Source organism: Scomber japonicus, chromosome 5, assembly GCF_027409825.1.
Source record: "Scomber japonicus isolate fScoJap1 chromosome 5, fScoJap1.pri, whole genome shotgun sequence".
NCBI classification, from domain to species: domain Eukaryota; kingdom Metazoa; phylum Chordata; class Actinopteri; order Scombriformes; family Scombridae; genus Scomber; species Scomber japonicus.
The window spans coordinates 12717680-12861858 of NC_070582.1; the positions used below are offsets into that span (position 1 = coordinate 12717680).

The window sequence follows — 144179 nt, forward strand, 5'->3', positions numbered from 1 at the left end:
ACATACAGGTAGGTATCAGGCTCTAATCTAATCATTTCCACCCAAATGGACAGTATTCATAGATATTCTGGAAGGGATCAAATGGTGAACAAAAATGGAGCTTGGGCGAGTAAGGTAATATACCTATTTTAGTAAAAAAGGAATATGAACTTCCCAAAAAGTCAGAATTTTCCAGCTCTATGAGAAGATTTGGCAAAACGTTGGTACATATATTGTATTTAGCAATGTAGTATGCAAAACAGCATCTTTGCTCCATCTCAAATCAATTAGAGGCGAGTCAAAATGGCATATAAAGCTCAGCTTTGTTAAATACTGTTATATTCTTGTCATGGACCATTGTCTTAACTACCTGGGGAAAACAAGCAGCTCTTTTGTATGCCATATAACCAGAGAGCTGTGCTATTTTGCCTAAGTAGAATACAAAGGGCTCAGTGTTTGACATCTGAACTGGTGAAGCATTGGTGCCTAACTGTTTCCTCTCCCTTTACAGTTATTCTCTAAACTAGATGACCTGGCAGTTGGCAGATGTGTCCACTTCCCACCACTACCACCAGCCCCCTCAAAAAACAGCAGCCTACCATGTGTCCAGATTCAAAACACAATACAACACAATGCCAACAAACAGGCCGATACAGGGGTGTTGGATGACTTGTCTTTGTATGGTGTGAAAAGCTGATGCTGCAGTTTCACAACACAATGACAGAAGGCGGAGACCAAGAATCTAAAGGTGGGGTTGAAAAGTGTTTGTTTGCATGCCTGTGTTGTGTTTGGCTGTCTCTGTGTGTATGTCAGTCAATGCCGTCAAAATAAAAACACGTCACACAATCATTCTCCAGCACACCATGCTTTATTCATCAAATGTTATGCAAGGCTGGATTACCAGCTGGGAAAGTAGGCAACTTCCCCAGGTCCCCCAAAAGCTCCAGGCTTACTGTGTTTACTGTATTTTGGGAATATGCACAATAGCACAAGGTGTAGGTGGGTCCTACTTTTCTTACCTGACCTTGAGGCCCTGTCTTGAAGAAGGCCCTTGTGTCCAAATCCATTTTTCAGACCTTCATAATTGAGGATTCGTGCCACATTTAGCCAAAGTATTTTGGGGGCATTTACTTTTTTATTAGACAATAAACAGTAAAGAGTAGATTGGAAATGAGTGGAGAGAAAGACATAAAATAAGTCTGTGGCCTCACTCAAATTGGGGACATTACTGTTCCATGGCCAGTGTTATAGACCTCCTGGCCACCAGGGCACAGCTTTTGTCACAGCTATATTAATCAGTCACAGGCCCACAGGCAATATTTGCTATTTGGCCTTTATTGACCCCCCTTGAATTAGTTAATGGTTATTTGATTTTATGCTATTTAATTTGGTGGTGGAGAAGTTAAGATTTTTAATTAGGCCATGTGAGCACAATATAACCAAAATAATGAAGTTCTTAATTAGGATCAAATTAAGATTGAAAAAAGGAAGTTAATGAAATTACCAAATTCAACTGACATGCTGGTAGCCTAAAGCTTTGGAGCTCCTGCTGTTCAGGGACCCTGGCGGTGGTTGTTTTTCTTTTCCTGGTTAGTATTTCAATCTTGCTTGTTGCATAGTCATAAATGAGAGTGTTTAATTAAATTACCATACAGCAAATCTGGGGTCAGTTCAAAAGGCTACACCTTTTTCACTGAAGAGATTCTGACATGTCACAGTAGATATATTTAGCTGCCTCGTCCTCAAGGTCCTGATATTTTGAAAACTAAATTATTACTGGCCCACTTAGTAACTAGGGATGTGCATGAGCCCATTTTTTCATGGTCGACTAACCGGTGAGTATAACAGACGACTAATCGAATATTCGCTGCATGCCGATATTCACAAGGTCTGAATAGATAATGAATCCAAAAATAATTTTCAATATTCATAACAAACAACAAACTTTAACTGTGCAAACTTTTATTTATTTAAATGATAATCAGCCTTCATTTCTTTACAAAAACACATTAATTGAAAGAAAAAATCTTACAGGTTTACAGACCCCTAAAAATATAACAGCGTGGACTTTTTTCTACCCGTCATAAACAACGCTGAGCATAGCCTTTACAATCATGTTAGACGTTATGTTAGTTTTCCCTCTGCGACTTTTGTCACGCTTTCGAGGAGCTGTTAGGTCCGGCTCCCTCAATAACGGTAACAGCAGATGGATGCTTTTAAAGTCAGCAGTTTTTCCACACTAGATTTTTGTGTGGCTTCGTCTGCATCATGTTCCCTCTAGTCAGCTAGCTAGCAGGCTAACTTACTACAGTGTCAAAGTAGCCGAGGGCAGGAATAAAAATGCGGTCCGTGTCAGCCTCTACTTCAACACAAGGTGGAGGTGGATTACAAAAACTTAGACATCCTCCTAGTGGCTGGAAGTGAAAATTGCTCAACTCTTCATCAAGTTTTTAAATGAAAAAACAAACACAGCACAAAGGTCAACGTTATACCCCACAAATGATTACATTACGCACATGTGCTTTCCAGCTTTTAGATTTCTAACTTGCAATATCCATTGATCGTTTTAAAGCACAAATAAATAATTTACTTAATAACAGAAGAATATGCGAATATAAACAAAACAGCTACTCAATAACAGTGACATGATTACTTTTAATTGGTTACTTCCACATCTGCTTATTGCTATGTATTGCTATTTATTTCTATGTGCATTCTTATTGGAAAATTGTTAACAGGGACTCAAATGAATCACTACTACTACTACTAATGTTTGCATTAGTCATACAATAAAATAAAATTCAATTCTGCGCATTGAACCATTCAAAACAGTTGGTAGTGCTCTGGGCTAAACCCTGGATCTTGTCAGCTCCTAGATCCGCCCCTGCTGCTTTCCCTTCTATTACAAGTCAAATGTCTTTGAAAAAGGTTTACAGGGGCCCTGTAGATCAATTATGCCCTGTGGCGCCCTCTTGATAGGGTTGATCCGGCCCTGCCCCCCAATTGTTGTTCACACACACACAGAGAGAGATTTCTTTGTTTAGGACAACATGCACTCATAAACCATGCAAAAGGCAACAATAACACACAGCCAGAATGAAAGGACCATACAAATTACAAGAATAACAAACAACGGTGAAGAACAACTTTTAAGGGGCATTGGAACAAAACTAACTTTAATATCTGCATCTTAACATTATGTATTATCTTCCAGACTGATGAGCTGACTGACTGTACCTGTCTACCTCCTGGGCTGCTGCCCTCCTCTCCGCCGTTGCCAAGGTTTCCGTGTACGCGCTGAGAGCAGAGCGGAGCCGCGCGATTGTCATACAGTATTGCCAGACATGGCGGCGGATCTACAACCCGAGTGGCTTTCTTGTCTCCCGTCTTCCTGGAGTTATGGGGTTACTCGGGATGGACGCGTCTTCTTCGTTAAGTAATTACCCTTTTTAAAAGAAAGCGTTTCCAGACATTTCTACCCATTTTCCGATTCGAGGAAAAGTCACCGTGTAAATAATGAATGCAATCCCCTCTCTCAACAGCGAAGAAGCCAAGAGTACAACCTGGCTGCATCCAGTGAGTGGCGAGGCGGTAATAACCGGACACAGAAAAACTCCAGGTAAGGTGTCACTCAGCAGCAGGCAAGTTTCTCTCTCATCTTTAACCTCTGTCATGTCTGCCGTCATGTGTTGTCGGTGCTTGAGCCTGTCCCCCTACCACTACCACTACCACCACCACCACTCAAAAAAAAAAAAAGCAGATAGTTCCCACAGTGGCAGAGAGGCTGTGACATCCACACCGTGTTTCTTAATGCATGAGTGGGCTTCTCTGCGCTCGTGCTGTGAAAAGTGAGCCCTCTCGTGCCCACCTCTGCCCGGGATCGTGACACTTCCTCGTGTCAAACCTTTTTTTTTGTCAGTGAAGTTGGACGAAGTGAGAGTGGATGTTAGCTACTAGTCAACTTGTCAGACAACGACGACGACGACGATGACTTTTAACGATCAGCCGCCATAATTTAAATGATTTTTTATGGCTTACTTTGAATTAACTTCAGGTTTATTGTTGACTATATAACTGCTCACATGTGTTTAGTTGACCAGAGACCAGTGAACTCCAGTTTGACAGGTAAATAACAAGGAAGGGTTAGCTGGAAATCCACAAAATGATCTTCCTCTTTATCAACCTAGCTAAAACCAGTTACTAATCTCAAAAACGGTGTGTTGTAAAATTAGCTCCTTATCATGTTTTATTCAAGTGACGTCATCATGCAAGTGTCTGCAAAGCTTTCCTAATAATGTCAAATGGGCTGTGAATGCCATTATTTTTTATTGTAGAGTAATTTGCAGATTATTTTATAGATTCTTGATGATTGTTTAAGTCAAAATGAGTGAAAAATACCCTCAGAAGTCCAAATTGAGAAGAACTGAAATTATTAGATGAGTAATAGTTACAGTAAGTAGAGTGACAGAAAATTAGCTAGCAAATTAAAATGCCAAATCCAACTGAATTAAAAGTAACTGTACATTTACTCACAATTTTGAGGTAATACCTTACTTGAGTATTTCCATGTTATGCTACTTAATACTTACACTTCACTACATTTCAGGGGAGAAATGTATTATTTTCCATTCCACTACATTTATTTGACAGCGTTAGTTACATTTCAGATGAAGTTTTGACACAATGGATAATACAAGATGCTTTTAAAATACAACATATTGTTAAAGATGAAACCAGCGCTGCAACTTTTTGGGTTTTGACTTCTTACAAACATCAGTGTGTAGTTGAAGTCACATTTGAGATGTCTATGAGTTGTTAACAGCTCCATAAAATAGTGATTATTTCATCACTATCTAAAATATTTACCCAGATTTGTTTATCACAACTTTGTTTTTTCTTCTTTCCGCCCCCTCTAATCATCTCACGACCCCTCAGATTTATTTGGTGACCCTTTGAAGGAGCCAAACCCCTAGGATGGGAACCACTGGATTAAACTATTAAACTGTATGTAAAGTAGTTGAAACTGGCGCCATCTCCAGCATCTACAACCATAACATGCTGCTCTAACACTGATGCTTCATTATTAATAATCTAATTATGTCCTATATATATGTCAGTCAGAGGGATGACGTGTACTTTTACTTTAATACTAAAATTATTGCGTTACTACTTATGTACTTTTACTTAAGTAAGGTTTTCAGGCAGGACTTTTAATGAATTATTTGTACATTGCTGTTTTGGTACTTTTACTTAAGTTAAGGATCTGAATACTTTTTCTACAGCTCTTGGGCTTTAGGAATGTGTGATGAGTGTTTTTTGACTATTTTCTAACATTTTATAGATCAAATGATTAACCGAGCAAAATATCTGACAGATTAGTCTTCAATAAAAATAAACTTCAGTTCTTGCCTTTGGAGTAAAGTCTTCAAATAGCGTCATTCGTTCAATCAACAGTCCATAACACAGAGAACTGATTTTCTTTTCAACAAGCAATCAACTAGTTTATGTAGTTATGTATCTCGTATTGGAAGTGACAGCTGGGAAGACATAGTGCTCCTAGCTCTAGTAAACTGTTGCAACATCTGCGTGCTCCACGAGTTTGTGTTGACATGTTTTTTCCTTCTTTCACAGACCTCCCCACTGGATGGGAAGAAGGATATACTTTCGAAGGAGCGCGGTGCTTTATCAAGTGAGTTTAACACCATGCCGCCACAAGGCACACGCCCATCATAACTTCAGAACTGGCATACCATATTTAAACGTGCCATATTAAATTCAAACCTCTTCCTCTTTGCATGTCACCATAATTGGAGCTTGACTTCATTATCGACAACAATTTATTTCCAGTTTTATCCCCTCGTTCAAATGCCTCGTGCTAGTCCTGAACACATGCTGTTGTAATAGAGATAAATGCTTCACGGCTGTGAGTTTGGAACCTTTACTCCCTGTTTTTGTGTAACGGGCCTATCACAAAGTTAATGATTACACAGCAACCTTGTGCAAATATATGACAGACATGGGTAAAGTGTGGTTGCTGTCTCCTCGTGAGCTGTTTTCATGTATTCAGACTGCTCAAAGCTTGAGCCTGCTTGGAGAGTTGAGCCCGAGTATAATGTGTTCTCTTTTTGTGACAGTTATCCTCACTGTATGGGTTTATATGATCTGCTCACAGTTTGAGATGATGCTGGAAAATATGTTTGAGGTTAATGCCAATCTATGGTATTATAGGAATTAGGAAGATTATATAGGAAGATGTTGTATTTAAAGTCCCCCTTACACTGATTTTGTTTGGGGGGTGCTCATTTGTTGTGTCTGTGTGGGCAGTAGAAAATGTGATATATCCTCCACGTCCATCTAAACAACTATGATTTCCTCAGTTTTTGCACCTCTCTGTTAGGAGATCAGGATATACATGAATTACATTAGTAGTTGGCTGTTGTACATAGTCTTTGAACTACAGTATATTTCACATTTTCCAATCTCGCCCCCTTGGTAGTCTGATATATGTGACTAATCAAAAGACATCACAAGGGCTGTCATTCAGCCTGCTCTGATTCATCATCCGTTGCTGCTAAATCTGAGGAGAAAAGATTTGAAATATTTTGTTATGTTGCATCTCCTAATGACATACTCCTTCTCACACAGCAGGTATAAATATTTTTTAAACTGAAGGTGGATTTCTCCACCACAACACAGCAATGCCTCGGGAGTATGATTGAAGATAATATACAGGCTAGGAATTTAGGATATTATGCCTTAATATCCTTGCTGAATCCCCTTTCTTTCTTTCTTTGACTTCCTCATGAATTTGAGAAGCTTCATGTGGCAGATTGCCAGGCAGTCCAACTCAAAGACATGCATTTTTTATTCCAGCATCTATCACTATAGTTTCTCACAGCAACAGACTAGAGGACCACTTGCATTAGTCGTACAGTCCAAACATATTGTAGTGTTCACTAGGCTTTGATTAACGGGCTGCATCAATGAATTATTTCAAAACTGTATCTTTCTCTCTGGATTATAAATACATTATCTACATGATCTATTTATAACTATATTAGCCCAGTTGCTGACACGGCATTTTGTATCATTGCATACATTTCAAATATGTCACGTCTGCCGTAGTCATCTTTTACCAACAGTCCGAGTGCTGGTCTGTGATAGCCCTTTTGTAGTGATTGAAAATGCTGAAACACATGCAAAATGTATCAAATCACCTAAATCTGACCAGCAATATTATAGATATCCACACTCATACAGGTAATCCAGCAGTGTGGTATCTCATACAGACCAGTTTGTGCATTGTAAAAATAATTTCAAACTGGAGCAGCCAGAGCAATAAGATGGATCATTGCCATGTTCATTCAAGTAGCATACTGTTAATTAAGAAAGTAACACCTCAAACCACAATCACACAGACACACACACACACACACACACACACACACACACACACTGCTCCTCTACAGATTAACCCCATTATATCCTTTCTCTCGTAATCCACCTGTCTTTATTTGGTCATTCCCCTCTGTCACTCTTCACTGGTGCAAGACTGACAGACTGACCCTCTGGGCTGTTAAAGCAAAGTGCAGACTTCTGTCATTTGTTATCCACAAGGAACGGCTACTGTTAAGATTTTATTGTTACTACTACTCTTATTGATAGTCCTTATCGGTCCAGTTCTTTATCCATACTCTTACTTGTTCTTTTTAATTACTCGAGAGCTGCTTTTTAAAAAAATCTATTATTTAAAAAGAAGAATAGATTAAATGTTCTCCCCTGTCAGCCATGGCTGGAGATCATAAAATGTAAACACACAGTTACGCAACTTCAAACGTTATGGCCTGACACTGGCAGCGTTGTCATCATTAGGGGACAGTTAAATACAGACTGATAGCAGCACTGTTTGTTATCAATATTTCAGTACAGACCACTGAGGAACCGGTACCATCCCTGTTACATGACCATCATGTCCGTCATTTTTCTTTTTCTTTTTTTAGCCCTACATTAAAGGACCTGAGTCAGCATATTAGTACGTCTTACATATCACAGTTCATTTTCTAGTGAGCCTACAGAAAAACTCTTAGCAAGCATAAGACATAGCGTATGCCTGTTAATGAGGTTGACTATACTGTTTAAATTGAAAGCAAGCTAAGGTAGATTTTGTGGGTAAAATGCAGATAATTAGCCCAGATGTGACCCAGGACTCTTTTTAGTGAGACACATTTACTGTCTACAGGGACTGAGCCAAGAGATTTGGCTTTGTTGTTTTTAATTTCACAGGAGCGTTTAGGATTCTGGTTATGTGGTCAGAAATATTTAACAGTCTGCCACCGTCATAAAGCTGGCTGTTGGAGCTAAGGCACAACATCAATGTATAAGCCTGTAGTGCTGAAGCTATATCTTAGATGTACTTAAGCTTGAGTAATTGGGGTAGTATAAATTCATGGCTGTTAATTCCATCGTGACTCATTGCTTTGACATAGAGATTTGTTGACAGGTTTATGTGATGAATGTTTTGGACAGTGCTTGGGACATTTCAAGTCTTTATGAAAGACAGCCAATAAAAGCCTCTGAAAACTGTCCAAAACCATTTGCCTGATGACAGTTGGATAAGTCTACGTCTTATATTTTACAGTAGGTTATCATTACTTTATCATTCAAGTGCATTTATGGTTATATTTTTTTTTGCTTTTTCTGCTTTTTTTTGTGCAGATTTTTGAAAGCCAAAATCAGACACTCAGCTCGTTTGTTTTCAGACTGGATCATTAATTCTTTTCTGTGACTAAAGGTTTTTTTTCTTTTTCTTTTTTTGAGCGTGCGAAAAGATCTGGCCCATTCACATGCTGGCTGTGTGGCTTGGCTGTAAGCAGTGGGTTACACAGTGTGAGAATCAAGGAGCAGATTGTGCTGACGTAGACTGTCCTCTGAAGGCATGTGTCAGGGGAGGGTAGGGAAGGGTGGGGAAGGGTGGGGAGGATGGGTGCAGGTTGCTGGTGTGATACTGTGGACTAGAGGCATGGCCCATCCCCTGGATTTGATTATTATTTTTGGTACTGTGAGTTTATGAATGGGTGAAGGTCAGTGCAGATGCTAATTGAATCAGTCATGGCTTTCTGCTCTCTTCAGCCTGAGCAGACTTGATCTCCTTTGAGTTTCTGGCTTGTTGGCTCATTTCAGTTTTGGGGGAACTGTGTGTCAACTGGCCAGTGCTTGCTCCCCTACTAACAGAGAATGAGATCATGAGGAGGTGTAAATCTGCCAACTATTAGCTTCTTAATTTCATTCCCAGGCAGACATGTACCTGTATAACTGAAGTTGGTGCATTGTGCATTTTGACTTGACTTTTATGACCAAATACCTGAAAATCTAATACATGTTAGCCAGAGTTGTGCTTTATGTTTAGTGCAAATATGTCCATATACTACTAACAGAACACATTAAGACACATTGCACTATCTCTGTGTCTTCCCATCTGCTGTGGCTCATTGAGGACAGAGGAACAGGTCAATAGCACCCACCCATTAGTCCTAATGCATTCATGTTTTTTAAGCCAATGGCATTTAGCCCCGTCTCAGCTGCTGAACCTGGCAATAAATCAGAAAATACACAACTCCATCCTCGTATTTTGCTGTTTTTGCGGCGGTCCTGCAAGAGCTGAGCCAATAATCCACACAAGCAGAGTCACAGATACTTTCGTTTCACCTTTTTAAAACCAGCATTTTTAATATCCACGTTTCTAGCTAGCAGGTTTCTTCTTCACTGCCTTCGCTGGTGTTGTGTTTTGTAGCTTGGTGTATTATTACCACCGCCTGTCAATCAGTGGAATAGTGTGAAACTATGGACAGGACTGTGTAAGTGTCATTGATGTTTGTCCTCATACGTGTACACGAGACAAATCTGTGAACAACTCATAAAGTAAAACTGGCCCACAGTGCTACTGGAGGTCAAAAACTACACAAGGACCTTTAACTTCTTCTTTGTGCCCTTAATGGACAGTTGGGAGCTGGGAGACATGGGATGTTTTGCTCTGGCAGAATACTGCAGGCAACATGGGCTCTGTGTAGTATACTATAGAGTGTATATATATATAAGTGATTGGACATTTGATTTTCATGACATATTCTCTGTGTATGGCTCTACTAATGAACAGCCACCCAGAAAATGATGTGTTTATTTAGTTTTTGTTTGTGCCGTAAACAGTGTTTGATGAGGCACTACCATCTGGAAGATTTGTGTTTTCCAGTTTTATCTCTGTGCTACATAATCCTGTATTTTAATCTCTGAATCATATTGTGCAACACCGAGGACATAATATTGGCAGTTTAACCGACCATTAGTCAAAATGTTTGTCAAAGTCTGCTAATGAGGTTCTTGACCTGTGAAAACCCCTCAGAAATATTCATCGGGATAAATGGGGTGCACTCAGTTTGGCTGGTGCAAAGTGCCTAATATTACGGTAGGAGAGTGATGACCTTAATTATGAGTTGGGTTTCTCGTGTATGCAGGAAGTGTTTACAGCAATTATGTGAATGAAAAGACAGGTGCAGAACTCCTGCCAGCTCCCTGTCTTTGTTCTCTATTCTTGTCTCATTTATTCTGTCTTGGAAAGGAGGGGAAAAAACGAACTGTTGGAGTCGTGGGTTAATTGCTGTAGATTACAGAATGAGGTACAGTAAGTGCCATGTTGTTTTGAAAGCTTATAAATAAATAATACAGTAGAAGGCTCTGAAAGTGGACCCTCACAGTGCTGTAGGCCAGTCTAGTTTGATTGTATGCTATTTTTTAATGTTTCATTTGATGTCATTTTGTCAGTGTCCTTTTGTCCACAACCAGCATGGTATGGATGTTATGATTTTTATACAGTCCTATGAAGAAAATGCTCCGTGACCCAAAAAATTACTGTCAAAATAGTTAAATGATCCACTTCCTCCTAAGTGTGGAACAATAATTATAGAGCCTGAGTTCCACCTGACACCTTCTGGCAGTTTGCCACTTCGCTGTGGTATGCTTATAGGTATGCTAGCCGGTTACCTTAGTTACTGTGTAGTGTCGCTGCTGTCAAAATGACAAATGAGAGACCCTTATAACTGAATGAGTAAAGTTGTTACTAAAATATGCTCCGTTATCTCCATAGAGAAACGATACCGCATTTCCCCATCCTCCACCTTTCTCTCTTTTCACTCCACCTAAGGCCGCTCAGCAACGATAAAAACAGAAACAAACAGAAACATGTGGTTAAAAAGTATGAAATTAAATGATGTGGTTTAGTCCCTCTGACTGATATACTGTTAAATATGACATCATTAGGTTATAAATATTGAAGAAACCTTTATTAAGTCACATGTTCTTTTAAACCTTTATTTATTCAGGGGAGTTTCTCTGAGAGCTCTCTTTTTCAGGAAGGCCCAGATCACATTCACACAGTTAAAATATTCATACCAAGAAGCTGCCCAAGTACAACCATCTGATCTGCCGGCCACTGAGCAACTCCACTGCAGAAGTTGGAGTTAGGGAACGTTGCTCAAGGGCACCTCAGTGGCTTCTTCAATTTTCCCACCCATATTTATTCTATCAGTCTGAGGATTGGATTGGCACAAACTCGCTTCTCTAACCTTTAGGCCATCACTTCCCCTCAACATGTTACTGTTGTAGCTGCTGGAGGTGGAGCTCATTTCAACTACTTTACATACAGTCCAGACCATAAATCAGCATAAAACAGCTGTCAGCAGATGTCCTGACTCCTTACCAGAAACAGAAAGATTGTTTCCCTTTTCCACTGCAGCACAACTTAACTGTTTCAGTAATAGTTTGGGTCGCTGAGCCATGGCTGGATCTTAACATTTTTAAAAATGAAACTCCAAAATGTTATTTCCTACCTTCCTTTTTTCCCTGCTGTACCAAAAATGTACCGAACCCCAAAACCAAGAAGGTACATAACTGTGAATTTCGTGTCCTGTCACAGTGGTGTCCTTTGAGGGCAATTTTCTGCTTGTGAGTTCTCATCAGTATAAAGTGCAACATAAAATATAAATATTGTACTAGCCTACTCTGCAACCACCACTTTCATCAGGCTGTTCACTTCTGCTGCTGCATAATTAATCACTCAGAACAGAAGAAAGCATGTCAATTGAAATCTGGCCAATTATGACAAAAATCTCTGTAGTGGATTTCTATTTAGCTGTTGGCTCTTTTTTGCCTGGACTGAAACAGCAGGGTCAGGCATACAGATGTGGCTTTCTGTGAGTGAGTAATGAAGTTACACCATTGGTTGGCTAGCTGACTGTTGGAGTTTCCCTATTGGCAGCTGCGCATTAGCAAGGGATAAGCGAGTAGTCTATTTCACTTGAATTTACTGACATTACCCCCCCCTGGATATTCATGACAACAATGACAGGCTGCAAAACTTTTAGGGTTTGTCTGTAAATGACCTACATAAACTGTGAAGGAAACAGGCGACACTGCGACACAGAGCGACACTGTTTCCTGCTCTCAGCTCCAGTATTAAATGTAGAGAAGTCAACTGAAGTCATGTTTAAACAGACACATACCAGCGTCTCTACCTTCTCCTCCTCTGCCGCCGCTGTGATCCACTCTCTAGCTGGCAGTGCTGTCAGCAGCCGGCAGGAGAGACGCTCCGCTGCTCGTTTGGATTTTATTACTGAATGAAATACCAGGATGCAAACTTTTGAAAAAATGTCTTTTGGTGTTATCGCATCACACTCGATGAACAACAGAATTAAAATACATAAAAAACTTATAATTAATTAATTTATAACAGCCTCCAGATGAACATTTAATATCCAGGAATTCACGTTATTACCACTGACTACTCCTGCAACTAATTGGCCACATACACAGCCCAGCCATATACCATACATATCATATCTAGCCATATACTAGGTTTTAGTCTCTTTACTCCTCTTCTTGTGCTTTGAAGGCCAACATAGCTGACTACACATTTAAAAGTAACTTGAGTGTTGTGTTGTCACGTGGATTCATATTCAGTGGTGATAATTATCAATCAAAACAAAATAATGAAATCTTCTTTTCTGATACTGGAGCTCTACCGTTCTTCTCCAAAACCTGTACTTGGTTTTGCGTGTCATAATGACTAATGTAGTAAAAATGTCTCAGACGCTTTTTATTCCCTGTGACTCGTGTGTATTATTATGACTCACATATAAAGGCTTTTGTTTAGAAAACACACAAGTTTGAATCAAAAGATGATCCTGTCAGAGATATCCCTCCAAAATCAGCATCTTTTATTGCTTAACTGGACTGTCATGAATGCTTGTATTGCTATAGAAACACAAAATAGTATTACACATACAGTAAGTGATGCCATTCTTATCTTAACCTTTTTAACCTAATATTTACTTTGATTGATGACTGTTCAGATATGCTTTTCCAATAAATCTGTGAGTAATCATTCAGACAGTGGCAATACTTGTCTTTTGGGATTTCAGGATCTTCAGGGAAAAGACCAACATACTGATAAGAGAGCATTTTATTTTATATGACTTCAACAATAGTATTTATTTGTTCACTTATGTCCATGGTGGCTGTATTCCAGTGTTCACTCCGAAACCAAAACCAATGCAAGAGGCTAAAGTGCTGGAGCCGTAGAGCTGAGGGCAACAGCAGAGTCAAGTGGTAATTCTTACACATAGATCATTTGTTTTCTTAAAAATGTTAATTATAGCCACTTTAAAGTACTAAATCAACATAGTGTAGAATCAAATAGTTTGCCATATTACCTACAGTCACATGCCTTTCCAGATACTGAAGTTCAAAACACATTCCCTCTCAAAATACACTGTCATTATATAGCATGTGGACAGTTACATCCTAAAACAAGGTAGCATTTAATAATACAAAATGATTTCCAGAATAAATGGCAGTAAATGACAGTGGAATGATGCCTTTCATTTGTCCATACCCGTGTTTCTGTTCTCGCCTTATCTCTTTCTAAGTTTCATCTCTGCAGTAACAGACTTCAGACGCTGACTCTTGAGGGCATCAGTGAAATGAGGCATCTTATCAGAGATCTGAAGAATGGATTAGCATGTCACAGACTTCAAGCATAGGGGATTTGTTTTCATTTTCGTGAGTGACTTCAGCTTAAGTGAATAAAAATCCCCCACCAGTGCTAGGGGACAGTCTGAGGGATGAGCTCATACTGACTCTCATCTCTGTCCGTGCTGGTTTGGCAGCAGCTTTGTACCGTCGCTTTACCTGGAATCTAGACAGAGTTGAGGGTTGAGGTCTGAATCGGGGGGGGTAACAATGGCGGGAATCCCTGCGAACCCTCCGTAACGCTCAGCGGCAGACATAGAAAGATTCTCCCTTCTCTCTAAGGAAGAATCCAAGTTTCAATCTGTGAGCAAAGCTTGATCAGACCTGATTATATAACCCTGAAAAACCCTGAAGTAGTGAGAGTGTATGATTCAGTGTCCAGAGGGGGCTGTGATTGAATCATTGATAATTGATCACAATTTGGCCTCCACATTTAGTCTGATTAAACTACCCAGGTGAGTTATTGGCTTTACATTTAAAGTGCCTGCTCTGGTGCATCAAATCAAGTGCTCTCTAGTCAAGAGAAAGTCACAAGTGTTTGCTTCAATCTCACTGTGATTAAGTGCTTCCTGCCTCCTAAGCATGATTGCAGCTGCAGGCAAGAGTCACTTCACAATTCTCACTTTTCTATTAATGGGTCAGTTCTTTTTATACAATGGGTATAGAAAGTATTTGTCTCAAACATAGTTTCAGTTAAGAGTTACATGCTATAAATCAGTGCTCATGGTATATTAACATCGTGTGTGGTCAAACATGAGGAAACCCCCTCCCCCAAAATATTTCAAGTTCTTCAGATTCTTCTCAATAAATATGTCAAACATGGACCCAAGGATCCCACATAACCCGAATATTTTAATTTTCATTGAATAGATTCATTGAATAGGCTCAGTGTGATGAAGCCCGAGATGTTCAGCATATAAACATCACATAGCTTCATAGGAATTCGAGGACAAGCAGATATTTACTGCACTGTAAATGTATTATTGTCTAGTAGGGCAGACATTTTTTCATTTAAGAAGAGGTGTGTTTTCATTGCAGTTGACAAAATGCAGCCTCAATGTTTAAGCTTCATACTTTCTCAGCAGTTACCTCTCAATGGTGAAACAGACTTAATCAAATCTAATTAACCTTAGCCTGTGCAGGGTGCTTTTTGGAGATACGTTCACAGTCCACTTACACACATGGATGTTTTGGTCTTTGGCTTCCTCAGCGTGTGTGTCCTGGCTGGAGTACACACCCTGAAGTATTTCCAAAGATTTAGTATAACGAGAAGAGCCAGCAACCATCTCATTTGTTTGTGCTGGTACTACAACTTATCCCCACTTGCATTTGGTGAGAGGGCTTTTTTTTAAAATAATACACCAATTTAATCTAAAAAGAGTTGTAAATAATTATATAACTTAAGCAGAATAATTGTAATGATGATTTTAACCATCATCGTGAATCCATGTGTGTTCATAAAGACGTAATAAATTCCCACACACAGCTAACATTAACATATTACACTCTGGGGACGATGCCTTTATTCTGCAAACCTCTTAGAGGCTGTTTACCCCCCCCCCCCCCTTTGGCAGGAGGAGGTTTCAATGGCTGTGGCTGCTGACTCACTAACTCTGTCAGTGCTCGGTACTCACGCAGCGCACTTGTGTGTGTAATGTGATTAAAGAGGGAAACCGGTGGATCTGGATCTGCTGTACATCACGCCTGTCCCTGGCTCCATAACTCTGTGCTGTGGGGCTGGCTGGGTGCTGACTGAGGAACAGACAGATAACCAGGCGGGCTTTGAGCTACTCAGACCGCTCTCACGCGTTTCAGTCTCTGTGGGGGTCCCTGCCATCTGGCTAGCACTGGGAGAAAAGAGCGTGTGTGTGTGTGTTTGGGTGTTTGGATGCTCCGTGTGTGAACATATGTGAAAGAGATCTTCTGATGTCAGTGACCGCCCCAGGTGCTGATTAAGACTCAGTAAAAACCTACATCAGACAAAGTTATTCTCTGCATCCCATTCTTGGCTGCCTGCGTTAGCGTTCTTTAACGTGTGTGTTGTTTAAAATCGTGCGCATTAATCGTTCTTTGTTCCTCTTTTTATTTTTATGGGAAGGAATCTTTTCAAGGCTGTTGTGTGTGTGTGTGTGTGTTTGTATAGAAACTAAAATCATAGCTGCCTTTAACAAGATCAAGAGCCACTGTCTGCAGTGATCTCAGTTAGCAGTGTTAGAGTGCAAATAAGACTCCTCATCATCCTCATCAAAATCTTTTATTGTTCTACAAAATATTGTTCTCCAGCAAAATGTGCTTATTCTTAATGTGAACTACACATAGTAGTTGAAGGTCAAGGCCTGCGATTTTATTTTTAAAATGTTGTTGCTTAATGTCAACAGAATTCATATTCAGAGCCAAACCAACAATAAACTCATCCCACTTTCAACTATTGTGTGGGCATCAAAGCGTATGTATCATATTCCTCCATTGTTGTCCAAAAACTGTTAACACATTAAGACCTGATGCAACATATGCTTGTCAGTGAGCCTCGGCGTTGCACTGAGTGACACCAACATTATGGTAGTTTGTTTAGAAATGGCTCCAAAGACAAATAACTACAGTCACATTTTCACTTGCTATCTTGTTGTGCTGCACATCACGACCTTTTGACCTTTTAAATTGTACATTTCTCAAAGAACTTTAGTTTTGATATTTAGCAACAGAATTTAATATGTTATTACTAGGGCTGTCAGCGTTAACGCGATAATCGCGATTAGATTAATACAATCCATAACGCGTTAATTTTTTTAAATCGCATTTTAATTTTTTTAAATCGCATTTTAATTTTGCAAGCCTTTTTGTCCCTTCTACTCACCCGTAGACGGCTCCTCTAGCTGTAGTGCTATGCTTTGAAGTGGCCTCCTGCAGTAAACCTACCACGGTGATGGAAAGTAAGAGAGCTACTGGACTTTTGAACGGCTTGTTTAACTTTAAAAATCTTTGATACGGTTCATTTGACAAGTCAGAAGTAAAATGCAACCTGTGTCAAACGGAGTTTAACTACCACCGGAGTACGTCGAGTTTGAGTTAGCACCTCCACGCTAAACACCCAGGTGCAGCCAAGCGAGCCTGAGCTCCACCAAAGAACCATTTTGGAGTGTGGGAGTCGCAGCAGAGCCGTGATTGATTCCCAGTTAAGACACTCTGGTAAGAAATGCTTTACATTATGGGCTTAAAACTGCCTTGAAATGTAAAATAACAGGATTTTAAACATGCAATTCAAAACGTGATTAATTGCGATTAACTATGGAAATTCTGCGATTAATCTCGTTTGACAGCCCTAGTTATTACTCTTTGGAGCCATTTCTAAACTTTAAGTTTTTGGACAATAATGGTCTACAGCACAGACAGGATCAAATATATTAAGTCTGCCTCTGCTCATTTCAGTTGCTGACAATAAGAAAAGCACAGAAAATAATAGCTGATTTATGTATGTTTATATGTTATAAGACTGTCAACTGAATGCAGGCCTACAGGGGAACCTTTAGCCTACAGTAATTATATGGCCCTAAAGCCTCTTACTTGTGTAGTGTCTTTGGTTTAATGCTGATAGAGCTGTTGAACTTGAGTAATCCCTGTAGTAATCTGCAATGAGCTGTCCTTTGCTGATGTTGTGCTGGGTTGAGTCTGGGGACAGCAGTCTTCACGGTGGGGGGGTGGGGGTGGGGGTGGGGGTTCGGTCAACTTGTTGGTTTACTATTATACTTATTATTCCACACACCTAGATGTGCAACAGGAGAATTTGATGCGGTGGCCTCGTAACAATTTTATGGAGAAGATCAGATTTACTTTTCACAAGATATGAGGAGAGCAGGGAGAGATATAAAATCAGAGAGGCAAAATATGTGCATGACACTGCTCTCCTCTTATATCAACTATTATAAATACCCAACTTCTATGATTGCTTAGTTGAGTTTATATGGTGGAAATCAACCAGTTATTTTTGATGTTCATATCTGTTCTGTCATCAGGGTATTGGATTTCTCTTAAACCTGTAAACATTGGTGCTGTCATAGTGTGCCCAGACAATGATGCACCTTCTTAATATATATCCTTTCCTTTACCTCTCTCTGTCTCTGTCTCTCTGTCTCTGTCTCTCTCTCTCTCTTTCTCGCTCTCTCTGTCTCTCTGTTTCTCTTGTCTGTCTACCTCAGTCCAGCGGACAGTGCACGGCCCAGTTGTTTACCAGATGGTCTGTGATGATTAGGCAGCTTTTGGAAGCCGTCACTCTGCTCAAACGCTGTACAGCTGTGAGCTCTTGGAGCACCATGTTAAAATGTCCACAGAGGGGCTTTGGAACTGTGAACTGTTTCCTGAAACAAATTGCTACAAATTCGGCCATTGCTTTTTGTCTTTATCCACATCCAAACAGGCAGCCAGTACAGTCTTTGTTTATTTACTCTTTTTTTTTTTCTTTTCGGGTAGGGTGGGGCTGGGGGAGTGGTGGTGGTGGTGGTTTGAACTGTCTTGCAGAACTAGAAACTGGACCTCTGTTTTCACGGTGATCACACCTTCATGAAAAGAAGCTTCTGAAATACTGCAGCTTATATCTCCATCTCACACTTTTCCAGAGGATTGAATAAGAGTGTAGTACTATACTGACGTTCTTGTTGCTGCCAAGTTTTCAATTTAGCAGCAGCAGTGAAGGGATTAATATCCCACCCTCCTGGTCCTGTGGCTTTGGCTTATTCCTCTCCTTCTCTCTCCCGGCAACATTGTCAGCTGCACCGTTCCCCCTGCAGACCTCGCGTGTCCTCAAAATCATCGTCTCTCCCCGGCACATGTTGTCCAAGCTACACATAATGTATGCTATCAGCAGGACATTGTTTCTCTCTGTAACTCTCATAAGTTTTTAATCCTCATATATCTCAGTGACAGCACAAATGCTTTCGGCTCTTTAGGTGCGAGCCTTTGATGTTTTCTTGATCATGAGGAACACAGTAAGTGCATTTTTAAGGATTGGGAATAAAGTGACTGGCTGCCCACTATGTAGATATGATAAACCTTCCCTTATCTCTAATGGTGTAATCACATCTGGGAGAGTTCTAGATCGCACTCGTTGAAACCATTCATCCAAAAAGTCCTTAAGTAATATCATAACTGTATGAAGGACTTCCACTGTTATTCCCAACAAACATCAAGCCAAAGTGAATCTGCTTTTTACAACCACTTAACAGGGCCTCTTGTAAGTCTGTGTGCTTGCAGTTTAGTGCGAGTCCCATCACGACTTGAGTGCACTGTAAATTCTGCTGCTACAGATACACTTGACAGATATAAAAAGTACTCAGGTCATCATCACTGCTTTAAATAGTACCAAATCCTCTGAGGTGTATTACCATACTGTCAGATCCATCAGATTAGACAGAGCAGAGATGTTTAAACATATCTGAAAGCAAAGCTAATATCTGTAGAGCGTGCTGAGCTACTGACTTAGTGAGGGGTTTAATTCTCTGTCTGGGTGCTCAAGGGGGGGGGGGGGGGTGCATAGACACTGGAAGTGATTGGACAATACTCTGCATTTATTGCTCAGCTGTGGGGTAGTGACTCTTGTGCTGTGAGAGTCCTCTCCCACGCTCTGTCCACAGACCTGGTCGTCCCTGCCCGAACAAATATTTGAACTCTGTGCCAAGTTTCTCATTGAATAATGTATACCTGCTGTGATTGATATTGTACATGTGTGTTTCTCATAGGCTTAAAGGCATCACTGGAGTTACCGAAAGAGGAATGTGCCAGAGTGGGGTTAGACTCAAAGGGAACATACACAATTTGCTGTCCCCACGAATACAAATGAACAGGAGCTGTTTGTCCAGCAAACACAAAACCCTGGAAAAAACAAACTGCTAAATGCACATCTCTTGATCTAAATTGGTGCCTTGGAAGCATTGCGTGCCTCATGCTTACTGGAGCTCCAGCCGTCTGCTTGAGGTCAGGTGATTCACAGATAGCTGAAGCGAATAGAAAGGCTGAGTACTGTACATACCCATACCCATAACTCTCACTGCGATTGTTTGCCAGAGTCCAAGGTAGCCTGTTATTGTTTTGTTTTAATAATAATAATAATGATAATAATAATAATAATAATAATAATAATAATAATAATAATGCATTTTATTTAAAGGTGCCTTTCAAAGCACTCAAGGCATATATAACACAACAACAATACATCAAACAACATAAATCAAGTAACATGTAGTGCAAAGATAAAGAATAAATATGAATGTGACTACAAAGTGCATTTGTATGATAAATAAACAAGCAAAATAAACAATTTGGTTTTTTTCTTGCAGAACATACACATTGGGAAATCATTGTCCATCATGCCCTCGTTGTCACAGTCCACTTGCTCAGGCTGAGGTGGACTGAATTTATTAAATGCAGTAAACAAACGCATAAAAAAAAAATTCAGCATTTTTCTCCAGAGCACTTGGCGCAAGCATGGTGAATGCATTTCCTACCTCATAAAACATTTGCAAAGTCTTTCCTTCTTTTTTTTCAACCTGCATTGTTTACATCAGCATGTGGTCTTTAGTCTTTCATAATGCATCTCTACATTTTACAATAGATTGCAAAACATTACCATTACTGAACTGTTACTGCACTCTGTTCTGTGCAGAAATGTTGATTCATTCACATAATGACACAACTTGAGATACAAATAATACTGGTGCCTACTCATGAATACATTGCTCTACCTTGCCACTAGTGGTTACTATCTCCATAGGTTACCTTTAAAGACTGCATGTACCTTCCTTCATACTGCATATCAGCCTCTTTTCAGTCTTCATTTAGAGAGTGTATGAGCGTGTGAGAGATGAGGCCAGTCTGGAGTGAACTGACAGGGGCTTCATAACTGTAGTAATGGTTGCACCATTTAGTGATCCATCAGTCTAATCAGCTGTCAGCTCTCTGCAGTATTTTCCTGTAGCAGTAGGGATGAATGTCTGTGGAAGTCAAGAGTGTGGTTTAAATATCTGCACTACTTGCTCAGAGATAAATGTAGCTTTCCCACCCCTGTGCTGCTATTCACAAATCGATGTGTATGCAGGCATTCCTCTTCCTCTCTGGATGAGGGGGGAGCCCACTGTTTTTCACCTTAAGACCTCTGCTGGTGACCATGATAATTACACCCTCAACTTTGACTGATGCAATGATTGCTGTCATTCTCCCTCTCTGAGCCCTGCCATTCTGCCTCTCTGAGCCCTGCCATTCTGCCTCTCTGAGCCCTGCCATTCTGCCTCTCTGAGTAAGATTTAGAAGAGAACATTTCAAGTCGACTTCCCTGTGTGACAGCTTTATTACTGCCTGCCCCTGCACACATGATGGTCCTTACTGAGTGGGTGGGTGGATGGTATGGTGTGTGCACATAGGGCTGACTGATATAGCTGGTATAAATGAATTTAACTATTTGTACTGATACAGAGGAGACTTTGTGATGTCACATGAAGTGTGCTGTGAGTGCAGATGTTAGGATAGGTAAACATGGAAACATGTCACATACTTAATTTAACCCTCACATACTGTTCATATTCTGACTAATTAGTCTCTACACCTATTATGTATTCTATTTATTTATGAACAAAAAAAAAGACATTCACAATCCGTATTTTATGATCCAGGAGATCATTTTATAGAATATGAAGAATACATCAACATGTTTGAATTGTGTTTTTTGAATGTTGTAATTTGCATATACAAAAATGCAATTAACTGCACAATAAAAAAAAAAGAAAAGCATTTTATTTCCATTTTTGTATACTGTACATCACATTAGGAAAAGCCCACCTAGACGAGGAACTCCCAAATGTAAAAATGGGTCAAATTTGACCCTGAACAATGTGTAAGGGTTAAATTAGATTTTGTTTGAAGAAACAAAAAATAATATATATGGAAATATATTATATGTATCTATGTTTTAATATTTCTGTTTATGAGATCCTATGTCGGTGTCCCTTCATAAAAGTTTTGTAAGGATATTTCATATCAGTTTTGCTATATGTTTGTACCTGTATCAAATGATCCATCAGCCAGTCAGTCTTTGAAAGTCTTGAATTCACAGCCTAACGACTCGGAATAAAATGCGAGACATCATTTTTAATTTCCTCAGTGTTGTATAACAGTGATGTCATTCACTCTCAAAGACGAGGCGCTGCTCCTCAGTGAGAGTTTGAGTAGAAAGCTTCATAAATAACTCTTTTAGTTATTTTACTTTTTAGTCCTACTCAGGCTTTGTGTGTGATGTATGATTTCTAGGAGTGATTTTGAAATGCTTGTTTAAAGGCAGGTCCTTGTCTTTGATGCTACAGACTTGCATCTTTTTTTTTTCTTTTTTTTTGGTCTAATATATCTGAAGCCTTCCCCCAAATCTATGAGGTTTGTATATGTGTGATTTGAAATAAGAAGTAAGTGGACTGTAAGAAAGCTGTTAGATGTGCCTGTCTGCTTATTTGTTTTCATTGTTTATTTATGGATTATGGAGGCTCATTAGTCATTCAGTGTGACAGTGTAAATGTGTATGCAAGAAGTTTGCTCTTTGCCAAGAACTAAAGCACAGCTGAAGCTGGCTCACTGCCAAGCTTAAAATTGGCTTTATCCTACCTACATTCAAAATGGTAGTGCTGTCTCTTTTTATTTTATTTTATTTTATTTTTAGAAATACCAGGACAGAGTTTGACAGGCATTAGTGGCAGATCATCATCTTTAAATCCCCTGCAGTATCTTTACATAAAGAAAGCGCTATGATTTTTTTTTTTTACTGTTCACTTTATTTGAAATGGTAATCTTAGTATAATAGTGGTATTTAGGTGTGGCTGTTAACCAAAAAAAAAAAAAATCCAAAAGGAAAAAGAGCTCTAAGCAGGAAGCTGTAAAGACTCAGATGAATGCCAAAAAGTACAGCACTTTCAGGCCTTGGTTGGGCTCCACTTATATCAACAGTACAAAAGAAGAGCTACTGTTAGAAAATGTCTGCTCCTTTTGATATAAAGTTAAAGCATGTGTTTATAAAAACCTGAGGAGAGACGTCAACTGTGACTCCAAAGCAGAGATACATCAAAAGTTAAATTCAGCTGCTTGTGTTAGTGGCAGTTTAAATCACTTCGCTTTCTGAGTAATGGTCAGGTTCAGAAAAATTCAGCAACAATGAAAATGATTCAGCTTGGTAACATATCACCTATTTAATCCTATGTGCAATAAGTCCGGAAGTGTTCAGTTGTTTTTCCAGCAGCCATTTAGAGTAGTAGAGTAACATCACAGGTGTTTGAAATGCAGAGCAGCATTTGAGATGTGGAGAAGCAGGTTAGATTAGGCCTGTGAGAGATGCTGACATCTGTGCATCTTGGTGTTCATGTTGAAATTAAACATGTCACACAACAACCATCTTTTCTTCATCAGGGTGGTGACTTAGGTTGTTTCCAGTTGTATGTGACTTATAAACCATCATAGTAAACGAAGCATACAAAACAAAACATAAAACTTACAGCATAACATTACTCTTGGTGGATATACCAAGTATCAATGGAAAGTAAAGGGATTTGGTATACTTCAGAAAGGTTGTGTGACATGTTTTAACTTTGAGAATTTCATGACCGTTTCATGTCATTCCCATGCAGGGAGTTCTGGTCCTCTGAAATGAGGCCAACGCATTCTATCAAAAGGCCACCAGGGGGCGACCGTTTTGGTGTCAAAAGGACTTCCGTCTCTATACAAGTCAATGGAGAATTCACTACCTTCTCACTTGATTTCTAACCTCAGTAAACGTTTTCAAAATGTGTTTATGGTCTCAATCGCTAGTTTAAAGCCTTCTTCAATGCAGTATGATGTTCATTTGTGAAATTTTGGCCTCCCTGATTTTATATTTGACGATAAAGCAGGGTATGCATTGGGGCGTGGCTACGTCGTGATTGTCGAGATCCAGCCCTCGCAACCAATCGCAACCTCCCCGCTCTGCCGTTGGCTCCGCCCATACTTCCGCCCATGACTCAGCCTCATGCCCATATAAGTAGAATCCGTGTTCTTTTTTTCCTGGCATGCATCTGAAATTTTCAAGATGGCGCTGCCTAGATCCGAAACTATTGGCTTCCAAACAGCAGTCCACAAACCAATGGGTGACGTCACGTATGTTACGTCCATTTCTTTTATACAGTCTATGGGTACTATTCACACTGTGTCAAATTGCAGCATTGTAACTCATGCACTCTTTCTCATGGCATTTCTTTTGAAGCATGAACTGGCCTCGAGGTAAAGCCCAGCAAACATAAAGAGCCAGGAGATAGCTGGTTATCCCCCTGCAGCACCTAACATGGCCATCCTAGTAATGAGCTACAAATATAGAGTCATGCTGAGAGGGAAAGCTGTAGGGAAAGATGAGAGAGGTATGTGTGAATAGGACTGCCTCTTCATTCCCTTACACCTGCCTGTCATGCAAATCTGCAAACAATTTAAACAACTAAGAAAAGTGTGAAATGTCATGGCTGTGCATTTGAACCTCAACCCAAAACGTTAGCATGACTGACAATGGAAAGCACTGTTTTGTTGACTAATGCAGGACTATCTCAGCTTGGTCTTGGGCAGAGAAAAATCCTGTGGAGAAACAGAGTAGCAGACATGAGTCATTGTAATAAATCAGATTAATAAGCAGACCTTTACGCACAAATTGGTCACTGCTCATGCCGCAGAGCGTTTCTAAAGAGAGGACTTTGGAGTGTGGCAGATATCCAGCCGGGAAATTTCAAATTAGTGACGCGGTTCAAGTGAAGTGTTTGTTATTTACCTCCTATCACAGATTAACCGGAGCAACCCTGTATTTCTGTGGTCAACGCCCATGTCAAAAAGTGGACTACTCGTGGAGATATGACATCATACAGTATTGCCTAGGATGACTGTACAATTTCAAACAGTATTTCAATAATGCATACAGTAGTTTGTCATGTTCATGTGTTTGTGTTGCTCATTTCAGTTTTTGAACTGCAGTAACGAATGGAGTGAATGTTTCAAAGGATATTTATTAGCTTTGTGTAATTTAGCTTTTTTAATTTTACCACTTTCTTCACCACCACAGAGATTTTCATCTGTTCTCCTAACTTGACCTAACAAGCTATGACATTTGTTTTAGCTGTAACTGAATTGAAAGAGCTTTTTCTGAAGGGAGTAATCTGTTTTTGTTTCATGTAAAAAAAACAAACGAGTTTCAAGCTGCTTTGTAGGTTTTTGGTACTTGTTTGTAAAATGGTTTTCTGATGTCTAAGAAGAGCTTTTCTACAAACACGACTAAATTCATTTGGCCTTTAAGTGGATCTCAATTACTACCTTGTTTCACCATTAGGCTTGTTGATACAGTGGGGGGAAATCAATCAGGCTCGGCTGGGAATGAGTTCATTCTGTCTGCAGGATTTGTGCCTTTTTTATATGACAGACTAGTGATGAGACAGCCAGTATGTCATCTTCCTACTTCCTGCATTTCCTTTATATAAAACTACACTGAAGATGATTCTGACTATCCATGAGTCCTTAAGTTTACTAAGACGTTTGATTTTGAGAATGGAATGATGGGATGTTAGCTTGGCTGTTGTCTCCCAGTGTTTGACCCATCCTGCTTTTCTAATACCTGTAAGGCCACAGAAAAAGGCCTGGGGGGCTATATTGTATCATTCATGATAATATCAGAATCATTTTTAATATGATTTAAAAAATGTATATTGTAGTAATGGCAATATTCCCACATGGTGACATAATGACTTCATAATGTTACAGCAGCATGGCTCAAAGGAAAACTAACATTGCTGCTGGCTGCACGGTGAAGGAGTTAGTTCCAAATAATGGAGCGACTTTAGTTGTGTGGATATAAAAAATCAGATGCACAACAGATTGCAGTCATATGTAACAAATGCAAGAAGACGGGCAATACAACAAACTCATTTCGCTACCTCAAGCAGAAGCACACAGCTGAATATGAGGGGAGACAAAAAGCCAGCAGGGAGTATTTTGTCATATTATCAAGAATATCATTATCGCAGACATACCATGATATTATTTTAGAGCCATATCACTCATCTCTACTTTGAGTGTGTTTATTTGAGACTTGATGTGCACAGTAAACACCTGCAGCTCCAAATGTAGTTTAGACTCGATTAAAACCCAGCTGACCTTTGCTAAGCTTCTGCTGGTGTCCATTATTTTGTTTCCATGGTATTTGGGGCTCAGTTTAGATTATTTATTTTCTTTCTCTTTTAAGCAGTCGAACAAACATGTAGGTAGACATGAAATCCAGGGAGCTCGAAGTCAGTTGGTCTTTATACACCAGCAGCATGGCAGGCTGTCTTCCTTTATTTGTAATATTGATGTACAATATATAGCTGAGGCTTTTAGAGCAACAGGAGTTCCCCTCCTTTGTTAACAAATGACATTGCTTTGACTACATTTGACTGTGACCCCCCATTAAAATGATACTGGTTACCTGCTGAGGGTGATGCTGCCAGACTGAATGAATTGATGACAGTTTTTCTTTGTGGAAAAGGTGAAAAGTCCAATTATTTTATAAAGTATAGAGATGTAATGGCGCTGTCATGTCTGACTATGGGGTAGTATGAGAGAGTACACATTGTGCTGACCTTCAGCTAGAGTCAGAAATAAGATCAGAGATGGAAGCAGACAGAAATAGTAGCTGGCATTATTTTTCATGACAGGGTGAGGAGTTAAGTGAGCCTGCAGGTGATTCAGTATTTGGAGATGACCCTGTAACAGCTGACTGGAAGGAGGCAGACTTGTGTTTCAGTGGAGGGGCCACATATTAAAATTGGGGCACCTGAGGGTCCCCAAGAAGCACCTGGGAGAAACCTGCTAGCGGAAATAGTAAAAAAATTAAAATGACAATGCCTATGACATTGACTGCGTATGTGAATGCATGTTTGGTTGTTTCGCCGTCATGTGCGCTTGTTTTATTTTCCTCCAGCGCTGCCATTAGCAGAATGAGCTGCACATCCATGTGTGCACAAGAGAGATGAAAGGCACTTTGATCTGAATTATTTTGAGGTTCCCTCATTTGATTGAAGTTATTTTCAAAAATTAAATGTACGCTATTCTTTGATCAAGGTTTAGTTTCTGACATTGTCTGATTGAGTTTTAAACACATGTATATTCTTTGATCTAAATAATCACAGTGCTTCTGTGGGATTTGAAACTTCATACAAGTAATAAATAAAAATAATACTTCAAATTTTTCACAAGTTCAACACAGACATCTTGATATGTGTTGCCTGTAGTTTGTGCTCTGATGCAACAATAGCTTTCCAAATATCAGTCTTACTTTTAAGAATGAGCTTGCATTCCAGCAAAAAGACAAAGCCCCAATATGTTTTCATATATACAGTAGTATGATGCTTCATATTATAAAGAATAAAGTGAATTAACATCTCTATCAAGTCCTGCTATGATTAGTGTCTTAGTCGACACTGAGCCTTAAACACTGGAAAGGTTTTGTATTCAGTGACTGGATTAGTTTGGCCACTATTGTGTGAAAGTAAGTGAGATGCTTATATTAAATATTTGCATGTGAGGATTTAATGGAAAAAAGGCACTTGGCACAAAAATTGCTCATTTATGCTGCCTGTAAGGTTTGTCTTCTAAAAATAGATAAATAGAGTTTTTTCAGTCAAGCAGCTGTGCATAGAAATGTCCTTCTCTGTGATGTCTTTTGTGCATATAGATATATTGAGATCATTTCAGCTTCCCTGTGATGTGGGTTTATTGTTTACGCCTGCATCCCCTTGCTCATCTTCAGAAAGTGCTCTTCTTTCGCATCTCTATCCAGCTGCAGGGTAGCTGACTGTGCTGCTGAATGTGCGAAATAGGCATTAAGATTAAGACCAGATGTCAGCCTGAAAGCTATTAAGGGGTTTTCTAACCAAGTGTAATTACTGGTTTTATCCAGTAGATGGCCTCAAAGCAGCACAACATATTCCATGAACCACCCAAGGTGCAGTATGCCAATGTTGTAGATACATATACAATGAGAAAAACCTTTTTGAAGTCATCATCATCCTGTAGCTAACCTTTGGACATTCACTATTTGCATATTTGTAGAGCCTGAATTTTTAAATGAGGGAAAGGGAATATAAATAATTTGCATCCAGAGTTACAGCACATCAATGATCAATAAAACTCTCCCTATTCTGTATAATGTGCCCCTGTACCATTTTCTGGATGAGCAGTGAAAACAATAAAATATTGAAAATAAGACTATTGTCTTATTGTGTTACGCTTGGAACAGTGGTCATATCAGTGGATGTATTTATGATTTTTAATAACGCTTTTGCACACTCTTGGTAAAATAAACCATTTCTACCCAAGGTGGCATTTAAACCATCTCCAGCAGTGCTATTACTGATTCTTATTGGATTTGCGTGTGATTGCAAAGGTTTATAGCTACATTAAAACAGTTTGTTTCATTTGGTATTGAGTTGTGCTCTTCTGTGTATATTTAGTGTAATGACTTATTGTGACCATTGGAGGGCAGTGTTGGATTTTGGTCATAAGATCCAATGTCTGAGCTGATATTTTAATTTTAATATAAGTATTTAAGTTTGCTCCATTAGAAGTTATTACAGTACAGACTGCATATAAATGAATTCATTCCATTCAATTTATTTATTTGTGTGTGTGTGTGTGTGTGTGTGTGTGTGTGTGTGTGTGTGTGTGTGTTTGCGTGAGGCATCTTGGACACTATTACTGACAGTAACAGTAATATTTTCTCTTTTCCTTCTTCTCTCCTTCCTCGCCCCCCTCTTTGTGTGTACGTTGCATCATCAATCCAGGTAAGTACCACTTGAGTGCATGTTTTACTTAGAAAATAAAAAGCCTTGCCTTTGCCAAGGGTAGGAGGATGACTGCGTTATTTTCTCCTTGAGGTGTTTATAGCAGAGTGTGGTGTCCAACAAGGTGCATGTTTACTACTGCCTCACTGTTCATTGACTGCACATCCTTCTTGCACGGCTGCAGACTACATTTTTGCATGGGACCCATATCTCTGTAGAAAATGCTGTTGTTAAACATGTTTGGCAAATTTGTGTAGTTTCACTTTCCTTTACCAGGAAAAGCTGGCATTTCAGTGTTTACATTGTTTTGCAGTTAGTCAGATGGGTTCAACTATTCACCCACTTTACTCTACATGTCTTTGTCTTGTCTTTCCAAGGATACCCTCCCCTCTTATAATCTATGTGTTTGTCTTGGTGCTTGTCAGGATGTTGATCTATTGCCTTTGTGACCCCTTATAACTCTACACCTGACACATGCAGCTGTTAGTCAGAGGCTTGTAACCAGGAGGGAGATGCAGCCCACTAAAATTACCACAGATTTTCATGGAGCTTCCCTATATGAGACAATATCATCTCTCCATGCTTATAATGAAAATGCTGGACCTGACTGCTAGCTGTAGGCGTGCTGAGAAGTAAAGGGACATGATTTGAACCCAAACAGAAGTTGCTTGTTATTCTTTTTCTCAGAGCAATTGAGTAATGTAGCTGCACCTACAAAAACAACAGCGGGTGACTTTAGAGGAGACACTCCCTATAAAGCTGATAAAATGTGGCCTCTCCTTCTGATGAATGTGTGTGAATGTGAAGAAAATAACATGATGGAAAATACTTCATCTCTGCGACAGGCTTAATAATGATATCCAAATTCAAAGCATTTCAATTGTACTTCATGTTGTAATTTAAGTGATAGACTTGGTCTGAATGCAGAATATGAGGGTAGAAGACAAGAGGAAAGATACTTGAACGTGCCACCCTCCCAATGGATTGAGTCACTGACTCAGTTGACTGCCCACCACAGAAATCTGTCCTCAATTTGTCAGCTGTGCCTTCCTCTGTAACCGCTAAGTCCTTGTTTTAGAGTGGCATTGATTGCCCCCATTTCAAATATGGATTAACAGGGTGTTATAATAGAACATCAAATCAGGATGTGTGAATGTTACATGAGGACACTGTTTGGGATGCATTTGGGTCTGTATGTTCATTTCATTTCATATTGGAAGTTAAAGTCACAGGTTTTACTGCACTTTGCACTTAACAAGCCTGACAGTCTGCAGCCACACTTACAGCTCTGTGAAGCTGAAATAAGGCACAACAGTGTTTTGGCTTAAAAGCTAATGTCAGCATGTTAGCATGCTTATAATGACAAGGCTAACATGCTAATGTTTAGCAAGCATACTGTTTACCACGTTCACCATCCTAGGTTAGTGGTTTAGTGCTCAACAGTTGCTAATTAGCAATAAACACCAAGTACAGCTGAGGCTGATGGGGATATCACTGGTTTTGCAAATATTTGATCATGGCCAAGACCAGAGTTTGGACCCAATTGTGGCTGTAAATGAAAAAAGTATGTTCCATCATCTTGTACCAAATGTTATTGTTATACATCCAATAATTGTCGAGGCATGTCAGTCAAAACCGCAAATGTCAACAGCATGGTGGCACTACAGGAAAAGTCCAGACAAGATAACCACAGTCATTAGGATACATTTGTCGAGAGATCACGAATCTCTTTACAAAATTGAATGGCAATCCATCAAATAGTTGACCAAAGTATTGGACCAGTTGACTATTAGATAGACACAGTGACAAACTGAGTTTACCATCTCTAAAGCTATGCAAAAAATGGCTGCACAAGTTGATAGCAGATAGCCAGATCTCAAAAGCAATCATAGCAACTGTCTGTACATGCTAACTCATGTACAAGCACGTGTGTTTACATTTGTTGACTGAATGACTAACAACACAAAATGACGCTATCATGTTATGTGTCAGTGTGTTTTTCAAGTTCACCTCTGCTCAGCCACACTGCAACTGATCCATATCTTTTAGAATTCAGCGTGACATTGACTTGAAAGTTGTTGTGTCTGCGCAAAAAACACATTTAGCAGGTTTTGTGTCTGTGCAGAACTTCAGTCTTCTGTAATGTTTGCTGATCTTTTGCGGTTACCTAATGAAGATGATGCAAATCTAGAGTAAAAGCAACAACCAAAAAGGGCATTAAAATAATGCTGATTCATATATTATTATTAGGCTCCTCTTAGCTATCACTCAGCATACTTCACATGACTGAAACTGTAAGCAAGAACAGGAATATGTGCTTTCCACCGTGTTTGTTTAGTCATCTCCTGTTTGCTTTCCTGCAGACTAAAGATGATAATATTTGGCAATTCACAGCACATGATGAGTGTTTTCGCACTATCTGCCTGAGAGCTCTTCTGGTAAAAAACAAAACAAACAAAAAAAGGACCTGAAAGAAATTATAATTGTAATCAACGAATTTATCTGTGATTGTGAGGTAACACTCATGCAGTAAATATTGCCCTGCATGGTTTTAATTCTCTGAGTCTTAATCCTTCTAATTTCCAACATGGATACATTTCTGAAGTCACATTTACATTTAAAACTTCCTCTGTCTCTCACTGTCTCGCTTCCTTCCTCTCTCTCTGTCTCTTAAAGTATCTCGTTCTGTCACTCTCATAGCTGACCCATTTCTGTTGGTCATATTTTTTTTAATCATTAAGGCCAATGTATGAGTAAGGCATAGCTGCTCTGTCCCTCTGCTCACGCTAGCAGCTATCTTCGCCTGGGGACTAGAGGAACTAGAGCTTAACAGATCCTATATTGCGTTTCATCGCATTGTCAGTTAAAGGCTGCCATTCTCTTCGTCTCTCGTGATCTGTAATGAAAGTCTTTTTCCTTCAGCTGCAGTTGTGGTTGTGGCTTTTCCTCCAACTACAGTATGCACATAAATTTGCCTGTTAAAGTATGGATGATAGATGGATCAATAACAGCCATCACTGAGGGTGGTATATTTGTTTATGGCTGTGGTTGATGAGATTGAATTGTTCTTCTATATTGAGGGCACACACACATTTCTCTCTCTGTCACACACTCTCTGTCAGATTGACACACATGCACGCTCACTGCAAAGAAACTTTCCGTGACATTATTGGTTTTATCAGAAGTAGGCCAAAGCAGGAGTCTGGCCCTCTGGCAGGGCCGACTGAGCATGCTCAGCACTGCACTGTGGATCAAAACCTCACTTTACTACAACCCCCTGTGAGTAATTTAGCCAGTTTCTATTTAAAGCTTGAAACTATGATTCATTTATAATATCATTGTCACATTCATGATTGAGTATCTGATGATTATTCTGCAGATTAATTAATTAATTGCTAGGTCTTTAAAATGGGAGAAATGAGTGAGAAATTACCATTGCGATTTCATAGCGCCTAAGCTGATGTCTTCAAATCCCCTGTTTTGTCCTGCCAACTGTCCAGATCTCAAAGATTATCAGTGCAAAAAACAAAGAGAGAGAAAGACAAGCAACTAAGGAAGGGTATAGTCAGAGATAAAAGGATACAAGTCAGTGATATCTGCTGTACAGTGATATATATACAGTACATATCAGGTGAGATGACACTGCTCAATGTGTGCATAAAATACAATAAAAAACAGGTCAAGAGGAGTAGCAGTTACAGTAGCCTGTCACAGTCTGTCCCACTTTCAGACTACATACTGTAGTAATTGTACTCCATACAGTATGTGCTTTACCAATATTTATAGTATAGTATGTACAGTATAGTATGTATTTGCAAAGAATCAGCATGCGTCACTATTTTATACTAACAGGAAATGATACAATACATGTAGTCTGACGTCAACCATACAACAACTTACAACAACTCCATTTTTCCAATTGCTTGCCAAGTCAAGTATGTATTAGTTTGTATTCTGACTTAATTTTGTTTTTTATTTTTCTAGTATGTAGTTTGGATTTGGGATACAGTATCATTTTCACAGTCTTAATTTTAAATTTTAAAGCGGTTCATTAAAAAGTAAAGACCGATTTAATTAGTCCTAAAGAGTTAGAGCTACAGCAGCACTGCAAGAAATAAAAGAAAGACGAACATATTTTCAACATCTCTCCTTCTAGATTATGTAATAGCCATTCCTTTACTATCTTATTTCACCTTTTTACTTTTTCAGCCAAGATCATTTTTTAGCTAATTTAGTTTCACACACAGAAAAATCCCCAAACTACTATCAGTTCTCCTTTTCTCCTCCTCATCTCTTCTACTCTCATTTCATTTATAGTTGCACCTGCTGAAGCAATTCTGGGGTTGTTACCAACAGACTGAAAATAAATTCTTTAGGTGGTCGTTCCAGGTCTTTGTTCTCATTCATATGGATTCAGACCATTAGCTTGGTCTTCAAATAAGTGAGTAGCAAAACTTTAGCCTTTTTATAGCGGGGCGTTTGAGACAGTGTTGTAGTCCTTGAACAGTTGAGTTGAATAGACAGTTTTCAGTCTGTTCTTTATCAATGAAGGAAGTAGTCATGAGAGAAAATAGGGGGGGCCTGTGGAGCCTTTAAATTGCTTTCCTGGCTGTGATGAATGGAAATCTAATGTAGATCTTCAGTCTTTCACTGAGAAAATAAAGCCAATTTAGAAAGTAGATCCATGTTATTTAGTGAATGGGTACTAATGTTTTATTACATTGCAGACAGACATCGGAGCAGTGTTGATGACATTCATAGCATCTCTGTACTGTATACAGAAGGCGTTCGTGCTGCAAAAACCTGATCCTGCATCTCAAGGCATCATCTCTGTAATCAATCTGAAACTAAAAAGTAATCTCAGGAGAGCAATAAGCTGATAAATGAGCTATGATACATGCTGTGCTGTGCTTCTGCATTGCTGTTTAATCATCAGTTTTGTAGTTGGTGGTGGAGGTTGTTGCTGTTCATGGCAGGGTTTGTTATTGGCGTTATCAAATCAGCACCACAGCCTTTATTATCCATTCCCAACATGCTCATTACATCCGAAGACAAGAGTTAATACATTCATTAGGCTCCCAATGAACTGTGTGCATCTTTTCCACTGTGTCCACTGTGGAAACTGAAAGCAAGTGAGGGTTTGACTTTCAACACTCCAGCATTTACCTAAAGGAAGTGTGTGTGTGTGTGGGTAGATGTGAAAGGGCCTGTGTGCTGTCCCTATTGTCATTGTAAATAGGTCAGGGCTGGAGGATGATCACACTGATGATCACCAGGATGCTGTGTTTTAATACATCCAATCATGTTGGGAATTTCAACATACTCTTATGAGTGGACTTAAAGGATGATGTTCCAGATCTGTTATGTGTTATTATAGATTTAACCAATTTGATTCTACTGTGCCTGGAGAGTAGGGCTAGTAGTAGCTAGCACGTGGTTTGAATATTTTTTGATTTCTTTAGTCTTTGATGATAGTTATAGGAATATGTTTGGGTTGTGGGGAGTTGGTTGGAACAAAACAAGACATTTTAGTTTGCATCTTGGGCTTTGGGAAGCAGTTATTGATATTTTTCACAATTTTCTGATATTTGTAGACCAAATGACCAATCAATGAATCAGGAAAATAACCAATATAAGTCATTAGTTGTAATCCTAGTCAACCACCAAGGTTTGCTTAGATCATATATGGATGTGATACTCTCATACAATCATGTAGGAGACATACATGTCTACTAAACTAGTCTACTGAATGTGTATTAAGCTGACATTTGACCCAGCATGAGACAACTTTCACTTCTGTTGACAGACAATACATCCGAAACACATTACTGAACACCCACAGAAATGATATGTAACCTACAATATATTGCTGAGTTTCAGTTCTCTTTTGTGTGAGGTTGAGGTTAAATGTAGCTCGTAGCTCCCATTTTTCTTTATCAAAGCAGAGTTCAGTCCAACCAGCATTCAAATCCTTGTCTGGAGGTGGGTCATGGAGCCAGGTCAAGAGGTTAACCCATTTAAATCAAAAGCTAAGCCTCTTAGCGCTTATCTGCATCAAATACGATGGAAGAAAATCTTCCTTACCATTCTTATGACTTGAGTTTTTCATAAGAGACAATATAACAATAGTTTTATAATCATCCTGCAAATCCTCAGCCTCTCAGCCTCTGCTTACCAAGAGGTTTTTGTGTTTACCTTGAACTGTAAAACTATAAATTATTCATAACCAAATGATTATCTCTGTGTTTGGCTGTCTCAGTCATGTAAGCACAAAGTTGACAGGCTGATGCAGTCAGTTGCGTATTGCGACATTTAAAGGATCTAAAGCATCTATAAATACTGTATTTCTTGGGTAACTGCAGTTGGGAGCCTCTGTAATCTTTGCTGATACACTGAGTTTCATGGAAAAAGAGATGAAAGTCGAGCCTGGTCAGCAAGCAGTCATGGGTTAGCCGAGTTGTGTTGGAGGGGGAGGGGGGGGAGCAGGGCTGTGTGAGGGCTCATGCTAGAGCGCATCACTATTGGTGTTTTGACTTGCAAACTTTGGAATTTGTAACTGTCAGTGCTGCCAAGGCTTTTACAAAGCAGCCTGAGCAGTGGAGCGAGTCTGTCTGACTCTCTGTTCTAGTGCTGACCTTCGGTGATATCACTCACCCGGGCCATTGTGCTTAAAAAATGCTCCGGGGTCACTGATCTGCAGGCCTAATGTGCCTCCACTCATTTGCTTCATCATTGTTGTGTCTTTAGCGTCTTGGTGTAATTCCAGGACTGCACATTTCCTCCAGCTCCCATATTTGTTCTTGTATGAGAGAAATCCCACACACAGCTTATCGATTTTCAGTGTCGTTAGCACAGCGTTTTTTTGGCCAGAGCATGTAATTATGGTCAGTGGGGTGTTGTAATTCATGAGAGGATTCAGCTCTCTGAAACTTCCTGGCAGCCTGAGGGGTGACTGTGAGTTTGACTTCCTCATTGATTGGTCCATTTTTATTGGCCTCTGCAAAATTAGCCACGTTCCGTTTGATCTTTTTCTAATTAGTCTTTTCTTTCGTGCGGTAGTGTAAACACATTTTCCTTTCCTTGTATTCTGCCAAAAAAGGTGTTGGCGAGGATTCATGGATTAAACTGTGAAGCGCTGTTGCTTATCTGTTCTGTGAAATGGGAGGAATTATGTCACAGTTTTACAGCGACATGAAATCAAAACATTTCAAAAGTAAAGTTACAGTTATTGAGGTTGAATATCAGTGATACAGAGTGGTCACCATCATTTTATTTCTTTAGAGAGAAATACTTCCAGTTCAGTATCAGATGTTTTATATGCTTTCATCTCTGTAGTCAAGGCAGGCAAATAACACCTCTCTTGTGCTGAGACTGCTCAATTCCCATTAATCGTGTCTCCATCGCAGCAATTGAAATGACTCGAGGTTTTCTCTCTGCTGCTCTATTTCCTGGGAGTCATGTTGGATAGCATCAATCGTGGCTGGTACCTTCCCTGGAGCGTGCCACGGTTTGTTAGAAATCATCTAGTCTATTGAATGTTTTACAAGTTATCTAGTGTTTCACTGCAGAATTCACTTTCCATTTAAAAATCAAAAAAACTCTTTTGGCCTAATCAGCACGTTTATTATTCGTTAAAGATTTGACCTCCACAAAGTCCTTTTATTGAAAAAAAAAATCATTGATGTCTTTTGAATATTTAAATATCTAAATCTTGTGTCTCTGGATGTGACACCTAGGAATCTGTTAGTTGTTGTCTTTCAGCTCCATTTGCCACACACAGCTAATTACTGGAGCGAGAGACACCTCCCTTTCCCTCATACTCACACACCCACCTACCAAGAGGGTGACCATTTCTGTCCATTTTCTCACCGGCTCCCTGAAGACGAGCTGCTAATGGACCTATTTATGCATGCAGTATTCTTTCACTCACTCGGTTGGAACAGAGGCCCCTGCAGAGTGTTGGCAAATACTCTGATCCAGGCTATCTTCTTCACTATCAACCTCAGGCTATACTGTTGCAGCCACCGTACCTGCATCTGTTTCCTGAGACCAGCCGGTACTAACCTGCACCTCAGTGGCAAGGCAGAGTGCGTGGGAGTGTAGGCGGAAGAGGACAGAGCCGGAGACGAGAGCGAGTGGGCAGGTAGAAGAGAATCCTCTGAGAGTGGATAAACATGTGAACACTTAACGAATTCCCTCTCCTTTCCTGTGTCTCTCTGACTCTGTGTGGGCAGTTAATGAGTCTGAAAGCTTCTCCTCGGCATCTGTCAGCTGAGAACCGGATGAAGCCTCCAGTGCAAGCTGTAGCTTGAAAAGCAACACTCTGTTGCTCATTGATAATTGGTACAATATATAGGAGAAACATTTGTGTGTGTGTGTATTGTTTTTTTCTTTTCAGCCCTATCCATAGACTAACTACTCAGTGGGTTGCCCTTTAGTGTAATGCACAAGACGTACTGGAGAGTAAAGAATATGAAGCGTTCCAAGTTATGAATGTGCAACAGTTATTCTTGTACAAACAGAGAGTATTTGATGGACCGATGAAGTGATCTAAATCAATACGACTCAACTTGAAACAATGCCAAATGTGCTTCACATGCCTCATCTATTCACACTTTGGATATAAAACTCTTAATTGCTAGCAATATTTGATCTTCTACCTCTTTTTGTGGTGACTGACAACAACAAAAGCACAATGTGATGTCCTACAGTTAAAAAACAGAGATGAATCAGCACCTGTCTGATACAACCACAAGAAGAGCTGAACATGATAAGTTTGTTAAAGGAGGTACAGTATATTGCAGGGGTTTTGTATTAGATTGCGTTGTGTTGACCACCTTCCTTCCTTCACACACAGCGCATTGTTACCTTTTCAAGGCATTTACCTTTGATGGCCAGACAGGAGTTGTGGAGCCAAACCACTCTGTGCTGTGATAACATCAACAGATTTGAGTTTGCCTGCCATGTTATCCTTACTCTGTCATAAAGCCTAATGGTGCGTAGCAATAAAACTGAGTGTAGCTTTAGTTTGAGATGAAACAGAGTTTGTGTAACCTTGGGATGGTCATACCCTCCTCCCTTAAAAAAGATTCTTGGAACAGCGGTCAAGTCTTCCCTCCCACGACAGGCCTGATAAAGTAGTGTATGAAGTATTTTGTATTTTTCCACTACTAACTCTGAGCTTGGCAAGTTTCCTAATTTTTAAAAGGGGAAATTACAATAAATAGCCTACAGTTGCAATCAAAACAAAATGCTCAGCTGCAGGGTGCAACGTGACTTCTTTCACAAGTACTTTGGGTTTTCCCACAAGACATTTTCAACCAAAATGTTAGACACTTGGAGCAATTTTAGTTACTGCGTCTGTGATTTTTAAATCCGGCCTGAAGATGTGCACTCTGGGTAATTTAGGGAGTCTTTGTGGCTGTGACAGTGACATTTACTTTTTGTCTTCATCTAGTGAATGTCCTCCGAATGACATGGGATGAGTGAGCAGATAGGAGCATCTTGTAAGAGTGTACTTTAAAGTTGTGTTGTGAGGAACAACCCTGTGAACCGATGTCTTCTGTTGTCAGTAACCACCTTATTCTGTCTTTTTATAACAATATGAAAGCCTTGACAATGCAAAGAATTTTCTTTTACAGCAGAAGACTGACACTGACAGCAAACATGGATCCAGTTATCTTGGACTTAAAAAAAAAAAAAAAAAAGACAGTCTCCCCTGTGGCAAGACACAGCTCATACCACAGATGGCCGAACAGCTTGCTTTGACTTTCCCCTCTGACACCTTTTTTTTGTGTGTGTCTGAGCTCCTTATCTGCCAAAGATTCATCTTTCAAGGATTGGGCCACTAAATATCCTATCACATATCCTCCAGACATTCATTACTCCCCTCGCTCTGCTTTCTCTCTGGGCATGATGTTCATTTTGTGCCCCAGGTGGTGGCCACATCCCTTGGCTTCAAGCTCCAGCCTGGGAGGCCCTCCCTGGAGGACCAAGGATAGCTGAAGGACGTTTTAGTGCACCCCCCACCCCCCACTTTAAAGTGGACACATTATGCATTATTTATATGGATTGAGTTAATAACTGTAATGCCTCTTTGTTTTGTTTTCCAACCATAAAAAATCCATTTAACGTTTGTGTTAGGATTTTGTTTCAGCTTACTGACTTTGAGAGCTACAGTACACAGTGAAGAAATGTTGAAGTACCATTAAAGGGAGGGAAGGCAGAGAGAAAAGCAGCCTCTAAGAGTATATTGACTGTCTCTGGGTGTCTTCCTGCACCATTGACTGCACCCAGCAGGTTGATGAGTGGAAGAGCTGTTTGGCTACTGGGTTGGGGCCGAGGTCATTGTCCGGGCTTTCATGTCTTCAATAGCTGCAGGCTCCCTGCTGAACCTACTTGATATTCAGTTCTTTCTCCCTCACACCAGACAGCACAGCTCCACTAAGTTGGATGGAGAAGAAAGGAAAGCAGGCTAAGATACATTATTACAGCTCTTGGATCTGTTGCCACAGTGTTTTGCAACACATTTACAGCAACATTACCAGGAAGATTCAAAAATACTTTAAGGGTGAGCTATTAACAGCTTAGTGTAGTCAGGTTACTTTTTTTCCTCAACATGCCCCTTTTGTCGAGGCTTGCTGAAGAATGAGCTGAGGGAGGTGCAGCTACCCACGTTGATATTTGAAGCAGTAAAAAAGCCAAGGAAGAAATAAAGCTCATATTAATTTATGTAAGTAGCCTATTATAGACCTGCCTGGATACAGTCCCACATAAACAATGGAGGAGTGGAATATGTTTAAATCTGGGACACAGTGTCACTCCAGTTCTTCCATGTGGTTGTGTTTTTCACGTCTGCTACTTAGGGGTGTCCCACATTTTTTTCCACGCAGTTATACATTTTTTCCAATGCGAGGAGGAGTTTGAGGTTTTCAACATTGTATTTAAAAAAATAAATCTTTTCATTCATTTCCGCCGTGCTGCAGCCGTTCAGCCTCTCTCTCTTTCTCTCCCTCTCTCTCTCTCTGTGTGTGTGTGTGTTCATCCCAGTGTTTGCTTGGTTTGTAATTGCGCTGGGAGGGAGGGGATAAAAGCGCCACTGGCCACCTTGCTTTCTTTACATCCGGACCGTGACATCATCGCCTCTCCGGTTTCACAGTGTGTCTACTACGGGCGCACGCGGAGGCGGCAGTCAGCGGCTCTTGCACGGGGAGCAAGGCGGCAGCAAAACTGAGCGCACTTCACTTCTTCAACAACACGCACGAAAGTAACACTAACAGCAAAACTCTTTATCGGACGTTCACATCTGGATAAAACGCCTCCTTGTTTGCTTTTTTATCTTTTTTCTATCCTGACTTGACCGCGATTGCTGAGATTTATGGAAGCTTCATTGTAAGTAAAAAAAAAAGAAAAAAAAGATCTTACGCAGTGCTGTTGGTTGGTGTGTGTGTGTGTGTGTGTGTGTGTGTGTGTGTGTGTGTGTGTGTGTGCGTGTGCGACATACATTTAACATTTAGCGGGGTTTGCTTCTTGTTGGGTTTTTAAATGCGTTGAAGGTGATGCCTGATGCGAGCTAAAGGGGGGTGTTTACATGCAGCCTGTGTGTTAGCCAACTGTATCGCAGTGTAAATCAGCTCCAGTCAGGCGACCAGCCAGCGTTTTGTTCCCTATGTGTGACATAAACGCACAAACTGCATCTTTATGCGCTAGACTGGCTGTGTTTTGCCAGGATTGTTGCGCAGTGAGCTGATTCTCTATACTAGCAGCTTAGATTAGCGTGAGAAATCTCTATTAGGCTACTTATAATTATATTGCCATTATTTGCAGTGATGCCTTTTATAATTATTTTTTAAAAGAAATCTTAATTGTTGTCATTACTTTCCATCATTAGTTATAAAAGAAATGGCCTTTGCTGCTTTATCTGCAATGCCAAACTCTCATTGTGTTGATCTGTAGAGTCCCAGGAGTTTTGAGTGATGGTACACAACAGTGAAAGTAAACCCTCGGAGGGGAAAAGAAGGATCATTGTTGACTATCTGTGTCGGTTATCTCTTGAAGTTTAGTGTAGCCTGGTCTATGGATGCAAATCTATTCTAACTCAGAAAAGCATGCTTGTCAAGACCATTTAAACACTCTGTTTGTAGTTATCAAAACATTTCCATTTTATGAAGTATTGGCCTTGATTGTAAACAGTCCTTAAAAGCCACTGTTTTCCCCCTCAGGACAGCACTTTGCATCAGATGATGATTTCTATTTCTGACAGAGCAGCGGTTGTGGATGATCTTTAAAAGCTTTTTCTTTAATCATAGTCAGTTAAGCTATAATTACAACATTGCCCTCATGCTCTCCTGTGGCAACCCAGACCATGCCCTCTCTTTAATAACCTATCTCACCCTGATCACATCCACTAGGTTTGCTAAGAAACATGTATTTTTATTGTCTTTGCTGTTTTAATCTTGTGGCTTTTGGCAGAATTCCTGGAAATGCTCAGGAAGCAGTTGCTCCAGTTCTTCATGATCATGAGCTGTCTTATATGTCACATCTGAAGAACATTTCATGACCCTTCATGTTTTGTTTGTGTGGTTGTTTGCACACCACACATTGCTCGTGATATCTAACTATAATCCCTGATACTGTAAACATGTTACACACAGTTTGGACACACCTTCCCATTCCTGGAATTACAAAATGCGTCCAAACTAGTGCTCTACTTAGTATAGTGGGGTTTAGCATGTGTGTTGTGTTGTCAGCACTATACAAAGCCCGAAAAATTAGGTTGACATTTGTCAAACCCAACAGGAGAGAAAGAGCGACTGTGCTGTCCTCAGTAGTTACTGTACCCACTTTCCCTATGAGCTCATTCAGTGGCCTTTGTCACCAGTGTTCAGTGTTTCCGGCAAACTTGGAAACATCGATGTTTTACCAGACAGAATCAGTTTGTGGTGTTCAGCCTGGGGGTGGGGTACTTTGTCATCTAACACTTGAGCATAACATCATTGCATTCACAAGCTAATGCCTCTTAAAGGAAGTCACATTATCATTACATATGCTCTTACACTAAACTAGTACAGCTTTCTTGCAGACCTTTTAGACAGTCCAGAGTTTCAGCCACCCTCGACCTTTAAGTGTAAGTAATATTAACTTCAAAAATGGATGGGGCAAATCTATTCATATGCCATTCAAATAAATTGTAGATGTGGGAGTGATATAATTAAACAGCAAGTCAGCAGTAATAGAGAGATACAGATGCCTTGTTACTGGCTGCTGGTCCAGTCCCAGCATGCACTGAGCAGAGGACCTCAGGCGGGAGAGGAAGGCGGGGTCACATTTGGTTTCAGGCTTTGATCCATGAGAGATAAACTTGCACACGTGGTAAAAACTCAAGTCAAATGTCTTTTATTGATATATGGAGAAAGTAAATGTCAGAAGTAGAGCTCTAGTGTTTGCTTCCTGAACTCTCTTTCTCTAAATGATTGTTAGATGTATGTTTGCTTGCATGATGGCAGCCGTGACATCTGTTTGTATGTTTTATTAAACAGTTAGAGCTCTGGAAGTAGGTGCATGAAAATAGCTCATTTGTGTTCAGAATTTTATTGTTGGAAACCAGCATTAATTCAAATGATTCTCAGTTAATGTCTCACTCTTGTTTGAACTAAAACAGGGCGGTACCTCCCACTTCTTACTGCTAGTTTAACCTTTAATGATATTAACACAACAAAGCTGAGGGTAATGTTTACGGCATTAACACACATCTTAATAAATGCCTCTCAGTAATGTAACTGTTTCATTGCCTGCACCTTCCCAGTGTCTCATCCATCTATTTCTTTAAGGATACCTTGATTACATGTTTCTGAACACTATTTTAGGTGTCTAGCTATACTTCTACTCTTTTTCCTGCAATGAGCATACATAGGTGTAAAGGATGGATATTCTCACTGTGTTTTTGATACAGTTCCTCTGACAGACTGCCTTTGGGTTTCTTTCTTGTACTTTATCTGCCATGAAATCCATATAAAATGCCAGCCTGCTGTTTTCTTTAATGAAGCCTGAAATTGAACATTGAATGGTTAACAAGAGGAGTTGTACAAAGTGCAGATAGAAACTTTAGATTCATGTGTACTGCAATGCTGGGAATTTTATCATATATATACATCTTTAAGGAACCAATCCTTTTGTTTAATGAGGAACATTTGTAGCATGCTGTCTTCTGGTCAGGAGGTCACAGCCAAGCTCGGTTTTACATGAGAAAACTACACTGCACTTCTCCCCCAGTTACTTCCTGAATTGTCTTCATGAATACGAAATCCTGCTTCTTTGAGTCAGTATTTAAATGTTCCTCGATAAGGCGGCTTGTTTCCATGGCTCTGAAATCTTCTTGAATCAGCCTGTTCAGCTGTGTCACCTTGACACACTTTGCACACACAGTCACAGCTGCTTCATGGGGCTGCTAATTGAATTGTTTGTGGAAAAAAAATCTGATTTGTAGCCTGAATGAGCAGCTGTTTTCTGTGTTTATGTAAAAAAGGTCCAAGGTTGAAAGTCAAAGCTTAACAGGCGTGCAGCTGAGGCTACTGGATGCGTTCTCCACACACTGATTGTGGTACGTTGCAGGTTTGCCACAACATTTCCATTGAGGTTTTATCTACAAATATATTACAGTAGCACAGGTATTACCACTTCCTGACTGCACACCGCTTCATGCTGCTGCACTGCATTTGGTGTGGCCTCTCGGGGGCTGCAAACCCCTTGTTTTGTCTTTTTTGTCTTTTCTCCTACTGCCCCCCACATGCCCTCTTGCAAACTGCCTATTCTGCTTATTCAGCTCAGCTTTTGTGAGAGGGGCTATTCATACCTCCAGTCAGTGTCTATGTGGTACTGAGGAGTTCTACTGCAGCACCAACTCTTTTTGATGCTAGTTCAGAGTCCTCACCTGATAACATGGGAGCTTTAATCAGCACTCACTGGCTAACATTGTTTCCAAGTTCCTTCCTGTGTAATAGGATTAGATTTATGAGCATTAACAAGAGAATTAATTATCACTGAAAGGCTCCTTTTGGTGATTTAGGGTTGGATTTGTACTTTGGGCTAAGGAGGTTTTCTTGCTGAAATCTTGTACACTTTTAGAAAGTATCGAACAATGTGTGATCATTAACTGTTATATAATGAACATACATTGAAAATATGGTTGAGGTAAACCCTGTGACATGCATACATGTGGTCATACATTAGGTTATTTAAATGTCAAATACCAAACAGTCACATGCGAATGAAGAGTGAAATGTGGCTTGCTCATAGGTAACATGCTGTAAGGGAGCTGGTATGTGTACCATGCAGTTTGATTTATATGGGTTGGTATGTTTTCACTTGCACCACACTGCAAGGGTAAAGGTGTGATCCATACTTGGCAAGACACGCTTGAAGTCTTCTATCTAATGCAGCTGTGATATGCATGTAATGCGACTCATTAGAACATATCCTCGGGAAAGGAGGCTGGTTTGCTTGATTGCTCTGACCTAAGCTATTCACTCCTATACGACACTGCTGTACGGGTCTGCAGAGGGCTTGAAGCAGCTTGAGAGGCATTAAATTAAAAATAAAATTGGATAAAATTGCTGTGTTATGGAGTATTTATAGCGATTGTGAGAACAGACTGAGAGACGTTGCTGTTTTTCCATGAGGTTTGGTCTAGCGGTGTGACTGTTGTAAAAACAAACAGATACAGATACCAGACTGCTGTAATATGAGACTTTTCTATTCACCATAAATTTATTTTTTAAATTGAGCACAATAATTCAGCTGAAATAAAAAGACAGTTAACTCCTGAGTGAAAAGAGGATATCTAGTCAGTTTCCTCTGTTAGCACACACTATATGTTTTCATATAAACTCATTCTTATTGATCCATTTCTTTTACAGCACATCTTCTCTTTCACAAAATACAATAAAACAGTGGTTTGAATAGTTGTTAATTGATGTGCTTTAGTGTCTTAAAGTATCATATATCGTGTGAGTGGCTGTTAAGTGTTTGAACATCAAAGTTGGAGAGTCGGTTTTAAAAGCTTTATAAAAATAAATTCTCCCACATCTGAAAATGCTTCAGCAGGTCATATTTGTTCCAGTTTTTCAAAATAGCACAGCATCGGGAAGTCCCCCCTTCAGCTTTTACTGTTGCTCCACACCAAAAAGATTTTTACAAACTTATGACTCCAACTCATGATTTGAGTTTTTGTTTCATTCTCTCTTTAGGATATAAAAAAGTAAGGATGTAATATTGTTCTTTACCCTCTATAATGATTTATCTTCTCTGTGTTTTCTTAGTCTCCTTTTTTCATTTTCAAACTCTTTCTGAGGGAAGTTTTTAAGTTGATTTCAGAGCCTCAATGGTCAAACGTTTTTTTTTAATAAACTGCAGCCACCACGCTGTAAAATGAAGTGTAAAGAAGATAATTTCTCAGTGGAAATGACCCAATTATAAATGGCTGTTTTTGGCCTCACAGATGATACATGAGTAAGGTGGAATGCTAACCCAAATCTGCCCCCGCCCCTCATCCCCACCACAACCTCACCTCTTTAAAAAACATATCAAGCAAAGATCCGGATTCCAGCTTTGGTTTGAGTTTTCAAGTAAAATAATTACACAAAGGAGCTTCCAGTAGGGGCCTTACAACTCTGGTGTTAAAATCCAACAAGAAGCTGTCAAAACTCATGAAGACCCTCTCCCCTCTCTCTCTAATGTCAAGTCGCTTTTTTGGAACCTCTCAGTTATTTGTGGTTAAACTGTAGTACATGGGGAGCGAGGGGATCAAAGACGCACCCAGAACAATAAAAGCTTAGCCTGTGGAGTGTTGACCCCCAGACTTTAAGCTCTTCATTACTGCAGCTCACTGCTAATTATTGTGGACATCTCAGAGAACTGACCCCACCCACCCCCACTGCAGGGTGGTCAGCTCTTACTGCCACTCCTAGTTCCCCACCTTTTATACATCTGATGTCAGGAGGGTAAGTGCCTCCTGGTTGCCCTTCATCCAGACCCACCCTATAAACCAACATCTCCATGTAGAAAACAAGAAGAAATCCTGAGCCCTAAATGAAGAGCATTCAATGTTTTTTGCCCTCTATTGAAGCAAAAATGTTACCATATGCTCCCTTTACTGTACAGCCCCATGATTTTATGCTAACTTGATCTCGACTGCGGTGACCACAGACCACATCCTTCGGAGCATGTGTGACCATTTTAAACGGTGTTGGCAGAAGTATTTTGAAAAACATATTTCCTCAACTGGAGATTTCATTTGGAGCTGGTGTTTACTCAGCATCAGTTGATTTTTGCTGCTGTCATCAAGTTTAAATAAAAGATTATTCAGTGATGGTTTCTATGTTGAGTGAAACGAGGCAACCAGCCCACATATTCTGTCAGTAATTATTTTGAAATATGATCCTGTCATCTTTGCAATCAGCTGTTGATGCCATGTGGAGGCCATAAAATAGATTATAAATCCTATCTGAATTTGCAGTGTGGGATGACTTCATCTTTCTCTCAGTGTTTTTCTGTGTAATTTGAATAAGAAAACAAAATAGCAAAAAAAAAAAAAAAAAGTAGTTCAAAGAGAGACAACCACTGATTGTTGTGGGCTCACTTTGTAGGTTGTTCAAAAAGAGCTTTTCCTACTAAACAGGAAAACGTGTATTGCTGTTATTCATCCAGCCTGTTCTGACCTACAAACAACCACAGCCATCATGTTTACTTCATAGCCCCCCTATTTTCCACTGAGGTTTAAGAACTCACTGTCCTCCTCCATATCACATGGATCATGTTGGGAATGTTTAGGACCTTCTCAAATAGCTTCCGTCCATATAGGTATAGGGACTCTTTGATGCCAGGCAGCCCTCTCTTTAAAAACACTGACCTCGCACACGTGTCAGTAAAAACATCTGCAAAAACTTTAACTTCAGTAGAGCCTTTTAATTTTATAGATGTGACCCTTAGAACTTTTGTCAGCTTTATTTTGAAGGTGATGTTTCAACAAATATGTCATTTGGTTCATTTACTGTACAGAGCTAATACAAATGATGAAGTGAAACATTTTATTTAATTCACATTTAAATTAGTGACATTTAATGATTTTTTTTTTTACCACAGAAATAATTCTCATCTTCATCTCACTGTCCTCACCACAGGGAGGTCAGGGGGGAAGGGCGGGTGTCAGTACTCTGGAGCTGGTTGGGATTCATAATAATGATTAATGAGGCAGAGTTATCAAACAAATGTCAAATTAGCATTAAATACAGTGTTCCAAAAAAGTAAATATCAAAAGTTTTTGGTCATCCCAAAAAAGGAAAATAGTGGTCTGTCTCATTTGTTTCAGTGTTCCCTCTTAAAGTCTTAATTAACAATTAACTAATGCCAGTTGAGACATACGATCAGGGGCATTGTGTTGATGGACAAATGCCAAAGTCCAGTATCAAGTTCTGATGGGTAACCTTAAGAAAATACCTGTTTAACATTACTTCCAACGACAGGAAACAGAACAACGTGGGAATGGTATCGGAGCCCTTTTATTTTGTGCATAGACTGAGGAGACGCAGTCACACGTGTTAAATGCAAATACACCGTACTGTCGCCTTTGTTTGTTTGATCTGCCAACTCCTGTGAAAAATGTCTTGTCTATTTTGGCTAGCTAGGTACAAAACTTATTTACTTTGGCTGCTTGCCATTTTTCATTGGGCCAGAAGTGTACAGTTGTTTTGTAAGAGCTACAGTGCTGAGAGCAGATACTGCACTTACTGTACCTTCATGTATATCCATTGGGACTTCACCACACAGACCGGCAGACCAAAGCAATAAGCTGAAAGACCGGTGTTGATTACCAATAAGCAACCCTTCCATACTACAAAAGGTTATTTGATTCAATGTTGATATAAAAAAAATGGAATATTCAATAATATTTTAGCGACATCAAAAGTATGCAACAGTATAGACAGGGTAAGCATTTGGGGTTATTGTAGGCAGTGCTTTATGGTTGCACTATTTATGGAGTCACTCTGAAAGGGACTTCCTCTAATGAAATGGCATCCATTACCAGTAGGTGGACAAAATGCGCCCATATGTTTAAACATCCTTTCCTTCCAGCCATGGCTGAAGTACCACATGAAAGCAGGCATGTGGTGCATGCATTAAGTCTTTATTTGCAAAGGAATCAAGACTATCAAAGCTGAAAGATTCTCAAATATTCAATATTTTGAGACTGGTTCCTTATTTTAAACCTGATTCTTGACTCCCATTCTTTATTCAGCATAACATAATTCCTTTTATCCCAACACTATATACATAAATACCTATCCAGACTTTCTTTCTTTTCTTTAAATCTAAAGCCAACCTATGTGCAAAGCAGTGTATGCATGTGTGAAGGGATACCAAAGAAAAATGGTGCCGTTGGTCTGCCCCAAGACCGCACAGTGAGCCCTGCTGCCAACAGTGCCTCCTGTAATTATAGACCAGAGCTGTGGAGACTGTTGCTCTCCAGGCTAAACTGAAACTAAACCCCCTATTTCATTCTTGGTATTTTCTCTTTTCAGTACACGAGTACCCCATGTTTAAAAACGGTGTTATTTTTGGGCTGTAGCTGGATTCTTTTCTGTTTATAGTACAGCCTGAGTGAGCTGAAAAATAGAATGACTGTCGAGGACGTTAAATGGAGTTGTTGCTTCAAAGAGCGTTGTTGACACTACAGCTCTTCCCTTTACTGACATTAATAATGTCTTGTTTAATCTCTGCTGCCGTCATTCCCGTCGCTGTAGTATCTCACTGACAGTTTAATCCCATAACCATTGATTTTCTCTTTCCAAATTGTAAGTTCTGAGATACAGTAGGAAGCTGATGAACTAGATCTTGATCTTTGAGGTAATTGTGCAATGTACTCACTGTTCAGATGACACTGTTGAAGCAAAAAAACGTGATTTTAGAATTAACCAGTGATAGCAAGGAGCAGAAAAGCTGTTCAATTTTACCGGAAAAGTTGCTGAGCTTTTAGCCCCCGGGCCATCGAGATCCCAAATGAAAAACACTGCCCAGGCCAGGCCAGGCTCTACTTTACTGTTGTTGTAAAGGCTGCAACTTTCCTCCTCTACAAACACTGTGTGGTCTGTGCCCGGGTGTTCTAATCATGTTAGGGTGGATGTGACTGTGGGCTGCTGTAATTGGACAGCAGTATGGTTGGGTGGCACCTTCTGTACCTCTGTAATTAGATGTTGAGCGTAGGGTGGCACAGCGGTCTGCTGGAGCCTGTAGATGTTGGTCATTGTTATGATTTATTAAAGGTGCAATGGGACAAACACTAATCTAGTTCTAAATTGCTTATTTATTGTTCTACATTGTTAAAGCTCAGGCTGTGATGCTCTTGGGAAAGAGAAAGTATCTTTTCCAGGTGTATTTTGCATTTGCTGTAAATATTGTAGCATATTTTTTGTTCTTGTTTGGAGATCTCAGAGTCATACTTTATTTTTTATGATGTAGATAAGCTGCTGTTTTCTACAAAGTCCCATTTTATTTGGTTTTGTTTGGATTTTGTTGTGCCTTAAGTGCTTATTCTAGTATCAGCCTGGACTAATGTACATGTGGTTGGACTAGTTTTCACTTCATAGATCATTTCCTCCTCTGACACAGCTTGCGTATATTATTTCCATATTTTGTGTCTGTCCCATCTACACTCAGTTCCCCCATTTTCATTTCGGCAAATCTAATCCGAACTCTGCCTGAGCTGCTTTCATGTTTCACTGGTAAAGAAAGGAAGTATTTTCAGGCCTACAAGAAGCCTATCCATTAACTTAAGTAAAAACCAAAACAAAAATTATTGGAGGATAATTTTTACTGACGTGTCTTTGTTGCTGTCTAACATTGATTTCTCTTTCTCTTCTATTCTCTCCCTCTCTTTTCAAAAGTCACAATGAGCGGAAGGTGACCTGCAAGCATCCTGTCTCAGGCCAACCCTCACAAGACAACTGCATCTTTGTCGTCAACGAACAGTAAGTCTGTTGTTTTTGTTTAGGAATGCCACTGGGTTGCATTTATGAGCACTACAGTAGTCTGTTGAAACTCCTCATGTGCAGACAATATTGCACAAGTCTTCAACCCCCCACCCCCCCACCCACCCTCCCACCCACCCTCTATTTGCACTTCTGCCTTTTCAATTCAAAGCGTCTTGTATTCAGTGCTTCCTCAGTTATCCATCTTCATGAAAAATACTTAAAAAATAAGAACTAACCTCATTTGTTGGATACTTTTACTCATTAAAGAGGTTTCATTTTTTTGTGTAATTGGCATAATCTTTCCTACTATTGCCAAGGCAGCATTAATAATTTGAATACTAAGGGCTGAAAATAAAACAGCCTTTGTATAATTTATTCATCAGCTAGTGGGAATGCGATGAGTCATATTCAGTCCCTCCTTTGACCAGGATGAAAGTTCATGGCCTTTTCAGTTGTCAGAAGTACAAGAATATGTCCCCCCAACAATGAATGTTATGTCCATGTGATCATATACACTGCTTTCAGCATGACTGTCATCACATGTCACCCCTCATGACTAAAACAGCAGTCATCTTCAACTTTCACTCTAAGGAGAAGTTATCTATGAGTCCGTCAGACTAAATATAGCCTGTTTTATCTCCACCTTTGGAATCATCAGTATCGTTTTCAGTCATTTAAAATTTTACCTGCTTTTTACTCATCAACCCCCGACCTCATGCTGCTCATATTAAGGTGGGTAGAAAGGCAGGTACCAGTTCAGAGGCTTGCAGGATGCCAGTCTTTAACTTTGACTTTCCTGTTCCAATCTGTAATTGTGCTAAATATACACATTTTAGACTGTTTGCATCACAGCACTACGACAGCGCTACGACATTAACCTTCATCTTCCAACCTGGCCATTTTAGCTCACTGTTGTGCAACAGGTATTAGCCCCACTAAATGTCTCACTTCCCTCTGAAACCCTTGTCATAACAGATTTTCCATGAAGTCACATTGTTGCACGCTCGTGTCACTGCGACTGGTGTCAATTATTTTATTGAGCAATGAATGCTAATGAAAATTTCTTCTGCTCCAAGACACAAAATGTCAATCAAACGTGGGAAACATGTGGCCAAAGTTCAACAAGTAGTGTATCACCAATTCCCTGATGGCCCATTAAGAGCACCACTTTCTGTTTTTATCATTATGTGGCTTAGAAATAAGAATCCTGGTTTTACTAGAATATGATCCTGCGAGTCTTTTTTGTTTTTCTCCTTAAGCAGAGATGGGATAATCAGAAAATGGTTGTTAAGAAGCAGAACCGTCACACTACACTCTCTTGACACATTCCTCCCCTCACTGTGTTACTCTCACATCGCCGCTGTTTTTCACAATGACAGAGACAACACGTTGGTGCAAGAGTATATCTAATTTGGCAGTTCATTTTTTATCATAGCAAGATAATCTGCAAAATCCAGCTATATCTAGAGGTCAGCTCCGGGAAGGGAACAGCAAAAAGTGAAATGCTACTGCTCGACTTTGTTATTTTTAGGTTTATTTCCGTGGTTCCATCCAACATTTGGCTGTGTTTTTAGCAAAAGTAATGGAAACAGGGAAAATCTACACTCAGACCCAGGACCAATTATAAAAGAAAAATACAGATTTTAGCCGCCACAAGGATAAAGAAACCAGGTGGAAAATCATTGCCTAATCTGCTCGGCACTTTAAAGTAACAATCTCAAAGATCTCTGTTTTGTTCTCTTTGGCGTCACTTATGGCGAACACTGGTAATTGCAAGTGTGTTTTTGAACCTCACTTCTTAGAAATCCAAACAGTGTCGCCTGTGTGACCTCAGTCAGTTGGCAAATGTCATCTGGACCAAGCCTCCATAACAATTCAAGGCGATGCTAACAGAGACTGAAGAAAACAGTACAATGCTTCACACGCAATGAAGAGAAAGTCTGTTGCTCCATCGCCCCAACCAAAGCTGAGTGATGGAAAACATGTCAATAGAATCCAGAACACAAAACTTAGCACGTACATGAAGAACATAAACTCAACCAACTTTCAGATTTACATGGTATCCTATAGGTTATATAGAAACATACAGACAATGCAGCTGAAAAGGGAAGTTTAGGTCTGAGTTCAAAGACAAATAGGCATTTAGACTCTGGTACTGCAGCTGACACTATCTCTGTCAAGAAAGAAACAAAGGCCTGTCATGAATGATGTCATTGTAAATAGGTTTGGCAGCCTCCACTGAAGAAGCAACACATACTGTAATGGAGTAAAAAAAGAAGCAAACATACTGTAGCTGTAGCACACAATGTTTGAATAGGTACCACTGATCAGGACAGGTTGGTGTGACTCTACCCCATGCTTAAAAAAAATTGGATACATTTTATCAAAACTCTTCTTACTTTGAACACTATCTGAACAGGATCAGTGATACCTGGTCCTTGTAGCATTTGTCAGGAGTACTGTATAGGCTCCATTTCAAGGTTCAGATTAGTTTTTTAAAGTAAAGATGGATAAATACACGGCAGAAGCCCCCAAATGCACCTTAGTATCTAAACCATTAGTTGTGTTCATCCAAACCTATGTGAATAACTAACCGCAGGGAGGATGATTACTCACTTTTCCTGAGCCTGAAGTTCAAGCTGTACATTATTTTCGTAACCACTGAGTTCACTTTGTTGGCAGTTTACTGATTTTCCAGGCAGTATTAAATCTGTTTTATTGTTTGGTTGCAGGATACCTACAAAAGACTGCTTTGTAATATTAAAAGAAGAATCAAATAGTTTGATAATTGAGCAGTTTGGATTATATTGCTCAATCAAATGTTCATTTTGTTTTGACAACTTTTATTTTATGAACACCTCTTCATGCTCTGTCCCTTATGGATGTACAGGCTGTTCAGGTAAGAGTCCTGGCTCTGTTTCTTCGCTACTCTGAGCTGATCGATAACACCAAAAAATGGATATTATGATTATTTTACATATTCGCAAAATTATCTATAAACTTCCTTCATTTGATCTACAGTGTGCACAATATTATCTGAGGAAGAGTCATGTTAAAGAAACTAAACTACCACAACTTCCACATTAGCACTATGTTGCATGCTGCCTGATTTTGAATAAAGATTTAAAGCCAAAGAAAGAGTGAGTGATGGATGACTCACTGCTCTCAATAGCACTGCTTTTACAGAACAGAACAATATGCATGTAATTGGCTCTATTGATCACTTTAAACATCTGTACATCTGTCTGCATCTGTTTTGGTTTATCGCTCAGCTCTACTTTATGCAACTCCTGTGAACCTGTGACGGTGTTAAATGTATACACTGATATCCTGATCTGTGTATGCTTGCCTCGTCTCCTCGTCTTTTGTTGGTGAAAAAGATAAAGGTCAGGTTCACCCTCCTAAACAAAAGTGTTTTAAAGCACCCTTATTTCTTTAGAAATGCTGTGTGGTCATTTTAAAATGCACCCTCAGCCACTCAGTTCAGTACCCCCCCTCCCCCCTCCCCTCCCCACCAGTGTGCTTAGAGCGCCAAGCCTCACTGGCAGTGTAATCCCTCCTCACTCTTTTTGCACACACAGACCCACACACACTTGCACTGGCTCGCACAATCCATGCAGGACCAGGCCTCGCTCTGACACTTTAATACATGCGGGTTAGTCCTCATATGTGGAATTGATTCAAGGGCTTTTGTCTTGTTTGTCTCAGCCAACGCTACAATACGAGAGCAGTAAACGCATCTCAATCCAAATTTCCTGTTTATGTTCGATACATACTGTACAAGTTATTTGACATTGTTGTATAGGGTTGGGCCAAAAAATCGATTTTTATATTATTTGCGATTTTTTTTCTAGCGATTTTTGAAAAATTGATTCCCATCCAATAATCGATTTTTATTTATTTTTTTATTTTTTTCTAAAGACCAGCTAAATGTAGCAGTTTAGTTTATTGTAAAGATGTTGGCGTATGAGAATGTTTTTTGTGAGGGCAGGTCCACAGTTTTAAAAATAAATCTCTGATGTGTCTATTGTTTTATGTAAATATGACTTATGATGTATTATCAAGTGTTTGGTTCAACCTGTTCTTGTTTAAGGAAAGAAAATCACAATAATTGAAATATAAAATCGGAATACTTGTGTAATGAGAATCGCAATTTAAATCGAACCGGGACCCAAAAATCGTTAGAGAATGGAATCAGCACAAAAACATATCGGCCCAGCCCTATTGTTATACCACAGTAGCACTAACCCTATTTAAGTAAATATACACTGCAAATTAAATACTTACTTTAACAAAATTGATAAGAAGTAGATTTTATTTACTAGTATTTGAGAAAACTGCTGAACGTTTTTAAAAATTGTGCATTTTTTTTCATACTACACATACTATTTTTTTATACTGTAAATTCACAAATGTAGTACTTGTGAAACCTTCTACACATGAGGTTCTACATATCTGAGGTCAAATCTTGGGGCTTGATGGTTTTCTGTGTGTCCACATGAATTTCTTCTGGGTACACCGTTCTTACCTGAACTATAAACTCACAAAATGACCCACTGGTGTGAGAGTGAGTGTTTTTCTAATACCTGGCAACCCTCGTGGATAACTGAGAAAGTGGAAATGACACATGCTAAACTTGGCTGATAGATATATGGTGACGTTATTATTGGACACAGAATAGCTTTTCATGCTTCTGTTTGACATTCATTGACTTTGCTGTTGACAGACACGGTGCTATGGTAAACACATAGATGGTTGTTGTTTAGCGCTGGTATTTTACTACAACTATCACTGTGGGACGGTGCTGTCAGGAGACGAGCTCCATGCTGAACAAGATAATAGTCATTTAAAGGAGACGGAAACTCAAAAACATCATGTTGCAGAGACTAACAACTAGCAGAGTCTCATGTCAAAATATAGATGTAAAGCATTTGGTGGTGTCTGTGGCACGTGCACATTGTGTTTACGGGAAGTGGTGGTAAAAATAAACACTGGGGAGGGGCGAGACTGGAGAACTTGGAGTTGCCCCCTTTATTTCTGTCAATGCATCTTTAGTTACAAATGTAGCTCCTTTGTAGTAGCAGGAGACTCATTTTAAATATTTCATTATTATATAACAAAGTTGAAAGCTAATTGAGCAGTACAGTTGAGTTATTCTAGCCATCATGAGGTGAGATTAACATGTATGCTCATCATTTGCACTTATTTAATGGTGAGAAATATCACTGCAATCAATTATCATGCTTGTTTGTTAATACAATGATATACAGTAGTGATTACATTTTCATGACTTTGCTTTCTTGTTTTTATCATAGTAAAAACAGTGTTGCCATTTTCAGCTTACTGTTAATTTCACAGTAACATTTAAGATATTTATAGTTGTGTGTGTGTGTGTGTGTGTGTGTGTGTGTATGAGGGCTGTAATGTAGCATAAATTCTCCTACTGCTCTCTATCTGCCTTTTGTCACACACCACTTCTTATGCTAAGGCAGCTCATTTGACACACTCACTACTTTTTCAATTTTCACTGCATGCAGATTGATTATCAGGCCTAAATTAATTATCAACCAAGCTCCAAAACACACACACGCGCACACACACACACACACACACTGCAGTTCACGGCCTGGAAACGGTCTGTTGGCTAAATAGAGCTTCAAATAGAGCAGTATCTCTCTTACAACACACAGTCAGTCTCCCCCCCCCCCTCCCAACCTCTGTGTTTTGATGGCAAGTCCACACATCATTGATTACAGTACACCCAGGATTTAGCCATGTCACTCACAAATGCTGAAAATCTTTAGTGTTCATTTTCTGGAGAAAGCTCATCAAATGAAGAAGGCGGCAAATCTCAGTGGCTACTCAACACACTCTGCACAATAAGCTGTGTTAGAGTAGTGAGATGAAAATTGGGCGCACTTAAAACTCAAGAGAGCATTAATCACCCACTCACTCTTGTCACCATATGACTTCCTGGATGTGTCACCTCTGAATAGAGCCCTGTTATATGTTCAGTCGGTAAATACAGATAGTGAGCCTTTGATAATAAGAACAATACACTTCCTGTATGACGTTCTCATACAAGAATGACTACTGACAGCACTACTGATCTTAAGAACATGATATAACATGTTGCTGCTTCTTGTGACTCTGTCTAACAAACCTTAACCTTGTAACAAACTACAATACCATAACTTTGAAATACAGGTAAGCCAGTCTGTGATTGTTTCTTGTATTGTTTGGTCTCATCATTGTTTGGCAGGCTCTGTGGATAATCAGACCTGTCGGTGTGCTGCACGGGAATGAACATCCTGCGTGTGTTGCCTGCCGTTGTGAGCTGAGCTGATGTTATCCCCTGTGATACCCTGTCATGTATTTTTGTACTTTGAGTATAACAGCATGGAGTCTTCGAATTGATGGACTGTTATTGACCGTTCATCATTAATAGTACTGTATAATTTGAACTCCACGAATGAACTGTTATCAAATGTAGAGAAGATGGGGGGGGGAATATGCAGTGCGGGGTTGGCAGCATCTGTCCTTATTCGGTGACCTGAAACCCAGTATATCTGAGAGATTACACTTTTTCCTCTGCTGCAGTATTCCTGCTCCACTCTGGTGTTCCTGTCTTGTTCCCTCTAGACCGCAACATTCTTCCCCTACTGAAGAATATAGGGCATCTCCATGGGCAAGAGACAACTTAGTTCGTAAGGTGTTCTGTTCTGTGGCAAATATTTTGAACGTATTATGCTTTCAGCTATTGCCTCAAGAAAGCTTTTGTCTTTTTTAGAGGCATTCTGACCTGATTCACTGCTGCAGCTGCTGCATCTCAGTATGTCAGACAGACTTTGCCGACCACTTAAAGCTGCTTGAGGAAGCTGGAAATGTATCTGCAGTGACACAGTGGTGGGAGTAATTGGCTCGACTCATAGGCCCATGTTGAGATCTCATTATAACAGAGCTTGAACTTCAGAGGAATGATGGGGGGGAAGACAATGAAGGCTGTTTCCTTCTATTCTCCTTCTTTTATTGAGGTCATTGAACATAAATTGGCAGTTTATATTTCTGACTGATGACTTTCCTATGTTCTCTTGGCGTGCTCTGTGTCTCTCGTTTAGAACTGCCTCCCAAGTGCCAGCGAATGAGAAGAAGGAACGGCCACTAAGCACCATGAGTGAGGCCTCCAACTACACAGGCGGCTTGGACTGCGCCGCAAACCCCAGCAGCCCAGCAGGAAGAGTGAGTGATACACATGAAGACAGGATTATCTTGCATATCTGCAGAGTTAGCAAAATAATGGGAAAACCAATTGGATAGCATCTAACTACCTTGTGAGAAAAGTTAGAGAAAAAGCATTTTATTTAATGTTCATTGAGCTGTCTTTGCTATAACCCTGTACACACTGTCATTCTAGCCCTCAAGACCTCCTAAAAAAATCCATAATTTTGGGAAGAGATCCAATTCTATCAGGAGGAATCCTAGTGCCCCAGTAATCAAGAGAAACTGGCTTTATAAACAGGTGAGCATGACTTTCCTTTTTATCCCATGAATTAAATATTGAAGAGACAAGTACAGTCAGTGACTCAGCATTAGATTTAAACTAAAGTTATATTTAGTGCTTACTTTTTGACATGAGACTTAAAATAGACAAACAGAAACCTCAAAAGAAAGTAACAATAATACAGTAATATGTTAATATCACAGAAAGGGTAATTCAAATATACTTTGTTATAAAAACAACGTGTGCTTTAGGCTATTTATCTATGTTTTTAATTTCTTTCGTTTAAACATGCATGTGATATTCAGAGTCTTTGCTGTAAACAGTTGGTAAACCTCTAAATGCCAACTAATTAAATTTGTATGCAACTTCTCCATTTTTTCCATATAAAACAAGGTTTAAGTTCTCTGCCTCCCTGTTAGATCGGCATTAATGGTCTTAAGATGAACACAAAAGAAGCTTTTTGATGTCTTACAGGATCTCACCATTTCTTTGTTCGGGGCCTCTGCTCAGCCAGCATGGGCAATGTTTAAATACCAATCCCTCATCACAGCTCCCTGGTTACTTATAGGAGGGTGAAAAGGGGGTGCTTGAGGCAGCTCTTGGCCAGACAGGACTCTCTCATGCTTCCGAAGTGGGAGACTCATTTAGTTTTGATTGCAGCCTCCCGGCACAGTTTTGTGAACACATGATGGCTTCCTTTGGTACAGCTGCCAGCTGCTATTTCTTTGGGGACCTCAATCAGGGTGATGTAGATCAAGCAAAAGACTCAAATCTGCTACCGTGAATAAAAGCTGGATTTGCACTTTTATTTCCCTGCCTCATTGAAACCTGGAAGCTATTGAAGTCCTTGGCTGAGGAAAAGCTGCAGTGCTTCAGTTGATCCATTGGGAGAACAAAATGCCACAGTGATTGATGTGACAGTGAAAGCCTTGTGTTTTTTTTTTCCTGCTTGAACAGAGAGAGGCAGAGCTGACAGAACTTTTGATAAAGTTTATTCATTAACACCTTGTAAAAAAATGTGGTTAAAACTGTGATTGGTTAAGAGAAAGGTGAATGAAATGGACATAAGAAGTTTATATTTTTGTTACATTTCAAAATGAGCATAGTGAGCAGCAATCTGGTATTCTGAATCTTTTTGATACTTAATGTTAAACATGCTGGTTCATGGATGTGAATTCTCATTTAAATTGAACTGCATCATACATACTGTTTTACCATAATGACAGAGCTGTTAAAGTCCCTCCCCCTACTTTTGTCTGCATGTTGAATCCACGATTAAGGGCTCTGCTCAAGTTTTCCAATAAAGCAAACTGGGGGAGTTAATACCCCTATTCCTCACCCCTCATCCTTTGCAGCCAGCAGCCCGAAAACCTCTTTGATCACAACATTTCAGAGAGGAAAAACTGAAGCACAGGACTTATTTTTCAACCACTTAACAACATGCTTCCTTTTTAAAAACTAAGTGTTTATACGATTGCAACTATATACAGAGGAGCAATCTCATTCTCACTTATTATTTTATTAGAGGAATCAAATGTGTCCCCTGAGCCAACCACCTCAGGCCAAGAATATGTAAAAATGTAAGTGGCAGATATTGTGTAATTCAAAATTGAAGTTGAAGTCATCTTTCTACTTACTATCTTCTTTCTACTAAGAATATTTTTAAGAACATGTTTAAGCCAAAGAGACATTTTGTAAGACTTTTTGATTTTTTTTAATAAGAGATATAGCAAGTAAGTGACAGAATAAGTCATCTTCAAGCCATCCCCACAGGTTTTTAGACTAACCCTGTTTCTCTGGTGTCTTTTCAGGACAGTACAGGGATGAAGCTGTGGAAAAAGAGGTGGTTTGTGCTGTCTGACTTGTGCCTCTTCTACTACAGAGGTGAGTCGGGTTATCTCAGCTAACAACATACTACAGAAGCACCGCATTGCTAACAACAAGAGTGGTTTTCGATTAGTAGTTGAAAGTGCTGCTGTGACCTTCAGAGCCACAAGCTGTGCTCTTGGCCATTGTTATATACCTGAAAGCGAGTCCCCATGGTAAGCAGCCTGTCAGGACCAATTTGAGAGATGTATTAATTAAAATGGCTCTCCTCTTGTCAGGTTTGCTACTTGAGCAATATTTCCCTCCCCTTTAAAGAAGGCTTGGAGACGGCGTTACTGTTGAAAGAAGGAACTCAATTTCACATCGATGTTGAAGTCATGAAACAAGTTTCCAGAGACGAGGCTCTTTTTATACAGTGGTTGCATCCTTACATAATTCTTGGAGTCATAAACAGAATTAATCTTGCCAGTATTTACAGATCCTCTTCTAATTCCACATTATAGAGACCGATGTCATATTAATAACAGTGATTACCCATCTGAGTATGTGTGGTTTTACATGGTTCTGTAATTTATTGAAAACAACTCATACTTTCATAACCGAGTAATACAATGTTCTATTTTATTTGAAGTGGAAAAAGTTTTAGATTGATCTGCTTTTTAATCTTAATTGCCACAAACACCTTCATTAGTTCTGCTCTTTCATGATGTACTGAAGTGAGTCGCAGTCCATTTTAAGGGTTTTTCACTCAATTATTGAAGTCTGGCTGTTTTTATGAACCTTCTTCTTTTGCTACTCTGACACAGTAGGAATAGCAAGTGTTTGATGTGATCCTTTTAATAAGCTGCTATTGACTGGGCATTTCAGCCTCTCTCATGCAGCACACATTCATAACAAATATTGACACAGCTGTGTCCAGAAAACATTTGAGAGCTTCCTTATTGGAAAAAAGATGAAATGATTACTTTGAATCAGTGAGGCTGTCAGGTAAGTATAGACTATGAGTACTGTTAGACTGCAGATACAAAGAAACTCTAAAGTCCTGCCTGGCACAAGTCCAGATATCCTGATGCCCCCTGCTCACTTTATGCAGATACAGTCATCATTTGTGCTGATCAGGATGACATCTAGTCTGTGTTATTTCTGGTGTCTGCCAGTGTTGTTGCCTTCTTTCCGCCCACTGACTGACAAAAGGCACAGACAGAAGCGGACCCAAAGGCTTTATCCAGATGGACATGTTGAGAAATTGTATCCATCAGCAGAGAGTGCATAGAGAGGTCACGAACTCCCCTCAACTAAACACAACTGCTTTCCGCTGTATTTATCCGACTATTAATGTCAGACCATTAATGTGCAGTCAGGATGTTAGCTTATCGGACTGTTGTGTAAAACCCTCTGTGTCTGGATGTTTGCTAAAAAGAGAGAGACACACAGACTTGGTGATGAAATAAATGTGGGGCCAGTAGCCTGCAGATACAGCTGATCATAGCTGCAGGGTGACCTCTAAGCTACCAGAGGATGAGCAGAGATCAGTCACCACTTATTCCCCAAAATATTATTGACTATTCCAGTTACTACCAGACCAGTACAGTATGTGCTAAGAAACCTCTTTTGACTTTTACGTTACATAATCTCCCTAGTCAACACAAGCACATGATAATTATGAACGTATACCAAGCAAGCAAATGTACATATGGGACTGCAGCAGCAGTCACTGATGTACTTTGCTTTCCTGCTCTGTTTAGGGTGAGAAGTGCAGAATGCTTGTATCAAATTGGGAGGTTAAGCAATTCTCTTCTTAAAACTCTGGACTCAATCTAATCCCCCCTGTGGAGAGAGCTCCATTGTCAATGTGGAGCCCTGTCTGCTAACTTAATGAGGATTAGAGCAGCCTAGCTGCATAGGACATTGAATCAATGCTCATCTTTTCCACTGATTGGACGATGTACCCTCTGCTCATCTAACTAATTCACATCTCTCAGTTTTGATCTTGCAGTCCACTTGGTTTGTTTGTGTCCTTTTTATGTTTTAGGAATAGTAGGTGTATGACAGACAACTTGAAGTTGCCCCTGATTTGTTGACATGTTTTTTCTCTTTAGATGAAAAAGAGGAGGGGATACTTGGCAGCATCCTTCTACCAAGCTTTCATATATCAATGCTGTCTGTGGATGATCATATTAACAGAAAGTATGCCTTCAAGGTCAGTGCACATTTTCATTCCTGTCAAACTTTGTTAGACTGCACACATTATGGAGTACAGTTTAGCATAGAAAAGTAAAGAAAGAGCTGAATTCACAAACCTCCCAAAAGGTAAATGTCATCACTGGTATACAGGTAGTAAGTAAGAAAGTAGTTTGAGATGTAGTGTAACTATTCACATTACAGTTTAACAGGACTCAAATGTTCCATGTTGCCAGCTATTATCTACAATACTTTTTAAAATAACATTTTTGTGCATGTTCATGTTTCAAACATTTTACACATTGTGAGTCAAATTATTGAATTGCCCAGTCCTAGAAGTAATACGAGCCATTTTTACAACTTGTACTGCACATCATAAGCTGCTAATGTTAAGAAAGCAGAAGAGGCACTTAGCAGCAGTCATATGTCATATATGCTTGCTCTGATGGAGTACTACTGGAGTGTTGCAATACTCTAAGCTGACAGGGAAACCCCAAGTTACAGGGCAACAGGCATATTTTATGGGATCATCAGTGGTGTGTACAATATTTGACTGTGGGTCCTTCATAAACCCAAAGAGACAACAAAGTTGTCCTGCCAAGCACAGCCAAACACAGACGCCCAGGAGTCTGCTCAAGGTCTCTCCAACCACACAGCCCACTTCTTTTCCAACTTAGTCTCAGGCTGAAGGAGAGAGTTGAGGTAAAGAGAGAAAGAGAAGAATAGAGAAGCACAACCTCTTTAGTTTACAGTGATTCACTCAAGAGTGCGATGACTTTTTGACTTCACATTTTTCATTCTAAACTTCTCCTTTCTCTTGTTGTTTTGGCCAAAATGGCCATGTCATATTTGTTAGATTTATTCTGACATAAATGGGGCAATGACAGTGCTTTTTTTGTTTTTCTGACATTAGTAAACAGGATATTGAGGTTGTTCACTAAACATTCTGTTTTTCTCTTTCTGTGTCCGGCTTTAACAATATGTTGTTTTGTTCACTGAGAGGGATCAGACCAACTACGGAGCAATGTGTCTGCTATACAATGCACAGCATGGTAAGTCCTACAGTACTGTGGCAGATTTACTGCTCTAATCTAGTGGTATGCATGAAACACTGGTGACTCATGTTTTGATTTATATGGATGGTGCAGATGCCCACAGCTAGCAGCATTCACAAACCATCACCTAGCATTTCTCACCTTTATTTGCTAAGAAATATAACATGCATTGAAGTCATTGTTACCTCACAAAGTATCCCGGTTGACTTATCGCTTTCTCTTCTCTTTTTCAGGTGACTTTCTCTGTGTGCCACTCTTCCTGTCCCTGATCCTGTCCTTTGTCAAAACAGGCAACACATCCCAACATGCGAACATACTACTTTTGCACAGACACTGCCAAAGAAATGGAGTCTTGGATGAAAGTAATGACAGATGCTGCACTTCTGCATTCAGAGCCAGTCAAAAGGTTTGTAACAACAACAACAACGCTAATCTAGTCATTTTTGTAGAGAGCTTGTATTTTATTTGAAGTTAGGAGATTACACTGGGTTGTTTAGCCTTTGAAAGGAGAAAAAGACATTTGAAGAAGGCATTTGAGGACAATCCTAATGACTTTGCATTCCTTGGTTCATTTCTGAGTTTTTTTTTTCTTTTTTAGCATTTTAGCCGTAAGCAATTGCTTGTAAATCCCCCTTTAAGCCTGTTAAGTTCTTTGGCAACAGTTCAGCACCCGCATTTGACATCTCTGGTCTTTGGGAGCGTTCAAGAAGCTGTGGCTTTCTTTAATTCTAAGTAACTATTTTTACCGTAAAAGTTTTATTACAGAGTAAGATAGACCAGAACTCCATGCGTATCGGGCATACACGCACTGTGAATGCGTGGTACAGGTGTTACAAGCGACGTTTGACAAAGATGTGCCGACTGATCAAGATCTCTCACTCATCAGGACTTAGTTTTTTCCTTCCTTTTTTAAAACTGTTAGATGTCTGTCATTTGGCAGCCCGCTTTTCTAATGCCCTCCTCTTACATGGGCGAGCAGAGGCGTAATGGTAAAGTGCTTTGTAATTACACAGAGCAGTAGAGCCTGAAATCCACTGAATAGCACTGTTAAATAGGACATCGTGATGCTGCTATAAGTCTTATCTAGTATAACAGCTTTATAATATCTATCTAGACTAGAAGCAATTTCTAACTCAATCTATTGTCTTGCGTTTTAAGCGCTGTATTACATGTGATCACAGTTTTCTATATTTTCAAACTGTTGAATAGCATTAAAAAGGAACAAGATACAGTGGCTTAAAACCTAATATGCTGAGGACCTTTTACCGCCTGCAGAACGTTCCCAAATGCTATGAGTAAATGCACATAGAGATTTCATAAGGGCTAAATGTGTGCTCTACTGGGCTTGTGGAGCCACAGAGGGCTGGAGAAGACATTACGTGACTAGAGCTGCTATTTAAAAGGATCCAAGTGGAAACTCTGAAGGAATGCCTTTCCTACTGCCCTCTTATTGCTAACCCAGTGAGCCCTGCTGCTGAGGGGAATTTGCTCAACTTTGAAGCTGTAACCTTGAGTCCGTCTAAGGTCAAGGAGTAGTGGTGTCTATTACCTCTGGAGACCTCCCAATGGACAACAGAGCTGTAGATAGGTCTTCGAGGGAGGAGGCAAAAGGGAACTGCAAATGGATTACCAGGGTCTGAGCACCACCGATGAGACATGCCCCAGCAGAGGCAGTGTTTTATTGGAGATATCTGATTTCCTTTTACACGGCTGGCCTCCTCTGGCAGCTGGAAGAAACATTGTGCCCCTCCTCCCATTTTCTTTGCACTTTCTTTTTGTTTCAGAGCTGTCCCCATTAGCAGAGTTCACCAAGGTACTACATTAGGTCCACACTATAAATCATCTTTACTTGATGTAATATCTGGAAAACACTTTTTACTGATGATCTGTGATACAGAAGAGTATCCCAGCTGCTTGTTGTGCCTAATAGAGTAATCATTTTTCTGTCAGTGCGCAGGTGATCTTATATGTTTTGTTTGCCTTGGGCTAAAACAGGGATTGATCACTTTTTCTTTGCTGTTATCAGGTTGGACAAACTAAAAGTGGAGCAGTGTGGACCACAGGAGGTTAACCATGTGGCTAATCACAGGCCGCCCCTCACACAGCCGGAAATTCAGAAAAACGAACGCAACCGAGAGGTTGATCGTGAGCACACCGCAACAGTAACCTCCACCACAGCAGAAGAGGAAAGGAAGCTGCGAGATGCTGAGCGCTACGGCTTCCAGAAAGACGGCGAAGAGCGTGAGCGTCCCCTCACCAAGATCAACAGCATCAAACTGCAGCCAGCTCAGGCAGCAGCCATCACAGCCAACATCACCTCAGCACGGACTGCAGCAGAGATGGACGGGTCACACCGCAGTCCGCAGGTCAACGGGGCTAGTGAGCAGTGTCCAGCTAACGGAAGTGGAGTCCCTCCTCAGCGAAGTCCCAACCATGAGCCGGAGAGAACCCTGAGTAGGACTAGCTCCATGCAGCAGCTGGAGCAGTGGGTCCGCACACAGAGAGTACGCAACCAGGATGATGACACCAGGAGGTTAGTTTAATTATATGGTATTTTAACACATGTTTAAAAAAAAAGACTTAATATGATGTATATTTAATTGTGTGATCTCGAGCTGCAAGAGAATAATTAATGGCAGTTGGCTGGCACTCCATTCCACAATGTCCAGCACAAGTTGTTTTGAGGTTATTTCACGAGAGGCCAGTCTTGTCCTACTTCGACAACCTAAAGTAGGAACTTGGCTAAACTTGGTATGATCTAAAAATGCTGATTCACCTGTGTCTGAGATAGGAGGAATTCTCACTAAGGGTCTGAGCGCCTGCATACGTTACAAATACAGACTCTAAATCTCTAAAGCTTCTTAGTCCCATTTCTTTCCTGAAACTGTTTTGTTGAAAGCCAAAAGATTCACACAGTCTGACGATGATTTTACAACTCTTACATCGCACTTTTAAGTGTACCAGTAAGTAGAACTAGGGATAAACAATAGATGTGCAGAGCAGTTGGCCAGAGCTACCGCCTGTCACTGACCCTGCTGTGAGAGTGTCATTTTTCATTGGCTGAGATTACACTTGCTCTCTCGCCGTGTGTGTCTGTCTGTCTGTCTGTCTCTCCATCTGTTTATCTATCTGACAGTTTATCTTCTCCCAGTGTGTGCTCGTGTTGGACACAGCTTTGCCTTTTTGTGTCCGCTCAAACCTTGTTTACATTAATTTTGTTTTTAAAAAGACACAAAGACACACATCTGCTTTGAATAATAAAATGAAATTCAAAAGATTATCATTGATGCAACCACAATAAGACCTCTGTGCTTATTACCATTGTGGTCCTCTGTGATAAGCATGTACAAACCCTCGTTTCTCTCCCTTTGACAGTCTCTGTTTGTCATTACATGCATGTCCTCTAGAATGATGTTTAGTTTCCATGCTGTCACATGTCTTTTTTTAATGCTGCTGGGTTTTACAGACCAGTGAGCGTTCTGGCCAAGATCTGCCAGAGAGTCTTAATAGGAAGCTCTCTTGATGCCAGCTGCACTGACTTTGAACCCACTGTGGAAGTGAAGCTTTTTAAAGCTTTGTTGTCTCTGGAAAGGTCTTATTTGTCCTGGGGGGAGGCAGGGGGGGCTTCTTGCTTGCCTCTATAGAGGGACATAGAAACGCAGATTAATATGCAGACACACTGTACCTCACTGTTGATACATACTGTGATTGATGTGGTTGATGTATTGTATTATCTGGACACATTTACAGAGGGTCCACATGGTATCTGTGTATAAGAAGCTGGAAAATCAAAACATGACATACATGAAAACGTGCTTTGATGAGTAAGTCTGTGCGCAAGTTATCAACATAATTAATTAAGATTTGATTCCATTTCAAACAGTTTTCTCACTTGGCACTTGTCAGGTGAAGTCCATTCAGGACAATAACCAGACAGAAATGAAGAATAATTAAGTAGTTGAAAGATTAAATTAAATTGTCGTACCAGTTGACATCCTTTGGGAGCTGATGGTAAGATCCTAATGGAAATATATAAATAAGTGAGTGTTGCCCAATCTACAAGTGAAGTGAGCTACCCATCTGTGTTATTATTAATTATTATTAGATAATTAAATAAATGACTGCATTATTTTTCTTTTACTGACTGAAGAATCTTGTGTGCATCAAAGGAATAAGATCTCTTCATTAATTCAGTTTTTTTCCCCTTCTCCTCAGCATCACGTCATACCAGACGCTGCCTAGAAATATGCCAAGCCACCGGGTTCCCTATATGCCTGCTTATGGCGACGGCTACCGCAGCATGCCCAGAAATAGCATGGCACAGCGGGACAGCATCTGCAGCATGTCCCCATCGTTGTATGACCAGGCCCTGGGTCCCTCACCGAATGACAAACGCCGCTCCATGCGCGACGACACCATGTGGCAGTTATATGAGTGGCAGCAAAGGCAGGCGTACTGCAGGCCGCCGGGACTCTATAGCAATATGGCTAGTCCCAAAACCATGATCAACCTGTCAGAACATGCTGCACCAAGCCACTCCATCCCCCCCTCGCCTTCCCACGGCTCCCTGTCCATGTACGGTGGCTACTCTCCGATGCGATCCTACAATATGAGCAGTGCCCGATCAGAGGTTTCCTCTCCCATCTACCAAAGAGACATGAGCATCGACAGGCGGCAAAGGCCACAAATCAATAAGGTCAGTTAAGGCGTATAGAAATGATAACAGAAAAACGTTTTCATTTATCTGTATATCATCTATCATCATCTATCATCTATTTATACTGACAGCATTGATTTTAGTTTTCTACCTTTTGAGATATTGGTATCTAAGAATTTTTTGTTTTGTCTCTTGTTTCTCGAGTTTACTTTTTCATGTAACAGCCTTGAAAAACGCCATTTAAAGAATTCAACAGCAATGTCTCTTTGTAGAGTCAGAACATGTTTTCATTGGCACAATTTCTTTACTGAAGAAAGATATCCTTTGATAGCATGCTTTGGATCATCCAGATTCTGCAAATTGTACTGTTTAATTTTGACGTTTTTGATTTGGTTTTGAGCTCATAAACAATTTGAAAAACTATCTGCATGACCAAATGTTGTAGCTTAGTAAGAAAATGTGTTTTTTGTCATTTGTATGAACCCACCCTTTTCCCCAGAATGATTATTTTAGGCAAATCACAGTAGTGTAAATGACTGACCATGTCATTTTTAATTTGCTGTGTCTTGCAGTATGCCTATACACCAGATAGAAGGTCTATGCCTGCAGGAATCCCAGTTCAGACTATCACTGCCCAGTCTCTCCAAGGAAAAACAGTAAGTCCTCACTATAGTCTGGGTCAGTGCACATTACTATCTTCTAGCTTCCCAGGTTTGGGTTTGGGTCACTCCCACTGTAATACACCACCCAGTAATTTCACGCTTGGGTTCTAAATATTTATCCATTTGGATTTAATTGGACTTCTTTGAAAGACAAAGCCACCCTCCCTTTCTCCCTCTCTTTCCTTCTGTCCTTTATTTCCTTCCAAAAATACACAAATGACACAGAATTTATAGAAAGAGTCAGATTCAGGCATAAGTCAGATATATGCTCCAAGTGGTAAGATTTAGAGTAGGTTCACTTTAGCAGCTCCTTAGACTTGCCTCACATCAGTGAAGATTTAAAAACCCTGTCACTCACATCTCTCTAAGCCAGATCAGGAATTTATGTCAGAGCTGTACAAAGTGCTCTGTCCTCATGGAGCTGGGAATGTGTGAACTGGATTCTGTAATAAATGCTAAACTGCTCTTCTGTCTTGAGTGGTCGAGCTGAATTTGCATGCTGCTGACAACGATTGCACCTCGGGTAATCTCATGGTCCTGAGCTGCATGAAAACTCAATACCTGGATATAGCAACTGTTCACCTATTGGCAGCCTGATACATCTAAATCTCCTGTCCTGGTGTGTTCTCTCCTTTCCTCTCCTACTCCCCCTGTGGTGTGTCCCTGTTTCATTGTGGCTGTATATCCCTCCCTCCTTCCCTCCCTACCCTGCAGCCTGAGGAACTGACTCTGCTGCTGATAAAGCTGCGGCGGCAGCAGGCAGAGCTAAACAGTATCCGGGAGCACACTGTAGCACAGCTTATGCAACTAAACATGGATGGCGACAACCCAAAGGTCAGGCCCTCAGAGATTCCTCTGCAGGCATGTGTGTTAGAGTGTGGTGTGTATGCCATTTTTGCCCACTTCCATTATTCATTTCGATCCAAAGGATTTTTTAAATTTATTTATTTGTGGTCTTCACACATGGCTGATTTGAGAAGAAAAGGCTATAGCTTTGTAGGCACTTTCTCCGTAGAAAACCATGCTTTCACTTTAAATTGTCTGTTGATCCTATTTTGGGATCAACTAGTTTGGTTTCAACTTTATCCAAAACATAATGAAATGTCCAGTAATAAAACATTTGGGCCATTTCAGCTTGGCGAGCCGTTGATAAGACAGTTTACTTCCTTAAAGTGTCGAGACAGATGTTAGCTGGAAAAGCCATCAGCGAGCTTAAAGAGTAACCGGTTAAGGAGGTTTAGGCCACTGGCGTACGTAAATGTTAAATCAGGATTTTTACATTTTAAGTCTCCTTTAAGACGTCAGACTACAGATTTGACTGATGTAGGTCAACTAAGTCTGAAATTGTTGGTTTGAGGGATTTGGGTTTGTCTTCACTTGAGCACTTTTTTTACCTACTACTCCACAATTAAAGTGAAGAAATTGAAGTTTCCTCATACCAACATGCAGCTGGTACGAGGAAACTGCATGGAGAGTAGCTAAACTCGGCTGCCTTATGTTCCCTTCGGTTTGGTGTGGTAGCACAAGAGTCATTATGGAGTTCTAGTCTTTCATGTCTTTCAATACTTTATTCACCTTGTTGCTTTATATATCACATCTGGTACTTGACCTATTTTCCTCACCTTGACTGGTCCTGCCTTCTTTTCCATCTGGTTATCTTTGGGTATACAGTACAAGACATGTTCGTGTGTGTGTGCGTGTGTGTGTGTGTGTATTTTGAGAAAGAGTCAGAGAGAGGATGATGCTTCTTCTTCTTCTTTATCTTACTCTCCTGTTGCCTTTTCTTTCCTCTTCTTTCTGCTGCTGACGCTAGAACGACATTCTCTCCCATCACCTCCAAAGGAACCTCATGTATTTGGACAATCAGGTGGGGTAATGCATGGTTGCATGGCCCTGTTTCCTGCTGTCATAAACTAAACGTTACAATTATTATTACTATTAAGTACAGTTCACTGACAGATATTTGGATTTCCTATTTGATGTTTAACTACTGTATCATATGTTTATGTAATGTTTATATTCTTGGTGAAACTGCATAGCATGGATGGACCAATGCCACACATAGCATTTGAATCCCAGGCTAGTTCGCCACGCCCATCCTTAGATAGGCCTATTCATTTATTGGTTTGAAAATATACCCTAAACTGTTACTAACTAGATAACTGGATTGGGAGTTGTGGATCATCAGCATCTGTTTTATATACAGTGCATAGATAGACATGTTCTGTATCATATTTGTTCTGAAGTGCTCAGGATTTGTTATGAAAATTCTGCATAAATGTATATTCTTTATGATTATTAGTTTCTAGTGCACTGTGTAGTTCATAGATACACACATAGTACATAGTACATTTCTTAAGATTATTATGAAGAATTAATTTCAAGTTTAAATGAGGTTTGCCTCAGATTTGTGTAACTACTGATGTCATTTTGATGTCAAGTGAAATGATAAGGCTTCATTTATCACCCAACTACACATACAGTACCAGTCAAAAGTTTGTACACACCTTCCCATTCTCTTGAATGAGAAAGTGTGTCCAAACTTTTGACTGGTACTGTATATCCCTACAATAGCACTTTCTACATTTGCATCATTATAATACATCAAGCTTTAACAGGAGCTTTTCCCTTTTAACAAGTAAGCATCTTAGACTATTTCACTAGAATGTCTCTCTGATCCTGTTTGTAAGCTTCTCTTATTGTTAAGTATCCGTCCCTGTCCTCTCTGGATGCATGTGTTGATGTTTGAGTGTACTTCATGAGAGAGCGCAAGCGAGGTGCAACAACATTGTCGGTCTTGTCTCTGAAGTGAAGTGCTGCTATGAACTGACACTTGCTATATTACTCCTCTCCACACTGGACTAGATGAAGGAAAATGACCCTTTAATCGTCATGACTCACACTTTGATTGAGAACTCTGCCCCAAGGCCTCAACTTTACCAGCAAGTAAGGCCAGCCAAAGGCTTTGCTCCACCTCATCCTCACCAGTTGCTGTTGTTTTCTTTGGTCTGTTTTGTAATGCTCCTCCTTCGGTGTCCAATTCCTCATGGCATCTTGAGACTGGTCCCCCTGTATCGTTTGTATTGCCAGAATCAACTCATCCATTGCTTTTGACTGTTCTCTTCTTATTGTGAGAAGTCATGCTCATGTGGCCATGACTTGTGAAAGAGAAGTATGATGTGTATGCTTCACTGTTCAGTTCAATCCCTTCCTCACTCTCAGGTTTGTGCGTGGAGGCTGGATACAGTTTTACTCTACAAGGTCTTATGTGTTTAGAAAACACTCAGCTAGCTATAGGAGTGTCCTAAATCAGAAGTTAAAGCTGTGGCTTCACCAGCATAATTAAGTCAATAAACCCTGAAGTTTTTACTCATCTTGTTTTGTCTGGTGCCTTAACTAACTGAAGGTTAGTGTGGGATTTTTCATGCAGAATGCGTTGCCTCTCAAGCCACCTGGATTTGGCAGGGGGACTCTTAATTGGTGTGACTTAATTCTGTGCTGCCAGACTGTTGCTTCTCAGTCCAATTCATTATTTTAATAATACGTCTTTTTGTGGAGAATAAAGAGTGCACTATTTAAAGTCAGCAGGGGATTGTTTTCATGGTGTAATTTAAGTACAATAAAGTAAATCGATTTTCCCTTTTAGTTATTGGGATGCAAGAACATTTCAGTATGGTAAGACGAATGATGTCAATGCCAACCCTCTTTACAGTTCATTTGGGGTCAACCAGTGCTGCTGTATGTATTTAACTCCTTTGCCAGTTAGTCAAATATTAATACTATCCAGATGTTAGGATTCAGTAGTTTAAAGTAACAGTGCAACATATTTGGAAATGTACTTACTGTCTTTCTTGCCAAAAGTTAGATACTGCTTTCTTTCTGTACTCTCATATCAGTTTTTGAATGGATAACACAAATTAGATGTAAGGTGTTAATTAGTGAGCTGTAGAAATGCTGGTTAGTGGGTTTGTTTAACCTTTAGACAGAGCCAGGCTAGTGGCTAAAGTGATTTCTTGTCTTTATGCTAAGCTTCGCTAATTGTATCTTGGCTGTAGCTTCATATTTAGTGTACAGACATAGGAGTGGTATTGATCATCTCATCTAACTCTCAGCAAGATAAATATTCCTTTATGACCGGACACGCTTGAGCATCCTCTGTGGAATAGACTTTCTACTTAATATGGCCAGAGGGCATATCTATGATGAAGATGTTTCATTTTATCTGCATCACTTTCCCCTCTCACTCCCTCTTGTCATTCTGCTGATAGAAAGGATAAAGAGGGGTCGACCTTGTGTATGTGTGTGACGATGACATCACTTTGCCACTTTTGTGACCGCCTCTCGAGGTGTAAAAGTGCAGCTGAAGAGCGCCCCACCCGCCCTCACCCCTTCACCTCTTCATTGGCATATCAGCCCGGCAACAGCTGCATTCCCACCTGTTCAGCCGCTAAAAGTCTGTCTTTCTCCTCCTCCCCCCCTCTGTCACTCCTAGTCCACAACACACAACACCACAGCGAAGCTCCCTGAGCTGTGGGAGAGTCTGCATGTTCTGTGTGGAATGTTCTCAGGTCACACCTGCTTTAACTGTGCGGTTCAAATGAGGAAAGAAAAAAAAGCTGTTGAGAAAAATATGTGTGAGATGGTGCGAGTGTGAGTGAGGAGCCTCGGTATTGGTGGAGTCTAACTGTATTTGGACGGTGACTAATTATTTGTGTTTTGACTCTGTTGGCCAGCAGGTTGAATTTGAAATGAAGCTGCTTTACAGGAGTTTAACAGGCTCAGTATTAAGCAGTGTAGCCCTTTTCAGATATAGCCTATGGACACAACCCCACTTATGATGTAAAATGGGCTACAGTTACTTCATTGTTCACCTAATATGAATATAGACTGACCTTATAGCATCCAATTTGTGCAAAAAGAGAAAACAATCAAGAATGGTGTCACTGTCCAAATAGGTATGGGCTGCACTTATTGTATTTTTCTTAATTGAGGAAAGTGGATGAATAATGAATAATTATGTGATGAATTAATTGTCTAGAACATGGGATCCAATGCAGTTCAAATGATGTCACGTCATTGAGTAGTGTGGCCTTTTATTTCTTCTTTGACATATGTTGATGAGATTAATACAAGGGGAAAGAATGTTTTTTTTTCCTTTTCTGAGATAGCTGCTGATGCTACTTAAAATGCAGTAAGTAAAATAGTACAAACTAGTCTAAAGGTGTAGGCTCACATGGGGAATATGCTGAAGCAATGATTAGAGCTGCTTTTATCTGTATTTGAACCTGGATTGAAGTATTTAAACACCTGTTAGTAATTGTTCTGGGCATTCTGGGGTGCTGTATGTTAAAGCATTTGGTTAGTTTGTTATTCTGGGATTATTTTTAAGGGATATTGCACTTTAACTAAACAAAACACACACTCAGTTGACCACAGCTACCAGACAGGCAGATTCCTTGGACCAATTAGCTGCAGAGCATGTCCCGGAGAACAACACAGTTGGTGAATGCGGCCAATGCGCTGACTCCAGAGTTTAGTAAGCAAGATTGTTTTACATGCCTTCCTCTTGCATTTCCAATAACACCACTGTGTTGTGCCGATGGAGACAAATGACTTGTGGGTGATGAAACACGAGGCACCAGAATCACCAGAGAAGAGGCTGTGTTTAGACTGGCTGCTCGCCCACTATTGGTTTGCTAACTTAGATTGTCGGATTCAGTGAATATGAGTTTCTACCCAAGGACAAATTTCTGTGGCTCAGTGAGAGAGCCTTGTCATGACACTGCATTAGATCTCCAGATTTGAATGTGTATGTGCATGCTCAGTGTCTGTCTCTGATGTTCTTTCTTTCTTCACAGCTGAGCCCAGAAGACTACAGAGAACACGCCTACACATGCATGCCAGAAGAGGTGGACATTGATGTAAGTTCAGTGTTGCACTCTTGTGAATTAACCTACACATAAAGGGTCAAAAACTCATTGTTGTTCTTCTTGTCAGACCAAACTTAGCAGGTTGTGTGAGCAGGACAAATTGGTGAGGACACAGGAGGAAAAACTTCAGCAGCTGTACAGAGAGAAGGTGAGTAAACACCGCACATAATTACACATTTTCCCAGAACACTGTTAAAATGTCCTCAAAGATGTGAGGCCAAGTAGAAAATAAACTGAAAAGAATACACAGTTGTCATTTGTGTAATATATGGTCAGCCCAGCTTTTAGACTGTCATCCAAAACATTTCTATTGTTGTTGTTGGACTAAATATAGTTTGAGCTCAGTTTATTTTGCACAAAACTAAGAAAGACCATAACCAAGCCACAATCATCAATCATCAGAGTTTGTTTAGCCAGTCATAACTTCTTAACCAGCAGGCTACCGGAGCGTCCAAGCCACGTCATCTTTAGCAGACCGTATCATACTGTGTTCACAGTCCACAGAGTGTAAAGTTATATGCAATGTTGAGAGGCAAGTTGTGCAGTAAAGACAAATAGAGAAGACTAGCAGCTTAGAATACACGGGTGCTTCTAAAACTTTTAGACTTTTAAAATGTTATTTTACTACTGTTTTAAGGTCATCTAGTATGACTACCTGTGAGTTAAAAAAAATTTTTTGGCCTGTTGAGACTAATTAAACAGCTTATAGAATATACTTTGGTCTCTAAGAGTGCCTGATGAGTATTTGTCATTAATTTTATAGACTAAGCAATCATGTGACTAATTACAGATATATCAAAACATAATAGACTGCAGCCATACTCAAGATTACATGAAGCTAACATTGGAAATATGGGAGAGGCTCCACTATAAATATAAACAATTATGACTTTGACAGCACACTGACACAAATGCAGGATAGGATGTTATGGATAGATGGATGTGTAGCTGCGTACGAATGGAAGTTAGCTTCCCACCAAGAAGTAGGAATAAGTGCATAAACGAAAAGAAACAGCGTGAATGCGTTGAAGATTTTCCATATTAGTTTTTTTGTGACAACAGTAACGAATAGCTTATTTTCAAACATAACTAAATAACCGATTACCTGAATTACAAACCAGAAAAGTAATCGGATTACTCCAACACGTTACATAGTAATTCATCTACCACCAACACTTGTTGTGTGTTCCTTCAGCACACCCTGGAGACAGCCCTGCTATCAGCCAGCCAGGAGATAGAGATGGGCACCGATAACCCGGCTGCCATGCAGAGTGTCATCCAGCAGAGAGACTTACTGCAGAGCGGCCTCCTCAGCACCTGCAGAGAGCTGTCCAGAGTCACATCTGTGAGTCATGCAGTACATGCACACACACACACTCATAAACAGACAAACATATTCAATGGACCCTCTGTAATTTTCTTTCTCCAGGAATGCTTGAGTGTTTTAAGATTTTTTGCGTATCTCTTCCAAACCAGGAGTTGGAGAGGTCATGGAGGGAGTATGACAAGTTGGAAGGAGATGTGACTCTGGCTAAGAACAACCTGCTGGAGCAGTTAGAAGCGCTGGGAAGCCCTCAGGTATGATGATTCATAAGACTGAGGCTGCACTGCTTTAATCTTGTACTGCTTCTGCTGTCAAACACTGGCACTGTTGGAGTACATCTACTGTACAGCTTCAAAGAAAACTGAAAACACGACAAATTCCCTTGAATACGTTGTCATCCTTTTTGTAGACACTTTTTTTTTAACTTTGGTGAAAGAAATAAAGAGTATTTCTTCTCTCCAGTGCTCTTAGCTGAGTGTAGTGGGAGGTAACGGAGAGATCAAAGCAACAGAGTGAGTGATTGATGACTGTAGCGATGATTGAACAGGTTTTAATTAAGTCTGTCTTTTATCTTGTCCTTCATCATGGGAGAGGTGTAGAGACAGAGAGAAATAGTTTTTACAGCTATTCCTGGTTTAGTTTGAGTCTGAGTCGATGCTATTTCAGAGTAAAGAAGTCAGAGGGCCAGCAGGGAGTCTGGGCATCCTCTTCTTAAGTGTCTTTCACACACAGACAAACCTGTCATCAGTAAAGAGATAATTACGTCTCCCTTTCTTTTGCTCTTTTGCTCTCTTTCCATTCCTCCTTTGTTCTTCTCTTCTCATCTTCCTGCTCTGCTGCTACTGGTCTGGGGCAAATATTTCTCATATTTCTCATAAATAACAGCTTAAACGGATCATTATCTGCACTGACTGAACACCTTAGTAGATGCATCATCTTTTTCTTCCTGCATCTTGCTAAGTCCATTGAGTTCATCATCAGGTAATGTTCTGTGATTTGTGAACTTCTATATTTTCTCTGTTTGCACAGACTGAGCCTCCCAGCCAGCAGCACGTCCACATCCAGAAGGAGCTTTGGAGGATTCAAGATGTGATTGAGGCCCTCAATAAAAACAAAGCCCAGAGAAGTGCTGCCGATGGAATGAGCCTCTATGGGCCCAAGAGCAACTTCAGCAAGCACAAAACCGAGGTGAAGCACCACTAAGTGGAAACGCTAGAGTAACAAACAGATTTACACTTCTGCAGTGTTATATCGATAAGTTGTTTGATTGAACAGTCAATGAAGGGGAGAGTAACAGACAGTTTTGTTAACTGATGGAGCAACACTGACGACAATGTTTTCTGGATCCAGCTTCTCAAATGATATAATGTGTTGTTTTTCTCTGTTTGATATCATTGTCCTTTGAATGAGAAGTTTTCATACCTATAGTTTGTTTCCAAATCAGTGGATGATGTGCAGATCGATGTCAGATGTCATTTATGCTACAAACAAACTGTAGCGGAGTATGTCTGTAACCGGACTGAGACCACCTTTTCAGCATGGTCTTGGCCTGGTTGTTTTGGTCCACACCTGAGTTTGATTGCTGTGTTCATACCTGCCCAAACGAACCGCACCAAAGGGGTCAACGCTCTGGTGGTTCGATTCAACTGAACTTAGCAAGGCAGGTGTGAAAACATCCCTATAGACTGAATGATTAACCCATTCATTTAAAGAAGTCACTGACCATTAAAGTAATCATAGTTGCAGCCCTCAGTTCTCTACCCAGACCTGCTGTAATCTGAATGAGCTGTAGTTATATTGCTGTGTGTTAAAGATGCCAGCCCTGCACATGGGCAGAATGAATGGTGGTATGTGATTGGATGTGTCAGTCACCCTGTAACAGCATATGAAGCTCTCTCTGGCTAATCAGCTGGTTTGCCCATCTTGTGGGCCAAAACTACTCTGGACCAGATGGTGGTTGCCCTGGGCGTGCGTGGTGGCGACATGTGTCACCTTGCTTCGTGTCCTGTCATGCCCTGTGTAATCCCCAGGAGGAGGACTTGGTGCCCCCACGGCCACCCTTACCCGAGTCCTACGAGCCCAACCCCCCCACCGTGCCCCCTATGCCCTCTCTTGCTGGTGTGCGCCCTTCATCAGTCCACAGGCCGGAGGACAGGAAGGCCAATCACAGGAATGGCACGCGCAGCGTAAGCTTGTTGATCCGTTGACCTCGTGGTCAACCGTGCTTTCAACTGTCATAACCCGTCACTGCCTGCTGTGAAGATTTTTTCCCTTTCATTTTTGGACATTTCATATTTTTGGTTGGATCATATTCCTTAATTTTCTTTGATGCCATGCTCATTCCTCATCTTTTACTTTTGGATGAAGCCTCATCAATGTATTGTGTGTTCTGGTTTTAAGTGAAATGCCTGGTTTCTTTTTCTGTGTTTCTCTGTGTGTTAAAAGCTATTTTTGAAGTTAACTGAGATTTTGTTGTGTTGTGTCCTTGGTTGCAAATTAGACCGTCAGAGTTTGAATGTGTTTGCCTGCTGCCTACTTTTTCATTTGGTTGTAAAACAGTGTGTTTAACTGCATAAACATGGAGAGTTTTTTTCCAAACTGTATACATTGATGTGCTAAGATTGCTCAGTTTGTAATCATTTTATAGAAAAGTGGTGCCAGTTTGCCTCTGCCTTTGAAGTCATTCTGTAAGAGAAAATGTTACTTTTTCACATGCTGACATCTCAGTTTGGAACCAAACTCTCCATAATCATAAATCAGAGCTGGTCTGAATGTGTGTTGAACTTGTTTCATTCTCATGTTCAGGGTCCAGACTACAGGCTGTATAAGAGTGAACCAGAGCTCACCACAGTAGCCGAAGTGGACGAGAGTAACGGAGAGGACAGATCTGAACACCCATCTGATCATTCTGGAAACAAAGGTACAGTAATGTACTAGAACACCAAGTATTTTAATAACAGAGATCTGTGTTCACTGTGTTCCAATAAATAATACATTTGTTCCATTTTGTTGACACCAACAAAAAATCAATAAACAGTCTAATGAAAATGTATTATTGACCATTAAACTAGTTTCTAGCATTGATAGTTACCATGGTTACCATGGCACATTGACACAGAGCATAAATACAAGGTCAGACATTTTTCTCTGAAGGCATAAGGTGAATCAGCACCCATTATTTTCCATACAGTGGTTACCATGGATATAGCAGCATTTAGACCTGCATTTGACTTGACTTACACTGTAAATCACAATCCTGCTCAGTTATTTACTAGGTTAACAGTATGCCAGTGCTTTGGTAACTTAGTTCTCTTATTAACTCCACTTTATTTAGACATCACAACACATTGTCTCTGATAACTTGGTTTAGAATTTCTAAAGGAGCTAATTGGCCTGAATTTGGTGAAATAGCTTGCACAGCATAATTCGGGTGTTGTGAAGTTGAACGATTACACTGTAGCTCCACACTCGTTCCACACTGCCACACAATCAATACTTGTAACCTGCTGATGCTGCCTGCAAATGCTGCTGGAAATACTTCTGGGTAGAGTGCACTTGATGCTGGATTTTATATCCCCTTAAACTTGCACGTCTCACATTTTACCCAACAGGCTTCAGGAAATATCACCGAAGTGCTGGGAATACTGTATATCTATACTATTTTTTTTAAATTATATTCAAGGTCCATTTTGTTATATTTTGACTGTAAAGGACTTTTAAAACAGCTGTACAATGTACCTTTCATATACTCAAAGCACAAGCTCACAATAACAGTTTGTAACATTGGTAATCTTTGTAGTGTAAAGCAAGTGCTCTATTAGTGAATTAGGGGGGTTTACTCACTGCTCCTCTCTTTTACCTGCCAGGGATGTCCTACCCAGTGGGCATCGTCCCACCTAGGACCAAATCTCCAGTGCCTGAATCTTCTTCCATAGCTTCATACGTTACCTTAAGAAAGAGCAAGAAGCCCGACCCCAGGATGGTGAGTGCCTGAACTTTTAACCGCTTGGACCACCAGATTCTCTTAGATACAGCCGTTAGTTGTTGGGTACTAACTTTAAAATGTACATTTTCCAGGACTTATTTTCTTTTGTGGCAAACCAGACATTTTGTATCCAAGCAGTATACAAACAAATAATAATTATTATCAAATTACTCTGCTTTTCTTTTTATGTTGTCACTGTGAGCCTCTTGTGGGCAGCAGTGAAATTCAACCGCTGAACTTTCTTGAATTGTTTACTTCCCTCTTTAAATGGATGTTTTGGTTGTCAGACTGCAGGTTTAAAGCAAACATGTGACAGGAGAGTCCACTCATCACACAACCAGGCTGTGACTCATATTCTAAAAAAACAGGCTTTCATAAAATAAATGCCAAGTTTGGTTTATACAGTTTCCAGCCTCAAACACTATCAACTTAAATACACTAACCATGTTATTAGTGCACCAAACTGCAGGGTGTGTCCTGTTTTTAGTGTGTCTCTGTGTGTTTGTGTTTGCAAAAAGATTGACATATAGTATAAATGAACCAAGATGAACTTTGTGAAATGTTAGCATGAAGGCTTTGGTCTATTTTATCCATATAGCCTGTGGTAGTATGAGAGTGTATCACAGGCTTAGGCCATTGGATACCAGCCTCTTGAACAATCTGAACAGTGGAGGCAGCATCCCCGGGCGCTGGACTGCATCCAGCTCTGTAGGCCCCTCCAGCATGGCACAAACCTGAGAGTGAACAACTTCTCAGTTCACTTCACATTATCAGCCTCTCTTGCTCAGGCATTAACAGGCCCCCAGTCTCTCTGAGTGCACCCATGTGTGCTAGCAGGAGCGTGTGAGTGCACAGCAGCCAGTCAGGTTGTTTCCATATGTGTTTGCACTTGTGCTCATTTTGGTTCTGAGCAAGTGAACATTAAAGAGTCATTTAACCAATCATTGTGGTTATTATGTCAATGGTGGCTTTTAACTGTATTTAAAGAAACAAAACGTTTTTCCACTACTTGTAGAGAAAAAGCAGGTCTTTTTCTTGGACAAGTTCAGACTATTTCCAACAATACCAAATATTCACTGCAAATGCTACATCTGACCCGACCACATCATGATGCCACTTAACTGTGGTTCTGCACACTAAATATTGACCATAGTGTGATTTCTGTCCTAGAGTTACATATCTGATAGTGAAGCTAAATTATTAATTCTGTTTATCATGTGTCTCTCTGTGGCCTGCATGCGTGCCTGTGGTTGTCCTCTCTGGCTAACAGGAGCGTCCACGAAGTGCAGTGGAGCAGCAGCTGTGTGCTGCAGAGACCGGCCGGCCCAGGATGAGTGTAGAGGAGCAGCTGGAGAGGATCCGCCGCCACCAGCAGGGTGCACTCAGGGAGAAGAAGAAAGGCCTCAGCATCCGGGGTGGCAGCCAGGAGAACACACCCACTCGCAGCCACTCATTTAATAAAGATAACCATTTCCGCAGCATGCAGGTATTGGGACACCTGACAGACGTATTTCAGACACTAAGGCAGCACTTACATTCATAAAATAGACTGAAATAAAATCCTGTGATGTGACCCCTTTTCTGCATTTTTGTCTTTCTCATTCTGGGTCTTTCCTAGTCCCAAATGAGGCGCAGAGATGAGGTGATGAGCAGCGACATTCAGGAGCTTGAGGCTTCACTCAGGCAGCAGGAGGTGGTGAGGGAGCAGGAGACGCCCGCTGAGGAGATTGCCCGTCTGAAAGAGGCCTCGCAGGCTGACCACTTTAATGTGGACCGAGAAGTAAGACACAGCAGTTGGCTGTCTTAGTCTTAAGACCAACCGGGCTAATATTATCACGGGCAAAATACTGAGAAAATGGTGATAAACAGCACATCAAGTATCATAGATTTGAGTTTTAAAAACCAAAGCAAACAAGCTCAATTTTATGGATTACAAGAACTAATTGCATGAGTCTTTCATCTAACAGAATATCACAAATAAGTGTTTCAGTGTTGCTGTGTGTTCATCCAACTCTAAAATAGCCTCCTAATAAATGATGATTATTATTTTAATGTCTGTTATTTGTTCTAAAATGACTTAATCTGCATAGTTTAATAGTTAACACTTCAGCTAACATATGTGTCCTTTTCTACATGTTTTTTCATTTATTTGTGAAGCATCTGATTCATTTGTACTAAATGTGCAACATAAATGTATATGAAGTACTTTTTCTTTGTTTCTGCAGCTTTCTGTGCCTGACAAAGTGCTGATTCCTGAGCGCTACATGGAGTCAGAACCGGAGGAGGCACTGAGCCCCGAGCAGGAGGCCGATAAGCAGAGAAAAGTTGACCGCATCAAAGCCCTCATAGCCAAAAACAGGTGAAGACAGTGTGATGATCTGTCAGTATCAGTAATTCATTAGTGTGAACTAGGTCTGCGTGGGCGCTTGACATTAGATAAGGATCCTTTGGAGATATCTGTGCCAGGTGAGCAGTGATATTTCACAGCAGATGTCGTACATGAAATTCTTTTAGAAGTAAGGGGTAAGTTTGAGGTCATAGCAGGACACTGCCATAGATGGTTCAAACGGAGCCACACTGCCTACCTTGTCTTTCCATGCATATCAGTGCCTTAGATGTGAAGAAAAGTCCATGTTCTTATCTCCAACCTATTTTATTTTTTATTTTTATTCAAAATCTTTGAATTGATATGAAAGACATAGCTTGTTTGTCCATACATGTATAATTTGTTTGTATACATTTATAAAAGATGTACAGTATATGATACAGACCATTTTGTGTGTGTGTGTGTGTGTGTGTGTGTGTGTGTGTGTGTGTGTGTTTGTGTGCTCCCAGCATGCAGAATGTGCTGCCTAGTATGGCTTTAAGCCCAGAGGAGGAGACTGAAGAGGAGGTTACCGTACAGGAGAAAGAGAAGATGATTAATATCTCTTATGAGCTGGCAGCAGAAGCCTCCAAACGCAGCAAGCTGGTAGCAGGTACATCTCTAGAGAGAGAAAAGGGAGGAGGTGAGGTGGAGGGGACTGAATATAAAGAACGCATGTTATGAAACAAAAGCTAGTGGGATCCTGTTTTGAAAGACCTAAGCAATATTATGTTGTGGTTCCTCAGACTGCAGCTGTTCCCATTGTGCATGTATTAAATCATTTATCACAGTCCTACTCACTCTTCATTAAAAGATAGGTTCACATTTTTTTCAAGTCTTTGTACATTGAAACAGGTTTTGCTTGGTATAATCATTCCTCCTGTTTATACTGGATATTAACATGCAGCCAGTGGACGTGATGGGGGACAAAATAAACATTATTCTGAAGATATTAAAAAATATTTTCCAAAGTTTATCTCAACTTAAAGTAAGGCTTTAGCAGTATGAGATCTAGTAAGCATCTTCCAAGGTTAGTCTTTTTAGTCCAAAATGTATTTATTTTCCCCCAAGAAGTGTGTTTCCTGAGCTGCAGGAGAGGGATTATAACTCAAAGAGGAAAAATCTTACTAAAATAACTTTGCAAGATACTCTCTTGACTGGTTTACCTCAAACTGCTGAAGCATCATATTAACTTAATATATTAGTGATGCATGTTTGCACAGAATGAGGACTATTGAATTTGTATCTCATCACTTACATCAGAAGTGCATTAGTGAGGGATCTTTTTATGGACAATATGAGCAGGAGGAACAATTACAGCAAGAAAAAAACTGTATACTGCATGCTATTACTTCAAGACAAACTTGAAAAAATATGTGACTACATATCCTTTAATTTATTTGACTTGAGTTATTTTTTTCCTGTGTTGTTTTACCATTTAGTGAGTAGCATCTGATGTAAGTAGTTTTTAGTCATATTGTGAGTGTGCCTGTTCACCATGTCGTTCTGTTTTGTTGCAGTGAAAAGCCTGTCGTCTTCTTCCCCACCCCTTCCACAGTCTCCTAACACACCCCCTCAGCTCACTGATGGTTCTCACTTCATGTGTGTGTAGTAGCACCAGTAAGGGCTTTCATCAACCTGTTTTGTCCATACTCACAATGCTAAAGTGTTTTTGGTGTTTGAATTTTTGTCTCTGGGGGGGAATATTATTTAAAGTATGGATGGGAAACAGTTATGGGGATGGGTAACACTTATTTTTTCTTCACATTTTGCAGTATTTGTTGTTGTGAATTGATATTTCTCAAATTACTCCATCGTTGACTGGGATAATGGGATTTTAGGGAATCCAATTATGATCATATCACATCTTCTAGTGTTATGGTCAAAGTGTAATTTGATATTTTCCCTCATTGGAAAATTTCACCTTTTCTTTTTGCAGCACAAGCTCTGGCCTCAGTGAAAACGTACACATGAAGGAAACAGCAGCGGAGGTATAAAGATGCTCCTGAAGACTTCCCCAAAGACATCAGCACAAGGCCAAGTTCTACAGAGTGAAACTGCCTACTCCACATTCAGAGGTCTCTGACCTCTGACTTCTGTATGCTCACTGTGACGTCTTAAGCTCCTATGCCACCAATAACATTTCTTCTGTGACATTTCTCTGTGATCGGCCCTCATTGGGTCATTACACTCTCCTCAAGAGAGCGAGAAGATACAGCTTTGATACTGTTGTCATTGCAGTTCCGTTTTCCTTTTTCACAAGGTTTTTTACGTTTGTTTTTATTATTTATATGGTTTTTATTAGGTTCTTGTTTGAATATGGGTCAACATCGGTGTGAATATCAGTATGCATATATATGAGGCTAATGGACTGACCTCTGTTATGATTCTAAAGGAAAAAGGTTTTGGGCCATGTCACATTTTCCACTCATGTTTCACCACCTGTTCAAATGGTTTTAAGAACATGTTTTCACATCAGTTTAGTTTTATTTAAGACTTTTCTAATTCAGTTCAGTTGTTTGTCAGACATCGGTCATCAACTAACCATTCATATTTATCCATTTATTGTAAAGAACATTTGTCAGTGGGAACGATGGGTATATAAGAGATATAGATCCCTCCATTATAATAAAAGGAGGAGCCACTTTATTGCTGCAGACTAAGATTAATTTCTAATTTCTCCTGTTTCTGGGTTGTAATTAAAACTTCTGCAGTCCCTGTCGCATTGTTGCCGACACTTATGTGAATGTCCTGGCTTAAGTCACTCTATATACTGTCTTTTTTTATTGCTGAGAGATATATTTAAACTGAAAGAAGGAAATCTGAGTTTGGATCTATTTTATGACAATGTTGGTTTGAAGTCCTGGAACTAAAAGGAAAAAAAGATTAGCACATGTAAAAAGCAATAATAAACAAAGAGTTTGGATTCAGGATGATTTTTTTGTGTGTGTGTACAAAGTGTAATTTACCAGAGGTTTACTGTGTATATAATGTACTTGGTACAGCAGGATGGGAGGATGTATTCCACGTGTGGTTACATTCTTGATTTGATTTGCAAATGTTCATATCCCATCTGTTTTATATCATGTTAAATAAATGTTGCTGTTCTTAACAAGTGGTTGCATGCGTGTTCTTCACTAGACCTGTAGTCAACTGTAATGAACCCGCTGAGAGTAAGGCCACATACACCTACTCACTCATGGTCGTTGTTCATGCACGCAGCTCAAGGTCAGCTTTGTCCTACAATGTGAGAACTGTGTACAAATGTTAAGATAATTTTACTCCACACTGAATTATTTTTTGACACAATATAGAAAAGCTTTCCCTAGATTTCTACATTGAAACCATTTTGATCATTTTCTGCTTGAGTAAAGGATTAATAATGGAAAAATCTGTTCTATCAGAAATAAACCAAGATAAATGAGTCTGGCTACAGACAGGTTTATCTGGGTTAATTTCACTTGGTCAAGTTGGTTTAAGGTTTCAGCAGGCGTGACACCCAGTCTAAATATAGAGCTATGGTTCCCTCTTGTGGTCATTGTGCTTCAATGTAAGTCTGCTTAACTTTGCACATTGGCACATTTGTGGTTGTACTGACCATGTTTCAACAAATTCAAATTCACAGAAGTCAAGTTTTAAGAGGTTTCCCAGAAGAGTGTATCAGCACTTTGCAGCTTAGTTTTTCATCTCGAACAGACGCTCTCGGTGTGAAAACAAACCCTTGCCTCTTGTTTATTGTGGGATAAGTGGGCTGCTTTAGTATCTAGACATTTAAAAGGAATTCATATTTTTTGCAAAGTTATCTTAGAGCTGTGAAATATGTTGAAATATATTCTAATTCATTCATTCCAGCTCATATTTCTTGTAGAAAATCAACAAGTTCTTTGTCCAGTAACCTAAATGTATTCGTATATACAAAAAAAGGCAGATGGGGGAATTATCCATATTTCCAAATAGTTGTTCTGTCAATTGTGTTCATGGCTGTATTTTTAATTAACCACGGATATAAATATCAACAATTCAACTGTAAAACTCCCTAGCAGATAAAAAAGATGAAACTGAACAAACTTAAATCAAATAACTCTGAAAGGATATTGGGCTTTAAAGGTGCAGTGCATAGAATTTAGTGGCATCTAGCAGAGTGGAAATGAATATCAGGAATGTAATATGTATGTTTTAATAGTGTATAATCACCCAAAACTAAGAATTGCTATGTTTTCATTAGTTTAGAGTGAGCCCTATATATCATGGAGCTTGTCCTCTTCCATGGAGCCTGATTGTTGCACCATTGTATTTGTACAGTAGGCCACATAGACAAACCAAACACTGGCTCTAGAGAGGGCCTTTTGTGTTTTTCGCAGGTTTCGTGGCCTCCATAGTTTCTCCTAAGTATGCGCATGTAACTGAGGGGTAGGCTAAGGGCGAGAGATTACAATCCATGGATTGATAAAGAGAACAGGATACAGCATGGGAGATGGGGTCCTGTTCATTCCTATGAAAATTGCTCAGTAGTGCATGAGGCCAAAAAAACAAACAAAAAACAAAATACTTCCTGTTGATAAGAAGTTACCTGGATGAAAACATAGCCTACTGCTATGCGTTCATCAAGCATGCTAAATAGAGACTACAGGTAAGACAGATAACGTCCAGTCTGGCCCTATAGCTAACCTGAATGGGGATAAAACAATTTAATTGTGCGGCTCCTCTAGACTTTAGAAATGTGATCTGACCGAATGGACTAAATTCTGATGAAAAGTGTGAAAGAGTCATTTTGCGGTGGTTGTGACACAAAAATTAATTTAGTGTAATGCTGCGTTCCTTACTCAGAAGTCGTAATTTCCGAGTCCTCAGTCCGAAATTTCAACTGGAATGCCCCTTGAAGTCGGATCTCGGACTCGGAAAGTTGGATGTACCCCACCAGCCCCGACCTCAAAATCCAACATGGTAGCCCCATGTATAGTATTATCCTGTTTAATAGCAGTTTTGTCTTATTGGTGTCTCGTTAAATCAGTCATGTACACACAGCACTGTCCAACTTCTGTGGACATATTGCTGTGGTGTAAGCAAAATACAGTAAAATGTGTTTTTATCAACTGGTATTGCTATCAATGACTAACCTGGCTAGAACTGGTTTTCTGACTTTAAACTGGAATGACACAAACTCGGGCGTGAGGTTATTCCCAGCTCTGACTTTCAACTTCCGAGGTAAAATGTAATGCAGCCAAAATAAACCGAGTCTTTGGGCCAGTGTGATGTTGTAATTACATCGTGTGGCCACTATGTCAAATTTGCCTTAAAGTCCAGCACTACTCTTATTTCCAGTTCACTTGATACATCTCTGCTGCAATCTGAAACCACACCGCTAGATGCCACTAAATCACGCACACTGGTCCTTAAATTTAACCAGCCCTCTGCTCTGGGAAACACAGACTCCCCCTTTAAATGAAGCTTGTGTGAAACACATGGAAAGTTTAAATACCAGCGTCAGAGTTTCTCCGCCTTGAGCCGACTCTGTCCAATCACAGAGCCTACAGTGCGATTTGCCCCAGCCCTCTCTCTCTCGCTGCAGTGAAGCGCTGGACGGTGCCACGGGTAAATTTTAATACCGAAAGTGTCCCACGGTATGCCCGCCGTGGAAATGGCTGCTACCGCTGCAGAAGAAACATCCACACTGAGCGTTGTGAACGATGCTCCGGTGGAGGAGACCACAGAGGGCGACGGCCAGGAAAAAGAGAAAGGCCTTACCGAACCGGAAACAGAGGATCCGGGCAGCAGCGTAGAACCGAAAACGGTGGCGACGGAGGCGGAGGCCGGCGAAGAGAAACCCGTTGCACCGGCAGAGAAGGCCGCGAGTGAGGCGCTGACAGACGATGCTGCAGCGGGCAACCGGGAGGAGACAACCGCTCCCGAAGAAGCAGAGCAAAAGCAAGAGGTGCGAGAGGTGCAAGAGGTGCAAGAGGCACAGGAAAGCCCGGGGGACGGCAATGTCAACAACGAACCTGCCGGCAGTAACGCAATGAAAGAGGCTATCGTTAAAGAGGAGCCTGCAGAGGAAAGCTCGGGGATGGACTGCGAGAAGAGCAAACCCGGTTGTGAAGACGGTGAGAAACCCAGCAGCGGAGCCGGGGAGCTGGGAGACAAGAGGCGACCGAGTGTGGAGATCTCATCCTCAGACGGTGAACCGCTGAGCCGGATGGACTCCGAGGACAGGTAGGTCGAAGAGATGACAGTAGATGAGCCGGAGTCTGTCCTCTCATCTCACCTTTAAAGAAGAAATGTTAGCCTCAAAGTATAGTTGAAGACCTGTTGTAACACTTGTTAATATCAGTCAAACTATCTAAAAGGTAGCCTACTTGTTTTCTGTAGTCTTTACAACCAAAACTGGAAAGCTGCCCTCACACTCTCATTCATCTCTAATTGTCATGGCTTTATAATAAGCTAATTACTTTAAACGTAATGGGGAATGTGCATGAATTAAATGGTAATTTTACTGATTTTATTAATAAAACAGTGGCTGCAATACTGGGCTCATAATGGGAAAGATGAATGAATGATGAGTAAACTATTATGAGCCCTTTGGTGATGTTGACAGCACAACAAATTGATGATATAGTGCCATGGTATAATTGATTTGGCATGAGCAATGAAAGTGGCATGCATGGAAAACCAGTTTCAGCCAGGAGGCTTTCATGCATAGGCATAGTGATTATTTAATGTGTGTAGTAATATCTGCACCTGTTCTTCATGGCTGTGCAAAGCCTCATCTAAGCTATGAAGATGTAGTACTTATTGTTCATGTTTTGTGGAGCTTCATTCTTCTCTATCTACCCAACCCTCCCCTCTCTCTTTCAGTATCAGCAGCACTCTAATGGAGATGGAGAGCACGGTGTCCAGTGGCCGCTCCACCCCTGCTATGATGAATGGACAAAGCAGTGCCAGCTCCTCTGGGACCAAGACAGTGGCTTACCCTTGTTGCTGGGACCTCTGTCCACAGTGCTTTAACTCCAGTCCTGATCTGGCTGAGCATATCAGGGGCATTCATGTGGACGGACAAAGAGGAGGGGTCAGTAGACTTGAACTTTTGGACAAACTCCTTTTTGATCTCCTTTATTCTTGTCTTACAGGTTAACTTGCTATTCACAGTGTGGTCTGTGGATGATCTCAAGTAACTAGGACCCTGTTTTCTGGACAGTAATGTTTAATATTTGAAATCACATAAATCATTATTGTATTGAAGTGGAGGCAGAAATTCTACAAACCTGGAAAATATAAAACTGAAACTTCCTGCATCCTCATTCTGAGTGAACTGCTCACTCTATGCTCCATGAACATATCTGGAATTTTGGTCAAAAGGAACATTTAATCATAATGGACAAAACATTGTATACCAACATAAACAAGCATGGCCTTCTTTTGGAGGCCAAGCACATTATCTATGCCACTTTTACTGTAGACTCACAGGTCAGTCTCTACACACTTCGTGCACAGAGACTTGAGGACAGTCTCCCATGTTTAGATGTTAAAAAACGAGTGGGTGGAAACGATTAGAGAGGGGGAAAACCCTGCATAGCAGAACCAATACCAAATCTTTAGGGCAGCCTTTGATACTGGGGCAGTCACATGCAGTTAACTGTGGAGAAGACAAAATGTCAATTCAAGCAGTTACTATGCGTTTAGATCCCCAGACTTTGGTAGGCAGAGATCTCCGATTGTTTGATAACGTGAGACTACTTTATAGGAACTTTATTTAAAGCTGTAATGTACCATATGTTTTTAGGTTGTGTGAATTAAATCAGCTGTTATGGTTACATGTTGACATTTTCTTTCTTTACAATAACAAAAGAGACCTATTCCACCTAAAGGTAGCTTCCAAGAAAGTCCCCAGACTCTCTCTAGAGAGTGGAAATTAGGACCAGACAACTTCACATCGACCACTTTTGAAACCTTGTGTCTTTTTGTCTAATAAAACCTTCCCAAGCTGCAACTAAACAGCTCTTGTCATAATTGTTTTGAAATTTTAACTATGTCCCCTTTTTTTACCTCCCCCCTCTCTTGTATCATCTTTTTATCTGTTTCTTCTATACAAACCTCCTCTCCAATCTTCCTCTCTGTCTGATTTCCTCAGGTGTTTGTGTGTCTATGGAAGGGTTGTAAGGTGTATAACACCCCGTCCACCAGTCAGAGTTGGCTCCAGAGACACATGTTGACCCACAGCGGAGATAAGCCCTTCAAGGTAAAACCAATAACTCAGATATAACGCACACTCACAGCTTGACCAATTTGATTTCATTTTTATTTTCTCTCTTGGAGCCAAAATATCAAACACCCTGATATTTCCTTTCACTGTCCTTACTTGTCTTCTAAACCATCTGAATCAGCCAAGTTATCTCCCCTGTGTAATTGCCTAGCTGCAGTTAAGGACCGGATGGCAATACATTTTCTTCAGCTTAACTCCTCCAAAGTGGAAATCCTTATTATACCGTAGGCCCTGAGCACACACATGGCCAACCTCTGGCTGCTCTTGGCTCTCTAGCTCAGCATGTGGTACCCACTGTTACAGATCTTGGAGTTATCACTTTTGAGTCCCATGTTAGAAGATTACACTACCGAGTAGTGTTTCTTCTATTTGAGAAATACCTCCAGAATTATATATTTAATTCTTTTCATGATCTTCGAAGGGTTATTCATGCTTTTTATCACTTCTCATCCGGATTACTGAAATTCAGTGTATATTTGCCTTGGCCTAAACATGATTGCACACCTTAAGGAAGTCCAAAATGCAAATGCAAGACTTTGAACCAAATCACCAATTCCCCGTCACGCTATTATCTGCAATTAAAATGTGTGTTTGTTTTTTTTTGATGAACTTAAAGTGGAAAATGTAGCCATAACAACAGTTTTGGAAGAACTTTCCCCAAATTAGTTTTTTCCTCTGCTCTGCTGCAGTGTGTAGTTGGTGGCTGCAACGCCAGCTTTGCTTCCCAAGGAGGGCTGGCTCGCCATGTACCGAGCCACTTCAGCCAGCAGAGCTCTTCCAAAATGTCCAGCCAGGCCAAACTCAAAGAGGAGTCGCCCTCCAAGGCTGGTCTCAACAAAAGGAAGAAACTCAAAAACAAACGCAGGTGCTCCCTACGTACGTACCTAACAGACACACAAACAAATTGTGTTTGAAAATGTTTCTCGTTATGTTTCCCACTTGTGTTTCTTAGTATGGATTACAAGCTGAACAAGTTTTTTGATGTAGTGCCATAATTGTTGTGCTAAAACAGATGTTTTCAGCTTGTAACTTCCCACATGTCTTTATTGGAGATGCCTGAGCTGGAACACACACACACACACACACACACACACACACACACACACACACACACACACACACACACACACACACACACACACGCACACAGCTACACAGACAGATTTCCCCCATGGCAAAGCTCTGCATTTCAGAGACCAAAGTTTGAGCTTATTCTCATACTTCCTTTTAGTCGTTGTGTCTGTTTGCAGGTAGATATTGATGGTTAGCTCTCTGGTGGCAGGCTTGCCTGAGATGGCCTGGTTTATCAGCATTTTGCAGACTCAGCTCTTTTTTTTCTACTTGCACACCTCTGCTTCTTTCAGTTCTGTTTGTCTTCGGAAACCAGATCATTGAATGAAAGTTTTTATTGATATAAAGATGCAAGTGAAGTGCAAAAGTAAAATCTAAATGTTTTACATTACAGACAGATAAGATGTTCCAGTTTTCTGTTATTGAAAAACTCATGACCCCCATTACTATGCATTTTACAATTTTCATACATTCATTTCATTAGAAGACCACACCAATAGTTTTCCATTTCTATTTGTATTCGATACACATTGTGTATATTGGAGGTTATACCTAATTTAATTGACTGATAACAGATTGATAACCCCCAAGGTAGCTATCATCATAGTTATCATTCAGAATTGAAAATTTAAAAAGTCTGCTCACCCAGAGTCCAGTTCTGCTTGAGGTTTTTTCAGGTTAGAGGGGAGTTTTACATTGCTGCTGTCACCAAGTGCTCATGAGGCAATGTTGGCTCTTTGTAAATTAAAGAGGATAGTCTAAATTTGCTATATGTGAAAAGTGACCTGAGAAAACTTGTGTTGTGATTTGGTGCTATATAAATAAAAATAAGTAGCAATCATAACGCACTCGAATTTATGTCCAAACTGTCTGTGGGTGAGTTGCATTGCAGGTAATGTAGACACCAAACGAGGGGTCCGAGGACAGTGGATCTTGTAAGCTGTACAGATTGTAAAGTGTCCTGAGGCAAATGTGTGATATTTAGCCATGTATATAAAACTGACTTACTTTAACCGGGTTATGACGAAGAATTCATAGATTAAATGGTAATGGTAATGGTAATGGTCAATGGTAATGCATTTAGCATTACCATTGAGTGCAAGCTAAATCAGTGGAGTACTCTTAAAATAACATTTTCTTGGAAATTCCGTCCTTATAAAGCTTTTTTGTTTTTTCAAGTCTTTGTGCATAGTTGATGGCTGCAATGAAATCTAATGTAGTATATAATGACCATGTGTCTGCAAGTCGGGTTGTTTAGCCCACATTTACCAAAGGTGTAAAAATGTACAGGAGCTTCCTCTTTTATTTCCGTTTCATACTTCCTCATTTCTACAATGGTATTTTCTCATGTTCTTGACTACAGAGCACTTTGTGTTCACCTCACGCTCAAAATCCTGAATAAATATATTTTCTAATCATTTGCAATGTCAAGAGGCTCTCTGACCACTGAATATGTGCAGCGTGGCACTTATTCAGACCATAAAGAATCTCATTACTATAGCTTATATGGAGCATTTTACTTCCTTTTTCACTGACTTTGGAGTTTTTGTTGCTGCAAAGTAACATTTAAAAACCACAAAGGACTAGTATTTTTCAGTCATGAAATGATTCTGACGTAGTTATGGTTAGTTACAGAGAGACTTGGAAAAGCCATGGAATTTTTAATAGATCAGGACCACAGTAGGAACCCTGGTGTTATGTTTGTTTGACTCTGCTCTCATCCAAGTCTGTCCTTTTCCTCCTGCAGCGAGACCCCATGACTTCTTCGATGCCCAGACCATGGATGCTATCCGCCACAGAGCCATCTGCCTCAACCTCGCCACCCACATTGAAAGTGTGGGCAATGGCCACAGTGTGGTCTTTAACAGCACGGTGAGTCTGTGTGCAGCTTCACTGTCTAGTAGTGTTAACCTCTCCATACTTTTGTCCATTTTAAGTGCTTTAAAGAGTCACAGGTAGGCAAAAAGGTGAAGGATAATATTCATACTTTCATACATTCTTCTGCTTCATGATTGAGTCTCAAAATTAGTAATTCATTGTTTACTGCTCCTTATTTAGCAAACACAAACCATATTTAAAGGTTGAATATATCTAACAATATCCCAACATGAAGAACTGGATACAGACAAAAAGAAAGGCTCGTTTTAGATTCAGTATTAAAGCGACTCTTACCTTTCTTGCATTTCACACAGCACTTTGAAAAAACATGAACAGCAACAACCCCTCCTCCCTCCTATTCCGACCGAATGATATGATTGGTCAGAGTTTTCACAGAATATTATAAGAATGGAATAATGATGAGTTTCTATGCCTGTTGGATCTCTCTAACATTTTAGAGTGCCATTACCTTACTAGCATTTTAACCTAAACCAAAATGTAACAAAGGTAAGGGTAGCTTTAAAGTTACGTACATTTTGTCATAAACAGAAATGTATTATTTGAAATTTTATAAATGTTAATTACTTTGGAGCTGTTTAAGACTTGTTCAAGTTAGACAAGATTAAGCAACTGTTAACTTTTAATTATACTTTCACATTTCAAAACTTCACATAACAGAAGCTCAAAGTATCTCCACATTTTGAGAATTCTGTATAGGAGTTACTCACAGTGCCACAAACAATTTCAGCCTCTGCATTTGCACATTGGAAAGATCTATTGGTTGTAGGCATAATGTAGTATCAGTGGTGGTGTTCCCAAAAGACGACATGAGACATGAAACACTTAAACACAACAGATGAAACAAAGCATCAAAAGATCGCTGTTGAGACATTGATGAAAACATATAAAGGTTTGTACATGTTCTTTATTTCTAAATAACATATATATTCTAGATAATATATATATATAATATAGTGTAAAAGCTTTAAGATATGTATGGTTGTCACATGTAAGCTCCTTGATTTTCTTCAATGTCTTAATCTCTTGTTATTTTCTTTTTAGTCAACAGGGGGCATGAAAGTATCACTTTTTAAAAAAACAGCCTCTGATCACTGCAGATTTTTTTCTTGGTGCACTTGAAGTGAACCTTGTAAATTGCCCTAAGGCTTGCTGTTGTTTTTCTCTGAATCGGGCTTCATGGGAAAGACAATTGGATTGTTTTTGTGTATGGTGCTCGGTCCATTCTGAGCCCAGTGTGTGATACATTATTAATGAGCTCTAAAGTGTCTTTGCACCTTACTACTGAGGACACATATGAGCACTCACTGGGAAAAAACTATTAGAGAGAGATTCTCCATTTCTCACTGACAACAGCTTCAAAAGCATAGTTCAGGAATACATTTTGTATTAAGGGAGGTTAACTGTTATTACATCTTGGATGTGAGGGGTATGAATGGCAGATTTTTTTTTGAATGACTGCTGTTTCTGTACAGTTCCACTAGGCAGCACTCTGTCTCCTTTTTAAGACCCTGAAATTCCATCATAGTGCCATTTCTCCTTAAAAGCTTGAAAAAAGTCAGAATCATCATTTGGTGTTTTTTTTCTCTTCAATTAGTTAATTTATGTATGAATTATATATTACATCTGCCGTTGTGCCATGCTACTGTAGCATGCAAGCACTGGTTAACCTAGCAGAAACAATTAGTGTGCTTATGAGTAGTAAAATCCACATTTTCTCCTTTTTAAGAGAAAAGTGACTGCATCTCCTGAGGCAGTGCACATGTGAGTGAAACCTCTCACATGCAGACTGTACCTACCTGTGCAGGTACACACACAGGAAGAATGGTAGTTTGTGGGGTTGTGTGATATGGATGAAATGACTGCCGTGAGATTTATACAGTCATTTGCTAATATACATTTCTGATGCTCATATATATATATATTTATATTTATATTACATAAGACCAAACATGTGTGAAACAAAAACATCAGTAGCCAATTTAAAACAAAGCCGGCTCAGAAACATTAACAGAAACAGAAATTTGTGACACCAGAACACGAAGAGATCATAATATTATTATTATGAAATCAACATATGATTTTACTGATTAAAAAAACAAAAAAACATGAATCTTATCTCACAGACAGATGACAGATGAAAGGATCCAGTCAGTAAGTGTAGAATCGGAGGGTTGTGTGTGCACGCATGTGTAGGGATGTGCATGATAAGTCAGATGTAATTGTGTGATAAGCCTGCGGGTTACATATTTCATGCATGCATGCATTCAATTCATGCAAACGGATGGTCGTGAAGCCATTTCATGCATCTCGTTGCCATTAAATTAATTTTAGTTACAGTTACACTTGCAAGGATTTCTGAGACTGTACAGTGTTCAGTGGACATTAGACAAACTCCCTGCTGTTACTCCTGTTCATGTTAAAGTGTAAATAAGAGTGTTGACATCAGTACTACTCCCACTACAGTTTTTGCTCTGCTTTTAGATCAGTCCCTTTCAACTTGTTTCTGCTCGGCTTTGCTCCTACAAAACCTCAACTGCTGACCACCAGCCAAGAATTTTAAAAGAAAAGCTGAGGGAAAAAAAAAGAAAAGAAGCAAAGATAAAGCTTGGGAAGAGGTTAAGAGAGGTAACTGCATATTTGGACACAGACTGAGAAGGAGGAAGAGCGGGCCAGGGGTGGGAGAGTAACAAATGGAGAGAAACAGAGACATTAAGAGGGAGGACAAGGAAAGGGGGTTAAGTGAAGGTCAGGGTCATGGAATCGGAAGGAGATCTGGCCGGTTGGGCATAAATTCTCCTTCTTTCTAACCCCGTGAGGATTGTGGTGGAGAAGGACTGCGGCGCTGTGTCAGACCCCAGGCCCCAGAGGACCCTCCCAGGCCTGGGGAGATGGAGCAGAGCTGTGGGGGTTCTGTGGAGTTTGGCTAGTGAGTCTACTGACACGCCAGAGCAACTCAGTCATGTTTATGATGGGATATTTTTGTTATTGCGCCAATCTGCGTCATCCACAGCTTGACCTCATGACACCAGACAGGCACCCAGTTTTAGCAGGCCTGCCCTCCCCCAGCTTTGCTTCTCACTGCCTTGTTATGGAGCCACACTGATATTCACTGTTCACTCCCTGTTTCCTCCTGCTTTCTCTCCCTCCCTCCCTCTCTCCCTCTCCTCTCCTCCATCTTGAGCTATAGAGGATTAAGATATGTCCCTTATAGCACCGACTGCCATCATCACATCACTCTGCTCATAAATCATTTTTATGCTATTCAAACACAAGCCCACTTCTTCATCTTTAGTCCTGACCCCTCCAAGTAAAGTTTGGACTTGTGATTATTAACCTGGTGCTATAAGGAGCCAGAAACAACAGGTCAACAGTTATGCATTTTTAAGTCAAATGGCAGTAAAGCAGCTGCCGGTTCCAGGGCTTTAAACACTTATATTACATTATGGTGGGGTCTACTGCAGCCAGCACAGGATTTAGCCTAAAGCTGCAGCCAGGTCTTGTTGTTGTCTCTTCTTTCTTGTGTGGATTTATGGTGGGACAGCAGTAGCCAGCCAAGCCTTGATGGAAAGCTAGCAGATAAAGTCGGAGACAGATAAACAGGAATAAAATGAGAAACAATGCTAATTTATGAGGGGGGTAATGCTCTGAACAAGCTGGGAAGTAGTTCTTCTATTCAATCTTCTAAAGATTGGGTTGGAAGTGTCATAAAGGGATCTCTAAAAGTCATTAAAGTATTTAAAAACAAGCAAAAGGGACTATGGGAAAAAAGCAAATACAATAAAAAGCAGGATCTCAAAAATCAGAACTATCTGAACAGTAATTAGGTGTGGTTTCTTCTAAAACATCAGCAGTATATCTGTTAAAGAATGAGATGTTTTAGTTTCATCACTTGTGCAGTTCCCTACTTCTTTTCTTGCCCACTTAAAGGAGGCTTATGCCTGAAAACTGTATTACAGTCAAGAGGCAACAATTCAGCTGATTTGTCAACTCGTCTGTTGTTTGCAAAGCTTCTCACAGACAAATGTGAAGGCTCCTGGCCAACAACAACAACATTCATATTTGTTAACCGAACCTAAATATTTCTTCCACAAAGTTAATCAGTCTTCAAGTAAACATGTTTGCATCCCATTTCCTTTTCTCTAAAATTTCTGCTGGACAGCTCTTTACCTGGAAGATTATCAAAATGTAAATATAGATCTTACTCACTTCTCTGTGTCTCTAAAAGCTCCTCTTGTATTGACAGCGAGAAGGGAGTGAGCCATTTCTTGTAACATATTAGCTTGGAGAAAGTATGGAATGAGACAAATACATAATTTGTCATAATTTGCACTGGAGAGAAGACAAAGACCGGTGCCTGAGTGTGAGCAATGCAAAATTGTCTGATCAGAGTGATAAATGACATAGATTGAAGTTCTCAGAAACAAAGACAGTAACGCATGTTTTGGCTAAAGCATCAGAGGGACAGAAAATCTGTAAGAAGAGGATAGAAGATATTCTGGGTCTTTGTCTGCTTCTCGTGTCTCAGTGGAGCCTCCTCCCTCCTGTCCTCAAACCAGTTTCCATCAATGCCGCAGCCAGTCCCCGGAGTCACAAAAATAATTTCAGATATTCGTGTGCGTAAGAGAAGTTCTTCACATGTGAGCTCATTCACCATCCTAAAAATAGACATTCCTAACATAATAGAGCCAATTGACGCAAGAGGTTATATCTGGGGCTATTTTTGACACTCCTGGTTATTTTTCTAGCTTTCCTTTTCCCTAATGACAATATTTGTGTGAATTCCAGACTAGTTTTACTATAAACCAACACAGCATGATACATGCAATGTTATGTAGAGGAATGTCCAACTATCCAGGAAATCGGGTATTGTCTCAACTGTATTTTCACAAGTAGAAAAGGCTTAGAAGTTTGAGGTTATGTTGGCAGAACAAGTCTTTATTCTGTTGAGACCGTAGTTAAACCAGGTAACAAAACACAGATAAAAGCAAACGATAAAAAGCGGGTGCGAGTCTCCACCAGACGCTCTCCCCTCTGAAGCGTTGAAATTTTTTCTGGTGCTGACATAATCCACTACGAGAGCAGTGACTTGTTGACAGTGATAACGACTCACTGTGCACCCCGCGCCTATCTTTCCTGGCTCTCAGGAATGTCAGCTGTGATAAGCAGCTCCCGGGACATAGGGCATATCATGCTTGTGTCTGGATTTGAATTATTTTATCTTGCAGTTACATGTTTCGGGGGGAATGTCGGATAGAGACCCATTGAAAGTAGAAATCTCACTTAGCTCCCGCATGCATTATTAACAGTGCTCACATTGCTTATTAGTGTAATGATCACCCACTGTATCACTTGCTGAGATGTTTGAGTCGTGAAACCTCATTATTGGTTAGAGAGATGAGGCCAGGATGAGGGCATGTCTTTGAAGCGGGTTCTCAACAGACAAGAGAGCGTGCTGCAATAAGAGCCAAACTTGACACATTTATGCTAATCTGATGCTTGATAAATTATAGATTGGCTTGAAATTAAAAATTAACTATAATCTGTAGGTTAAATTGTATGCTTTTGTACTTTTTAGGTGGCTACTTTTCATTGATGATGCCACCTACAGGTTACTTGGCTACATATATTCAAAATGACCACAGAACGGAAAAATGTCCTTTATACCATGTTTTATGTGTTTGCTTGATTGTGTCTGTGCAGGTGCTAGCCAAAAGGAAAGAGGGCTCTGGCAAGGTGAAAGTCCTCCTACATTGGACACCTGAGGACATGTGAGTACACTTCCCCTTACAGTTAACACACTGTGAAATGTGCCAAACGTTGGGTGAGCTTTCCTGTGGAAGCCTAATATAAATGCTAAATGATATTTGGCCCACATTTTGCTCTGCAGTGGGTGTCAGGCTGTGCTGTCATAAATCTCCAGAGCTTTTTGACAGGTGACACCATCCTCTAACCTGGACCCAACGTACGTTTAAGCTTATTTTTTTCCCCTGAGCAAAGAGCTGCTTGACTCACTGGCTTGATATGAAGTTTAATCTGAATACCGTGACATTATTAGAAACTTCTCTGACCTAATTCACCTTCATTATACTGAACAACTGCACGAACCCTTACCTTACCTTATATGGTAGTAGTTTTTGGTTTTAGAATAGATTATAATATCGTGTTCAGTTTGAAAGCTCATATTCATAATCTTTTTCTCTATTAAATCATTATTACTGTGTGGCCAGCTGCCTTTTGCACAATTTGAATGTAGGTCTGATTGTAAGTTTGAGTGTAAAGTCAACACAGACTGCTGCATTGAAACTTGTTAATGTCACACTAAACTCTGTAGTAAGACTGTAATCAACACTTGTGATGTTTGCTGCAGTGTAGTATTCAGGTAAATGTCGCTAATTACTAGTTACTGCATTTAAAATGTAATTTAATCATTAGAAACATGAAAGTTATGAGTGCATTAACTATTTAACATGTAATCCAATGCGCGTTTCTAGTACCTCATTAATAATCCAATGATCATTTATGAATTGCTTCGGTTGCACTGTGATGTTTTTGGGGGTGAGGAAGGTTGCATTGTACACAAACATTTCTTCAAAAATTATAACAACATCAACAAAAGTGTCTGGAAACTTCAATTTTAGAAAAAGGATTCTGTTGAGTGTTTTTACTCAGTTATAGCGTAACTCACACTGTACATTAACACAAAATTTATATGAATACATACAGAGCTGGTGCAACAGCTTGAGACGTCGGCACATTATAGATTTAGAATTCATGAACTAGTCAGACGAAAAGGCAACTCAGTGCCACATGTGCAAATCTCCTGCACATGCTTACCATGTAGAGACAGGGCTTGTCACACTAACATTTCCTTTTTGAGCAGAGGGGCTGGATGCATGCACAAGTTCAACATCAACAATGTATGTGTGTCTGTCTGTGATAGTTTTACGATTCTCTGTGATTCTCAACACAGTGGCCTTCCTTTGCGTCAGGGCTTGCTATAAATCTGTCTAACCTTCCTCTCCTGGCCTGTATTTGTTTTCTAGAGCTCTTCTATGGGGAGTTCATGTTTCCTTACAGTCTGTGTGACATTCACTCTTCTGCTTGAAGTCCTCAAAGTGTAATGCTACCCATGTTCATGCCTGGAGCACCGATAGGGAGAGGATTGTACTTAACCATTAAAAAGTCAGACTGTTCCTCTCTGGGCCTGGCACTGGTTCTGTACCATCTGCTTGGCTTTGTCTGACTCAGATAAACCTTGGACTGATGCATTGAGGTGTCTTTTAAACAGCGGGTCCGCATCCAAAATTACTTGGAGGCTGATTTTTTTTTTCTTTTTCTTTTTTTTTTGTGGCTGTCCAATAAATTTCACATCAATTCCCAGTTCAAAAAATATGTCCACATCTGTATTTTGGTGTAACCTCTGGATGAACTTGCACTCAAAAAATGATGCTCAGCCTACTGGGGCATGAGCAGTTCAGCCCAGTTCTCACTAGCTACATTCGTATTTCCAGATTAGCCTCACCAGACTCAGCCCAGTGGAGGTGAACCTTGGCACCGGCTCATTCAAGCAATTAGGCAGAAGTGCAGGCAGGTTCAGTACAGTGCTTATAAAATCAGTCTGTCTCATAGAGAGTGAGCTTCACAGAGCGCTCTGATTCTCAGCAGGGCTCTTGCTCAGGGGAAGCTCCCACCACACTTCCAGCACTTCCTCACTCCTATTAGAGGGTTTGACTGCACAGCCTCTGAAGATGATCAGAGAGCAGAGTGAGATAGAATGAAAGAGAGGAGGAGAGAGGGCAAATGAGGTGGGAGAGGGGAAGGAGTCAGAAAGGGGGAGGAGAGGTGAATAAAGAGATAGAAGGAAGAAAGAAGACACCAGTAGGGTGAAAGTAGATGGGGAAGGGGCTGGCAAAGAAGAAGAAAAAAAACAGGTTTGGTGAAAAGAGGAACAAAGATGGCACTGGGCAAAGAAACCTGAATGATGCATCATGAAGTAGATTGCAGCAGACAGCTTCCACTGAACATACTGTTGCTAAACCCTTGTTCTCTCAACCCTCTGGTGCTTCATCCTTCCGTCCTTCCTCCTCTTCTCTCATTTTCCCCTCTCTGATCCACCTCTGCAATCTCCTCCTTGCTCTGCATGTGGGAGTTTAATCTTGTGCATAGAGAAATAATGAGAGAGAGGCTGATAGAGAAAGATGAAGTTTGGTGATCAGGAAAGACTCCTCAGATTAATTCCAAACATAGAGACATAGATGGAGATTGATAACCATGACTCAAAGACAGATAGAGGCAGAATAGATGAGGGGAAGAATTGGGTAGGGGGGGAGTTGCAGAGACTAGAGGAAAACAAACAAAATGGTCGTGGGATAGAGAGATGTGTGTTAAGTGATGGGAGAGAATTGAGGAGAATGGTGGTAAACTAAAGTCCATACAGAAGAAAACAAGAGACTACAGAATCATAAATGTACCTGGCAGGTACCCTAACCCTAACCTATCTATTGAGAGGGTGAAGAAAATACACAGTGATATTTAAAATTAGTGACTGTATATTCCAAAAGTTCAGCTGGAGATTGAAGTATATACAGTTTGCCATGATAACGTTGCTAAATATCATATTTTTGGAACAATGGGTCCCTGGTTAAAATGTTGGTCTCAGGCTGACTTTCTATTGTTTCCAGCTGACTTGTTTTAAAATGGGAGCAGCATGCACCTCATGGCTACATACATGATGTAAGGCTTAAAGACTGAGGCTGAAGCTGCGTGTCGCATGCAAAAAGTCACCATCTTTACCAGCTGATGCTCTTGTAGAGTTAGTTAGTCCTTGTGTTATGAGTATGATAAGGAGCATGGTCCATTGTTTTGAGAAATGCATGATTGGTGGTGAGTGGGGTGAGTTTGTTTTGGAAGGCCGAGTTAATATTTAGTCTTTGACTCAATATAATGTCCTAGTATCTGGGAGGAAATCTGGTGGTCATGACTCCTCAACACTGAGGTCAAAATCAAGTGCTGTACTATGTGCGTGTGTGTATGTTGCTCCGCCAGCGAGTCAATGATTAGCCGTGTGAATGTGGGAAGTCATGTTTATTAATGTTGGAGCAAACCATTCACTTTCTGACTGACACTCATTAACTCCATTTGGATTAATGAGTAACTGATTAACATGAACCGTTCTGAACATGAACCAGGGTGAGGGTGGGTGGGCTGAAAGAGCGAGAGAGAACCATAATTGCTGTCTAATCTTTGATGGATGGGTGAATTGATTCCCCTGCATGCTGTTGAGGGTTTTAGAATAACAAACAGTTGAATACACAGCCAGTGACAGTGAATACCTCGAGCCACAGGATTCAACCTGGTGCATCATTTTGGAGAAACTACACAGTGTTTATCATGTACAACACGTGTTAGGTATTGAACCTTTACTAGCTACTTAGTTTTTCTTTCTTTGGTTTGTTAATATTTAGTCAGTGTCCAAATTGCACAGTAATATAATAATATCACAAATTAGTAGTTTAATTTTCACACTTTGGATGTACTGTATGGCACAATAACTACAACTTATTAGCTACATTTGTTTTCTTTTTAATAAACTTAAACAAGAACACTATGGGGACAAAATGGACTTAGTTTGGGTAATTTCTAAAATTCTAAATTCTATAAAAGAGATATAACTCCCTGAACAAAATTCACTCAGCCTAAATATCTATTAATAAAAACAAATATACAAGTCTTTAAAATAGTGGTAAATATAACCTTTACCTGACATGTCTATGTAGGGCAGGATCCCTGTGTAGGAAAAAAATGTGTCAAGTTTAATTATTAGTTGTTTTTTTGTTCATACCTCCACTCCCAGGGGACAAAAAAATCTGTGGAACTTCATTTGGCAACCCTAATGTAGCATGGAGAGTTAAAGGTGCAGTGTGTAGAATTTAGAGGCATCTAGCTGAACAGACTTGGCAGAAGTATATTTTAGTGTATAATTCCATTAGAATAAGGAATTGTTTCGTAAGCTTAGACTGAGCCTTACATCTATATACAGAGCAGGTCTGATTCAACAGAGACTACCATGTTGCACCACCATGTTTCTACAGTAGCCCAGAACACGGACTACATGCTTGAAAGGGGAGGTGGAGGTGTATTCAGTTGGTTGCAATCTGCAAACTCACATCTAGGTGCCAGTAAATCTTGCACACTTAACCTTTAAGGCAGGGATTAAATAAATACATAAGCGTCTGCAAGCAACATTCATTCAAGGTGTGAAAATTCTGTCCCTGTATGTTTTAGTTACAGAGAAATGGCAATACATGAATGGCTGAATGCAATTTGAGGAAGTGTTCAGTGGATGAGCTGGATGAGTCAAGGTGTGGTCTTTACTGTATATGGACATTACTACTTCTTTAATCTGATAGTTATAAAATGAACTTCCTCAGGCTCAAGATAAAGGGTAGATAAATCCCCTAAACATAAAGTATATTTCAGTATATTTATTAACAAAAAACAAAAAAAAGCATTACACCTGTCTTTACAGTCTTCTTGCTTGCAGACATGACATTTTATGAGAGAAAATGTGGTTGAAAGAAACGTCGCACAGTGACACCATATTCAAAACAGCTGCCGGCAGAACGAGGATATAAGGCAAAGACAAAGAGTGTATAAATAACGAGTAACACAAAACTCGATTATCTGTGTAGGATATAGCCTCATGAGAATTAGCATGGCAACTAGGCTGCAATGATAACTTGATTAATCAAGTATTTGATCAATAGATAGTTCATAGCCAACCATTTTTATAATTGAACAATCATTTTAAGTTCTTTGTAAAAGAAAAAATGTCCAAATTCTCTGATTCCAGCTTTTCCAATGTGAACATTTCCTGGTTTATTAAGTCTTCTATGATAGTAAATTAAATATATTGACTAGTTGGTTAAGGTTTAAATAAAATGAAAACATTTGAGAATATTACCTTTTGACATATTTCACCATTTTCTGACATTTTACAGAAGAAACAACTGATTTATAGAGAAAATCATTGACAGATTAATGAATAAAGAAAACACACTTCAAACTTCACGATATTAAGTAATTGACAGTGCTATGGTTGTTCAATCCTATTCCTGTTTCCAGGCAGAGTTTTTCATTAGGCTGCAGTGACTGAACCAGCTCGACTTCCCTCTTCTACTTTTCAGAATGATGTCGTTTATAAGGACATTGGTCTTTCCATATAAAGCCGTTTAATATGTTAGCGATTTAATACACACTTTGCTGCTTTGTGATGAACTTATTGCTCCTGTCACCACGTGGAAGCTGGAAGCCTGGAGCCAGCCATCAATCCAGACTGAAAGAGTGGGCTTCACTCTGGCAGGCACCCCCAGCAGCTCTCCTCACAGAGGCCTCACTCACAATATACATTTCTGCCTCATAAAGAAGAGAGCCAAATAACAGTCTCCTGGAAAATCAAATAAATCCATTTGTCTTTATTTGACTTGGTGTGACTGAATGGTTGGAGATGTCTTCCGTGCATGTGCGTGTGTGCATGTGAGGGAGCAGTGTGAACACTTTGGAGTATATGTGCATGACACGCGTGTGACATTCTGACCCCCACCCAGTATGGCCCACCCATCCATCAAAATACAATAACTCATCAGTACCACAACACACTCACTCTGACATGTTAACTGCAACTCTAGAGAGGAGCGTGCATGTGAGCGTACACACACAAAAACACATGCAATGTTTACTGCATATTTAACACTCAGCAGGTCCTCCTCTGTCATTTTAGGTTTGCTTTGCAGAAGGACACTAACTCAAGACTAACCCAAACTTAAACGCTCCTTTGAAGGGGGCTGTTTCTTGTCTTGTCCCTGCCTCTTCTCAACTCTCTCTTTCTTCTCTCCCCACCATTAAAGGGGATCGAGATACTATTGCCATCAACTACAAACCAAAAAAGACTTCGTCTTAATGTGACTTATATAAAAACTTAGTTGCAGGTTTACGCTTTAGTAATAACTATAAAAAATGAAACCTTTTCTGTGCTTTTACAGTATTAAAATTCAACACCAAAAATCCAATGACCAGATAGCATTGCTATCATATGTCCTGTACTAATACATGATTACTTCCACATGTGCACAGGCCATTTCTGGTAAGACTTTTTCCATCTAACCATCTAACTTTTGTTATCTTAAACTGTTTGGCACACTGTTTAGTTCTTATGTTTTCTCTTATAAATGAATAACTGAAGTTTAAAAGTCAGCTGTCAGCTTCTGAAGTATAAGGGTGAGCCAGGCTTTGATTTCCTATCACAAATGGTCTAATGGTCATATTTGGTACTTTCAATTTTTTTTGCTGTTGTTTGTAAATCCAGATGTTTTTATAACACATGATGTACTGTGCACATTATTGTTGGCTACAGACAGATCTGTGATCCTCATGCACATCTAGCTAAGCTTGGGTCAAACACTGATTACAATTTTTTTTCTTTTCTTACAATGATACATTTTTGAAGTTTAATGCAGCATCTAACTTCTGGTAGATTTCAATTCCCCCGCGGTGTTTTTTACTTAATGGTATTTACCTAATTGTCCTGTGTGGCTAGCTCCACCCCAGGCATTTAAACACACTAAAACAAGCCATAAAAGGATTTGTAACTACTGTGTAAGTAAGTTGTACATTAACACAAGGCCCACTACTTTTTTCCCTCTCTTTCCACTTTCCCTTTCCCATCCTGTATTTGTCAGTTTCCTATTACTTTTCCTATCTTTTGTTCTCCATCTCTATCGGCACCTAGTTGCGCTAAATATGCTGCATGTGAACCGCTACCTGCACACCGTCCCACTGAATGAACTGATTAGGCATTTGCATGGGTGATTTGGCTGTGCGGCTGCTTGCTTGCTGCCTGCAGTGTGTGAGTGTGTGTGTGTGCTCGTGTATGTCTGCATCTCTGGGGGCTCCTCTGATGACGCACATAGTGACGGGGGGAATGCTGGGGGTGGAGACGGGGGGGTGGCTGGAGGAGGGAGGGGAGGCGCAGTCGACTCGCTAAGCTCTTTGTTTCTTTCTCCTGCGCCTCGACTTGCCACGCCATTGCTCGCACACTCCCTTCTTTCACAGGGGGATCACACTGATGTGGGTACAGTAAGATGCAGCTGAGCAGTACAGTACATCATGTGCGAGTGTGTGTCGCTCCAAAGACGTCACCTCCTTGCTTTTAAGCTTCAAGTGATGAAAGAAGAGGTTATTCTGGTTTTAAGGTGTCCAGTTTCTGTATTTCAGTCTCACATCTGATCATTTTGATTGTACACTTGCACACTCATATGCATACACACACACACACACACACACACACACACACACACACACACACACACACACACACACACACACACACACACTACTTGCACCTAATGTTTCACCAGTCAAAAGATAACCATGAAGATATAATGTAGATGTTACTTAGAAGGACAGTATGCTTTGTCCTCTGTGTGTGTTTGTGTGCAGGTCTACACATGTCAGGCGTGTCAGTCCCAGTGCTTTGGTCAAGGCCATGTTACTTATGGAAATGTACTCAGTGTTCAGAGGAAGGTGTTAACATGTGCGCTGGACTCAATGAGGCTCTTTGTCCATCTCTCTCACCCTGCTCCATTCGACCTTACTCCCACTCTATCACTCCCTTCTTTCTCCCCCTCTTTCTTGTTATAGCTCACACTCTGACCACATGTCCCCTCTGTTTGTTGTCCTGCAGACTACCTGACGTGTGGGTGAATGAAACAGAGCGATCTGGGCTGAAGACTAAAGTGGTGCACTTATCCCAGTTACCGCAGGACACAGCCATGATGCTAGATCCAAACATCTATAGGTGAGTGTGTCTGTGTGTGTGTGTTTGTGTGTTTGTGTGTGTGTGTGTGTGTGTGTGTGTGTGTGTGTGTGTGTGTGTGTGTGTGTGTGTGTGTGTGTGTGTGTGTGTGGTGAAGCCATTGCACAAATCATGCACGTGCACACACTGCTACAGTCTGATTTTGCCAACCAAACACATGTTGTCCATATGTAAATATTTTCTAATCCTCTGTAGGATTCCTTGTGTGAAGCATTAAAGTGCCACAAGAAAGTGTTTAAAAGCTCATGCCCCTGCCTTCAACACCTGTGTGTGTGTGTGTGTGTGTGTGTGTGTGTGTGTGTGTGTGTGTGTGTGTGTGTGTGTGTGTGTGTGTGTGTGTGTGTGTGTGTGTTTCCACCAGGTGGCACCAACCCTTGACTTACAGTAGGGTGAAGGAGACAAGTGAAGAGATAACACATTTTGTTTGTGTGTAAAAGGAACCAAATATTGTACAACCTGATTTATTAGCAGAATTAGCAGATTCTGTTGTTGCTTTGATATCTAAAAATCAAATAATTTAAAGAGATTTTTTATGTAAGTATTGAAGATGTTTCTTTGACAGGAAGTACAATTAGGCTGAATTTCACTTAGTTTAGCCTCTCGGTCAATAAATATATGAACAGTATTGGATGCAGTCTGAATTTGTTCATCTAAAATTTGAAATGATCACAGTAAAAGAATTAAATAAGGAAAAATAATATTGTTTTCTCTGTCTTCAAGTGCACCACATTCCACTAAACATTAGCTATGAGATTATCTGAATCCTGCACAGCTCTGCAAGACTTACTACACTCGTCACTGAGATGAGAAAACAAGTTTAGCTTTATGATACACCATAAAAGGCTGAAAATGAACCCTGAAAGAGGAACAATGTGCCTAAAATAACAGAGTGGTCATCTTACCGAAGATATATGGCACACAAGTGTGCTGATCAGCACACAGGCTGGCTGATTTTAATTAGACCTGAAGGCTCAGTAACTGCAGGGGCTGCTGCCGGACTCTGGTTTCATAGTTGAATATAACCGTCAGCACTCTGCCAATTTATGTCAAGGTTGTCCTAATGCATGAAATCCCCAAACAAATGAGGTGGTCGGTGCATGTGGCAGAAAATGTAGTAGGGCGATTGAATCCCTGTACATGTGAATGAGATGAAGTGAAAGAGAGTTAGAGGTGATTTAAGAGGTTTCCCTCTGCAGGTCCCAGCAAGTCATGCTGGACTGAAATCATCTCAATAATGGGATCACACCATGTAATATCTAAACATTGAGTACGGACATATCTCATACAGCAAAAATGTTCACAAACTCTTCTCTGTCTTTCCAGAGCACTTCCTCAGAAGCGGCTGAAGCGAAGGTAAGTCAATTTCACACGCAATGTATTGATATGCACTAGATACACACACAGTGCCATTCAAGTGTCAGTCCTGTTGTGGCTCACAGCCAACAATTAAAATCACGTTGATCATTTACAATGAGTACACAAGCAGTTTGACCTGCTTACTGATGCAAACACATTAAATGATAAATAGGGACAGGACTGTATTGTCGTATACTGAATAAAAACCGCACTACAAATGTATCATAGAAGAAGTGTAACACCAGTAAAAATTGTATTTGAATAGCAGAAATCTGAATTATCTCGGGCATAATATCTGCTACCTTTTACACAACGATCTTTCTTGCAAATTAAAGTTAAATTGTTAAATGTATTTCGGGGGAGTATCTCCATAGTTTGTAGCAGCGATGATGTAGCCACACATGTACAGGAAGTCCAGGCTGATGTATAAAAGATAGACACATGAAACACTAATGTAACAACTGCAGTGTCTTTTATCACAGTCTTTTGTAGTTCACTGTGGTGTTGGTCTGTGTGTTCAGACAGCGCAGTGTTGCCGCCTCAGTTTCACTTGTTAACTAAACTCTGAAGTCCACATATTTATAGCATATAACACACACGTAAAATTTCCATACGTGGATCAAACCACGCTGATGCCTTGACGATATGGTAATGTTGATGCATTCGCAGGATTACCCGTAGCGCTGGCTCTCGTGTGGTAACTGATAACATATCACCCACAGTTTCATGGTTCCCATGTACTGTGAAGCCAGTTAATTGAGAAACAAGCCGTTTAGAAGCCATGACCCTTGGCATTCCCGACTCTCATTCAAACATGAGGTCATATTTGGACATCGTTCATTATTCCATTAATTGACCTCAGTAGTTCGGCGCAGTAAAAGCTCTAAAATACACAGTGTAATGTGTCTGCAAAGGAAGTCAGCTCAATGTCTGAACATCCAGGATAAAGCCCATTTCTCATACTGTAATCTCTTTCATGACACACTGAGAACAACTTATTCTCCCTCTCTCTCTCTGTCTTTTCTCCTCTCTGTACTCAGCCTGTAAGGAGTCATCTGTGGACTTGATACTTAAGGGGAAATCCTTGTTCATAGGAGGTTTATCTATATGGGATGGGACGCTCTTCATCTGTTTCTGCTGAACGGGGGGAGCGAAGTGCCGATAAAAGGAAGTAAAACTTGGTTATGCTCCAGTTCTCCTTTTTTTTTTTTTCTTCTTATTTTCCATTTTGTATATCTGAAACCACTGTTGCAGCCAAGTGTGGTGTGAAATGGGACTAACAATTTGAAAAGTTTGTGTTCATCAAAAACTTCAATGAATGTTTTTTTTAACAAGTACCAAACTGAAAATATTCTTAATACCCAATGGTGTAAAAAAAATGTTTTGTGTATCCTTGTCAGAAAATACAGCAAATTTTTATAACTGTTTTGTGTAAAATATTTATGCAGATTTGTAACTTATTTTTATACCATGAAAAAACTGGTGTACTGTGGATTTTTGTGAAGGTTTTGAATAGAACCGTATTTACTGTGATAATCTGTGTTAACTGTCACTTGTAGGGATATCTGGACATTTCAAGTTGTAATTACATTATATACGACCGAAGTCTTAACAGATAATACTATTTATACTTACTGAATGCAGTGCTGTTTACTGTGTCTGTAACGATGAAGTGTGAGGTTGTGCCAGTCATGTCAGACATGTATACAATACAATGCATACTGTTACAGGAGCAATAACTCAGTACTATGTAGCTCTTCATCTTAACAAGTCTGAAGATGGTACAACATTAAAATGACTCTTACATTTCCGCACACACACTTAAAAGTGTTATCATACCAACTTAACCTCCACCTCCTCCACCCCTGGTAACATGAACTATGTATATCATGGTTGTTATGATACATTTACAATACAGCTATTTAAGCACTTATTGTTAAGATAGTTGTGTTTTCTACTGTATGTCGTCCTGTTGGAAATGGAGTACTGTGTTTCTAATAAAATGGAGGAAACGACAGATGTTGACAATTGAAGGTTGTTTGCACAGATGAGAATGCAAAGTGTTGAAATGACAGAAGTAATGCGGCCATTGTGGAATTAATACGAGTTCCTTATGTCTGCGTTGGAGGGATTGGCTGAGTTATTTGGCGTCCATTAGCAGAGCAGCTTTGGGAGCATGCTGTGGAGGAGCTAATGACTGGGCCAGCAGGGCAGAACCCCTGCCGGCCTCAGCTGTTAGTGAACATGCCTGCAGAGAAAACTGAGTTCAGGGAGAGGTCTGCTACAATACTGATGTCCTGCTCTTTAGTATCTCATGCACTTACACGCTCACGCACTCTAAATTCATGGGGATTCAGGACTCAAGCAGTTGATATAATGAGACCTTCAGGTGTTGTTCCATTGTTTCAGGGAAAGCACTGAAAGTTTGTTGGCACCCTACTGTTTTTGTGTGCTCTGATGAATGTATTTCATATATCCACAGTGAAAGTCTGTGGCAACTGTTTGGAGGCAAAAAAAAAAATGAGTTCAAGAACGCAGCACATGCTAGGGTCGGTGCAACAATCCCTGTGGTGCCACCATCAGCTCAACTTACATTTTGTAAGGTTAAATAATGAACTTTTTATTGCAACTTTTTTGTTTCTGGGTTTCTTGCATGAAGTCCTTTTTAAATAACCAACTTTCAGGCAGTTCATTTGCTGCCATTTCAACTTTTGATAAAGAGTCTGTAAAGTCATCTCTGGGATTCTGTTGTATCAAAACTCCAAATTGTTTGAGTTGTCAGAAATCTGTCAGATGCATAAACAAGATGTGAGCCATATTGAGGGACAACAATTAAAAAAAAAAAGTAAAGCAAGTCCAAGAAGCCTTATAGCATCGACACAAGGTCAGAGTATCCTCTTAAATCCTATAACACGTTGCCGTTATTACAGTTAAAAATACATTTATATCCTCCTACAGAAGTGGTTTTATCTTAATATGCCAAAGAAAAGAACATTTGGGAGTATTTATTATACTCAAGAGGATTTTCATACTCTTAAGCCCTTCGGCAACATGACTTTGTTTGTCCGGTTATATTGACTTAGTCAAATTTTAACGTTGACTGTTGTCGATTTGTCTGATGTGAAAATGCAAACACATGATGCCAAACTGACAAGTGATTAGAAAATGATATGATTGTGATTTATATTTGTGCCAGTTCCATTTATCCAATATGCCCATAACCACGCTTATACGGTACACCCACTTATTTTTTCTTGCAATGTGATACTGAGAGAGCAACACTTATCACACAATCACAGATTCAAAACCTCCGGCGTGCAGGAAGTTCTCAGTGATAAGCATGTACACACATTATTTACAATCATTCAGTTGCTCATGAGTCACTGTGAGACAGTTGAATAGACCTATCCATTTCTTCTAGTAGTGAGTGAACAACATTCCCACAGTTTTTTGTCCAGAACTATCAAATAATTTATATCTGGCTGTTTGGTTGTGACAGAATTGGAGTCAAGGTTACAAACAGGAAGTGAGCCATGTCTGCAGTGTTTTCTCCAATAATGATCAATATTTTTCAGTGGGTAGACATTCCCTCATTTCACAGGTGTGTAGTGTGCTCTTGACGATGTGCTTTGTTGCCCACTATAACTCATCTTGACAGTTACATTTGTAAAGAAACCTAGCTCTGCCCTCTCTTGTTCAGAGTTGTAATACAGTAGTATGAAGAATCAGTGTTTTGACAGCATCAGTTAAAAGTTACGTTTTATCCAGCCCGCGAGTATTGGACGGAAACAGTCCTCAGTTCAGCAAAGTCGTTTCTTTTCTGTTTTTCCTGTTTTTACACTACTTGTTGTAAAATGACTTTAGTTATTTATTATCAATTACTTTAAAGTTGCCCAGCAATCAGAAAAAGTCAAAAAATACAGTCAATTATTTCATTATTTTATAGTGAAATCGTTTTTATATGCCATGAACTTGACCTGGGAGCCTTGAGTTTTCTAACAATTATTGAAAATTATTTATATTCTATTTCTATTTCTCATAAGACAGCCAATCTCAGAAGCAGCATTTCTCTGCTGTGGGAATGTCTCGTTCGCATTTCTTAATGTCTTTGGCACATAGTATTTCCAGCATTTCCCCACATGTTATTATTTAGAGGATATTTAGAACAAAACAAAAGCACATTGTTTCTGAGGTTTGTCTGAAGCATGACTTCAGATGTGACATCAGTTAGGGCGAATGATTGATAGAAAAGACCGTCAGGCAGATTAAGAAAGCGGACAGCAGCACTGCCTGCAGAACCTAATCCTGTCTCAGCCTGCCCGTGAAGGAAACGCTGGGATGCTACCCTGAAGTGACGTCTGTTCACTCAACCCATGAGATGAATTTCCCCTCCTTCATCTCCTCTTCCTCCAAACACCCGTTGTGATGCCAATCCTCCCACTTCTATCATGACTGGAAAATCCCAGATAAACAATTTTTGTTTTGGATTAATCACAGAATGTTTTTCAGATGTGAATATGTCGAGGTAATATTTTTTATTGATTGATTCTGCTCTGTGACACATGAACTTTATTAAGCTGGTCCATTGGTCATGTTTATGTATGTCTCTCTGTTGGTGCTGTAGTCCGACTACTCAAACCTGGAGCTCTTCCATTGTCTGCAGCTCTGCTTACACTTGGTCCTGAATCATCCATCTGAGTTTCTCATTGTGCACAAAACCTTCCCTTTGCTTTGGCTACATGCACTGCTGTCTCAGTGAAGAATGAAGGCATTACATCAAGAACAAAGCGATGAGCTGCTGCTCTAAATCCCAGACAGGAATTGTTTTCCTTCACTGCTTCACATATTTCAGAGAAAGTAATGCTAGGAAATAAATAGTTCTCTGGTAAACTTGAACAATTCAGTAACAGTATTACTTTGGGGGCTGATCAATTATTGTGCTATGTTAAAAACTATCATAATTCTTAAAAAGCTTGAAGCCGTGGTCATCAGTCTTGTGACCAAAACCTTTTACTATAAAATATCACTTCATACTTCACAACTTGTGGTAAGTTTGAGGATAAAATCATTTACTAAGAGACACAATATGAACAACGTCTAATGTAGATTTGGAAATATAGACTGTAAAAATGACAGAATCAAATAAAAAATATTTCTCAAACATGGCAGTTCCACATGCATCAGTTTAACAAAAAATGGAGGGAAAAAAAGGGATTTCTACATGGAGTTGAAGCAAATATGTATACGTCTTAGAAAAAGAGGATGGGGACGTATCGGCTGCAAGACCATTTGTAAACTACTTAATTCTTCCTCTGTAGATGTTTCCATCATACTGCTGAGACGTGGTAATGCTCTTTTTATTGAGTGGCGTCTGTTTTTCTTTTAAGTCTGTTTGAGAGTCTGCAAATCTGTTGTGACATAACTGTCCATCCATAGCTTTATTTCCATCTCTATTATTCATTCTAATGGGGTATTCATTTGTTTAAGCATTGTGCACAAATATATTTTGACAGGTTTGGGCCCTTCCATTAGTGCAGGCTGCATACTGGAGAAAAGGTCAATAATCTGTATTTAAGTGGCCCTGACCGCTGACCCCTCCTGTCAACACAAGGACCTAATCCTGTCTAAAGCAGCCAGTCAATCCTCAGTGGCATGCTAGTCACCACTGCCAGGTTATAGTGCAGGTTATTGCTCCCTAGCTACTGTAACTGTGTAACATAAGATGTTTGAAAGAACTTGCTGCAGTTTTTGGCTACAAGTTAATTGAACAGATTCATGCTAATGCTTTATTTATCAAATGACTATAGTGTGTCCTGATTTGAGTGTGGAAGTTTCTAGATTTACAAACAAGGACAGAGTAAGAATTGCTATTAGGCTAATGTGAAAGGTGAGGTTATATTGTCCATAGAGATGCAACAAATCAGCATGATCTTCTGAGGAACCTGATCAGATCTGTCAATAGTAGATAGAATTGAATAGTGTGTTTAGAATATAGTAGGATATCCAATTAAAATGATTGTACATCATAATTCTAAACATGCATATTCCTTTTTTTTTTTTTTTTTTACTGAAATGATTAATGGATGTGCGTCAATTATGGAGTTACAGCCACCAGACGCTTATCTTATCTCAGTATAACGACTAGGTATACAGGTGGAATGGTATTTGGGCAAAGTGAGTCTTCCCTGAGACACTGCACAGAAGTACTGGGCTAAATGGATAAACTGTTATTGTTCAATAAATATTTAATTTTCACTTTTACATTGTTATGTAAGTACAATTTGAACAAACAAGATACATCCTTTTAATGGATGAGTTAGAGAAGTCCTGGTAGGCTCATTTAAACTATTCCTCCCCACTTCCATTCTCATGCTAGGTTAAGTCCAAACGCACAGACATGAGAGTGGTATTGAACTTCAAACAAAGTACGTTTTCCTTTTTAATATATCTTGCCAGTCAGTATCCTTAGATGAAATGTCCACTACCAAAAAATCACACGCTTGCTTCCTCAGTACAGTTATACTATCCCAACACAAGATTATGTAAATTGTCATTATAGTTGACCTGCACACAGTGGGAAGGCCTGCATTAATGAGTTAATGTCAAACGCTGTGCTTGCCCAAGACTTATATCGCTGCCATTTCAACATTCAGGCTCTGCCATAGTGTCGCATGGCCCTTTAGCCATTTACCCAGCACCACTGCTCCCTCTCTGCTTTCCCATCAGGCTGTGCAGCTGAACAATAGTAACAGCTTTTATTTATAGATGATAGTATTTCATCAGAGCCACAGTGTGTCATCAACGCTGGAAGAAAAACATCAACAATGGGGAGTGGATGCTTGGGGGATGCGTGGATATGCTTGGGATGTTGTGCGTTTCCTTTTTCAGCTCAGAGTAATGTGTGTTTGGATTTGTTGTGAGAAATTTGTTCATACGGTATATCATATCTCTTTTTTTGTGATGTTTATATTGTGGTTCTGGTGGGAATAAGGGAGGATCTGTTGGGATTAGATTTTACAGAAAGATTAAAAAAATGTACGACCTCCAGCTGGTGATCATCATACAACAAATAATCAGGAATATAAACACAAAGTAATTTTGCTTCGCTTTTCAGTCTAGCATTAATTTATGTTTCTGACCTTTTGTTTCTGATATTTATTTGTCCTCATTTATTTATCTATAATTTATTTTTTTTCCATTTTTGTACTGTGTGAACTGAAACTTGCATTCTCAGCAAAAAATAAACTATGGTGTGAGAATATTAGGAGGCTAAACTGATTTCAGGGGCCTCTAACGCTACATTCCTGATTCCTGGCCAGCATCAGCATATTTGATTCCAGACGGCACTTCACTTGTCTCAGGTTTGATGTGCTGATTCATGGGGGTCAAGGGCAGCGGATGTGACGATAGTGATTGCAACATACTGTGTGGTGATGATAGATGCAGAAATAAATGGTGAGGGCTGTTTTCTGTGTTCTGAACTCCAGCCCTTGGGAGCATCAATTAGTGAAGGCACATTAGCCATGCCCGGCATCAGCTTTCACTCTACCTCAAGTGAAATAGAATAAGTGTATCTCAATCCTTTAGGTATTATGCCATAACATATTTCTCATGCATATGTCTCTGGAGGATGGAGGTTGTGTGTGACTGAGGTCACCATATGGGAATAATGTCATGCTTCTTGTCTTCTTTTTTAACCAATTCCCTGCTGTCAGATTGCTTGAGATCATCCTTGAACTCAAGCAGAATGAGAACTACTTTCTCTATGAGGGGACACATGAGAGCGAGAGAGAGAGAGGGAGCAACACTGAGCATTTGTGCAAGATAATGTCAAAAGAAATTACGCGCTGGACCTCAAGTTATACACTCATAATTGCCAGAGCAGTGTGGCTTACACTCATCAGCATTATCTCCACATTGTTATCTCCCTCATTGTCACAATAGGTATCAGCGGAGTAATTGGGGTTTGCCGGTTGCCTTGACTTTCCTTTTCTATCCGATCAGAACACCTCTTTTCTCTAATGATTAAATATATTTGTCCTTGAAATGTGATTGGCTTGCTACCTCTCTCCTCTTGTGGCCTCCCATTTTCCAGGCTTCAGCGATTTGTCAGAATTGCTGCCCGGCTTTCTGTGTGGTCTCTCTCTATCTTTATCTCTCACCCTCCTCCCTTCATTATCTTCTTATGATATCAGGCATTAGGCTCTGACAGCTACAACTCCATTTCTCTATGTCCTCCTCACATTAGGCAATATCTTAGAGTAGAATAAAAGTCCATCAATCCCATATTGACTTGGCAGGCCTTTTAACAGGAAATAGAGTATGATGTGCATGATTTAGTGAGTGTGAGAGTTGCTCAGTTACTGTACGGCAACATGTTTCTTTGGATACACACAAGTGTGCGCACATAACAATGAATATTGACACATTGCTGTCATGTATACAATAAACAAAGCAAAGGATATGCTGCCAAGATGTTTGATTAGGCAATATTATAGAGCACAGATAGCGTAAAAGTGATAGAGCTCTAATAGGACTAATTTATTTTAAGGTGGACATCAACTGGTCTTTTAATAATACCTAAATGTAACAAACATTGTCATCAGATGCCGTTATAATGCTGCAATACCAGAGACAACAGGTGCAACTTCTGATAATGTTGCTGTCATATTTTATGGCAGGAAACTGTACTCATAGCTCTTAATGAAATAAATCTATAAGTAATTAATAAATTACTATTTCAATATCACAGAGGTCATTGTCAGGCTTTGTCAAGTAAAATGTCTCAAAGCAGAACAAGCTGCATATACAGCCACACTCATTGTGATTGCAATTGGCATAATTGAAAATTAATTAACCCCCAAACTAAACTGATCAGAGTGACAGTGGGCTACATCTTATGATGAAAATGTGCCTCTGTGAGAGCCCCACAATGGAAACAAATACTGTATAAAGTAAAGTAAAGCATATTGAATATACCACATGACAGGTTCAATAGAAATCAAGCACTGCAAATAAAATGTAAATATAGTAAATAGGAAGAAAATAGCATTATAAGATCCAATGTGTTCATCTTAAATTAGTAAGGTAACAACCAGACCTGTTAATCGTATTCTGCTTGTCACAGTCACATCTCGTGCAAATTAAACTGTTGAGCTGAGCTTGTTAGATCCAGCTGACTCGCAGGGTTAGTGTTTAGCTGCCCGCTCAGGTCAGATTACTTAATGGAGTGGTGACCAGTCTCCCTCCCTCCCTCCCTCCTTCACACACACACGCACACGCACACACACACACACAGAAGGAATGGGCATGCCACGCTATGGCCATGTCTGGCGTGGATGCTCCCTCTTTCATCTCAGGGCCAACCCACCTCTGTGAATGGGCTCTCCAACGCCAGCTGCATTGCCTGATATGGAAATAACTAGCAACTGTAAAACTGTGTGTGTTTGTGTGTGCATGGATGTGTGTTTTTAAACTGTCAAACTAGCTTAATCTACAAAAAATAAAGCTGTTCTTGTCTGTACAGCACTTTTAGACGTGGAATCATTAAGCCCTGGACAGAGTGAGCGAGAACGGCTTTGTTGCCAAGTGGTCGACATTTTTCCAAGAATGGTGGAGAGGGTTTTGTCAGATTTAGCAGTGTTTGCTCACAGGTAATACGTAACTCGACCATTAGCCTGTGATCTTTTTTGCTAGAAGTGACCACTTGACAGGTGTATCCTCCAGATAACATCATGAGGGTCAGCTCTCCTTCTGTTTAAAATGTTTCCTTGAACACAACATCAAACGATATCTAATCTCTGATGACATAGCTGTAAATCATAAGCAGTATTTTACTAATCTTTTAGCTGGCACACGGCTGAGATGAGCCCAACATGTTGCTTTAAATGGACTGTCCTCACTGTTAAAATGTTGCTTTTCCTTTCGTTCTGTTTTCCAGGGCTACATGTCATGTTTGTTAGTTGTTATTGGTCCCTCTTGTGTGGTAAGTCACAGTTGGAGAAATAATGCTTTAGCATGCAGACAGAAAAATGGAGCCTTGTATAAATACCTGCGTAGGATTAATGTTGGCTATCTGTCAGTTTTGTTTTGGTCAGTGTGTTTTGATCCAAAGGGAGCAACTAATCAGGTTGCAGATTCCCATGCAAAATATAAATATTGATATCCCGGTCCCGATTTAGGACACCACAAATAAAGACTTAATGGAAACATTAACATAACTCCAAACTGTTCCCAGGTTTACACACTCACCATCATGTCATCGCTGTCGAGATGACCCAACCTTAACCTCAACATGAGATACATGACATCTGCACATAGCAGTGATAGCTAAAGGCATGATGACAAGCTGCCTCCTGCTCTCAGAGGCTGAAGGAGGACATTGATGATAAGGGCTGCGCACAGAGCGCTGGGGATGTGTCTTTGTGCTGCAGTTGGGGACGACATGTGGAGAGGGGCCTTTGCAGCCTCCTGCCTCTCAGGGCTCCTTTGGCCTGTGTATAATTGATGAGTGGAGTGAATAAGAGATGAGTTTGTGACTGTCAGCCAGCCTGATGGGGACAGACAGAGCTCAAGTTTGGCTCTCCTCATCTGGCTGATGATGACAATGATGATGATGATGATGCCCGTGTTCCACAACTCTGTCCTGGGCTCTACCCTGGCTACGCACCACTGTCACCACTATCGTCACTACTCTACCTCTTCTGGATGGCAACACAAAGACAGAGGGACGTGCCAGAAAAGAAGAGGCAAAAAGAGGTGTGTGGGGGGAGATGAATAGCACAAGAATGGAAGATAGAAAAAAGGAGGGCAGAGGATAGGAGTGGGGGAGGGGAGGGAAACAGTCAGAGAGTGGAGAAAAGCACTTAAAAGAAAAGATGACATGCAGATCAGACTTAGAGGAGGGAAATATTCATAACAGTGAAAAAGTTTTGAAATGTCTAGAAAGTGTTTTTAATGCAACATACAGCATCCATTCTGCCTGATGTGATACATCAGCCAATAACCTAACCAAGCAAAATATTCTTACCCACAGTGTATTTCTTTACTTGTAAACTTGTAATCACATCATCTTCAGTCTCCTCTCACTTCTCTCTGAGGAAATAGATTCCGTTTTGGGGAGACATAGGGGATTCAAATGTTCAAAGGTAGGTCTTCTCTCAACACAGTGAGGTCAACTAGTCACCAGGATTTGGTTTGTCATAAGCCTTTAAAACCCATGGCCTGATGGGACAGTTATTACACTGGGAGATGAGCTTTCCTTGCATGTACAGATCATTGTTGTTCTACCACACCACAGGGGTCACGACCTTTACTGTGCCTTCATGCTCTGTCTGAGATTGATGTGAATACACACAGGTTAGGAGCGCAGAGAGGGAAAATGTCAATATATGCCCCTGTCATATAGGAGCCAGCATGTGGATATGAGATGGCAGGGTTACCTTTAAACAATGTGGTGCAGAAAAGGGAAGCTGGGCAAAAAGCTAAACAGCTCCTGACAGTTTTCACTGCAAGAACGAGTGCTAAATTCAGTTTAAAGGATTCCTGCAGTACAAAAAAAAAGAGACATTTTATGTCAAAGTTTTGTTTTGGAATATTCCTAACACACCAATTTAAAATCCCCCAGAGGGAGCCTCAATGAATATCTGCTTTTATATTTAGAATATCTATTTTCACTCTTACATGCTGCTGCTGCGGAGTGTGTGATACAATTATTTGGATATAAATGAGCTCAGAGGCAGGAGGTTTAAACAGTTATACTCCCTTAACTCTGCTTCGTTGAAAACGTATCAAGCAGAGTTATAAAGTAATGATTGGGAGGGAAGTGCTGGAGATGGCGCGTGTTACATTGGAAATGATAGGACAGCAGTGTGCTGCTGTGGTATGAATACATTACTGGGGTCATCCCTGAATCATTTTCAATCTGTGTCCCCTTTCTAATAACCATTCTGCCATTCTGAGACAACAATTTACATATCAATGTGTTCCTTCAGAGAGGGATTACCAACAGAAATTGGACTTGTTACAGATTTGATGGAAAGAAGCGTTCTACAAATGGCTCATAAAAGAATGCATTTTCTCCCTCCCTGACATGAATGCTGATGCTAAGTTGTCATTGTAGCGATAAGAGATAACTCAACTATGTGCAAGTTGCTACAGAGTAGTTTAAGGTCAGTGCTGTAATGGATGGAGGTGAATGATAATTCCATTATTGCAAACAATGAGTAAAACTGTGATATTCTATAATGTTCAGCATATATGTATTTACATATTTGAATATAATCAAATATTACATCCTCATATGTGCTTGTTGCATAATAAGTACACACGTTATTTACCAGCTAAAATCTTGCATTTTCAAGGTCATGACTCATAATGTTAGTGCCAGATGGGCTGTAATGAACCAGAACAATGTTATAAAGGATCAGGTGGTGTATGCAGTCATCCACATTTTACACTACAAAATAAAATAAAAATCATACACAACAATATATTCTCAATTTATGATTGAATAATTACACATAAAAATGATGGCCTCTATGACTGAGACCCCAAGTGCCTGTGTGTAGTGACACATGCCGCATGTGCACATACCTGCATGTGTATATTCGTACATGCATGCGTATGTGCATGTGTGTGTGTATGTGCGTGTGTATGCCTATGTATGTAGGTATGTATGTTACTGTAGCATGCAAACTATGTATGTATGTACGTGTGTATGCATATATGTATGTTTATGTAGCTTGTATGTACTCAAGCATATACTGTAGCTAATAGGTATGTATGACATTTTGTATGGATATTTATGTCTCCAGAGAGTGAGTCTAGATTATTTTTCATGAGTATCTTGAATATCAGCTGCATTTAACTTGCTTTGGAAACTGAAAATCTAATGGTCATATTGCCATGAATCCACTCAACACACTTGACAATTTTCCATTTTAGACTCATCTCGAGCTTTCTTTCAACACCTTGGGCCAACATGTCAAATTGGAGCACAATTATTCTCCCATCCTTTTCCCCCTTTGATCCTCTTTTGATTGTTATGACCCCGTGCCCTTTCCTCTTTATTGCCATCCTTTACAAATAATCCAAACTTTTATCTTAATAATTCACTGTCAAATAGACATAAGTGATGCCATAGATATCAGATTTTCACAGGAATGCTTCTCAAAAGATGTTTGTATTGCTCCAAGACCCTGGTCTACATGCATATGTTGTCCATAGATGTCAGTCTGCTCCATCCTTTGAAAATGAAATGGAGACGTTATATCCATATGCTATCCATTGGTGTTTTGGATAGCTATAGTGATGCCATTGAGAAAGAAAGTCTGCCCTTTACGCAACCACTGCACTGGGTGACTGACATTTCTGCTAATGCCATCACATGAGCCGTGCCATTTCAATGAAGACATGGACAGATGCCACCCTGTGCTCACACCACTGTGACCACACAGGAAACTCCATGTCTCTCTGTGTTTTCAAGTGAAAGTCTGCAGAGGTAAATTCTTACAGCCATCTATGGAAGTGTGTTGCCTCCTTAAACGTCACATGTTGAGTTCTTCAAATTATCAATGAGTGCAGGTGGCAGCACGGAGGAAATGCAGACGAATGTGCTCCATGCTAAGACATTCCAGCCACATAGTGCATTTTACAGCTTCAAATGAATCTCAGACATGGCAAGTAGCGTGCCTGAATGTCATTTACAGCTAACATTTTGCAATGTGTTGACCTCAGACGAATCCCGTTTGTTAACAATACATGGTTCACTTTTATAGCCCCACTTGTAGTCTGAGGGAGCCTCAAGAGCTCAAGGACTCTCTGCTCTCTGATAGACTGCACTCTCCTTCCTCTACTTTGTGTCTTTTGGGGGAAGGTGTTAGTTGGATATGAAGCAGGCGAGTAGGCAAGCAGTGTAGCGAGAGGAGCTGAGAGTTTCAGCTGAGTCCAGCGTTTTTCTGTCCGCTCCCTGATGGCTCCCAGATGTTTTTCAAAGCAACCACACTCTCTGCATTTGCTCTCTTTCTATCTTTTCCCCCCTCTGTGAGTCTCTCTATCACTTCTTTCACATTTTCTGCCCCCTCTTTCTGTCTTTCCTTCCCATTTTCCCTCTCTTCAGGGATCACACCCTTCCCAAAAGTGCTCACTTCACCTTGTCTGATCGTAATCACCCCTCCTCAAATAAACAGTCGTTCTCCACACTTGTTCTCTTTATTTCTCTTTTGCTTCTCTCTTTTTCCCTCTTCTGTCTTGTCTCAACTTCTGTCTTCAACATGAAATGTATTGCACATGCAAAATGCATGCGATTCTAACACACTCTACCACCAGTAATTCATTCATGAGCAATCCAAAACACAGAGGACAATGGACAATCCATTGTGTGCAAGTACTGGAATACCTTTGGATAAGTAGCAGATGCGCTTGACCTCGGAGTGATGAAAGCCCATTTCCTCATGCATGAAAAATTGTGTGTGAAAATGTATAGAAAGAACTACTAAGGGGAACATCAAAAGTGCATGAGGAAGTCATAAGTCTGTACAACCCCCTTTTACTGAAGTTCTGTGAATGAAACTAGTCTTAATGGACTGTCAGGCTCCATTCACTATGCATTATAGTGTACACAGCCTTAAAAGAGTACACATGTTTTTTAAATGTCCCAATAATCAGATTAGTTGGTCATTAAAGGCTCTCTAACTTCATACTAATCATTTAAAAAACAAATAATAATTGTAGGCCATTGGTTTTATCTCAAAACTAAGAGGATGGAAACTCTGAACCTTGGAGGCAAGTCATTTAGTATAGCAGGTGAAAAGACAAAAAAGCCTCAGGCCTAAGGGTTTCCTAAGTAGTTCTAAAATATGTTCCAGAGGCAAGGATAGGTGTATTTCAGTGGCAAAAAACAGAAAGTTGTTTATTTGTCTTTTAAAATATATTTCATACAATTTTAACAACATCTTTTACACTGTATTTATTTAAAATGCTAAAAACGGTCTATTAATTCATTGTACAGCAGTTGTTGAATGCAAAACAATAATAATTATGTGTTCTTTTTTGTTGCTTGTGTTGCATTAGCATTTCCTTTTTGCACTGATGTTTGTACCATTTCTGAATGAAAAGCTCATTCCTTTTCATTTGTGCTGGTGTGTTTTTAGATATTGTCTGTTTTTTTTATTCTATTTAAACCGTATTTCCCTAAATCTTAATGCTTATCCTCATAAAACTTGATAGTTCACAAGGGCCTTTGTCATAACACTCAGTCCTAAAAGCTAAACTATGGCGAGGCTCCAGTATGTGAACTTTAATGATGCATCCCACACTTCTGAATTTCTGTCTTTTTCATTGTTTCTATATCAAGTTCAACATGTCAGAAACTATGTATTGGATTTGGACAAGATTTAAGTTCTTATGTATGTGATTGCTTAATTTGGACATTTTCAAATTATTGCCCTAATCTGACTTTAGGGGGACATTTAGCTGTCTGTATATCCTACACAAGGTCTTGTATGCCTCCTTCCATCCTCCTGCCACAAATAAGTGAATACATAATATATTTTCTGCCCATTGATGCACTACCCCTCTACATCATTAATGGGCACATAATCTTTGATGTTGACACAACAGTAGATTAATATGAGAAACATATGTGACAGACAATGTCTCTACACTATGTGACTATTATTTCTCTCTCTCTGTACAGGTTTCGCATGAGTGTTTCAGCGAGAGACAGACACTGAAGTTGACTGTAAACACTGTGGTCTGTTTTGATGACGCAAAACCCAGTGCAAGCTCATTGATATGGAGAGGGAACTAATGGCAGTATCTTTCTCAACAGCAAACACATTCCTGTAATGTTGACCCCATGAACTCCAGACTCTGCCTCATATTTAAATGTGTTTGTACGTGTGTGTTAAGGGAACAAAGCTGAAAAGTTGGTTTACATGCACAGCTCCAGTTGCAAAACAAAACTAACTTAATTCGCTGCAACAAATATCAAACATTCCCTTTGCAATAAGGGGACAACTTAAAGGAATTTATACATTTATACCCTTGCTTGCTAAAAGTTAGATGAGAAGATTGAAGTCACTCCTACGTGTCTTTAAACACTCAATGTCCTAGTCACTCCTTTGCTCTCCAGCTTCTTCTATTAATTTAATGAAGCATAGCGTTAGTTCATGCATATGTCCCAGCTGTAATCAGCTGACAGTCACTGATTGAATCAGCGCACCTTATCAGTCACTCACCAATCACAGCGATTCTCACCATATATATAATATGACTCCCACCTACACTGATCTAGCTTCAGCATTGCTCACACTGCTGCTGGCAAAGCTTTCCTCCACCACCCCAGTCTCTACCTTTCTGGTTTGGGGTCCCATCATGGCTCTAGGGTCAATCTGCAATTCGTGTCTTTCTTACTGCCCCCTCCAAGGGGCTAGTGCTGGCCAATCCAGGGAGTATCTTAGAGTGGAGCCTTCAACGCCAAGTAAAACTGTATTACCATTTGTTGCAATAAATGGTTTAATCTATGACGAGAGTGTTCCTGACTGAAGTATTTACATTTATAAACATTGCTTATTACTGTAGCAATCTGATCATATTGTATCAGTACAGCTATTTTGAGGAATGCTGTTTACATTCTTGCAACTCTGTCAGCTGGTCGTTCTTACTGTATATCATCTGTTGGCCTAAAACATAAAATTCTACTGTAAGAAGTTTGGATGAAGCCATAACTTCTGCTTTACTTTAGCAGCCTCTTTATCTGATACTTGTACTAATGTGCATTTTATAAGTGATGATGGGATTGATGCAGTTTTTGTATGGTTGGCAATCTGGCCGTTGATGCTGCTGGCTGTTTTTTGTTTTCTCACAAATCTGTTCTGGGTGATGTACTAACTTCTGTGGCTGCTAATTTTAATTTCTGAGTTCCTGTTCTACAGTTTACATTGCTGCTATTACTGCACTCACCCACACTTACCAACATGAGCTCATATCTTCTGCCTAATATGTAACACGTCATAGGCTGGCACAGGCTGCCTGCCCTAAACCATCATTTTTGTGTATGTTAGTGATTATCTGCTACATGTCATACTTTGCCGCTGCGTAGCAAATAGATTGGTGGGTTTAGATCTATTTATCTCCATTCACTGTATATTATATTCACGGCAATGGTTGAAGGTGTTTTATTGGGCAATGTTATGGTGCCCTCACATAGAAGGCAATCCTAGTGGATGCTTGACATCAGAGCCAGATAGTTTCATGTAAGTTTGGTCACTCAAATATACAGTATGTGCAGTTTATTCACAAAGTTTATATACACAATCATTATACGAATGTCTCATGGCATGAGCAATTACTGTTTCTTTTTCATTCTTTTAATTTCTATTTCATGTACATGTTTTATTCCTTATTCTTTTTCCGCCACAAACCTAAAAGTGTGCTTTCCCCTCTGTAACGTAATGAAAAACAGATTGTGTTTGTGGTCATGGTGATACTGGAGTTTTAAGCAATGTGATGAGAAAGAAATCCACTGGGAGAAAATTTCTTCTTCAAAAGAGATGGGCATGAATGCAATTATCACACAACAGTGTCTATAATTAGCAGGAGTACAAACTGGTGCACTTTATCACAATGAGGAACCTTGCTCCAAATTCTTTGAACCATATTGCTCTTTCTTCTTGTAAAAATGTTCGTTATTATATGATGAACTGTTGACCTGCCTCTTCCTGCAGTCATCATTCTCTATTTCTCTGTGACTGCAGATAACCCCTTTCTTCTTCTCTTTCTTCCCTTCCTCTTCATTTCTGCTCCAAACCATTCTTCAAAAAGAACGTGTACTCTGCAGTTTTTTTTCTGCCCTCTCTCCCACTGATTACTGCTTACTGTAAAGAGTCCTTTCCATCTTCCCTCCATCCACTCTTCTCCCTTTGTCCCTCCCTGTTCTTATTAAAAACTCTCCCACTTTAGTCGCCCTGGCCCACATCCCACTTGCCTCCACTAAATAATCTGAGGCATTCTCCAGGCTCTTCAACTCCTCTCCGTCCTCCTTCCCTCCCTAGCGCCACTCCCTGTCCTCCCTCTCTCCTTTCTGCTCTCTCTCTCTCTCGCTCTCTCTCTCTCTCTCTCTCTTTTAACTGGTTCTGCATGTAAGGAGTGACGCACGGCCCTGCTGTCAGGGAGAGATAGCAGACCTGACTCTGGCTGTGACGTCACCAGGTTATCTCCAAGCTGTTCTTCTGCACAGCTCAGACTGCTACGCACACCCACATGCACACACAAAAACACACACACACACACACACACAATCACTAACACACACAGACACCTGCACTTGTAGTATTTGCCTGCACATAGGCACAACCTTCAAGATTATGGTGCTGCTGCTTGTATGAGACAAACGCATACACAATCAGTCACGTTTCACACCTCCAGAACCTCAAACCAATTATCAGTGCACATGTCTTAGTGCTGCACTCCTGCAGGCCAGTCATGCTCAGTCTAAATCCCTTACACATCTACTGCATGTACAATTATTAACATGCAAGATTTTTCCTTTTCCCATGTCTCCAGCTGCAGTCAAACACTTACACCGTTCCTTGGATTTCTATTTGAACAACCAGTTCAGATATACTGCAAATACTAAAATGACAAATTGTCTTACTCCATATATGACACAATCTCAAATAATTGGAACATTTGATGGAATCTTAATAATAAAACATATCTTCTTTTCTTTCTTTTCTTTCTTTCCTGACTTTTACAGCTTTATCCATGTATCTTTATGTTTTATATGATCATTATCCTAATAATAATAATAATCATAACTGTATTTTTATAGTACTTTTAAAAAACAGTAACAAAGTGCTTTACAGTAAAACAAGTAATAAAACTAAAGCAAGATAAGACTGTAAATGATACAATTAGATAAAATGATATAATTATAAGAATAAGTAGGATTTTTTCATACATGACTTTTACATGATTTACATGTTTTTTACATTGTTGTATTGGTATTTTCACCTTTAGGTAAAGGATCTGAATACTTCTTCCACCATGCACTTAACAAAAAAATGATGTAAAGCAGATTAGGACTGCAATTTACAATCAGCCATTTATTTTCTTCATTAAACACTTTATCTATAAAATATGAAAATTGTGAAAAATGCCCTTTACAGGTTGCTGCAGACCACCAAGGGGACACATTCAACTATCCAGATAGTTGCCTAATAATTTTCTATTCATCTAAATCAATTACTCATCATCTCAGTGCTAAAAAGAGAATAAGGCAGATAAAAAATATTCAAGGAGATACCACTGAAAAATAATACAAACATGATCAAAAATAGAGCAATAAATAGCAAAGCCAAATGCTGTTGATTATGCAGTTCTACCATTAGAGAACGCATGACCTGCTGCCAAGGGAAGCCCCGCTCCAAAGACAGATAATGGAAAAGTATCCCAGCTGTCCAACTATTATTGGGGTTAAATTGGAACCAGTAAACCCCATTGCTGCACCATCTCACCCAATGAGAGGAGAGGTCTGCTGTGATGTGCTGTGTTTTCACAGGTGGGCAATGGACCCAGACAATCCTTGATGGATGGATAGGGAGGCACCAACCCCTGGACAGCTGTTTCATCAACACTCTCTGCTTGTAATTAGGTTATTTGTGTACTGGACATTTGAATGAGCATATAAATTCATAATAGTTATCTGGGGTTTGTGTTTATATTTTCTTCTTTGTAACTGAATGGCTGTGAAAAAGGTGAAAGTGGGTCAAAATGTGTTTATTCAGTCCATGTCATCATTTGGGATGCAGTCCCTTATGTCCTGTCCAGTTTGAACCCTTCCTCACATGGTTTGCCTCTAATACAAAGGTAAGCTTTGTTCTTGTTCTTTTTTAATGTGACAGCATTTATCCCTGCGGTGCTGTCAAAAGTACGCCAGCTCCACAGAGAACTGTGCAGGAACAGAAAGCATTTTTTTTTTCTCCTTCTTTTTTTTTTTCAAATAAAATTTTCAACGCCTGATTTCACATTTGCAGTCAGTCTTAGAGTAAACCGCAACAAAGTCCCAAACCGATTGGGACCTTTACTCACAAAGTGAAAAAAAAGGAAAAACAGAACCACACTCTCAATATTCCTTTGAAGTGGAAAGTCAGGCAGCGGAGAAGTTCAGTGGGTTTGGGTGGGATTCACATGAATAAAATTGGATGGCCCTCTTTTTTCCATTTCATTGAATTCAAATCAGGACATGATGCCAACTCTTAGATGTGTCGCAGAATTTGGCATGGCCAGCAATGGCAGAGACAGCTGTATCTAGCAGCCCACACCTCCTTCAGAACTAGAAAACTCAACCACCCACAACGTCCCTGGCGTTTTGATCATCCTGTTCTTTGTTATAATTTATGGATTCTTCTCTTTCATCAGATTCATATTATTTTCTGATTTCTTTGAAAAGGATAAGGAATGTTCCAGATTTCATATTGTTCTCATATTGCATACAATTGCTCTCAGGATACAGCTTGCTTTTATAGAGTTCAGCACTTGGCTGAACTGATTGATAGTAATATCATAATTAGGGCTGCCAGACGCAGGCAGATGTTTGGAGTGGTGTCTGGGTGTGGCCAGTGACAGTATCTGTGGACAACAGAAACAGCAGGACAGGCTTCCCCAAAGAAATGACGCAGGCTATGAGAGCAGAGCTGCCGAGTGCAGGATGGATGGCGTTTTCCTTTGTGTTCACCAGCTTACATCAGCCAGTTGTGATGCAACATGGCAAAGGAGAACAGGCTCACAATAGACATTGCAATGTTGCAGAATAGCACTTTGAACATGAACTTTGTGAGAGTATGATTTGACATTTGCAGCTGAACAGGCATCGGATCAGTTTTCTTTTTAAGCCGGGCAATAGAGCACGTAGTACTCTGACCATTTGATCATACTCTCTCCTCCTATTCATTCACTGAATCTGAGCTCTGTGGAGGAGGGATGGAGTTACACATCTGAGAATTTAGAAATGCTGGGACCAGATGAAATACAAAGGAGATCAAATGTGCTCAGTAAAGACATCTGTCACACATTTGCACAGGGGAGAACCACCCATATATGATCAGTTTTGTCAGGTGTTGACTGAAATTGTTTTTGCTGTATGTGGTGACAATGTGGCACTCCTTCAGGTGTGGACCCTTCAATTATCCCCACTGTAAAACCATAACTTTTTGTTGTTACCCTTTTTTGTATGGATTATACAAACTTTAGAGATGCTAGATTTAAAAAAAAACCTTTAATCAGAGCCAGACTAACTGCATCCCCCTGTTTCCAGTCTTTATGCTAAGCTAACTGGCTGCAGCTTCTAGAAATTCTGTAATGTTGAGTCTGCAATAGTAAAACAGTCTCAGACTCAAAGTCCACTTTCTAGCTTCTTCTTTTTTTAAGATTTGATAAAAATATCTCAGCTGACAATATCTTAACATTTTTAATGTTCATTTTTAATAATTATTATTTGAAAAAATTAAATTGCAACCAAGATATGCAAGTAATTAATGAACAATGTACCATAAACAATTCATTATTGTAATGATTTAAGAAAGTTAAAAATGAACTAGTCTGTTCTGATTACATTAGAGCTCTCATAATCATGATATATTTATTGTGTAAAAAAAAAACAGATATAATGACAATGAAAACATTTATGGCCATAGAGGAAGACTGCTGCTTCTTTTTTTTTTTTTTTTTTTGGATAATTCACCTTAAAAGCCAAACCACACTTGGTTACAACTCTGTAAGGATGGATTCAAGAATTTCAACAGAATTAGATTCCAATCTGAATAATAATTAAAGTATAACTGTCCAAATAAAAAATACCTCAGTTCAATCCTGGAATTTTAAAAAGGTAATTTTATGAATTCATCTCTTTTAATTGTTCTGTCACATCTTATAATGTGCAGTGTACGTTGATGTTTTGAAAAATGATTTGGATTCTGGCTATGGACTGTGAGGTACATGACATGAGATTGAATGACAGAGAATAATATAGTGTGAATGAATGGGTGTTCCTTCTACTTCCTGAGTGCTCCAAACACGTGACAAGACACCAGGCAGCACAATCATCTCTTGGCATCGATGCATACAGCCAGCAGTGTGTGCTGATGACATCCCTCTTTCTTTTGGATCTCAGGCAGGTGTGAGTTGTGTGATTCATAGTTCATCTGTTTGTAACTCAAATGAAGAAGAGAGGGACAGTGACCACCATCCTGTTGTGGCCTCAGATGTGCCAGCAAACCTTTAGTTCTCTCCTTTACAGTGTCAAGTGAGAAATGAATGATCTGTAAAGGAAGTTTGTCTCTTGAGCTCCACGCTGTTAACCTGGCAGAGGGAGATGAGAGTGAAACTTTGCCTTTCCGCAGTGATCAGAGGTGTCACAGGAGACATAGACAGTGCCAGAGCTGGGAAACAATCTCTTCATTTTCTTGACATCAAAAGAATGTACCGTTTGCAAACGGCTCTAAAGAGGACAGGAAAGAGATTAGTGGAGAGCTTAAAATGGGAGACAGATAATCGTGTCCTCAGTTTGCTTTGGCAAGATCCTTTACTCACTGAGCCAGAGAAATCAAACGGGTCAACGAACTATAGAGACAGATAGCCCCAAAACCTCAGCCAGCTTCATCAGTCACCCTTCACTGATGGCAGATCTCCTTCCTGAGTCAGTGCATTAAACTTATGAGGATTCACATAATTCACATAGCAATTTTTACTTCTCACTGATTGCTGTGTGCACTCAATAAAAGTTGTTGCCCAGTTGACTTCATGCTGACAGATAGATAATAAAAATCCAAAGCATGTCCAAACTTCATGTTCTGATTACAGGCCATTATTCATTTCATGCAGTGTTGTTGTGTAGCTGGAGACGATTTATTGGGCTGACTGAAGAGAGATGACTATCTGTAATGTTTGTAAGACTGTGTACTTGCTGTGGAAAAGTCCTGGTGCTTACACTTGTTGTCCTTAGTCAATCTACTGTATAATCAATTAATGAGATTTTAAATGACTACCCTAAACACTCACTGTAAATGTTTACACCTGTTCCAAATGACCACCCTCAAAGGCAGGCAGAAAATCGTGTCATCAGAGAGGAGCGAACTGAGATGAATCATAAAAATGGGAATAATAGTGCTTATTTTTGGACAGTCTCTCCTCCAAGGCAGTGATGACGTTGCATGGTGTTATGTGAAGAATGGAAAAAGAATAACAAGGAGAATTACAGAGAGGCTCACGTGTGCACACTGGAAGAGGTTTGTCGGCTAGTTGAATTCAGATTGTCAGTTACAAAGTTGTCAGACACAGCCCCCTTGTTCTGACGTCAGAAAGTGTATTATCAGTAGATATGTGCCAGTGTGCTGTATACCATGGTAAAACATTCTAATAACAATACCTCCAACTATTATTATTACTATGATTATTTCCACTTTCTGTAGGTGGATACAGCACAGTTCTGTCATCTTTTCATCAGTCAAATAGAGTCAGAGCAGGCTGTAGTCTGGAAAGATGTAGCTTCTTTTGCTATAAATAATGAAACATGGATGATATGTAGCCTACTATTATACACCCATGATTACTACATTCCTACATTAGTTCAAGGTCTGAAAAATTAGGCCAATGCGGAGATGCTTTAAACCTGCATTCTTTCTAATAACCAGCAGGGGGTGACTCCACAGGCTCCGAAAAGAAGTCAGGTCGTCCAGAAGTCAATGAGAAAATGACCCTACTTTTCACTTGATTTATTACCACAGTAAACAGTTTCCTAATGTGTTTATGGTTTCAACCACTAGTTTCAAGTTTTCTTCAATACAGTATGATGTTCGTTTTGTAAATTATGGTCCTATTTAATTAAAATTAGATGATAAAGCAGGGTATGTTTTCGGGTGTGGTTACGTTGTGATTGACAAACATGGCGTTACCTCAGTTTCACAGAGTATAGGCACAGTGCTGTCACTATATCATTGTGCTATATCATTCATGAAAGTTGATTTCCTAAGAAATCCATCTAAGGAGTCGGACGGTATGTTTTTCCGGTAAGAAAATGTTGTTTTAATAGTTTTAAGCCTTTTTTTGCTGGTGAAAAGTAGCATTAGCATTAGCATAACCGCCATAGACTGCAAACGCACCATGCTAATCAAACTAGCCTCTAGTATTAGGGTCTGCTCCACCGTCTGCAGCTTGTTTATGGTTTGGTACAAGTGACAGTGCGCAGGATTTTTTGGTCCTTACACTACTAAATTCACTGTTTTTTTTAACCACTTAACACACGCCCCTGTTTTTTATGCTGTTAGCCTAAACGACACGCCCAAGTTGTGAGCAGCACAGATCCCACATAGTTTGAGACTCAGAGATGTGTCTGGTATCATTGGAAAGGAAACACTCTCAGGATTCTTGTAAAAGTGTCTGTGTGATTCTGTGACTTACTGACAAAGAGTGGCAGAGGTTACAATGATGGGGTTGTTTACTCGCCCATAGGTTTGCCTTTACAATGACATGTGTACAGACATTCAGGGACCTCTCAGCAGGATATAGACACACTGAGGCCACAGCCACATGTCTTGGCTTCATGCAGTCCAAATTTGGAGTCAAAAGACCAAAAGATGAATTTTTCTGAATTATTTTTCAACAGGTATGTCCATGCGTTTTCCTCAGGTCCTTTTTGGAGACTCCAAATGGACACTTGGTTACCAAAGCTGTATAACCACAATCAAAAACCTATAACTTCACAACCCCTTTGCCTACAATCAAAATCTTGGTCTCTAATGAAAGCTGACACCATATTATTATTATTATTATTATTATTACATATAACCATATTTTTTTGTTTGGCCATATCTGTCTATCTATCTATCTGTTTATTTTGGTATAAGCTATGCTTTGGAGACATGTACTGCCTAATCCTAAACACCGATTGGCTTGTGTGTGGTGTCGTCAGAAGCAGAAGAGGCTCACGGTCGTAAACATCTAGTCACGTGTACTCTGAGATGGACGCGCAGGTCAGGAAATGACGTAAACGGACCGTATATGGTTTGTTATTTGTGTTATTACGTTACGTGTTGGACTAAATACATGTTGACATATTGAGGAAAGTATTTCGGTTTTATGGAAACGGATTTCATATTTCACAAGAATGGATATTTGGCGAGCTGTACAGAAAGTCCTGAGTCATAAGATGATCGTTGTGGATAAAGGGAAGACTTTGAAGGTATGTAGGCATTATAGCTTTTCTTACTTAGCTCAGGGGCTAGCCGAGCTAATCGCTAATACTATTACAGCTGTGAGCAACCATATAAGCCGTGAGTGGTCTTGAATGAATCAGGACAATCTAAGCTTTCCAACGATGTACGGCATGAATATATATGTTGAAGGGTTGGTGTTTAAAACATTCAGAAGAACTTGTGGCTACCTCCTAACATCCGTCCCGTCCCGTGAACGGAACAGCGTGCGTTAAGTGGTTAAACAGCCAACGTGTGTTAGTTTTTTTAAATGTAAAAGTTGTGTTTCATGATAATATCATTTACTGTGATATTTTTGTCCACACTATTTATAGGATGAAAATGTCATACCGGCACACCTCTGATTGTCAGTGTCATCTACAGTAATTGTATTATAACATATTTTCTTTTAGCTGTGGGATTATACTGGCAGTAAAAATGTAACCAGACATTCATGATGTTGGTTTGTTAAACAAGTTTGATATATTTACATACTCTTTGGCACAAGTTCCAATTTTGTAGCACATTAACCTATTTGCAGTCAGAAGTAGTTTTGTATTGTAATTGTACATAGTTAACTTTAAGCAATATGTCACTAAGATACTATCAAAGTATATAACTGGATTTAAATGTAACATTTCAGTTTAGACCCTGGAGATAGCACTGTAACTTAAGAACATTCTTTACTCTCTATAACAACTAAGACAGCTTAATACATTGGGCCATGAGATGTGGTCAAAAGCTCTAAGAGGGCCATGAGTTTATAATAACGTGATTTGAGTATTATAAACAAATCAAGACGTGATTACTAACTGGGCCGTCACCTAAAGCTTTACTCAGTGTTTCCTTGCATCATTTGTTTATATGAAATCCAACACTTTCACGGGCTGCCACCCATCAGGGTATCCAGTGATCAGGTAGATAATGTCCTGGTGTTGTCAACACGACAGTTGAAAGCCAAACCCAGAGGTTGCTGTGATAGATTACTGTGGTGCCCTCTGCACTGTTTGTTAGACTTCTTCCTTTTTACTGCCCGCATCTATCAGGCTCACAGTAGTTAAATGCTGAAGATAAAAGCATATAGTGCAGGGCCCACATAAAAACAGCCACTTTGCTGATTTATTAGGTTGTCGTCCACCAAAGATCTGTGATTCTCAGGGCCACAGTGCAATGACGACTGCCCCGTGACATGCCATGCATCCAGTGTTGTGTTGAATCCACTGACAGCTCTATCCACTGTGCCTCCTGGCAATAATTGTCACCACTTTAATGGCTCTGTTTTTCTGCTTTGATGCATTCTCTCATGTTGGTGAAACATGGAGCTACTTGGAACATAGTGTTCTTTAGATGGCTGGCTGATGTTGCTCTAAAGGCCAGCCTGCAGCACATGTTGCCTCACAGTTTGCTGTGCCACAGGTGATTGTGGCACTGCCGCATTTTATTCACTATTTGAAATTCAAAGGGTCTTTTGATTTGATAAAGACCTGGGGAAAACACACATCTCCTGTGTCCCACCCCTGTTTCATGTGAAGCTGACACCATGGTGGTTGTTTAAAATGTGTTGCCTGCAGTTCTTCTTTCTATTTGATTGACATTTAGAGATAGCAGAGGTTGATGGAAAGGGTCTGTTTGCTCACAGTGTTGCGGGAGGAGGCTGTGGAGCCAAGAAAAAAGAAAAGTGAAAAGATAGAATGAGACGATAACCTTAAGTCCTCCTCTGATGACACATGCTCTCATCTCTGACGAGGTTGATTATGGTGACAGCATCCTTTGCTCATCTGAGTCCTGCCTCTGCATCACATTCCCATGATGAAGAAACTGAAGATATATTTTGTTTGCTTTGGGAGCAATGCCTCTGTCTCTGCTTTTACTGTGTCTCACTATTGAAAAATGTTTGTTTTTTTAAGTAATAATTTTGAGGATTTTTATTTAAATAAACACATTGTCTATCACTGAATGAGGTAACACAATGTTAATTGAACCTCGCTGATGAAAACCTTTACATTTGCAATATTGCGAACTGTATGTTGTTGGTGACATTCCCAGGAAAAGTTGCAAGCAATGCACAGTTAGTGACGCATTTTCTATCAGCCAGCAGTGGTTGGTCTGCCAGAGAGGATGGACCTGCTCGTCTTCAACTCACTTGTGTATGAAGCTGTGCACTGTTTTCTCTGGTTTCTGCTAGCATTGCCAACTTACTGACATCACACAGGCAACACTGTTTGGATCTCTGGCAAGTGAGGTCCAAAAACACACCTACATCTTCAAGATTGTTACTAGAAAGTAAGATCTGCTGTTGAAAATAACTAATTCAATGTTTGAGTTTATGGTATGTGTGCTCTCAGTGGTACAGTTACAATAATGTAGTACATAATCAATGTTTCCCACAGAATTTTGAGAATCTGGCTTCCCTGGAAGAAAATTTTGTACATTTTTCATACAAATGCATCATTCTTGTAGCCTGGGTAGACCATGCTCTCATTCCAGCGTGATTCTACTTTGAGCTAGCATGGCCACCAAGACAAATTTTGCCTGAGATAGGGAATAAATCACAGAACGGGGAGGGGGGCTCAAGGCGATGACGACCATAGAGCGACTCTGTTTACATCCAGCATGGCGGCCACGGAGGTGCAGCAACCGTTGGAAGCAGCAGTAGATTGTGGGCTAAATAAATTGGAAGGCAAGTTCACTTTGAAAATAGAACAAAAACTTGCGCTACATGATTTTTCCTTCATAAAAAGGATGTGTTTGTGCTGCTCCCTACAAGTTCTGAATACGTAATTGTGTATCGTTGATATGATTGGCTGTAAATTTGTCCAGTAGCATATAGAAGCATTTGATCAACATTTGTTGATCCTGCCTCAAATACGAGGAAATGAACGGCTCCTCGCCAGACCCTACCTCAATCTCATGTGAGATTGAGGTAGGTTCTGGTGTTAGCCAGGCTATCATTCTTGTGCACTCTGAGAGCAAAATTAAAAGGTTATATCTATAAAAAAAAATGTGCTCTAAACAATTTAGTACTTTAGTGATTTAACTACTGGTTGTATAGGTATGAATGGTGATGACAAACCCACAAAGCAAGAGATAGAGATTTTACCAGTTAATAAATGTTCCAAACAAACAAAAGACTAATGTCCATATGTTAGCTCTGAAACAAAGAAAGCAGGACTGATTTTCCAAGTTCAACTAGTTCATTACTTATGAAAATATAAAACACTTTTTCAGTAAATGTCTTTTTCTACATTGTTTCAAGTTTGTGTTGTGTTTCTTCAAACAACTAAACTACAAATCAGTGGCACAAATTAGACTATGGTGGGCCATCACACTCTATATGATTAATGGGAAATGCTGCATAATACCCTTCCTTCACATTACTATTTTTTTTTATTTAAATATTATTTGTAATACCTCTATCCATAAGCAGAATAGAGCTAGCTCAAATTAGAGAATAAAACAATGTGCTGATGATAAAAACTGACAGTGTTCATCTGTGAAAGTAGAATTAACAAACAATACTTTATTTATGGAAGTCTAAGAGGAAGTTTGCAGTCTGACTCATGATAACTGTACCGGGCTGTTGATATGGAGTCTGGGAAAAAAGGCTCAAGGGACTCACTGAGAGTTTTATGGCACTTTAGAGAACTGTGTTGTCCGGCTCATTATGTTTTTACTCAAATGTTTTGTGTATCTATTTTGATAAATTCATGTCATCTGAATTACTAGGGGTTAAATATAGTGTTTATTATCCACTATGATCATGTGCGGGCTATTGATCTCTTATAGATGCTGACGTACATTCTGTCCTTGTCTAGGGCCACATATCTCATGCCAAGGCCTTAGATAATAAATGGCTACTGTTGGAGTTTGTGTTACTGGCTAAACGCTTAATAAAACTGTAGATAAAAAAAAAGATTGAATGTAATATTCTGTCATCTGCCTCACTGGGGAGGGCTTGGACGTCAGTTTCCTGAAAACATCTCACTGTGTGGTCGGGTGTCTGTGCCTCTAACGCAGTTTAGTGTAGTTTGTTGGCCCCATAGCAAGACTGGAATGTTCTGTGTGTGTGTGTGTGTGTGTGTGTGTGTGTGTGTGTGTGTGTGTGTGTGTGTGTGTGCGATCATGTGCCCCTTTGTTGTGAATATTTGTGTGTGAGAAAATGTGTGTTTTAACTTCTTTCGATTTTTTTGTTTTGTTTTAAATTTGAACATTATTTAACCAGGGTAGTCTCTTGAGATTGAAATCTCAAACCAAAACGGCCACGCAGTATGTTACACAAACCGACATTCTCAGAGGGAGAGAAAAGTAAGAAAAAGAAGGAAAAAAAAAACAGTAAAAGGCATTGCAAGACTTAAATGGGGGCATGCATATATATACTGCATACACGTAATGTATGCGTGCGTATGCCTGTTTGTGCATGCATCCATGTCACAATTTCTAGAGCTTCTCCACAGCCACTGGCATTATTTCATTGCATCATGTTGTCCTATTTCATCTTTTACATGATATCATAGGGGAAACATGGTGAGTGAGACTATTGTTCATGCCTTTTACATTTGGTGAAACAGACTCCTTACATGATTTTTTTTTTCTCTCCATCTTGATGCCCTTCTTATGCAGGAAATTTAACATACATGCTTCAGTCGCGGTAGACTCTGAGCCGGTATATGATTAGAATCTTCCAGCCTGACCACAACCACCACTGCCGTCACCGCCGCTGCCACAGTCCCTCTAAGAAATAGATAACCTCCAAATATTGTGTTATGTAACCTTTAAACAACTGCAGATTTCTCTCTCTGCTCCTTTCTTGAGAGACAGCGGACCACAAGCGTGCCTGGAGGCCAGATGCAGATGATGGTCTGTCAGTTTGCGGACCCATGGTCAGGCCATCATGATGATATTAACACTCAAAGAATGTCTGTAGCACTCATTCTCAACCATCTTTCCACCCTCAGCTCGAGCAATGTAGGCTAATTCTTCCCTGCAGAATGTGGATTGTTATGAAGGATTGCTTGTACAGTATGTTTGCTGAACCGCAGTGCTCGCTCTTTAGGTAAGCCTTTTTTTTTTCTTTGTGGCGTGTGTAACTCCTTATATTGATTGTGTTAAAAAGGGGATATATAGTATTAAAAAAAGGAAGGAGAGTTTTTAGAAGAACCTTTTTGACTGAATTCCTTTTGTCACCAGTTTGTCTCAACTTGGGTGTAAACATCTTCTCAGGATTGTGTGATGGGGTGGCAACAACAAACTCACAGCCAGATTTGACCATTCAAACAGTGCTGTGGAGCATCAGAGAGTGTAAGTGAGGACAGATGAAAAGACATTTTTCATGTATCGCAAAAGTCCCCCTGGATCTGCTCATGCTCACAAGAGCTTCAAATACTTTAGGTGGGGGGGTCAAGCTCACTTTCATTGGCCCTTATCTCACCACCTGATCCCGGTGTCTCCTCCTCCTCTCTCTTGCTGACCTTTTTTTGTCATGGCAGCCCTGATATGACGTTGGTTTCATGAAAGAACTATTTAGACAGATCAAGTTAGAGCCCTCGCTTTGAAGCCCACGATGGTGGTGTTGACAGCAGCTACTGGAACGCCTAATTAGGCTGCGTAGACTGCACCTCTGGAAGGGCTTCTCTGATGCAACTTGGAAGGAACCCAGCTAATGCCACCACACAGTAGCACTGTTCACATGAAGCCTCCAGAATAACTGATTAGTGTTTACACTCTGTCACTTACATCCCCAGCATAGATTTACATTCAGGATGTAATTGCAGAATGCTTTGGAGAATAGCCGGGAGAAGTTGTTAAGCTGTTAGCACGCTGATCTGAAATGTGAGGTTTAGCAGGGGTGCGAGTACTGGGCTTGGCATATCCCCCATGTTTGATGTACAGCCTGCTGAACATAAATCTTGGCCCTGAGTTCCGTCTTGATAAAATATCTGAGGCAGGAAAGTGGAATGGCTGTCGCCTGTAAAGCCAGCTTCCTGTATGGAGCCTCGCTCTGCGGGGCTTGTATGAATTAAACATGGACTAGGGCCATTATAAATGACAGGGTCAGAACAGCCAAATAGGGATGTTGGAAAAACAATGCGACCAACAGAATCTATCATCTCTGCCAGCTCAGTGAAACTTTGTCAAGTAAGGCCAAGTCAGCAACTATAAGACTTCAGCTCCAGTGAATACTCTTAATACTGAAATGAAGAGAGCCTGATTCAAATGATTTTGACAATAATAGCTGGAGAGGAGAGCAGTGACGTTGGTTGTATACTGTGGTATTGCTGTTGGTATGATGTGAATGATATTCTGATAGAGAGGCGGCATCATTACAGTCTTATTAATTCACACATGCACAAAGAAGACAAGAAGTCAGGCTGCTGTATGTCCTTGACAGGCTGTTGATGTACATTAGGTTTTAATTATATAGTATTTATATAGTAATAATATATATAGTATGATATAGTTTAGGAGATAGCTTATGAGGTCATATGCTGTATATGAAAATGAATGTTACTCTTTAATTTTAATATTTTGATATTTACTATTTATCCTGTCAAGCTAATGATTTTATTTCATTTAATTTAGTGGCAAAATGAATAATTGAATCATCAGTTTTAATTATTTCATTCACTTATTAAGCAAAACGGATTTCATCTTCTTAGACGTGAGAATCTGCTGCTTTTCATATATTTGAATGAACTGAAGATCTTTAGGTTTTGTTGAGCTGGTAAGATAAAACGGGGCATTTGAAGAAATTTTAATTAGCATGTTTTACTGTTTTATGATATTTTATAGACAAAAGCATGAATAAATTAATTGAGAATAGTCAGCTGATTAATTGATCATGAAAATAATTGTTAGTTGGGTCCTAATTAGTTTAGATCAGGGGTTTTTTTCATCTGACACTGTTGCCCCCACCTCATCAAAACAGAGGCAGCGTCATCACAGTTTGTAAAGATCTGGTTCCGGTTAAGACCAGCTTATGTCCAAGGTGTTTGTGTGTTTGTAATGTCTGTGTAGATGATTTGTGGCTTGTGAGATGCTCTCCTCTTTACCTAAAAAATGAGCTACATTTAAGTATTTGATGGATTTTCAAACAAAGCCACTCGGGCATTTCCCACCATCACTGACGAGAAACCCTTTCTTAGCTTCAGATACATTATTTTCAATCTGAAGTGGTCCCTTAGTTAGAAGAGTGGAGAAGACAAATAACAGCTTCATGTAGAAGTTTACTGCATAGTGATTGAAGAGAAAAATCAGATTTGGACTGATAAATCAAAACCTAGCAGTTGCTGCCGCAGCCTCAGATGCACTGTGATACTGTTTCCTCTCAAGGCATTGGTTTGTCTCTTGGAGGCTTGGTGCCAACACCCTGGCAGCTCCATCTACTGTAAGTCTTTTACTTGATAAAGGTCTGTGTTTGTTTCGTATGTCAGAGATTTGTTATCTGGAGAAGGAACAGATACATTGATGAAGTGGGCTCCTGAAGAATGGTTGAAGTTGACCAAAACACATCTGTCTCACTCCTGGTGAAAATAAACCAAATATAATTAACATGTAGGGTCTGGTGATCCTTACTGAGCTTGGCAGAGCAGTAAACACTGCTGATTTTGTTTAATTCAACACATTAACAAATTACAATTAAGCATTAAAAAAAACGTTTACCTAGGGACTGCGGGCCCTGTTCTCAATATGTAGATAACCAAGTGAACTTGATTTGATTGTTAATAAATGGACACAAGCCTGGATTTTTCAGCCTTTTGAAACTTTATTTGGGCTGTGATTGCAGAAATAAAAACCTTGAGGTCAAACCTGAAAATCTGTTTCAGACTTTAGCAATGAACACAATTCTTGAACTAATATTCAGTTACTGTACAGCTGCTCTTTTCCTTTGATGTACCAACAGAGAAATGTTGCCATAGTTATGGTTTTCAGAAAAAAAAACTTTGATCTGGATGTTTTAGTGTTTAAATGATACTCACAGTTAAACCTTTTAATGTCAAGATACATATATATATATATACATTCAATAAAATGTAATAAAATCAATGGAAGTAAACAATAGAGAACCAATGAAAATGTAGTCTTGGTCAGAGCAAACAAGTCTGAACCAATATTATGACATTTTGTGATATTTAATCATTTGATAACATAGATGTTTTTATTTTCCATGTGCAAAGTAATACAACTTAAAACACATTTGCATCAGTGGTATACATACATTTTAATTTAAACCATATCTAAAATAACTTGCACATCTAAGTCAATTGGATCATTGCTGTTTACTGGAAATGGGACAATCAAGATTTCATCTCTTGTTTTGATCAATTTTATGATTGATGCTTTATATTAAGTCCTGCTTAGCTGTAGTAAAAAGAGGCTTTATCTGTCAAATGTAGTGATGTGCAAGCTAATTAACTTGTAACCTTTATTTAAAAAGAGTTTGCAGTTGTTCAAAGTAACTTTTTTTGTAAATGTATAAATCAATCAATTCTGTATTTACATTTGAATTACCAAATGGACTGGATGATAATTAACAAAATCATTTGATCTTAGTATTATAATTGCCTGGATTTGTTAAATATGAAAAATAGTCAGTGTCTAAATTAATGTGCCCATGTTTTACAGAGTGGAAGCAGTATTATGGTGCGCTGTATAGCATCACAATAATAAACCTCTAAGACTAATAAGGAGATTTAACCTTTAATTTAAAACATAGAATACATACAATATATTCTTACAATCTGGCATTTAATCATATATGTCAAAGGTCAAGGTCACCCATGGCGCAATGTCAGCATTTATACAAAAAAAAAAAGAAAAGCTCTGACAGGATTTGGCTGGACCCATGAGATTTTTTTGTGTAATATAATATTTTGTGAAATTATCAGCTAATATTAACAAAGATGTCAGTTATAAGATGCTCTTTGGAAACTGAGGTTGTCCTTTTCATCCCTTGACTTTATCTTCTTCACTTAAATGTTAGACTTTTCCCCCAGCAATAAATCCAGTCGCTTACAAAATGTTCTAAAAACCATCTAATTGTACATTGCTAACCAAACAGATTCCTTTGTTGATTACTGCAGAGACACACCACAGGCCAGCTGGAAAGTTTCCCTTGTAGATTTGATCCTAAAGACAGAAGAGAAGACTGAAAAACATTGGTGGGGTGTCATGGTGGCCTTGAGTCCAGAGATACCCTCCCCATACCGAAAGGTCAAGGATTTGATTTGCATGTCAGCAAATGCAGAATCATCCCCAGCAGTGTGACTTATCAAAGTATCCAGTTCATGGCATCAGTTCAATTTTAAGATATTATTGGCAAAACTGTTATCATTGTTTTACCACTCTTATATGTTTGATTCCAACAGCTTTCCCCTTTTCTGTTGTGACATTGTTTTATAAGTGTATCTCGCTGGGTGTCCTGCAGTGTTAGTACGACTGTATCTCTCACATTCTTCCTTGTCAGATAGACTATCGTCTAGTGTGGTCTGAAAGGTAAACAGGGCCGAGGGGGGTCTGGGTGCTCAAGTCTGCATTCACTCCTCAGTGTCAGAGTCAAGTGTTGGCTAATGGAGCCTGTCAAAATCCCTGTAGCCTTAAACCACCTGCCTCGAGAGGCCTTCTGTGTGGATTTCAACGCACTATAGTTATACCCAGTAGCCCTGCAGCTAGACTCAATACTGGGCTGTCACACTTGATTTATACACTAAGTGAAGAGGAATAAATTCTACAATTAATCTTAATTAAGTCTTGGTAATCCTGGCAGAACTCTATTAGCTGTGACTTGTGTGACCTCTAAATTGAAAATAGTTCTGTGTTGGTCAATATGGTAACACACCTGCAGTAATTTAGTTTTGAGGTGCAACTATGTGGCAGTATTATCTTTTTTTTGTTTTGTTTTGTTTAATATGTTTAATATTATTTAATTAGTTTAATATATAATATAGACTTATTTTCATGGTGTACATACTGTCGCCGTGTCTGGATAGAGAGATACTATCATTTATAAAGGATCCAAATTGCATCCCCACATCTGCAAACACAACACACACACACACACACACTTTATAATAATTATCAATATTAGATTAGTGAGTACTATATATATTTACTCAAATATGGTAATTTATTACAATTTTGAGGTACTTGTACCTTTCTTGAATATTTACATTTTATGGCAAGGCAAGTCTTTACAGGGGAAAAGAAATTTTGAAAATAAGACATAACATTGTATAATGTATTATTGCATTATACTGTATACTTCGATTTCACTACATTTCAGAGGGAAATATTGTACTTTCTTCTCCGTTACAATTATTTTATGGCTTTGATACTTTTAAGATGAAGATTTGACACAATGGATAATTTAACAAGCTTTAAAATACAACACATGGTTAAAGATGAAACCAGTGGTTTCCAACCTTTTTGTCTTTTGATGTCTTACAAAAAGCAGTGTGTAGTTGGTGTCACATTGCAGATGACTTGTTAGCTTCATTGAATAGTGATTTTCCCCTCTAAAATTAATTTTAATAAATGTTCAAATTATCCAATATTTCACCAAAAATCAAAAAATTGGAGAAAAAGTAAAAAAACTAAAAACAGATTTGTTTATCTCAACTTTGTTTTTTTCTTCTTTCCTCACCCATTAATCTTCTCACAACCCCTCAGATTTATTTGGTGGCCCTTTGGCAGGGCCCGACCCCTATGTTAGGAACCACTGGACTAAACTATTTAACTGTTTATAAAGTAGTGGAATCTAGTTCCACCTCCAGCAGCTACAACAATAACATGCTGCTCTAACACTGATGTGTCAGTACTAATAATTTAATAATGTCAAATATAATAATATATCAGTCAGAGGGACCAAACCACCACGTTTACTGCAGTACTTTAACTACATCAAGCTGATAATACTTTTACTTAAATTGAATTTTCATACAGGACTTTTACTTGTAATGGACTATTTTTACATTGCTGTATTGGTACTTCTACTTGAGTAAAGGATCTGAATACTTCTTCCATCACCGATTTTTACAATGCACTTAAACAATTAGTTGATTAA

General features: G+C 39.8%; 2 protein-coding genes across 6 annotated transcripts; both read left to right on the plus strand.

The window, feature by feature from the left end:
• The first annotated feature begins 604 nt into the window (after positions 1-604).
• LOC128358355 (pleckstrin homology domain-containing family A member 5-like) lies at positions 605-84523 on the plus strand. 5 transcript variants are annotated; one of them, XM_053318600.1, is made up of 30 exons: positions 605-727; positions 3194-3415; positions 3522-3598; positions 5611-5668; positions 49841-49924; positions 57046-57166; positions 57342-57446; positions 59240-59312; positions 61355-61455; positions 62782-62897; positions 64518-65024; positions 66707-67187; positions 67721-67804; positions 68525-68644; positions 69624-69677; positions 70676-70756; positions 73669-73731; positions 73808-73888; positions 74936-75085; positions 75217-75318; positions 76094-76252; positions 77095-77250; positions 77870-77984; positions 78931-79046; positions 80320-80535; positions 80668-80829; positions 81275-81408; positions 81885-82027; positions 82935-83034; positions 83354-84523. In XM_053318600.1, the coding sequence occupies exons 2-29, from the start codon at positions 3324-3326 to the stop codon at positions 83024-83026; spliced, it is 3843 nt and encodes a 1280-aa protein (XP_053174575.1). In that variant the 5' UTR covers positions 605-727; positions 3194-3323; the 3' UTR covers positions 83027-83034; positions 83354-84523. The 5 variants fall into 5 exon arrangements, with proteins under 5 accessions (XP_053174575.1, XP_053174572.1, XP_053174571.1 ...); XM_053318596.1 differs by lacking the exons at positions 68525-68644; positions 69624-69677; positions 70676-70756; positions 77095-77250 and having other exon boundaries at positions 615-727; XM_053318597.1 differs by lacking the exons at positions 68525-68644; positions 69624-69677; positions 70676-70756; positions 77095-77250; positions 82935-83034 and having other exon boundaries at positions 613-727.
• A 2481-nt stretch (positions 84524-87004) lies between these two features.
• On the plus strand, positions 87005-109167 carry LOC128359203 (zinc finger protein aebp2-like). Its single transcript, XM_053319643.1, has 9 exons — positions 87005-87624; positions 88267-88477; positions 89540-89647; positions 90361-90547; positions 92490-92614; positions 98342-98409; positions 106383-106496; positions 107838-107867; positions 108911-109167. The coding sequence occupies exons 1-9, from the start codon at positions 87038-87040 to the stop codon at positions 108915-108917; spliced, it is 1437 nt and encodes a 478-aa protein (XP_053175618.1). The 5' UTR covers positions 87005-87037; the 3' UTR covers positions 108918-109167.
• Positions 109168-144179: the final 35012 nt, after the last annotated feature.

Excerpts from the sequence above, each read along its gene's own strand:
- LOC128359203 (XM_053319643.1), top strand. The coding sequence starts at position 87,038 with ATGCCCGCCGTGGAAATGGCTGCTACCGCTGCAGAAGAAACATCCACA. Across the intron at positions 89,648-90,360 it reads GCGGAGATAAGCCCTTCAAG|TGTGTAGTTGGTGGCTGCAA; the intron begins GTAAAACCAATA and ends GCTCTGCTGCAG. Across the intron at positions 90,548-92,489 it reads CAAACGCAGGTGCTCCCTAC|CGAGACCCCATGACTTCTTC; the intron begins GTACGTACCTAA and ends TTCCTCCTGCAG.
- LOC128358355 (XM_053318600.1), top strand. The coding sequence starts at position 3,324 with ATGGCGGCGGATCTACAACCCGAGTGGCTTTCTTGTCTCCCGTCTTCC. Across the intron at positions 73,889-74,935 it reads AGCAGCTGTACAGAGAGAAG|CACACCCTGGAGACAGCCCT; the intron begins GTGAGTAAACAC and ends GTGTTCCTTCAG. Across the intron at positions 75,319-76,093 it reads AAGCGCTGGGAAGCCCTCAG|ACTGAGCCTCCCAGCCAGCA; the intron begins GTATGATGATTC and ends CTGTTTGCACAG.